This window comes from Nerophis lumbriciformis, linkage group LG06 (genome assembly GCF_033978685.3).
Source record: "Nerophis lumbriciformis linkage group LG06, RoL_Nlum_v2.1, whole genome shotgun sequence".
NCBI lineage: Eukaryota > Metazoa > Chordata > Actinopteri > Syngnathiformes > Syngnathidae > Nerophis > Nerophis lumbriciformis.
In genome coordinates this window covers 51,854,593-51,998,771 of record NC_084553.2, presented here as the reverse complement: position 1 = coordinate 51,998,771, position 144,179 = coordinate 51,854,593, and positions in this window count along the sequence as shown.

Sequence of the window (144,179 nt, the reverse complement as noted above, 5' to 3'; positions counted from 1 at the left end):
TTAACTCGCTGGACTATAAAGACAATATAACATACATCCATAAACGGGGATGCATATGCAAAAGTAGTATGTGGAATTAAATTATGGAACGGATTAACCAAATAAATCAAAGGTAACACTTTAGTATGGGGAACATATGAACCATTAATTAGTTACTTATGAACATGCAAATTAGTAACATATTGGCAGTTGATTAGTCATTATTAAGTACTTATTAAGTACTTATCAATGCCTTATTCTGCATGGCCTTATTATACAACCAGTAAGCCATTAACTAAGAGTCTTCCCTAACCCTAATCCTAACCCTAACCCCAACCCCAACCTCAACCCTAATCCTGACCCTAACCCCAACCCCAACCCTAATCCCAACGCTAACCCTAACCCTACCCCTAACCCTAACCCTAACCCTAACCCTAACCCTGACCCTGACCCCAAACCCAATCCCAACCCTTACCCTAACCCTAACCCTAACCCCTATGCATTGACTGTTTTCACTGCTGGACTCCGTAGCAGAACCTCCAGGTTCCGCAACAGCTTCTTCCCTCAGGCCATAAGACTCTTGAACGCGTCATAATAATCCCCTCAATTCCCCCCAAAAACGGATTAACTCGCTGGACTATAAAGACAATAAAATATACATCTATAAACATGGATGCATATGCAAAAGTAGTATGTGGAATTAAATTATGGAACGGATTAACCAAAGAAATCAAAGGTAACACTTTAGTATGGGGAACATATGAACCATTAATTAGTTGCTTATTAACATGCAAATTAGTAACATATTGGCAGTTGATTAGTCATTATTAAGTACTTATTAAGTACTTATTAATGCCTTATTCTGCATGGCCTTATTATATAACCAGTAAGCCATTAACTAAGAGTCTTCCCTAACCCTAATCCTAACCTTAACCCCAACCCCAACCCTAACCCCAACGCTAACCCTCACCCTACCCCTAACCCTAACCCTAACCCTAACCCTGACCCTGACCCCAAACCCAATCTCAACCCTTACCCTAACCCTAACCCTAACCCCTATGCATTGACTGTTTTCACTGCTGGACTCCGTAGCAGAACCTCCAGGTTCTGTAACAGCTTCTTCCCTCAGGCCATAAAACTCTTGAACGCATCATAATAATCCCCTCAATTCCCCCCAAGAACGGATTAACTCGCTGGACTATAAAGACAATAAAACATACATCCATAAACGTGGATGCATATGCAAAAGTAGTATGTGGAATTCAATTATGGAACGGATTAACCAAAGAAATCAAAGGTAACACTTTAGTATGGGGAACATATGAACTATTAATTAGTTCCTTATTAACATGCAAATTAGTAACATATTGGCAGTTGATTAGTCATTATTAAGTACTTATTAAGTACTTAACAATGCATTATTCTGCATGGCCTTATTATACAACCAGTAAGCCATTAACTAAGAGTCTTCCCTAACCCTAATCCTAACCCTAACCCCAACCCCAACCTCAACCCTAATCCTAACCCTAACCCCAACCCCAACCCTAATCCCAACGCTAACCCTAACCCTACCCCTAACCCTAACCCTAACCCTAACCCTAACCCTGACCCTGACCCCAAACCCAATCCCAACCCTTACCCTAACCCTAACCCTAACCCCTATGCATTGACTGTTTTCACTGCTGGACTCCGTAGCAGAACCTCCAGGTTCCGTAACAGCTTCTTCCCTCAGGCCATAAGACTCTTGAACGCGTCATAATAATCCCCTCAATTCCCCCCAAAAACGGATTAACTCGCTGGACTATAAAGACAATAAAAAATACATCTATAAACATGGATGCATATGCAAAAGTAGTATGTGGAATTAAATTATCGAACGGATTAACCAAAGAAATCAAAGGTAACACTTTAGTATGGGGAACATATGAACCATTAATTAGTTGCTTATTAAAATGCAAATTAGTAACATATTGGCAGTTGATTAGTCATTATTAAGTACTTATTAAGTACTTATTAATGCCTTATTCTGCATGGCCTTATTATACAATCTGTAAACCATTAACTAAGAGTCTTCCCTAACCCTAATCCTAACCCTAACCCCAACCCCAACGCTAACCCTAACCCTACCATAATCCTAACCCTAACCCTGACCCTGACCCCGACCCCAATCCCAACCCTTACCCTAACCCCTATGCAATGACTGTTTTTACTGCTGGACTCTGTAGCAGAACCTCCAGGTTCTGTAACAGCTTCTTCCCTCAGGCCATAAGACTCTTGAACGCATCATAATAATGCCCTCAATTCCCCCCAAAGCACAGATTAACTCACTGGACTATAAAGACAATATAACATACATCCATAAACGTGGATGCATATGCAAAAGTAGTATGTGGAATTAAATTATGGAACGGATTAACCAAAGAAATCAAAGGTAACACTTTAGTATGGGGAACATATGAACCATTAATTAGTTGCTTATTAACATGCAAATTAGTAACATATTGGCAGTTGATTACTCATTATTAAGTACTTATTAATGCCTTATTAATGTCTTATTCTGCATGGCCTTATTATACAACCAGTAAACTATTAAGTAAGAGTCTTCCCTAACCCTAATCCTAACCCTAACCCCAACCCCAACCCAAACGCTAGCCCTAACCCTAACCCTAACCCTACCATAACCCTAACCCTAACCCTAACCCTGACCCTGACCCTTACCCCAATCCCAACCCTTACCCTAACTCTAACCCCTATGCATTGACTGTTTGTACTGCTGGACTCCGTAGCAGAACCTCCAGGTTCTGTAACAGCTTCTTCCCTCAGGCCACAAGACTATTGAACGCATCATAATAATCCCCTCAATTCCCCCCAAGAACGGATTAACTCGCTGGACTATAAAGACAATATAACATATATCCATAAACGTGGATGCATATGCAAAAGTAGTATGTGGAATTGAATTATGGAACTGATTAACCAAAGAAATCAAAGGTAACACTTTAGTATGGGGAACATATGCACCATTAATTAGTTGCTTATTAACATGCAAATTAGTAACATATTGGCATTATTAAGTACTTATTAAGTACTTATTAAGTACTTATCAATGCCTTATTCTGCATGGCCTTATTATACAACCAGTAAGCCATTAACTAAGAGTCTTCCCTAACCCTAATCAATCAATCAATCAATCAATCAATCTTTATTTATATAGCCCTAAATCACAAGTGACTCAAAGGGCTGCACAAGCCACAACGACATCCTCGGTACAAAGCCCACATAATCCTAACCCTAACCCCAACCCCAACCTCAACCCTAATCCTAACCCTAACCCCAACCCCAACCCTAATCCCAACGCTAACCCTAACCCTACCCCTAACCCTAACCCTAACCCCAACCCTGACCCTGACCCCAAACCCAATCCCAACCCTTACCCTAACCCTAACCCTAACCCCTATGCATTGACTGTTTTCACTGCTGGACTCCGTAGCAGAACCTCCAGGTTCCGTAACAGCTTCTTCCCTCAGGCCATAAGACTCTTGAACGCGCCATAATAATCCCCTCAATTCCCCCCAAAAACGGATTAACTCGCTGGACTATAAAGACAATACAACATATATCCATAAACGTGGATGCATATGCAAAAGTAGTATGTGGAATTGAATTATGGAACTGATTAACCAAAGAAATCAAAGGTAACACTTTAGTATGGGGAACATATTCACCATTAATTAGTTGCTTATTAACATGCAAATTAGTAACATATTGGCAGTTGATTAGTCATTATTAAGTACTTATTAAGTACTTATTAAGTACTTATCAATGCCTTATTCTGCATGGCCTTATTATACAACCAGTAAGCCATTAACTAAGAGTCTTCCCTAACCCTAATCAATCAATCAATCAATCAATCAATCTTTATTTATATAGCCCTAAATCACAAGTGTCTCAAAGGGCTGCACAAGCCACAACGACATCCTCGGTACAAAGCCCACATAATCCTAACCCTAACCCCAACCCCAACCTCAACCCTAATCCTAACCCTAACCCCAACCCCAACCCTAATCCCAACGCTAACCCTAACCCTACCCCTAACCCTAACCCTAACCCTAACCCTAACCCTGACCCTGACCCCAAACCCAATCCCAACCCTTACCCTAACCCTAACCCTAACCCCTATGCATTGACTGTTTTCACTGCTGGACTCCGTAGCAGAACCTCCAGGTTCCGTAACAGCTTCTTCCCTCAGGCCATAAGACTCTTGAACGCGTCATAATAATCCCCTCAATTCCCCCCAAAAACGGATTAACTCGCTGGACTATAAAGACAATACAATATACATCTATAAACATGGATGCATATGCAAAAGTAGTATGTGGAATTAAATTATGGAACGGATTAACCAAAGAAATCAAAGGTAACACTTTAGTATGGGGAACATATGAACCATTAATTAGTTGCTTATTAAAATGCAAATTAGTAACATATTGGCAGTTGATTAGTCATTATTAAGTACTTATTAAGTACTTATTAATGCCTTATTCTGCATGGCCTTATTATACAACCAGTAAACCATTAACTAAGAGTCTTCCCTAACCCTAATCCTAACCTTAACCCCAACCCCAACCCTAACCCCAACGCTAACCCTCACCCTACCCCTAACCCTAACCCTAACCCTAACCCTAACCCTGACCCTGACCCCAAACCCAATCTCAACCCTTACCCTAACCCTAACCCTAACCCTAACCCTGACCCTGACCCCAAACCCAATCTCAACCCTTACCCTAACCCTAACCCTAACCCTAACCCCTATGCATTGACTGTTTTCACTGCTGGACTCCGTAGCAGAACCTCCAGGTTCTGTAACAGCTTCTTCCCTCAGGCCATAAAACTCTTGAACGCATCATAATAATCCCCTCAATTCCCCCCAAGAACGGATTAACTCGCTGGACTATAAAGACAATAAAACATACATCCATAAACGTGGATGCATATGCAAAAGTAGTATGTGGAATTCAATTATGGAACGGATTAACCAAAGAAATCAAAGGTAACACTTTAGTATGGGGAACATATGAACTATTAATTAGTTCCTTATTAACATGCAAATTAGTAACATATTGGCAGTTGATTAGTCATTATTAAGTACTTATTAAGTACTTATTAATGCCTTATTCTGCATGGCCTCATTATATAACCAGTAAGCCATTAACTAAGAGTCTTCCCTAACCCTAATCCTAACCTTAACCCCAACCCCAACACCAACCCTAACCCCAACGCTAACCCTAACCCTACCCCTAACCCTAACCCTAACCCTAACCCTGACCCTGACCCCAAACCCAATCTCAACCCTTACCCTAACCCTAACCCTAACCCCTATGCATTGACTGTTTTCACTGCTGGACTCTGTAGCAGAACCTCCAGGTTCCGTAACAGCTTCTTCCCTCAGGCCATAAGACTCTTGAACGCATCATAATAATCCCCTCAATTCCCCCCAAGAACGGATTAACTCGCTGGACTATAAAGACAATAAAACATACATCTATAAACGTGGATGCATATGCAAAAGTAGTATGTGGAATTAAATTATGGAACGGATTAACCAAAGAAATCAAAGGTAACACTTTAGTATGGGGAACATATGAACCATTAATTAATTGCTTATTAAAATGCAAATTAGTAACATATTGGCAGTTGGTTAGTCATTATTAAGTACTTATTAAGTACTTATTAATGCCTTATTCTGCATGGCATAATTATACAACCAGTAAGCCATTAACTAAGAGTCTTCCCTAACCCTAATCCTAACCCTAACCCCAACCCCAACCCAAACGCTAGCCCTAACCCTAACCCTACCATAACCCTAACCCTAACCTTGACCCCAACCCCAATCCCAACCCTTACCCTAACCCTAACCCCTATGCAATGACTGTTTTTACTGCTGGACTCTGTAGCAGAACCTCCAGGTTCTGTAACAGCTTCTTCCCTCAGGCCATAAGACTCTTGAACGCATCATAATAATCCCCTTAACTCTCCCCAAAAACGGATTAACTCGCTGGACTATAAAGACAATATAACATACATCCATAAACGTGGATGCATATGCAAAATTAGTATGTGGAATTAAATTATGAAACGGATTAACCAAAGAAATCAAAGGTAACACTTTACTAGCAAATAAGTAACATATTGGCAGTTGATTAGTCATTATTAAGTATTTATTAATGCATTATTCTGCATGGCCTTATTATACAACCAGTAAACCATTAACTAAGAGTCTTCCCTAACCCTAATCCTAATCCTAACCCCAACTCCAACCCCAACCCCAACCCTAACCCCAACGCTAACCCTAACCCTAACCCTAACCCTAACCCTAACCCTAACCCCAAACCTAACCCTACCATAATTCTAACCCTAACCCCTATGCATTGACTGTTTGTACTGCTGGACTCCGTAGCAGAACCTCCAGGTTCTGTAACAGCTTCTTCCCTCAGGCCACAAGACTATTGAACGCATCATAATAATCCCCTCAATTCCCCACAAAAACGGATTAACTCGCTGGACTGTAAAGACAATATAACATACATCCATAAACGGGGATGCATATGCAAAAGTAGTATGTGGAATTAAATTATGGAAAGGATTAACTAAAGAAATCAAAGGTAACACTTTAGTATGGGGAACATATGCACCATTAATTAGTTGCTTATTAACATGCAAATTAGTAACATATTGGCAGTTGATTAGTCATTATTAAGTACTTATTAAGTACTTATTAAGTACTTATCAATGCTTATTCTGCATGGCTTTATTATACAACCAGTAAACCATTAACTAAGAGTCTTTCCTAACCCTAATCCTAACCCTAACCCCAACCCCAACCCCAACCCTAACCCCAACGCTAACCCTAGCCCTACTCCTAACCCTAACCATGACCCTGACCCCAACCCCAATCCTTACCCTAACCCTAACCCTAACCCCTATGCATTGACTGTTTGTACTGCTGGACTCCGTAGCAGAACCTCCAGGTCCTGTAACAGCTTCTTCCCTCAGGCCACAAGACTATTGAACGCATCATAATAATCCCCTCAATTCCCCACAAAAACGGATTAACTCGCTGGACTGTAAAGACAATATAACATACATCAATAAACGGGGATGCATATGCAAAAGTAGTATGTGGAATTAAATTATGGAACGGATTAACCAAAGAAATCAAAGGTAACACTTTAGTATGGGGAACATATGCACCATTAATTAGTTGCTTATTAACATGCAAATTAGTAACATATTGGCAGTTGATTAGTCATTATTAAGTACTTATTAATGCCTTATTCTGCATGGCCTTATTATACAACCAGTAAACCATTAACTAAGAGTCTTCCCTAACCCTAATCCTAACCCTAACCCCAACCCCAACCCCAACCCCAACACCAACGCTAACCCTAACCCTAACCCTACCATAACCCTAACCCTAACCCTAACCCTAACCCTAACCCTGACCCTGACCCCAACCCCAATCCCAACCCTTACCCTAACCCCTATGCAATGACTGTTTTTACTGCTGGACTCTGTAGCAGAACCTCCAGGTTCTGTAACAGCTTCTTCCCTCAGGCCACAAGACTATTGAACGCATCATAATAATCCCTTCAATTTCCCCCCAAAACGGATTAACTCGCTGGACTATAAAGACAATATAACATACATCCATAAACGTGGATGCATATGCAAAAGTAGTATGTGGAATTAAATTATGGAACGGATTAACCAAAGAAATCAAAGGTAACACTTTAGTATGGGGAACATATGAACCATTAATTAGTTCCTTATTAACATGAAAATTAGTAACATATTAGCAGTTGATTAGTCATTATTAAGTACTTATTAATGCCTTATTCTGCCTTATTATACAACCAGTAAGCCATTAACTAAGAGTCTTCCCTAACCCTAACCCTAACCCTAACCCTAACCCCAACCCCAACCCTAACCCTAACCCTCACCCTAACCCCAACGCTAACCCTAACCCTACCCCCAACCCCAACCATAACCCTAACCCTGACTCTGACCGTGACCCCAACCCTTACCCTAACCCTAACCCTAACCCTATGTTAATAAGCAACTAATTAATGGTTCATATGTTCCACTAAAGTGTTACCAAATCCAACAAAGCACCAATATGATTAAGTTTAAGAGACGGTTCAAACTACAAGTGTTCACAAAGTACACATAACAAGAATTATGATGAACATCTTGAACCCTATTTTTCCTTTTTTTGAGACAAAGATTATTTATGGATTTTATATGTGTATGCTTACTATGGTATATTATTTATACATCTATTTATGGGGCGGTATAGCTCGGTTGGTAGAGCGGCCGTGCCAGAAACTTGAGGGTTGCAGGTTCGATCCCCGCTTCCGCCATCCTAGTCACTGCCGTTGTGTCCTTGGGCAAGACACTTTACCCACCTGCTCCCAGTGCCACCCACACTGGTTTGAATGTAACTTAGATATTGGGTTTCACTATGTAAAAGCGCTTTGAGTCACTAGAGAAAAGCGCTATATAAATATAATTCACTTCACTTATTTGTTCACTGTTCTGTTACAGAGAACAAGGAAATTGGATACAATTGCAACGGTTTGAAAAGGGGTAGGATTAAATAAACTCTGCTTCTTCCTACTCCTTTTCGGACGTGTTGTAATGAAACAACTGGAATTGTGTGATGCAATACATTGTATCGTATGCATGTTCGGAATAAACTGAAACTGAACTGAACTGAAGTAAAAGTGCAATATATTTATCCGTACAGTAAATCTATTTATATCTGCACCTTATTGCTCTTTTATCCTGCACTACAATGAGCTAACGCAACAAAATGGTGTTCTTATCTGTACTGTAAAGTTCAAATTTGAAGGACAATAAATAAAGTCTAAGTCTAAGTCTAATTCCTACTAGTAAATAAACACCAGCAAAAATCAGCTAACAATGGAAGTAATGGCAGTCTCTCCATTCCGGCTGTAAGGATCTCTAAAAAAAACATCCAAAAACGTATACACCGTATGTTTCCGGACTATAGAATGAATCGGAAGAATCAGAATCAGAAGAGTTTTTATTGACATTGTTTGAGAACGGGTTCACAAACTAGGACTATAGAGCGCAATATATAAGCCGCGGCCACTAAATTTTAGAAATAAAAACAATTCCATACAGGGTTGTACGGTATACCGGTATTGGTATAGTACTGCGATACTAATGAATCATATTCGGTACTATACCGCCTCTACAAATGCGCTTGAAAACACTCATACAGACATATGGCAGAAAACCCATATATCGATATATACAGGTAAAAGCCAGTAAATTAGAATATTTTGAAAAACTTGATTTATTTCAGTAATTGCATTCAAAAGGTGTAACTTGTACATTATATTTATTCATTGCACACAGACTGATGCATTCAAATGTTTATTTCATTTAATTTTGATGATTTGAAGTGGCAACAAATGAAAATCCAAAATTCCGTGTGTCACAAAATTAGAATATTACTTAAGGCTAATACAAAAAAGGGATTTTTAGAAATGTTGGCCAACTGAAAAGTATGAAAATGAAAAATATGAGCATGTACAATACTCAATACTTGGTTGGAGCTCCTTTTGCCTCAATTACTGCGTTAATGCGGCGTGGCATGGAGTCCATGAGTTTCTGGCACTGCTCAGGTGTTATGAGAGCCCAGGTTGCTCTGATAGTGGCCTTCAACTCTTCTGCGTTTTTGGGTCTGGCATTCTGCATCTTCCTTTTCACAATACCCCACAGATTTTCTATGGGGCTAAGGTCAGGGGAGTTGGCGGGCCAATTTAGAACAGAAATACCATGGTCCGTAAACCAGGCACGGGTAGATTTTGCGCTGTGTGCAGGCGCCAAGTCCTGTTGGAACTTGAAATCTCCATCTCCATAGAGCAGGTCAGCAGCAGGAAGCATGAAGTGCTCTAAAACTTGCTGGTAGACGGCTGCGTTGACCCTGGATCTCAGGAAACAGAGTGGACCGACACCAGCAGATGACATGGCACCCCAAACCATCACTGATGGTGGAAACTTTACACTAGACTTCAGGCAACGTGGATCCTGTGCCTCTCCTGTCTTCCTCCAGACTCTGGAACCTCGATTTCCAAAGGAAATGCAAAATTTGCATGGTTGGGTGATGGTTTGTACAAGTTACACCCTTTGAATGCAATTACTGAAATAAATCAAGTTTTTCAAAATATTCTAATTTACTGGCTTTTACCTGTATATATATATATATATATATATATATATATATGTATATATATATATATATATATATATATATATATATATATATATATATATATATATATATATATATATATATATGACAGTATATTATTCCGCATATATATATATATAAATTATCGTAAATTCCGGGTGATAGAGCGCACCGGTATTTAAGCCGCACCCACCATATTTTAGAATACATTTTGTAAATGTTTATTCACATATCCTAATTGTTTCCAAGCGGTGCCTGTCACACGGCAGTAAAATAGATGATCAAAACAAAAGTGAAGTCAATCAATTAATCAATCAATGTTTATTTATATAGCCCTAAATCACAAGTGTCTTAAAGGGCCGCTCAAGCCACGACAACATCCTCGGTTCAGATCCCACAAAAGGACAAGGAAAAACTCACAACCCAGTGGGGTGTCAGTGTGAATGACTATGAGAAACCTTGGAGAGGACTGCAGATTTTAAAAACACATCACGTGTGCTATTTACTTCAACAACTAGTAATCATGGCAGACTTTATAGCGAGTAACTAAAGTAAACACAATAACACTTTTGAATATATAATTTGCTATTATTGTTGTAAATCATACATTTGTGGTATTGAGTGCTACATATCATTTCTTAACAAAATAAAATAACTAAATGAAAACAACAACTACAAATGTCTCATTTGGGTTTTGCCTTAGAAGCCTTCCTGTATCCAGACACTAACTCCCTGAACTTGTGAACAAAAACAAAAGAGACAATATTATTATTTGTTTGTTAATGGATAAATAAGAACAGCAAGAAACAGAAAAATATAAATCTTATCACTTTACTATTGTTTATATACTGATGCTACACTAAGTATTGATAGTATCGACATCTGAGCCGAGTACCGCAAAAATAAAATCTATTTTTCAGCTGTGGTTTGTAATCAGTTGTAATACACTTTTCCACCACTTGTTGCAGTAATGACAATCTCAAACAAAAAGAAGAAGTCTGGAGCTAAAGTCAGATTTTGCATGCGCAAAAATTATGACTAAAGTGGTGAAGATGTATGTTCCATTTGCAGTTTAATTTGGTTAAGGAACATATGTATTGTTTTGTATAAATAATGCAGTTGATTTATTTTGAAATAACATAATTGTATGTAAAAAGTGTTTTTTCTTTAGTTATTTATGAGTCCCTTCTTATGCAGTATATTTGATTAATACTATTTATTTTGTAACACAAAACTGTTTGTGTTCCCGAATTTCTCAGTTTTGTCTTTAATTTTACATGATTTCCAATTTTTTTTGTGTTACCTTTCAGAAACAGTGTTTTTTTTCTATTTAGTCTATATTGTTACCTATTGTCAACATTGCAAAATATTTTGTATTTTTTTCTGTTCTTTTTTTTACTTTCTAAAATGTAATTTTAATATTTTCTTTTTCTTTTTTAACCCCTGAAAGAGTTTTCTTAAATGTTTACATTTTGTATTTTTATTTTCAAGAGTTAACATTGCAATACATTTTTTATGGTACAAACCCCGTTTCCATATGAGTTGGGAAATTGTGTTAGATGTAGATATAAACGGAATACAATGATTTGCAAATCCTTTCCCACCCATATTCAGTTGAATATGCTACAAAGACAACATATTTGATGTTCAAACTGATAACCTTTTTTTTTTTTCCAAATAATCACTAACTTTAGAATTTGATGCCAGCAACACATGACAAAGAAGTTGGGAAAGGTGGCAATAAATACTGATAAAGTTGAGGAATGCTCATCAAACCCTTATTTGGAACATCCCACAGGTGAACAGGCAAATTGGGAACAGGTGGGTGCCATTATTGGGTATAAAATTAGATTCCATGAAATGCTCAGTCATTCACAAACAAGAATGGGGCGAGGGTCACCACTTTGTCAACAAATGCGTGAGCAAATTGTTGAACAGTTTAAGAAAAACCTTTCTCAACCAGCTATTGCAAGGAATTTAGGGATTTCACCATCTACGGTCCGTAATATCATCAAAAGGTTCAGAGAATCTGGAGAAATCACTGCACGTAAGCAGCTAAGCCCGTGACCTTCGATCCCTCAGGCTGTACTGCATCAACAAGCGACATCAGTGTGTAAAGGATATCACCACATGAGCTCAGGAACACTTCAGAAACCCACTGTCAGTAACTACAGTCGGTCGCTACATCTGTAAGTGCAAGTTAAAACTCTCCTATGCAAGGCGAAAACTGTTTATCAACAACACCCAGAAACGCCGTTGGCTTTGCTGGGCCTGAGCTCATCTAAGATGGACTGATACAAAGTGGAAAAGTGTTCTGTGGTCTGACGAGTCCACATTTCAAATTGTTTTTGGAAACTGTGGACGTCGTGTCCTCCGGACAAAAGAGGAAAAGAACCATCCGGATTGTTATATGCGCAAAGTTGAAAAGCCAGCATCTGTGATGGTATGGGGGTGTATTAGTGCCCAAGACATGGGTAACTTACACATCTGTGAAGGCGCCATTAATGCTGAAAGGTACATACAGGTTTTGGAGCAACATATGTTGCCATCCAAGCAACGTTACCATGGACGCCCCTGCTTATTTCAGCAAGAAAATGCCAAGCCACGTGTTACATCAATGTGGCTTCATAGTAAAAGAGTGCGGGTACTAGACTAGCCTGCCTATAGTCCAGACCTGTCTCCCATTGAAAATGTGTGGCGCATTATGAAGCCTAAAATACCACAACGGAGACCCCCGGACTGTTGAACAACTTAAGCTGTACATCAAGCAAGAATGGGAAAGAATTCCACCTGAGAAGCTTAAAAAATGTGTCTCCTCAGTTCCCAAACGTTCACTGAGTGTTTTTAAAAGAAAAGGCCATGTAACACAGTGGTGAACATGCCCTTTCCCAACTACTTTGGCACGTGTTGCAGCCATGAAATTCTAAGTTAATTATTATTTGCAAAAAAAAAATAAAGTTTATGAGTTCGAACATCAAATATCTTGTCTTTGTAGTGCATTCAATTGAATATGGGTTGAAGAGGATTTGCAAATCATTGTATTCCGGTTATATTTACATCTAAAACAATTTCCCAACTCATATGGAAACGGTGTTTGTATTTTCTACAGTACGAAAAAGTATAATTTGGTGCTGATGCAAAAAGTGTTGTTCAAGCTTGGCCGGTCCTTTGAGAGCCATTCAAGTTCCAAGTATCTTTGAGGTCTTTGTGTTTTCATCCCAGATTAAGGAAGGTCATTTCTAAATAAACCCGACTTGGAATGGACACAAACTTTTAAAACCTGGTTCCAACAAGGACTGTGTGTTCGCAGCCGGTGCAAAGTGAACTTCCTGTGACTGTATATATGTGAGGAGGCATCGGGTCAGCTGGAGGAGCTTCCTGCCATGCGAGGCTGTGCAGACGCCTGCTGTGTGGGTATAACATGGCAAGCTGACTCCATTGTCTGACGAGAGGATGTGCTCCGGTGTTCTCTGGGCTCCGAGCCGGGACACACTGCGTATGACGCACAGAACCCACGCTCGCTGGCTGGACCTGAAACGGTCAGGGTGGAGCGTTCCACTCTTGCTGAGCTGTGGCCTCATACGGCGATGTGAACTTCTCCATGAACAGGAAAAAGTGTATTATTTTTGGACTATTTTGGAAAGGACTGGCTATCTAAATGTGCACAATCATGATCTATTTATAGTAGATGTACTTTTATTTCATGTTTTGCCAAATTCAACACCTTAAAACAGCAAGTCGGTGTGTCCTGATTTCAAATGAGTTTGTGACGCCACATATAAAATAGACTCAAAATCATATTCAAAATCCAAAATCTTGCATACACGTGATACAAATATCTTAACATGTATGGGCATTTAAAAAAATGCCCATACATGTTTTCCCCACGAGTCATCGAGCGACAACATTTCCATGATCACAGATCGTTTTAGCCCCTGGGGTGATAAGAACAAGCTGATAAGGGTTGATGTGTTGAAGTGTGATGTTTTTATTACCTCCTCGCAGAATGTTTGCAGAAACAGCTGAAACGGTGAAGAAGGCCCACACCATTGACGCCATGTTTCAAATCAAATCAAATCAACTTTATTTATAAAGCACATTTAAAATTTACCACAGGGGTAGCCAAAGTGCTGTACAATGAGCAGGTTAAAAGATAAAACGAGTACCGAGCAAACACAACACAACACAAACAGAACATGATAAAAAATAAATAATTAAAATAGAATTAATAAAATCATAAAAACATAAAAACAGGATCACAGCAGGTGTATTATGGGGCGCCATTGCAGGATGGATATCACTCAGTGTTAAAAGCCATGGAATAAAAGTATGTTTTTAAGAGAGATTTAAAAACAGGAAGAGAGGAGGCTTGTCTAACACTCAGGGGTACGTCGTTCCAGAGCTTGGGAGCAGCAACGGCGAAAGCTCTGTCACCTCTAAGCTTCAGCCTTGTGTCAGGGACCGTCAACAGCAGCTGATCGGCTGATCTTAAGGATCGGGTGGGGCAGTAAGGCTGAAGGAGGTCGGAGAGATAGGTTGGCGCGAGGTTGTTTAGACATTTAAAAACAAATAAAAGGAGTTTAAAATGTATTCGGTAACGCACAGGGAGCCAGTGAAGGGACGCTAAAATAGGGGTGATGTGCTCACGTCTGCGGGTCTGTGTTAGCAGACGAGCAGCAGAGTTCTGCACGAGCTGCAGGCGGGCGAGGGAGGCCTGGCTAATGCCAACATACAAGGCATTGCAGTAGTCAAGACGAGTCGAGATAAAAGCGTGGATTAATTTCTCAAGATCATGTCTTGATAGAAGCGGTTTCACTTTCGCTATTTGGCGTAATTGATAAAAGCTTTTTTGAACGACGCTGCTGATTTGTTTTTCGAATTTAAAATCTGAGTCAAACTTTACCCCCAGGTTTGTGACAGAGTCGCTGAGATACGGGGTCAGAGTGCCGAGGTCAACGTTGGGGGAGGGAGAGCGACTTGGACCGAACAACATAACTTCTGTTTTGTCTTCATTTAGGCTCAGGAAGTTAGCTGAAAGCCAGACTTTGATGTCGTGCAGGCAGTCAATAAGACTTTGAACCATGTTATTTTGTGCCATGGGAAAATAAATCTGGCAATCATCGGCATAAAAATGAAATGCAATACTGTACTTCCTAAAAATAGAACCAAGGGGGAGAAGGTAAAGCGCAAATAAAATTGGGGCAAGGATTGAGCCCTGGGGGACCCCATGTGGTAAAGGAGCTGTGGACGACATAAAACTGTCTACTTTTACACAAAAACTCCTGTCGGTTAGGTACGACCGGTTAGGTTTGTTTATAACGAGCTCAGGGGAAGTTTCCAACACGCTTTACAGAAAAGAAGCGCTTGATTTGCTCACTCTTACCACCTACCACACAGTACGGGAAATCTCGGCTTACTAGAGGGTTTTTTTTTTCTTCTTAGTTTATATGACCTTGTGGAAGACTTGCTCCAATTACGGACATGACCGCCTCGTTCATCTTTCTGAACAATGATTTATTTTGCAATAAATGTTTTTTGTGTTTGTTTTCAGTCATTTCTGTCCGTCTCGCCCTCACTCTCGTTCGTGCTCGGGTTTTCTCTCCACCATCAACAACCCCTCTCCTTCCCGGCTGCTGCTCTTTAACAGAGCGACCGGTGATTAGATAAGCCAGCCCAGGTGTGCCATCTACGCACCTGTCCCTAATCTCGAAACCGGTCCTGGCACACCCCGCTTCGCTGCAGGTCCGCAGGCCACGCCCCCCCACAGACCTACTTTTCTAATGTTATCATTAGGGCTGCGAATCCTTTGGCACCACACGATTTGATTCGATTCTTTTGGGTAACAATTCCATTCAGAATTGATTCTCGATTAAAAATTTGTTTTACAAAATGCTACCAGAAAACATGTATTAAAGTCAAATACAACTAACGCGACGAGAAAACACTTCTCTCTTCTAAAGTAAATCTGTACAGCAAATATGGGCATCTACATCAACAATATGATTTGCCTGAGTGGCTGGAGAGGACAGATTAAAACAAATAAATAAATATATATATATATATATATATATATATATATATATATATAATTATTATATTTTATTTGTTTAATTTTTTATGATTTATATATATATATATATATATATATATATATATATATATATATATATATATATTTTTTTTTTATTAAAAAAAAAAAAGTAATGTTTTTTTAATCGATTAAGAATCGCACAAATAAGAATCGTGATTCAATCGAAAATCAACGGGGTTTTTTTTAATTATAATTATCGGTATGATGTCAAAATTCCTAATACTCATCTTGCACCACTGCTGTCATTTACACAAAAATTGCATTTTGTTCCTTCATTATCCCAGAAATCCACCAAACCTGGACCTTAAACCGAGGTGCGTACCAAACCGTGATTGTGTTATACCGATACAACCCCTGGTATTTTACTGCTATGATGAAAGGTGGCAGTTAATAACTGGCGAGGTGCGATCGCATGGCAGTAATTTTACTCGAGGAAGTAGTCAGGCGCCCGAAGTGTCACAAAAAGCTGTTTTAATTAATATTTGCCTAACTTTAGAGGCACATTTCCCCCTAAAACTAGAACAAGTAGTGCGATACTACAGTCGAGGCATGTCAGCGTCAAATTGGGGGATAAGTGGGGATGTTGTACTAGAGCTTTTGGGTACTGGGCTTTTGTAAAGTTTGAAGATTTAAATTTTTAAAAATACATCGTAAATGTTAACATAAAATTAATGTAGCCGTGAAAGTTTGATGATACGGTTGCTTGGATCCAATCAAGAAAGTCTAACTAAGACTACCCCCTATCAATTATACAAAATGGTTTGTTCCACGGCAAACCAAACTATGAACACTTCACCCGACACACCGAAGCTCACATACCCTGCTCAAATCTCTTTTTCGTTGGATTATACCTTTTGTTTTGAACTTTATTACACCTTGGAGCGCTTTTTCCGGTCCATTGTTTTTCCTGCTTTCCCTATCTGCGCCTAATGACTGAGCTACGTGACGTCATTTCTTGTGATGTCCCACGGGGCATTTCTGGTCGGGACGGGATTTGTTCTAAGGGATTCGAATAAAAAAACCGACTCTTTTTCTTTACTATAATGGTCTCGATAACGGGTACCGGTTCTCAAAAAGGGATTCGAGTCCGAGGACTCGGTTCTTTTCATATCGAACAATCGAGTATCATCCCTACTCAAGACAGCCATGACATTATGTTCTTTACAAGTGTATGTCAACTTTTGATCACGACTGTACATATTTGTGTGTTAAAATGAAGACAACAAATACCGTATTTTCCGCACTATAAGGCGCACCGGATTATTAGCCGCACCTTCAATGAATGGCATATTTCATAACTTTGTCCACCAATAAGCCGCCCCGGACTATAAGCCGCGCCTACGCTGCGCTAAAGGGAATGTCAAAAAAACAGTCAGATAGGTCAGTCAAACTTTAATAATATATTGAAAACCAGCGTTCTAACAACTCTGTCCCAAAATGTACGCAAATGTGCAATCACAAACATAGTAAAATTCAAAATAGTGCAGAGCAATAGCAACATAATGTTGCTCGAACGTTAATGTCACAACACACAAAATAAACATAGCGCTCACTTTCTGAAGTTATTCTTCATTCGTAAATCCTTCGTCTTTGGTGTCCGAAGTGAAAAGTTGGGCAAATGTGAGATCCAAAATGGCCGGTTCCGTCTCGTCGAAGTCATCGGAGTCAGTGTCCCTGTTATCCAGCAGTTCTGTGAATCCTGCCTTCCGGAAAGCTCGGACCACAGTTGTGACCGAAATATCTGCCCAGGCATTTACGATCCACTGGCAGATGTTGGCGTCGTCTGGCGCTGCCTCCCTGTCTTAGTGAAGGTGTGTTCGCCTTCTGTCATCCATTGTTCCCACGCAGTTAGCAGTCTAGCTTCGAATGCCCTGTTGACACCAATATCTAGCGGCTGGAGGTCTTTTGTCAATCCACCCGGAATGACGGCGAGTATTGAATTAAGCGCGTAAGCGTGTCTTTTAATGTGATGTTATGAGCTAGCAAATATAACAACTACACTACCCAGCATGCAACGATAGTTACGAGCATGCGCGGTAGCCCTGAGAAGCGTTGTTGTATGCTGGGAGTTAGAATGTGGTTATGAGCACGCTGTGAGTAAACGTTGAGAACTCAGTTAACACGCCTCGTCTGCATTATTTATAATTAGACAGACAACACACTTAATAGGAGCCATTTTGGGGTCTTTACATAAACACACAAATGGAAATGAAACGTCACATATCCCAGCATGCACCGCGCGCTTCTTCCTCTTCCGGGGGCGGGTGGTTGCTTACAGTACAAGAAGAAGCGCTTCCTGTTCTATGGGGGCGGGTGCTTACCTTGGCGGTTGCTTGCGTAGAAGAAGAAGAAGCGCTTCCTGCTCTACCGGGAAAAAAGATGGCGGCTGTTTACCGAAGTTGCGAGAACGAAACTTTATGAAAATGAATCTTAATATTTATCCATATATAAAGCGCACCGGGTTAAAAGCCGCACTGTCAGCTTTTGAGTAAATTTGTGGTTTTTAGGTGCGGCTAATGGTGCGGAAAATACGGTACATTTAGTATGAAAGATTAAGTTTTTTATTGACACATGTCATGTCCAGGCTTTCGTGGGCCACATTAAATTATGCGGCCCTTGAGTTTGACACCTACCGTATTTTTCGGACTATAAGTCGGAGTTTTTTTCATAGTTTGGCCGGGCTACAGTGCGACTTATTTATGTTTTTTTCCTTTTTTATTATGCATTTTTGGCAGGTGCGACTTACACTCCGAAAAATACGGTATGTTAGTCCCATGTTTAAAAAAGTCAGAAACCTAATTAATGTTTTTACATGTGTTTAAAAAGCTGGTTTCAAACAAATTCAGGCTATAATTGGTTTTTAAAAGCGCAAGTGTGTGTGTGTGTATGGGGCTGCGACTTAAGGGTGGGATGTGGGGCCCTTAGGGGTATTGTGTATGGGGGCCCCTAAATTTTGTGCTATGCCCTTGAGGAAAGGATATGGTTTACAGAATAATAGGAAATGGGAAAAACCCAATATTTGGCTTTGACTTGACGTGCTGCTGTGCTATTGACTAAATCTTAATATTTATCCACTGGTGGGGGGAGTGGCGTTCCCCCATGTGTGAGCATTAACATGGGCCTTCTTCTGCACTCTTCACTCCCCCCCTCTGCGAGTGCACTGTCAGTCATGTCGGAGCCTTTTAAACGTCGCCCCGCTTGACAGTTTTATTGGGAGACGACTGCAGACTGAGAAGGAGTCCGATCACATTAGAATAATCAGAGTGATGTGATTAATCGGAGCGCCATTGTGGGCTAATCACGCGCGGCGATCATCACCGCGGCGGACTTCAAATTAGCGCGGCGCACAAAGCGAGGCTTTGATCTGGCGAGCATCAAATAGAGCCGGCCGTCAGGTTGTCACTTGCTTAAGGCGCACCTTCGCCTTGACGTCCCGTCGTCGGGGGGGCTAAAAATAGCCGGCGTGAGACGAAACGTGACAAAACGGAAGCTACAACGGAGTGATCCACTCAGGAAGTGACATCGGTTTTTCCCTTTCAAGTCCACTTTGGCGGAATCACCGCGGAATCATTTATCAACTCCTTCCCTTTTGTCTGCCTTTTAATGCAAAACATCTGGAGGAGATTTAGGTTGCATCTTCATGTGTCCTCCTTTGTTCCAGAGCAGGACTCTAACGGGATTGGCACGCTTATTATGCCACGGCGGCGTCTCCAGTCCTCAACTAAATGAGACTTCAAGAGGCGAGGCCTCGCAGCTAAAACAACAGACAGTAGAAGAAAAAAGAGACATTTAAGGAGCTGTCATGGCGCTTTTACAATGGAGTCGGCGGCCAGCTACAGCGTCATTCCCCTCGCTCGCTCCCCCCCCCCCTCTCTCTCTCCCCCGCTATACAGGACTATTGACATTTTCATTAAAAGGTCAGCCGTCTTTTCATGTTTTCACCTAATGCGGTTGGAAAGGTGAGCGAGGGAGCGGGAGGCTGCAGAGATCAAAAAGAGTAAAAAAAAAGTAAATAAAAAAAGATGTGAAATTGATCAGTTGGGTGAGGCGCTCGCATGCCTGGATCTTTAAAACGAGCTTTGAAACCGCACAGGATGAAGGATTTGAAAGTGACCGTCTTGAATTTTGATTTTGCTTTCATACAAACTTGGACCAAATCAACACTTCGTACTGTAAACCAGGGGTGTCAAAGACATTTTAGCTCCGGGGCCACATGGAGGAAAATCTATTCCCAAGTGGGCCGAGGATGGTAAAATCACAGCATGATAACTTAAAAATAAAGACAACTCCAGGTTGACATCACATGGACAAAGATACGACCTTCTCGAGGAATGTTCTGTGGTCAGATTAAACAAAAATGCCCCAAAGGGAATAAGCGGTAGAAAATGGATGGATGGATGGAAGCTGTTTGTCCACAATACCCAGCAATTGTCATGTCTGTGTGATCATGTTTTGTTTTAGTCATGTTCGGTTTTGTTTTTGGACTTTTTGTGCACTTTTGTTTTGTTTTGTCACCATAGAAACCCATTAGTTTTCACCTGTCACGTCACGCACCTGTTTCACGTTTTGAGTCACGCACCTGTTTTCGTTAATCATGTCTGTAGTATTTAAGTTCATTGTTTTCAGTTCGTCGTCCTGGCGAAATCCCGGATTCATACCCCTGTCACACTTTTACCTCTGCGCACTTCATAGTCCATGCCAAGTAAGTTTTTTTTTGTTTATTAATGCCACAGTTAGTGTTTTTGTTTAATTGTTCAGAGTTTTTTGCCCACGTGCAAGTCTTTTTGTTTCGTTAGTCAAGTTTGTACATCCGCCTTGAGCGCGCTTTTTGTTCCTTTGAGTGTTATAAATAAATATAAATAAATATGTATTTACCTTCACGCCATGACCAGTCCAGCTTTACTTGCATCTCGGGAAAACAAACACACCATAGTCCTCGTCTTGACAGCAATATGTTTGAAGAAGAAAAGGTGAGGTCTTTCAATCTTCAATCAATCTTTATTTATATAGCCCTAAATCACAAGTGTCTCAAAGGGCTGTCTTTAATCCCAGGAACACCACTCCTACCGTCAAACATGGTGGTGGTAGTATTATGCTATGGGCCAGTTTTGCTGCCAATGGAACAGGTGCTTTACAGAGAGTAAATGAGACAATGAAAAATGAGGATTACCTCCAAATTCTTCAGGACAACCTAAAATCATCAGCCCAGAGGCTGGGTCTTGGGCGCAGTTGGGTGTTCCAACAGGACAATGACCCCAAACACATGTCAACAGTGGTAAAGGAATGGCTAAATCAGGCTAGAATTAAGGTTTTAGAATGGCCTTCCCAAAGTCCTGACTTAAACGTGTGGACAATGTTGAAGAAACAAGTCCATGTCAGAAAACCAACACATTTAGCTTAACTGCACCAATTTTGTCAAGAGGAGTGGTCAAAAATTCAACCAGAAGCTTGTGGATGGCTACCGAAAGCACCTTATTGCAGTGAAACTTGCCAAGGGACATGTAACCAAATATTAAAGGGGAACATTATCACCAGACCTATGTAAGCGTCAATATATACCTTGATGTTGCAGAAAAAAGACCATATATTTTTTTAACCGATTTCCGAACTCTAAATGGGTGAATTTTGGCGAATTAAACGCCTTTCTAATATTCGCTCTCGGAGCGATGACGTCACAACGTGGCGTCACATCGGGAAGCAATCCGCCATTTTCTCAAACACCGAGTCAAATCAGCTCTGTTATTTTCCGTTTTTTCGACTGTTTTCCGTACCTTGGAGACATCATGCCTCGTCGGTGTGTTGTCGGAGGGTGTAACAACACGAACAGGGACGGATTCAAGTTGCACCAGTGGCCCAAAGATGCGAAAGTGGCAAGAAATTGGACGTTTGTTCCGCACACTTTACCGACGAAAGCTATGCTACGACAGAGATGGCAAGAATGTGTGGATATCCTGCGACACTCAAAGCAGATGCATTTCTAACGATAAAGTCAAAGAAATCTGCCGCCAGACTCCCATTGAATCTGCCGGAGTGTGTGAGCAATTCAGGGACAAAGGACCTCGGTAGCACGGCAAGCAATTGCGGCAGTTTGTTCCCGCAGACGAGCGAGCTAAACCCCCTGAATGTCTTGGCTCACACCGTCCCTTATGCCACCGAAGATGATCAAGAGAAGAATATTGACCCTAGCTTCCCTGGCCTGCTGACATCAACTCCAAAACTGGACAGATCAGCTTTCAGGAAAAGAGCGCGGATGAGGGTATGTCTACAGAATATATTAATTGATGAAAATTGGGCTGTCTGCACTCTCAAAGTGCATGTTGTTGCCAAATGTATTTCATATGCTGTAAACCTAGTTCATAGTTGTTAGTTTCCTTTAATGCCAAACAAACACATACCAATCGTTGGTTAGAAGGCGATCGCCGAATTCGTCCTCGCTTTCTCCCGTGTCGCTGGCTGTCGTGTCGTTTTCGTCGGTTTCGCTTGCATACAGTTCAAACCGATATGGCTCAATAGCTTCAGTTTCTTCTTCGCTACCTGCCTCCACACTACAACCATCCGTTTCAATACATTCGTAATCTGTTGAATCGCTTAAGCCGCTGAAATCCGAGTCTGAATCCGAGCTAATGTCGCTATATCTTGCTGTTCTTTCCGCCATGTTTGTTTCTTTTCACTATGTGACGTCACAGGAAAACGGACGGGTGTATATAACGATGGTTAAAATCAGGCAGTTTGAAGCTTTTTTTTAGGGATATTGCTTGCGTGATGGGTAAAATTTTGAAAACAACTTCGAAAAATATAATAAGCCACTGGGAACTGATTTTTAATGGTTTTAACCCTTCTGAAATTGTGATAATGTTCCCCTTTAACATTGCTGTATGTATACTTTTGACCCAGCAGATTTAGTCACATTTTCAGTAGACCCATAATAAATTCATAAAAGAACCAAACTTCATGAATGTTTTTTGTGGCCAAGTATGTGCTCTAACCACTCTATCACAAAAAAAAAAAATAGAGTTGTAGAAATTATTGGAAACTCAAGACAGCCATGACATTATGTTCTTTACAAGTGTATGCAAACTTTTGACCGCGACTGTATCTACAATGCCAGGATTCAACTTTAAGTCACAGTCTTTCTGGGATTGAACAAAAACACAACATACAAACTCTTCTAGGTATCAAATACTTCCTTTGTCATGTCCACGTGTCAATCCAGTGCTAACTCAAAGAACAACTATTCAAAAGGGTTAAGTTCACTTTTCTCGTGTTTGACAGAGACATTTCGGGAGAATAAGGGTGCCAAATGACGATGTGTTCGAAGCAGAAGACATAAAAAGAGAAAGTTTTAAATTTCATGTGGGTCTGTATACCTCTTGCTTGGCCCCGGCATAAACCGTTTGCTTGCCTAACAGAATTGTTATTGTGACATCCAGTAGACACATTTAGAACAGCAGTTTGTTTCATTAAAACAAAAAAACAGCTCATTTTTATACTTGGCACACTCATCACGCGGGCAGATAAAACCTGCTGTAAACTATCCAATTATGTCTCCATTTTTTCTCGGAACCCCCCCCCCTTACCTGTATCTCACCTTTCTTGTAAGGGGCGCTGGAAGTTGGCAGACCCGACAGCTATCCTGTTCTGTCTCCCTGCAATGTTTGATCCTGTTCTGTCTCCCTGTAATGTTTGTCTGCTCTTGAATGGGATTTTGCTGAACATTTCAATTTCCCCTCAGGGGTTAATAAAGTATTTCTGATTCTGATTCTGATTCTGATTTAATTAGCCACAGTCTCCTATGGTCTTTGGTGAAGAAATAGGCACTGGGGTCTGTAATTACCTGGGTAGATTTAGTTCTTCAGGAACCTTTCGGAGTTCCATCTAGATAGGTGGGACTTTTCGAAGCTACCCGGAACCTTTTCGGGAGCGGCCTGTACTGCCGGACGCTGATTGGTTGAACACTGTTGGAGGCGTTCCTAAAACATATTTTTCCAACACACAACGGCCATTCGCAGAATGCTAGGCGACATTTTTATTTCTTATTTCTTGTGTACTTCTATTACCGTATTTTCCGCACCATTAGCCGCACCTAAAAACCACAAATTTACTCAAAAGCTGACAGTGCGGCTTTTAACCCGGTGCGCTTTATATATGGATAAATATTAAGATTCATTTTCATAAAGTTTCGTTCTCGCAACTTCGGTAAACAGCCGCCATCTTTTTTCCCGGTAGAGCAGGAAGCGCTTCTTCTTCTACGCAAGCAACCGCCAAGGTAAGCACCCGCCCCCATAGAACAGGAAGCGCTTCATCTTGTACTGTAAGCAACCACCCGCCCCCGGAAGAAGAAGAAGCGCGCGGTGCATGCTGGGATATGTGACGTTTCATTTCCATTTGTGTGTTTATGTAAAGACCCCAAAATGGCTCCTATTAAGTGTGTTGTCTGTCTAATTATAAATAATGCAGACGAGGCGTGTTAACTGTGTTCTCAACGTTTACTCACAGCGTGCTCATAACCACATTCTAACTGCCAGCATACAACGCTTCTCAGGGCTACCGCGCATGCTCGTAACTATCGTTGCATGCTGGGTAGTGTAGTTGTTATATTTGCTAGCTCATAACATCACATTAAGAGACACGCTTACGCGCTTAATTCAATACTCGCCGTCATTCCGGGTGGATTGACAAAAGACCTCCAGCCGCTAGATATTGGTGTCAACAGGGCATTCGAAGCTAGACTGCTAACTGCGTGGGAACAATGGATGACAGAAGGCGAACACACCTTCACTAAGACAGGGAGGCAGCGCCAGACGACGCCAACATCTGCCAGTGGATCGTAAATGCCTGGGCAGATATTTCGGTCACAACTGTGGTCCGAGCTTTCCGGAAGGCAGGATTCACAGAACTGCTGGATAACAGTGACACTGACTCCGATGACTTCGACGAGACGGAACCGGCCATTTTGGATCTCACATTTGCCCAACTTTTCACTTCGGACACCGAAGACGAAGGATTTACGAATGAAGAATAACTTCAGAAAGTGAGCGCTATGTTTATTTTGTGTGTTGTGACATTAACGTTCGAGCAACATTATGTTGCTATTGCTCTGCACTATTTTGAATTTTACTATGTTTGTGATTGCACATTTGCGTACATTTTGGGAGTGAACAGATTTGTTAGAACGCTGGTTTTTAATATATTATTAAAGTTTGACTGACCTATCTGACTGTTTTTTTGACATTCCCTTTAGCGCAGCGTAGGCGCGGCTTATAGTCCGGGGCGGCTTATTGGTGGACAAAGTTATGAAATATGCCATTCATTGAAGGTGCGGCTAATAATCCGGTGCGCCTTATAGTGCGGAAAATACGGTACAAGGAACTTGACAATGAAGAGAAAAATTGTGCCTATTGTTCTCATTCTTCCAGGTTATTGTTATTCTCAAGACATTCAACTTATCAGTTGACTGCTCAGTTTGTCTCAGAGCAAGGGTTCTTAACCTGTTTGATCTCGGGGCCCAACTTTTCCACTATTACTCTTGACTTGAATAATATTCAATAATTATATTTAACCTCCTTAAAGTTTATAACCTTGTCAAATGATATACAAAGCATGTGTTCATCACAAAGATTATTACCAAGCTTTAGGTCAGGTTGATTACAAACATAAATACGCACCAAATGTACTGCAAAAAAGAGACTCATAAAAACTGATTAAACATAATTTGACATACAATTGCGCAGTTATAAATCAAATACATTACAAATAAATTAAATAAATAAACTGTAATTGAACTTGAAGTGCAAATGAAAATACAGCTTCACCACTTTAGTCATAATTTTTGCGCTTAAAGGGGAACATTATCACCAGACCTATGTAAGCGTCAATATATACCTTGATGTTGCAGAAAAAAGACCATATATTTTTTTAACCGATTTCCGAACTCTAAATGGGTGAATTTTGGCGAAATAAACGCCTTTCTATTATTCGCTCTCGGAGCGATGACGTCACGTTGTGATGTCACATCGGGAAGCAATCCGCCATTTTCTCACTTTCGTCGGTGTGTTGTCGGAGGGTGTAACAACACGAACAGGGACGGATTCAAGTTGCACCACACTTTACCGACGAAAGCTATGCTACGACAGAGATGGCAAGAATGTGTGGATATCCCGCGACACTCAAAGCAGATGCTGACATCAACTCCAAAACTGGACAGATCAGCTTTCAGGAAAAGAGAGCGGATGAGGGTATGTCTACAGAATATATTAATTGATGAAAACTTTATTCATTACTCGCGGTTTTACGTAAATTATTATACATAAACTGTGTTTACCAATAATTTAGCTTAAAAACATTTATTTTTTTCAATCATTCGAGTACATTCGGGTAGTCTTGTGTAATGCAGTATTTTGTGTCTATTTAGGTATGGTTAACTTGAGTGCTGAAATCGTGGAAAAATATATGTTCTTAGCGCACCTGAAATGGGCTGTCTGCACTTCATGTTGTTGCCAAATGTATTTCATATGCTGTAAACCTAGTTCATAGTTGTTAGTAATTATCTTATCAGACAGTGTTTAGCCGCTGAAATCCGAGTCTGAATCCGAGCTAATGTCGCTATACCTCGCTGTCCTATCCGCCATGTTTGTTTGTGTTGGCTTCACTGTGTGACGTCACAGGAAAATGGACGGGTGTATATAACGATGGTTAAAATCAGGCACTTTGAAGCTTTTTTTAGGGATATTGCGTGATGGGTAAAATTTTGAAAAAAACTTCGAAAAATAAAATAAGCCACTGGGAACTGATTTTTAATGGTTTTAACCATTCTGAAATTGTGATAATGTTCCCCTTTAAGAAACTTCTCTATGAACAATTTCTCTTGTGGATCAATAACGTTTGTCTAAGTCTAAGTCTATGACTTTAGCTTCGGACGTTTTCGTGTTTGTTTGTGAAAGGTGTATTACAACTAAGTACCGCTGCACAACAGTCCACAGCTGGGAAACAGATGAGGAGTGTATGCAGAGGAAGGCTTGGTTCTTTTGTGGTGTGAAAAAAAGAGTGTGTCCATCAACAAATGTTATCCATAGAGTAGAATCGTTCATTTACTCAATCGCATGTTATAGAATTGTTTGGTTTTAAAAATATATCATTTTTGTTTTGTACCATAACCCATGTATTTAGATGCGTTGGAAATCGTCCATCACAAAAAAAATGTATGCCCTACATAGCTTGACTTACTTAGCTATATGTTACACTCTTTATTATTTGTATATCATTATAATACAATTATATTACTATAAGGAATTTGTTTAATTATCCATCCATCCATCTATCTTTTTCCGCTTATCCGAGGTTGGGTCGCGGGGGCAGCAGCCTAAGCAGAGAAGTCCAGACTTCCCTCTTCCCAGCCACTTTGTCCAGTTTTCTCCCGGGGGATCCCGAGGCGTTCCCAGGCCAGCCGGGAGACATAGTCTTCCCAACATGTCCTGGGTTGGACGTGCCCTAAACACCTCCCTAGGGAGGCGTTCCGGTGGCATCCTGACCAGATGCCCGAACCACCTCATCTGGCTCCTCTCGATGTGGAGGAGCAGCGGCTTTACTTTGAGCTCCTCCCGGATGACAGAGCTTCTCACCCTATCTCTAAGGGAGAGCCCCGCCACCCGACGGAGGAAACTAATTTCGGCCGCTTGTACCCATGATCTTGTCCTTTCGGTCAAAACCCAAAGCTTTTGACCATAGGTGAGAATGGGAACGTAGATCGACCGGTAAATTGAGAGCTTTGCCTTCCGGCTCAGCTCTTTCTTCACCACAACGGATCGATACAGCAGCCGTATTACTGAAGACGGCGCACCGATCCGCCTGTCGATCTCATGATCCACTCTTCCCTCAGTCGTGAAGAAAACTCTGAGGTCATACTTGCCAACCCTCCCGATTTTTCCGGAAGACTCCCGAATTTCAGTGCACCTCTCGAAAATATCCCGGGGCAACCATTCTTCCGAATTTCTCCCGATTTCCACCCGGACAACAATATTGAGGGCGTGCCGTGATGGCACTCCTTTAGCGTCCTCTACTACCTGTCGTCGAGTCCGCTTTTTATTCATACAAACTGCATGCCGACTCAGTCATATGATGTATGCGGCTTCTACAGACACACGTAAGTGACTGCAAGACATACTTGGTCAATAGCCACACAGGTCACACTGAGGGTGGCCGTATAAACAACTTTAACACTGTTACAAATATGCGCCACACTGTGAACTCACACCAAACAAGAATGAGAAACACATTTCGGGAGAACATCCGCACCGTAACACAACATAAACACAACAGAACAAATACCCAGAATCCCTTTCAGCCCTAACTCTTCCGGGCTACAATATACACCCCCGCTATCACCAAACCCCGCCCATCTCCCGAATTCGGATGTCTCAAGGTTGGCAAGTATGTCCGAGGTACTTGAACTCCTCCACATGGGACAAGATCTCCTCCCCAACCCGGAGATGGCACTAGTTGAATTATTGTGTTGATATGGTTGAACTGTGACAAGCACAATCGGCAGCATAAAACCCTGATCGGAACATCCTTACTGTCTCTACACGCGGATATAAACTGGGTTGCTTTTTCAGGCTTCTGATTGGCTAAATTTGACAGTCGACAAAATGTTGGTGTATTGGTGTACTTAATGTTGTGACCGGCAAGTAGAAAACATTGAAGGTTGTTCGCCACGCTCCTCATTAAAACACACGCACAAACAATCCAATGAGCCTCCCAGACTTAATTCGACATTTATATGTAAAATTAATTCCGCAAAAGGATGTGAGGATTCCCCATTACGGAGATAATACTTTGAAATGAACGCCAGAATAAAAGAGGAAGAGGGAGGGAGTAAGGGTGTTTAATTTACTGCGTCGGCCGCGTGAAGTTTCCAGGATGCCCTCGTTTAGCTGTTTAAATGAGGATGTGGAAATTTCTTCCTCTGAAAATGGATTAAAATAATTTGGCTGGAGTAATCATTTAAATGGCAATAAGGAGCATAAAAGTATAAATTAAATAGCTTATTACGGCCTTTTCATTTCCTTGAGGGAATTCTCCACGGCCCCTCCCTTGGTAGACGGGCTAATTTCTTTCCGGAATAAGACGAGTATACGGCGAGTACATGAAAGTCTCCTGTTTTACACAGCGGATCTCATTCTCCATGCTGTCCATATTTCTGTGGGACTATCTGGAGACTGGCGCTAAAGCTCCTTAATCTAACGGCGTTAAGGGGAGTAAAAGAGACCTCGTAACTGTGGCTCAGCGCCAGTAAATCCAGGCCTAATCTTTTTGTGTGCCGTACCTGTCAGGACGCCTTCACGGCCGCGCACGCTGTCAATACGTGGCCGGATGGCTGAGATTCCGTCAGGAAAATGAAGCCGTGCGATAGGAAAGCGTGGAAAGCGGCGTTCGGAGTGACGTCACCGTCGGTGGAATGGCGGAGGGAAGCAGCTGTGGCGAAGCAATGCGGCCTCTCCCGCTGTCAGCGCGACGATCGGCTTTCACGGATCAGCTCTTATCTGAGCGCATCTCTTGCCACGGTTCACAGAAGCCGGCCCCTTTATTGCTACCGTGCCCATCTTTTCCAGGCCATATATCCGTGCCTCCTGTGCGTGTGTCGGAGGGGGACACTATGTCGGGGAAGACGCTCGAGTTTGTTTGGACAGACGCACAAGCTCATCTCTGGACTTTGTGTCAGTGATGAAAGAGGCCGATGATGTAGAACAGATTCATGGGCCATGTCTTATCAGCCACCCACCCAGCTCCGGTTCTCATCTATCATCCGGATCCCCTCGTCTGTCACACTACTGACGACAGCACCCCAAGCAAGGTGCATTAATCACTGTCCCCCCCCACCCCTTGGCCTCTTTGGCCAGGTGTCCTCATGCACGCCCTGCAGACATTCATACATGGTGCACCCAGCATACTTGCCAACCCTCCCGATTTTCCCGGGAGACTCCCGAATTTCAGTGCCCCTCCCGAAAATCTCCCGGGGCAACCGTCACGTCCGCTTTTCCTCCATACAAACAGCGTCCCGGCCCAGTCACATAATATATGCGGCTTTTACACACACCTAAGAGGATGCAATGCATTCTTGGTCGACAGCCATACAGGTCACACTGAGGGTGGCCGTGTAAACAACTTTAACACTGTTACAAATATGCGCCACACTGTGAACCCGCACCAAACAAGAATGACAAACACATTTCGGGAGAACATCCGCACCGTAACACAACATAAACACAACAGAACAAATACCCAGAACCCCTTGTAGCACTAACTCTTCCCGGACGCTACAATATACACCCTCGCTACCACCAAACCCCTCCCCCCCATCTCCCGAATTCGGAGGTCTCAAGGTTGGCAAGTATTGCACCCAGCCCTCACTCCCAATCCACGTCACCTTTTTTGGGGCAACTTACTTCCGCTGTCCCTGCAAAGATGCCAACTTGCAAACTGCCAAATTGCTTCTGTGACTAATTTCTTGGTGTTAGTTCCTATACAAATAATTGTATTTGTGCAAAAATAAAAGGGCCTGATTTACTAAAAGTTTGAGCGCAAGCTTTATAGCACACACAAAGATGATCGTTCCATTTTGTCCACCAGCGACGCTGAGATCATTATTCATGCGTTCGTTACGTCTCGTCTCGATTACTGTAACGTATTATTTTCCGGTCTCCCTATGTCTAGAACAGTGGTTGTTAACCTGGGTTCGATCGAACCCGAGGGGTTCGGCGGAGCCTCCGCCACGGAGGTAAAGACACATCCGACTTATCGTGTAAATAAAAACTTCTCCCTATCGGCGTATTATGGATACCCCCAAACAATGTTCCCTCTAACTTTCCATCTGATTTGCAGGTTTTTTGATTGATCGATTGAAACTTTTACTAGCAGATTGCAAAGGAAGAGAATACATTATACGAAACAGTACAGTTTACACAGTACAGTACATATTCCATACAATTGACCACTAAATGGTAACACCCGAATACGTTTTTCAACTTGTTTAAGTCGGCGTCCACGTTAATCAATTCATGGTAATGTGTGTAAGGTGTGTAATTTGTTGTGAGTTCATGCACTGTGTTGGTTTTGTTGTTTGAACAAGGTGATGTTCATGCACGGTTCATTTTGTGCACCAGTAAAAAAACATAACTTTTTCTTGAATTTGAAAAAAAAATATATATATATATTTTTCACTAAAGAAGGGTTCGGTGAATGCGCATATGAAACTGGTGGGGTTCGGTACCTCCGACAAGGTTAAGAACCACTGGTCTAGCATTAAAAGATTACAAAATGCGGCCGCTAGACTTTTGAAAGAACAAGAAAGTTTGATCATATTACGCCTATACTGGCTCACCTGTGCACTTAAGATGTGACTTTAAGGTTTTACTACTTACGTATAAAATACTACACGGTCTAGCTCCATCCTATCTTGCCGATTGTATTGTACCATATGTCCCGGCAAGAAATCTGCGTTCAAAGAACTCCGGCTTATTAGTGATTCCCAGAGCCCCAAAAAAGTCATTCGGGCTCCAGTACTATGGAATGCCCTCCCGGTAACAGTTAGAGATGCTACCTCAGTAGAAGCATTTAAGTCCCATCTTAAAACTCATTTGTATACTCTAGCCTTTAAATAGACCCCCTTTTTAGACCAGTTGATCTGCCGTCTCTTTTCTTTTCTCCTCTACCCCCCCTCTGATGAAGTGCTGGCTGTCCAGAGTCGGGACCCGGGGTGGACCGCTCGCCTGTGCATCGGTTGGGGACATCTCTGCGCTGCTGATCCGTTTCCGCTCGGGATGGTCTCCTGCTGACCCCACTATGGACTGGATTCTCACTATTATGTTAGATCCACTATGGACTGGACTTTCACAATATTATGCTAGACCCACTTGACGTCATGTCATGCCAGAGCCGTATACACGGCTCTGGCATGACAACAACCTAATGTAAGGGCTCGTGCAAAGATTAAGTGTGTAGCTTTAATTTTTAAGGAAACTTATTTAATTTTTTTCCATTTTATAATTAGCCTATTGCAGTGTTTTTCAACCTTTTTAGAGCCAAGGCACATTTTTTGCGTTGAAAAAATGCGGAGGCACACCATCAGCAGAAATCATTAAAAAACAAAACTCAGTTGACAGTAAAAAGTCGTTGTCGCAATTGTTGGATGTGACTTTAAAGCATAACCAAGCATGCATCAATATAGCTCTTGTCTCAAAGTAGGTGTACTGTCACCACCTGTCACATCACGCCGTGACTTATTTTGAGTTTTTTGCTGTTTTCCTGTGTGTAGTGTTTTAGTTCTTGTCTTGCGCTCCTATTTTGGTGGCTTTTTCTCTTTTTTTGGTATTTTCCTGTAGCAGTTTCATGTCTTCCTTTGAGCGATATTTCCCGCATCTACTTTGTTTTAGCAATCAAGAATATTTCAGTTGTTTTTATCCTTCTTTGTGGGGATATTGTTGATTGTCATGTCATGGTCGGATGTACATTGTAGACACCGTCTTTGCTCCACAGTAAGTCTTTGCTGTCGTCCAGCATTCTGTTTTTGTTTACTGTGTAGCCAGTTCAGTTGTAGTTTTGTTCTGCATAGCCTTCCCTAAGCTTCAATGCCTTTTCTTAGGGGCACTCACATTTTGTTTATTTTTGGTTTAAGCATTAGACACCTTTTTACCTGCACACTACCTCCCGCTGTTTCCGACATCTACAAAGCAATTAGCTACCGGCTGCCACCTATTGATATGAAAGAGTATTACACGGTTACTCTGCCGAGCTCTAGACAGCACCGACACTCAACAACAACACATCATTTGCAGACTATAATTACTGGTTTGCAAAAAATATTTTTAACCCAAATAGGTAAAATTAGCTCATCTACCACGGCACACCAGACTGTATCTCACGGCACAGTGGTTGAAAAACACTGGCCTATTGAGTCAGACTGCTGAAAAATATGAAAATTTCCAAGCATTTACAAGCACTTCACCCAAAATCCAAGCATTTTTCAAACCTTGAAAACATCACATTAAAATCCAAGCATTTTCAAGATTTTTAAGGGACGGCGTGGCGCAGTGGAAGAATGGCCGTGCGCGACCCGAGGGTCCCTGGTTCAATCCCCACCTAGTACCAACCTCGTCATGTCCGTTGTGTCCTGAGCAAGACACTTCACCCTTGCTCCTGATGGGTGCTGGTTAGCGCCTTGCATGGCAGCTCCCTCCATCAGTGTGTGAATGTGTGTGTGAATGGGTAAATGTGGAAGTAGTGTCAAAGCGCTTTGAGTACCTTGAAGGTAGAAAAGCGCTATACAAGTACAACCCATTTATCATTATTTATTTACCCATACGATCCCTGATATCTGTCCTGGCTGCTCAGTACAAGGAAAATAACAGAAATGTAAACCTGAAAGGAAACAGATTATTCCATGTGTTTGTCACTGTTTATTGTATTTACGCTTTAATATTGACAGCTTTTTTTTATTTTAATTTTTTAATTTTTTTAATGTTTTCCTTAAATTTGACAGGTATTACAATATACAATAAAACAGTAATCACATTTTCCCCTTTTTTTCCCACCCACTTCCAAGAACAGCAACCCAACACATACCCCATACACACATAACCCCTCCTCCCCCAGGTCCTACATAAGTTAAAGGTACAGTCACAAATGGAAAATAATTAGTACATCACTTTAAAGTTAAAGTTAAAGTACCAATGATTGTCACACACACACTAGGTGTGGCGAAATTATTCTCTGCATTTGACCCATCACCCTTGATCACCCCCTGGGAGGTGAGGGGAGCAGTGGGCAGCAGCGGTGGCTGCGCCCGGGAATCATTTTGGTGATTTAACCCCCAATTCCAACCCTTGATGCTGAGTGCCAAGCAGGGAGGTAATGGGTCCCATTTTTATAGTCTTTGGTATGACTCGGCCGGGGTTTGAACTCCCAACCTACCGATCTCAGGACGGACACTCTAACCACTAGGCCACTGAGTAGGTTTCTTCTCAACATAGGCAGATAGCAAATATACACCCGGAATAAATATAAATAAAATAAATGAAATGAGAAAAAAAAAGAGGAAGCTGGTTTATGAAAGGTGAACTTTTCATGTGTCCTGTAGCGTCTTTAATTTAGCTATGTAGTCAACCACACAGCCCCAAACAGAATAAAACTTCCCAGGTGCCCCCCCTAAGATTGAACTTTATTTTCTCCAGATCTAAATACATCATAAGGTCTTTAAGCCATAAGGAGGTTTTGGGGCATACTGGTGACTTCCACTCCAGCAAAATTCACCTACGTGCTAATAAGGATGCAAAGGCGATACTATCCTTAAATTTTCTCCTTATTTGGGGATCTGATACCGTCCCAAAAATAGCCATTTCTGCACATGGTGAATATTGACAGCTTTTAACTTCAAATCATATTGATTTAGTTTCGACTTTAAATCCGACGTTTCAAAGATACAAAGACACACACTAATGTAAAATGTACCGTCGACTAAATGGTGTTTGGTGTATTATTGAATAAACGTACATCCTCTTTCTGCGTTTACCTTGACTCTTGCCTTTGTTATTGATTTCAAATGGAAAGCGAGTCAGAGGATGAAGGCGGTGGAAAACAGCTTAAGTGGTTCTTTGGTGTCAGCGGGTTAAGCAAAACGTCTCGCGGAGGCTTTTTTTACGGGCCCTGGATGATGGCGCCTTTGTGCATGAAAAAAAACTTAAAACAAATGCCAAGTGTGACACCAAAGGGTAATGGCTGCTCGCGCGCACACACAAGGAGAGAAAAAAAAAGTGTTTGTCACGCCAGGCTGTACTCTCCTTCAAAAAGTTGCAGAGGAAAAAGGATTTCGAGTTTGTGAAGTAAAAAAAAACAAACAAAATGGGTCGTTGTGGTATGCAAGTAAATCAATGAGGGCTCTCACTCGGCGGTTTTTAGCAATGCTACGATGCACAAATGTATTGATTTACTGTGTCAGAATTGCGGAAACATCAGCCACAACAACACATGCTAACGGTTGACAATGAAGGAAAACAAAGGTGTGCTGTATTTACCTGTTTAAGGTCCCTTTTACACTAAGCCGGCTAAGGTTATCCAGGGTAAATCCCACCTAACCTTATCCTTGTCCACACACACACAATGGTCGTTTAAGATCCCCTCCGTCCACGGGCGCAACGTGACCTAGTACGCATGCGCGGAAAATGAGCACGTCCTAGTCACCTCCAGTGTTGCTTTGTGTGCAAGTTCTTCAATTTAATGTACAAACCCCGTTTCCATATGAGTTGGGAAATTGTGTTAGATGTAAATATAAACGGAATACAATGATTTGCAAATCATTTTCAACCCATATTCAGTTGAATATGCTACAAAGACAACATATTTGATGTTTAAACTGATAAAAAAATAAATAAATGTTGATGCCAGCAACACGTGACAAAGAAGTTGGGAAAGGTGGCAATAAATACTGATAAAGTTGAGGAATGCTCATCAAACACTTATTTGGAACATCCCACAGGTGAACAGGCAAAGTGGGAACAGGTGGGTGCCATGATTGGGTATCAAAGTAGATTCCATGAAATGCTCAGTCAATCACAAACAAGGATGGGGCGAGGGTCACCACTTTGTCAACAAATGCGTGAGCAAATTGTTGAACAGTTTAAGAAAAAACTTTCTCAACCAGCTATTGCAAGGAATTTAGGGATTTCACCATCTACGGTCCGTAATATCATCAAAAGGTTCAGAGAATCTGGAGAAATCACTGCACGTAAGCAGCTAGGCCCGTGACCTTCGATCCCTCAGGCTGTACTGCATCAACAAGCGACATCAGTGTGTAAAGGATATCACCACATGGGCTCAGGAACACTTCAGAAACCCACTGTCAGTAACTACAGTTGGTCGCTACATCTGTAAGCGCAAATTAAAACTCTCCTAACTCTCCTATTTATCAACAACACCCAGAAACGCCGTCGGCTTCGCTGGGCCTGAGCTCATCTAAGATGGACTGATACAAAGTGGAAAAGTGTTCTGTGGTCTGACGAGTCCACATTTCAAATTGTTTTTGGAAACTGTGGACGTTGTGTCCTCCTGACCAAAGAGGAAAAGAACCATCCGGATTGTTATAGGCGCAAAGTTGAAAAGCCAGCATCCGTGATGGTATGGGGGTGTATTAGTGCCCAAGACATGGGTAACTTACACATTTGTGAAGGCGCCATTAATGCTGAAAGGTACATACAGGTTTTGGTTTTGGAGCAACATATGTTGCCATCCAAGCAACGTTACCATGGACGCCCCTGCTTATTTCAGCAAGACAATGCCAAGCCACGTGTTACAACAACGTGGCTTCATAGTAAAAGAGTGTGGGTACTAGACTGGCCTGCCTGTAATCCAGACCTGTCTCCCATTGAAAATGTGTGGCGCAATATGAAGCCTATAATACCACAACGGAGACCCCCGGACTGTTGAACAACTTAAGCTGTACATCAAGCAAGAATGGGAAAGAATTCCACCTGAGAAGCTTAAAAAATGTGTCTCCTCCCAAACGTTCATTGAGTGTTGTTAAAAGGAAAGGCCATCTAACACAGTGGTGAACATGCCCTTTCCCAACTACTTTGTCATGTGTTGCTGGCATCAAATTCTAAATTTAATGATTATTTGCAAAAAAAAAAAGTTTATCAGTTTGAACATCAAATATGTTGTCTTTGTAGCATATTCAACTGAATATGGGTTGAAAATGATTTGCAAATCATTGTATTCCGTTTATATTTACATCTAACACAATTTCCCAACTCATATGGAAACGGGGTTTGTAACTTATCTGAACAATATCCAGTGTTGTGGTATTTCAATTAACTGGAATCCAGTGTGCTGTGGGGCCCTATTGTAGTGAATCACACCTGAGCCATCATAAATTACCGTATTTTTCGGATTATAAGTCGCAGTTTTATTCATAGTTTGGCCGGTGCGACATATACTCAGGAGCGACTTATGTGTGAAATGATTAACACATTACCGTAAAATATCAAATAATATTATTTATCTCATTCGCGTAAGAGAAGAAGCAAATGTCCGCAATCGTCACACACACGTCAGCAATCGTCACACACGTCAACCAATAAGAATTCGGCGGGGGGGCGGGTCATGGCAGAAGTGCATTGTGGGTCACGGGATGCTAACTGCTGCTACATCCGTAGCTATTAAAATGGATTATTTCAACATTGGCGGTAACTTATAAAAACTGAGACGAATGGCACCGAAAAGGAAATCATATACTGCAGATTACAAGCCGGAAGTAGTGAAATATGCAGCCATAATTGCCAATTCTCCGGGAGACTCCCGAATTTCAGTGCCTCTCCCGAAAATCTCCCGGGACAACATTTCTCCCGAAAATCTCCCGATTTCCAGCCGGACAACTATATTGGGGCCGTGCCTTAAAGGCACTGCTTTTAGCGTCGTCTCTCACCTGAAAAGGAGACTATTATATATGTCTCCGTTATCCATAGGTTTATCTATAACCCATAAAGTAGGCAGGCACGGAACTATTTCTCAACGTGTGTTTATTCCAGCCGGCATGTTAATACTGTAGCGGCTGGCTACGGGGTGTTAGCCAATGACTGTGGCTGGGGGGCGGGACTTCCGGGAGAGATAGGGAAGTGACGTTGTTAATAGGAAGTGGGTGTTCGAGTTTTGCCAGGAAAAGGGATAGACACTAGAGATGCGCGGTTTGCGGACACAACCGCGGATTCGGCGGATTATCCGCGGATCGGGCGGATGAAATTTAAATAAATAAGATTTTATCCGCGCCGCGGGTCGGGTCGGGCGGATTAATGAGATATTTTTAATTTTTTTAAATTTTTTTTGCGGGTGGCAGTTAAACCATCCATCCATCCATCCATCTTCTTCCGCTTATCCGAGGTCGGGTCGCGGGGGCAGCAGCCTAAGCAGGGAAGCCCAGACTTCCCTCTCCCCAGCCACTTCGTCCAGCTCCTCCCGGGGGATCCCGAGGCGTTCCCAGGCCAGCCGGGAGACATAGTCTTCCCAATGTGTCCTGGGTCTTCCTCGTGGCCTCCTACCGGTCGGACATGCCCTAAACACCTCCTTAGGGAGGCGCTCGGGTGGCATCCTGACCAGATGCCCGAACCACCTCATCTGGCTCCTCTCGATGCGGAGGAGCAGCGGCTTTACTTTGAGCTCCCCCCGGATGACAGAGCTTCTCACCCTATCTCTAAGGGAGAGCCCCGCCACCCGGCGGAGGAAACTCATTTCGGCCGCTTGTACCCGTGATCTTGTCCTTTCGGTCATAACCCAAAGCTCATGACCATAGGTGAGGATGGGAACGTAGATCGACCGGTAAATTGAGAGCTTTGCCTTCCGGCTCAGCTCCTTCTTCACCACAACGGATCGATACAGCGTCCGCATTACTGAAGACGCCGCACCGATCCGCCTGTCGATCTCACGATCCACTCTTCCCTCACTCGTGAACAAGACTCCGAGGTACTTGAACTCCTCCACTTGGGGCAAGATCTCCTCCCCAACCCGGAGATGGCACTCCACCCTTTTCCGGGCGAGAACCATGGACTCGGACTTGGAGGTGCTGATTCTCATCCCAGTCGCTTCACACTCAGCTGCGAACCGATCCAGTGAGAGCTGAAGATCCTGGCCAGATGAAGCCATCAGGACCAAATCATCTGCAAAAAGCAGAGACCTAATCCTGCAGCCACCAAACCGGATCCCCTCAACGCCTTGACTGCGCCTAGAAATTCTGTCCATAAAAGTTATGAACAGAATCGGTGACAAAGGGCAGCCTTGGCGGAGTCCAACCCTCACCGGAAACGTGTCCGACTTACTGCCGGCAATGCGAACCAAGCTCTGACACTGATCATACAGGGAGCGGACCGCCACAATCAGACAGTCCGAAACCCCATACTCTCTGAGCACTCCCCACAGGACTTCCCGAGGGACACGGTCGAATGCCTTCTCCAAGTCCACAAAGCACATGTAGACTGGTTGGGCAAACTCCCATGCACCCTCAAGGACCCTGCCGAGAGTATAGAGCTGGTCCACAGTTCCACGACCAGGACGAAAACCACACTGTTCCTCCTGGCAGTTAAACCAATTCGGAAATATATATACATAGTTAAATGTTGTTAGCCACATACGAAAAACAAGCAGCACTCTTTGAAACAGGCAATTATTTATCAGCAGGCACCTGCAGCACGCCACATCAGAAGAAGAAAAAAAAAAAATGGCAACACCGGCAGCAAACGTGGTACGCGACAAACTAAAAAAGGGAATACTAAAGACCAGGGGGAAAAAAAGGCCAGAAAAGTTCAGCGTGGACTCGTTTTTATGAGGTTGTAAATCAGGATGACAGCAATGCTGGCTACGTGAGTTGCAAGAGCTGCGACGCTGTGTACGTCTACGACTGTCATAAAACCGGGACATCGAACATGGTGCATGGTGCGAACAAAGGACTTCTTTCATTTAAGGTTTGTGATAAACCATCAAACTCATTCGTTAAAAGGACTCTATAGTAATATAAAGCGAATTTTTCTGGACATTATCATGCAAGAAAAGTTTATTTTTGGGACCGCGATCACCGCGTAAAGATTTGTAAAGGTTGCATTACAAACATGTAACTGTCCCATGTGATCAGCCAGTGCGATTGGAAGTCCATGCTCAATTATTGCCTCCGTAAATAAAACTTCGGCATTTATCACATCCAAAGAATCTGTTTGGGCGACGAAAAACCTTGAAAGTTTTCCACTTGTATCGCTAGCAACGGCATTAGACTTGTGTTTCTTTGTCCCAAAGTGGTCTTTTACATCGCTAATTCCTCCGTGTCCGATCGAAAAATCTTGTCTGCACAAGGTGCAATTCGCGTAGTTTTCACCCTTTTTTTTTTTAATTAATGAAAAACCGTATTTTTTATCACTGCACCCGTAACCCGGAATAGGTTGATGAAAACCGTACGAATTACGGGAAAACCGGAGTAGTTGGCAGGTGCCTCACTAATGCCTTGCATCGTCTATATTAGATATAACGGGCGGGTGCGGGCGGATGGCGGGCGGATGCAGTTCTATTCAAACGTTACATCGGGTGGATGGCGGATGGTTGACGACTTTCTGATGCGGTTGCGGATGAAATATTTGCCTATCCGCGCATCTCTAATAGACACACATTGGAGCTGCCTTTAATGTCCTCTCACCTGAAAAGGAGACTATTATATATGTCTCCGTTATACATAAGTTTATCTATAACCCATAACACGGTGGCCGAATGGATATAGTCACTCATGAACGGTCAGAGAAGCACAAGGCGGCGACAACGCAGTATTATGAGCCACCTTGCAAGCAACATCCCGTTCTCATTTGCGGATGTTTTCAACAAATCCGTGAAGGATATGTTCCCGGATTCAGAGATCGCTCGCCAGTACTCAAATGGCAGAACAAAAGCTCCTCAAATAGTGAAAGGTAAGTGTTATTTTTTTTTTTTAAGTAAGCAGCAAGTACAGTACAGTTAGTAGAACAACTGTGTTTTCATTACTGTACTATATATATATATATATATATATATATATATATATATGTATGTGTGGGAAAAAAAAATCACAAGACTATTTCATCTCTACAGGCCTGTTTCATGAGGGGGGGGTACCCTCAATCGTCAGGAGATTTTAATGGGAGCATTCGCATACCATGGTTTATATAGGGCACAGAGTGGGTGGGTACAGGCTGGCCTAGGGGCGTGGTGATTGGCTCATGTGTTACCTAGGAGGTGTTTCCGTCTATGGCGGCATGCTGTGACAATTTCGCTGCGCTTGTTGAGGGATGCCAGGTCTGGACGGTAAATAATAAACAGTTTCTCTTTCAAGCATAGGTTGCATCTTTTATTACCACTATTGTAAGGTGTGCTGGATGCAAGAATTTGCCATGTTATTGAATATTCAACATTATTGTCTTTGAGGTCCCAAATGTGTTTGCTGAGTTCTGTGGTATTTCGCAGGTTTTTGTTCCTGAAAGAAGCCTTGTGATTGTTCCATCTGGTTTTGAATTCTCCCTCGGTTAATCCTACATATGTGTCGGATGTGTTAATGTCCTTGCGTATTACCTTAGATTGGTAGACAACTGATGTTTGTAAACACCCCCCGTTGAGAGGGCAATCAGGTTTCTTTCGACAGTTACAGCCTTTGGAGTCGCTCTGTATGGGGGCCGACGGCTCATTTGCAATTGTTTTGTTGTGGTTTGAGATGATTTGTCGTATATTGTTCATGCAGCTGTAGCTCAATTTAATGTTGTTCTTGTTGAATACTTTTCTTAAGGTGTTGTCTTTGGGAAAGTGTTTGTCAATCAGATTGAGGAATTTGTGTCCAATGTTAGTTGAGACGTTTTTGCTGTATATATATATATATATATATATATATATATATATATATATAATAAATAAATAAATATAAATATACTCCTCCCCCTTAACCCCGCGCCCTGGCACCGCCCCCCCGACCACGCCCACACCCCCCCCCCCCCCAATCTCCCGAATTCGGAGGTCTCAAGGTTGGCAAGTATGTATGCAGCAGAAAACGGCGATCGAGCAGCAGAAAGAAAGGGACCGGCGCATACCAGGAGCGACAACGAGTAAGAAGATTTCATGGGATTTAGCGATCAGGAGTGACAGATTGTTTGGTAAACGTATAGCATGTTCTATATGTTATAGTTATTTGAATGACTCTTACCGTAATATGTTACGTTAACATACCAGGCACGTTCTCAGTTGGTTATTTATGCCTCATATAACGTAGACTTATTCAGCCTGTTGTTCACTATTCTTTATTTATTTTAAATTGCCTTTCAAATGTCTATTCTTGGTGTTGGGTTTTATCAAATAAATTTCCCCCAAAAATGCGACTTATACTCGAGTGCGACGTATATATGTTTTTTTCCTTCTTTATTATGCATTTTCGGCCGGTGCGATTTATACTCCGGGGCGACTTATAATCTAAAAAATACGGTAATCACATCTTTAATGAAAAAGTGAAAGTAAACAATGTGATAAAGAACATTTTACATCAATCAATCTAGGGATGTAGATATCTGGTCAGGACACTCCTCACTCTTTTGCCTTCACCTTCATTGTCCATTCATTCTTGGTGACTTTATATATTCTGGACCTTGAAGTTGAGTCCGCGACATACATGGCGGACAATAACCGATACAGTCTGCTTTGCCAGTCCAAATGCATTCAAGGTTTTCCGTAGTCTTCCCTCGACAGCCAGGTAATACAAAGCACACGCTACCTTTTTTGATCACATCCACGGGAGCCCGCATTCTCGTTGTCTCTCCTTCGACAAACGGACAAAGTTGTTCGGTTAGTAGAATCACAGCTGACCTGGACAGTCGAAAGTTCTCTTGCCGTCTGAGAAGTGTAGTATCCCAAATAGCTGCAATCGCTTTCTCTTAAGGTATTTGTGTTTGAATCGTGTAGATGCCATGGGCACAAGTCCCCAAAATGCCCCAAAGTATATTTTTGTTTTAAACAGATAACTGCAGATAGATGAGTTGTATTGAGTTGAGATTTGAGTTTGAGTTTATTTGGAACATGCATGCATACAACATGATACATCACAATTTCCAGTTTCTCTATTCAACATGTTCGAACAGGAGTAGGAAGAAGCAGAGCTTATTTAATCCTACCCCTTTTCCTTTACATCACAGTTGGTAAAACTTTTTTTCACTTCCTGTTCTCAATTTATTCACAATATACTCCATAAGTAATAACAATCTAAATAAATAAATAAATAAAAAATGTAAGTTATATTTCATATGGTGAGATGAGTAAGATTGTAGCTGAGATAGGCTCCAGCGCCCCCCGCGACCCCAAAGGGAATAAGCGGTAGAAAATGGATGGATGGATATCTTGAAAATGAATGGATGGATGAGATAAATTCAGAATGTTTATCAAGGTTCTTCGTCTTTGTACTTTGTAAACAGTTTGAAGAGTTTCTTGAAGTGGGTCATATTAGTACATTGTTTGATTTATTTGGTTAATCCATTCCATAATTCAATTCCACATACTGATATACTGAAGGTCTTAACAAAGATCTAAACAAGATCTAGAAAAGCTAATTCATGCCTTCACATCCAGCAGGTTAGACTATGGAAACAGTCTCTTCCAAGGCCACCCAAAGAAAGCTATTAAACAGCTGCAGCTCATTCAAAATACTGCTGCTCGAGTTTTAACAAGAACCAAGAAAGCAGAACACATCACACCAGTACTCAAGTCTCTACACTGGCTACCAGTATGTCATAGGATAAGCTTTAAGATTATTCTAATAGTTTATAAATCTCTCTATAGGCCATGCCCAAAATACATCTCTGAATTTATTCTACACTATGAACTATCAAGATCTCTTAGGTCATCAGGGACTGGTCTGCTAATTGTTCCTAGGACCAAAACAAAACATGGTGAAGCTGCATTCTGCCACTATGCATCCAAAAGCTGGAATAAGCTCCCGGAGGACATTAGATCTGCCCCTACCCTACCTATTTTTAAATCTAAACTTAAAACTTTGTTTATTTACTTTTGCTTTCAAATGCCACTAAATCTATGAAGTCGATGGGTTTAATTCATCTTTATTGTTTTAATACATTTTTAATTCATGTTCTTTATCTCAAGTCTTATTATGCTCTATTGTTGAATTAATAATATGATTCTATGTGAAGGTCTTAATCTGCTGATGATGTGGATTTCTCAAATGATTACTGTGATATTGACTCTATGTGAAATGCTATGTATTGCCTCCCTGCTTGTTTTCAATGCTTTTGTTTTGTAAAGCACCTTACATTGCCTCTGTGTATGAAACGTGCTATATACCGTAGTTTTCGGACTATAAGTCGCTCCAGAGTATAAGTCGCACCGGCCAAAAATACATAATAAAGAAGGAAAAAACATATATAAGTCGCACTGGAGTATAAGTCGCATTTTTTGGGGAAATTTATTTGATAAAACCCAACACCAAGAATAGACATTTGAAAAGCAATTTATAATAAATAAAGAATAGCGAACAACAGGCTGAATAAGTGTACGTTATATGACGCATAAATAACCAACTGAGAACGTGCCTGGTAGGGATGATACTCGAAACCGATTTTCCCGGTTGTTCGATAAGAAAAGAACCGAGTCCTCGGACTCGAATCCCTTTTTGAGAACCGGTACCCGTTATCGAGACCACTATAGTAAAGAAAAAGAGTTGGTTCTTTATTCAAATCCCTGGGAACGGATCCAGAAATGCTCCGTGGGACATCACAAGAAATGATGTCACGTAGCTCAGTCATTAGGCGCAGATAGCGAAAGCAGGAAAAAAATGGACCGGAAAAAGCGCTCCAAGGTGTAATAAAGTTCAAAACAAAAAGGTAAAATCCAACGAATAACTTTACCGAGAGATTTGAGCAGGGTACAAACACATGACGAACACTTTTATGACCAACCGGAAACATAGCAACCAGGCTAGCAACGCACCTCCTTTACGGCAGCTGTCGCAACGTTCTTAAAGCAACCGGAGCACATACATATATATACAACATATATCTCCCTTTTTTAACTTTTGTTTTTCTTTCCTTGTAAACAAAACAAAATCACACTGTATATGTGTTGTCTGTCTAATTATAAATAATGCAGACGAGGCGTGTTGGCTGAGTTCTTGACGTTTACTTTCACAGCGTGCTCATAACCTCATTCTTAGCTGCCGGGTGACGACATGCAAGAACAATTTTCGAGGCTACCACGCATGCTCGTCACTCCCGTTGCATGCTGGGTAGTGTAGTTGTTATATTCTCTAGCTCATAACATCATATATTTCCCCCTATAAAGAAATAATGTTAACTCAATAAAGTGTATTTCTTTTTTTAGCTTTAACTTTTCATTTTTTAGCATTGTAGCCACATTTGCAAACAACTTTTCTCTTCATAGAATTTTCTTTCAATAAAGAAATAAAGTGCAAAAATGTCAAAGCATCATAACAAACAGTTATGTCAAATAGCAGCAGAAGTGCACTTTTTGGAGAGCTGCATTATTTTCAGTTTTGTGCCCAAGGGACTGATTTTATTTAACACTATATTATTATTTATACACCTGTAGTGATCACAGAGACAGGTTGTTTTTGTGTTACTGTATATATTTGTTTTTCTGAAAAATCCCACTCAATATACTTTGGGTAACAACAGTCAATATTTATTTATTTTATTTTATTTTTTTAGGGGGGTAACAGTCAATATTTGTTTATTTATTAGATTTTATTTTTTTCTTATATAATAAAAGTGAGCTTTTGTTAAACCAAATATTGTGTGTTTTTTTCCATATACAACAACCTATCTGGATAAGAGAATCAATAAGGAATCGGTTCGATAAGAGGATTCGATAATAGGCTCGAACTCGATAATTTCTTATCAAACATCATCCCTAGTGCCTGGTATGTTAACGTAACATATTATGGTAAGAGTCATTCAAATAACTATAACATATAGAACATGCGAAACGTTTACCAAACAATCTGTCACTCCTAATCGCTAAATCCCATGAAATCTTATACGTCTAGTCCGCGGCTCTAGAGCCGCATGCGGCTCTTTAGTGCCGCCCTAGTGGCTCTCTGGAGCTTTTTCAAAAATGTATGAAAAATGGAAAAAGATGAGGGGGAAAAAAATATTTTTTGTTTTAGTGTGTTTACTGTAGGAGGACAAACATGACACAAACCTCCCTAATTGTTATAAATCACACTGTTTATATTAAACATGCTTCACTGATTCGAGTATTTGGCGAGCGCCGTTTTGTCCTACTAATTTTGGCGGTCCTTGAACTCACCTTAGTTTGTTTACATATATAACGTTCTCCGACTTCCTAGGACGTGTTTTATCCTTTTTCTGTCTCATTTTGTCCACCAAACTTTTAACTTTGTGCATGAATGCACAAAGGTGAGTTTTGTCGATGTTATTGACATGTGTAGAGTGCTAATCAGACATATTTGGTCACTGCATGACTGCAAGCTAATCGATGCTAACATGCTATTTAGGCTAGCGATATGTACATATTGCATCATTATGCCTCATTTGTAGCTACATTTGAGGTCATTTAGTTTCCTTTAAGTCCTCTTAATTCAATGTATATCTCATGACACACTATCTGTATGTAATATGGCTTTTAATTTTTTGTGGCTACAGACAAATGTGTTTTTGTATTTTTGGTCCAATATGGCTCTTTCAACATTTTGGGTTGCCGACCCCTGGTCTAGTCTCTTACGTGAATGAGCTAAATAATATTATTTGATATTTTACGGTAATGTGTTAATAATTTCACACATAAGTCGCTCCTGAGTATAAGTCGCACCCCCCGGCCAAACTATGAAAAAAACTGCGATTTATAATCCGAAAAATACGGTAAATACAATTTTACCTGACTTGCGTAGAATGTTTTAAATTACATTTTTCTCTAAGATTATATTTATCCTCTTTTGTTGAGAAGAATTGTTGTACATTCTTGGGTAGCAGATTATAGTTTGCTTTGTGTGTAATTTTAGCTGTTTGCAAATTCACTGTGTCGTGGAATTTCAGTATTTTTGATTCAATAGATAAAGGGTTTGTATATTCTCTATATTAGACTTAGACTTCCTTTTTATTGTCATTCAAATTTGAACTTTACAGTACAGATAAGAACAAAATTTTGTCGCATTAGATCGTTGTAGTGCAAGATAAAAGAGAAATAAGATGCAGATATAAATACATAGATTACTGTACAGATAAATATATTGCACTTTTGCATATGCATCCACATTTATGGATGTATGTTATATTGCTTTTATATATCCAACATTATGTATTATGCTAACTGATCTTTTTTGTAACACAGTTAATGAATGAAGCATACTTTTGTAGTTATTTCCCCATATTTCTACACAATAACTCAGATATTTGCAGAATATGCGTGACTGATTTAGCAGCCATTATTGACATTAGGACCTTTTCATGTCTTCTTGGGAGTTTTAACAACGTTTAGCAACGACGACCTGCGAAAATTACCATTATATTGCATATCATTTCGGGCTCTGGGGGGGGGGGGGGCTTTAACTGTCTGGGAATGAGGTCGGGAGGTGAAAGTTCAGTGACATGGAGTATACATGCAGTAAAATGATAGGAAGTGTGTGGGACGCTCTCATCCAAAGTCAAAGTCATTACTAAGGTGGAACCCTTTGAGGGAACAGATGTTGACAGGCGGACGACAAGTTCACCCCGGGGTGACGGGACGCAAACCACTTGAGGAGGCCCTTTGAGCTCACAGCCGGACGTAAGACGACATTCAGCCGAGGCTACGCCGTAATGAGATGCGGGGGGGGGGGGGACGCGCTCGACTCGATATTTCTCTTTGCATCACCTTGCTGTTGTCCTTGGCCTCTGAACTGTTAATAAGGCCATTTGTTCAAACGACAGCCCGCACCTCCCTGTGCCATTCCTCAAAGTAGGAATCTCCTCTCGCCAGAGATCACTCTGACTGCTGTGACAGCTCCACTTTAGCATATTCATGACAAGTGCGGTCTCATTTCACAGGTGTATTAAAAACACCCCCTTCACTCAAAAAACGGGGGCCCATTGCAATGGTCGGACGCCATGCATGACAATCTACGGGGGCGGGGATGATGGGGGGGTGTATGTAGAAATATATAAGCACGCGTCGGAGGCCGGGTCAAGAACCTAATTTCACTGTGACACTGACTGCGGGGGTGGGGTATTTGTCAATTCGGCGTGGGCACAGGGCGGCACCCAAGGTGGCCATGCCGAACGCCGCGTATTTATGGCGCACTTTTGTGAATACATTACCCCTGTCACGATGAAATAAGTGACATACTTACATGCGGCGAGGGGCCGGGTTAAAAGGGGAGGGGCGAGCCGAGGGGGAGATAAGACGGTAAAGGTAATTAATACATTCATCTTTTTTATGATGTCCTATTTTCAGAGGATGTGATCACGATGTAATTTAGAAATAAGGAGGAGACCGCCGGTTGGGCAAAAAAAAAAAAAACGGGGGCTCGGTGTAATTTACGGTGGCGCTCGACCCACCTGGCACGGACTGATACCCCCACCACCCCCTCAAAGATGCTGGGCTTTGCTTGCACTCCCACTGATAACACCTTAAAGGACCCACGGCGTCCAGATTTCACCAACAAGTCCTCTTTATGTACGTTTTTGCTCCTGAAAATGAATTTGGCAATCATTTCCCGTAATAGCAATTAGTTTTTGAGCAATGGGTGGATAACCCAATCCCTCTTTATTGACTTTTCAAAGGCATTTGATACTGTTGATCAGGTCATTTTAATCAAACGTCTTTAAGCTATTGGTTTTTCTCAGCAAGCAGTTGGATGGTTTGCAAATGACCTCACAAGTAGAACTCAGGCTGTTCAGATAGAAGGTTCTTCCTCGGACGTACTGCAAGTGAAAAAGGGTGTCCCTCAAGGTTCTGTGTTGGGCCCCTTATTATTCACTATTTACATAAATAATCTTGGACGGAATATTCCGAACTCAACTTTCCATTTCTACGCTGATGATACTGTCATATACTGCACAGCACCCACTCCTGCTGAGGCCTTTAAATATCTACAACATGCATTTGACAGTACAAGAACAACTTTGCTATCTTCAATTGGTTTTAAATGCAGATGAAACAAAGTGTATGTTCTTTACCACATCAAAAACTGTAAGATCAGCACTGTGTGAACATTTTAAAGGGGAACATTATCACCAGACCTATGTAAGCGTCAATATATACCTTGATGTTGCAGAAAAAAGACCATATATTTTTTTAACCGATTTCCGAACTCTAAATGGGTGAATTTTGGCGAATTAAACGCCTTTCTAATATTCGCTCTCGGAGCGATGACGTCACAACGTGACGTCACATCGGGAAGCAATCCGCCATTTTCTCAAACACCCAGTCAAATCAGCTCTGTTATTTTCCGTTTTTTCTACTGTTTTCCGTACCTTGGAGGCATCATGCCTCGTCGGTGTGTTGTCGGAGGGTGTAACAACACGAACAGGGACGGATTCAAGTTGCACCAGTGGCCCAAAGATGCGAAAGTGGCAAGAAATTGGACGTTTGTTCCGCACACTTTACCGACGAAAGCTATGCTACGACAGAGATGGCAAGAATGTGTGGATATCCTGCGACACTCAAAGCAGATGCATTTCCAACTGGACTGGACAGATCAGCTTTCAGGAAAAGAGAGCGGATGAGGGTATGTCTACAGAAAATATTAATTGATGAAAACTGGGCTGTCTGCACTCTCAAAGTGCATGTTGTTCCAAATGTATTTCTTATGCTGTAAATCTAGTTCATAGTTGTTAGTTTCCTTTAATGCCAAACAAACACATACCAATCGTTGGTTAGAAGGCGATCGCAGAATTCGTCCTCACTTTCTCCCGTGTCGCTGGCTGTCGTGTCGTTTTCGTCGGTTTCGCTTGCATGCGGTTCAAACCGATATGGCTCAATAGCTTCAGTTTCTTCTTCAATTTCATTTTCGCTACCTGCCTCCACACTACAACCATCCGTTTCAATACATGCGTAATCTGTTGAATCGCTTAAGCCGCTGAAATCCGAGTCTGAATCCGAGCTAATGTCGCTATAGCTTGCTGTTCTTTCCGTCATGTTTGTTTGTGTTGGCTTCACTATGTGACGTCACAGGAAAATGGACGGGTGGTTAAAATCAGGCACTTAGAAGCTTTTTTTAGGGATATTGCGTGATGGGTAAAATTTTGAAAAAAACTTCGAAAAATATAATAAGCCACTGGGAACTGATTTTTAATGGTTTTAACCATTCTGAAATTGTGATAATGTTCCCCTTTAACAAGAAATGGGCAACACATTATGTTAGTATCTGCTTTTAAATATTTAGGATTTTTAATTGATGACCACTTGAGTTTTAAGGAGCACATTCAGTATGTTGTAAAAAAAACCTGAAACTTTTACTGGGATTTAATTATTGAAACAAGTCTTGCTTTTCTTTTACTGTGAAACAGAAATTGGTGGAAACAACCTTTTTACCTGTTATTGACTATAGAGATGTGTTGTACATGAAGGCTACTGCTGGTTGTCTCCACAAGCTGGATAGTGTGTACCACGGGGCACTGAGATTCATCACCAACTGTGCTCCCCTTACTCACCATTGTGTGTTATACTCAATGGTTTAACCAAATTGCCCCTCGGGGACAATAAAGATTATCTAAGTCTAAGTCTAAGTCTAAGTCTAAGCAATTAAAACATATCTTATGTGGAACTGTCAAAATTAAAATTGCAAAAAACATATTAAAAGTGAAAAACTTAAATATTTGAACTCACAATTTGTAGCACGTATTCGACGCCGTATAAGCCAGTGGTACCTCTCATCTCGCTTATCCGAGTGAAAATGGCGGGCATTTCCCCAATTCATCACCAGAACAGCTGAGCTAGCTTCCGGGGTTGGCCTACATCGTCTCACAAGATGTAGTTTCTCTTTAAATATCCTTCTTGAAAATGGCCTTGCAAATATATATCTGCCACCTAATCAACGTTTTGTTCTCCTTCTCTGCTTCCTGCTAAATTGAAACTTGTGAATGGATACTCACTTGGAAGTGACAAGTAAGTATCCAATCACAGTCTTGTTAAGATCAGGCTACTTAGATCGGCTACTGTCAACAACTTGTGATCTGATTGGCTATCGCAACTGTCTATCAACTGTATGTGCCTGTTCACTGACGCCCGCATTGTTGATTCTGAAGGCCTCGGGCAGATTTGGTACAGCATGGCAACATAAGCTAGCTGAATTCTGATTGGATATAAACTACAACTAAAAACTGGAAGGAGCATAATATGACATGAAGAGAATATGAATACTTTTAGATATTTCAGACATTAAAAAATTATTTTATCTTTAACTATGATCATGATTTGTGGTTATGTTAGGCCAGCAGAGAAGGCCTTGCTGGCCCTGATCACTGCTTTAATGTAAAGGCAATACGTAAAACTTCATGAAAGTTTGTCCTTGGTAAATTGAACTCTCCAAGCCAGTTTTTCGCTTGTAACAAGGTATTCAGTAGGTGTACTATTAGCATGATTAAACATACGAAAAAGTCTCAAAAAACAATGCTCACATTCACAGCTGCATTTGTTTCCGTCATTCGGCTTTAAGCAGGCCCATTACCTCCATTAGAAACAAAAAGTTAATTCTGTCATCAGCAAGCCAACGACAGCCCGCTTGAGTCGGTTTTAGCATTATCTCTCGCCTGCACATCATAACGGGCGGAATGTGAGCAGAGGAGATTAACGCCTCGGAAAGCAGATGCGGAATTTAATTCCAGCAGTTCGCGGCTGCCTGGGAAACCATTAAGTAATCACGACATTCTCCCTCCATTAAACACACGGCTGCTTACTTCTTCTGCGCACAAAGGGGATGAGGGGAAGGTGTAAAAAATAAAAATAAATAAATAAACCGCAACACTGGGCCCTTGCCTGCAGGCTCGGAGATGAATAAAACTGTTAAATAGCGCGTCGGAAAATGAAAAAATAAATAAAATCTAAGTGAAAATAAAAGATGTTGCGATGCGTTCGCCCTGATAAAGCTCGGCACAGGTGGAATAAATTGGAAACAAAAAATAAAAAGGGAAAGATGCACTTGATATTTTCCCCATTATTTTCCACTCATTTTACTCGACTGCAAATGATTTTTGTCCCCGGCAGCTACAGATAAGCTTCATGTGGAGAGGAAGTGGCTGCATTGCTTTAAATGGATTAAAGCACACACACACACACGCACTCACTCACACACACACACACACACACACACATACTGGTTATCATTTGGAATGGGGACCAAGTTTTTGATCATCACTTGTGGGGACCACCCTTTCTACAGGTTGCGGAGGCATAAAAAAAATGAGGTAAAATGGCCACTGCCCAGTTAGCTCATACACGTCTTTAAATATCTGGATTGATGAAGTAATGTGCTGATCATTCATACTGGGGACCCTGGGGGAAAAAAGAGTTAATATGGTTCATGTGGACCAAATTTAAATAATTTTGTATAATTCACACAAATTTGTACGTGACTAGTTAGGACCATTTAAAAAAACAACTACAAATTAAATTAAATTAAATTAATTAAATTAAATTAAATTAAATTAAAGGTTTCCCTTTAGGAGACCTGTTTTTTTGTCCCCATACCGTCAGAGGTCCCCTAAAGGTGACTGTGTAAACAGAGCGATGTCCCCATTAAGTAAGCATTGCCAGAACACACACACACACACACACACACACACATTGTTGTATGTTTTACCTTCTTGAGACCTGAGAAAAATGCCTACCTCTTTCGGACCACCCTTTCTAGCTATATAAATATTTGTATTTACAACATTGATAATATATACATACTATGCAAATATAAAAAAGGTAAGCTTTTAGTTATTTTATTTTTTGAATTTGTTGTTTGTAATTAGTTTTTTAATCTTCATTATTAGCTTTAAGTTATTACAGTATCTCTCTCTCTCTCTCTCTCTCTCTCTCTCTCTATATATATATATATATATATATTTTTTTTTTATTTTTTATTTTATTTTTTTTATTGTATTTCTTTTTAATTTAATGTTATTCTTTAAATATTTTTTTAATTATTTTTTTAATGTATTTTTTATTTGTATTTTATTTTATTGTATTGTATTTTTTTTTTTTAAATTAATTTTGGCCAAAGGGGGCGTGTTTCAATTTCTTACACACTTGTTATTACATATGTTGGCCAGAGGGGGAGCACTATTTTTTTTTTTTTTTTTTTTACACACACTTGTTATTTCATATGTTGACCAGAAGGGGAGCACTTAATTTTTTTTTTTTTCACACACTTGTTATTTCATATGTTGACCAGAGGGGGAGCACTTTTAAAAGCGACACACAGTCAATTTGAAAAATCCCTCCTTTTTGGGACCACACTCATTTTTGATAGATTTCACCACCAGGGGTGCAAACGAGACATTCTCTATTAGATGCAATGGTTTTCCATATTGGGACCATGACTTATGTCCTAACTTGTTCACCGGTCCTCATATGGAAGGTACTTTTCCTTGTTGATGTCTCAAGAAGGGTAGAAATACAAGAACACACACACACACACACATATTGACAACCTGGAATGCATACAGTAAGTGTAACTAATTACTTATGAATGGCTATGTGAGGAATTAACACGGCCTGGAAATGATATTTATTTCATGTTTAACGCGGTGGAAGCTGGCTGCAGGAGCCCTCCAGGGATAGAGGTCAAAGGGGCGGGCCGCCTCTATAAACGAGCACTTAAGGGCAAGGGAGAGGGGGTCCTGCTCTGATTAATTGGCTAATTCATTAGTTTGGTTAAGTCGTTTAGCGGGGAAAGGGCGAGACGAGGGCTTCTAACCTGAGGGGGCTTCGCACAGAAGACGAAAGGAGAGGAAGACTGTGGCTAATGCCAGATAACGACATCAAATGAACTGTGAACAAAATATTACGCTTGCAGGTGAACGGGTGAGGGCGATGTGACGACGTAAACACGGGAGCTGCTGAAGAATGTACACTTCCTACATACGGAGTACAGATGCTAGAAAGGGCTATGTACAGTAGCCATAATATATACAGTGTAGTGTTGTCCCGATACCAATATGTTGGTACTTTTCGGTACTTTTCTAAATAAAGGGAACCACAAAAAATGTCATTATTGGCTTTATTTTAACAAAAAAATCTTAGGGTACATTAAACATATGTTTCTTATTGCAAGTTTGTCCTAATAAATAGTGAACATACAAGACAACTTGTATTTTATTAGTAAGTAAACAAACAAAGGCTCCTAATTTAGTCTGCTGGCATATGCAGTAACATATTGTGTCATTTCTCAGGCTATTATTGTGTCAACATTATTAAGGACAAGTGGTAGAAAATGAATGATGAATCTACTTGTTCATTTACTGTTAATATCTGCTTACTTTCTCTTTTAACATGTTCTATCTACACTTATGTTAAAATGTAATAATCACTTATTCTTCTGTTGTTTGGATACTTTACATTAGTTTTGGATGATACCACACATTTGGGTATCAATCCGATACCAAGTCGTTACAGGATCATACATTGGTCATATTCAAAGTCCTCATGTGTCCAGGGACATATTTCCTGAGTTTATAAACATAATATATATATTTTTTTAAACAAAAGAAGATTTATTTTGTGACGCTAAAACATATCATAGGAGTATCGACTCAATACGCTCCTGTACCTGGTATCATTACAGTAGATGCTAGGTGTTAGAGATGCGCGGTTTGCGGACACAACCGCGGAGTCCGCGGATAAACCGCGGGTCGGGCGGGTAAAAATAGATTTTAAATAGATGCGGGCGGTTGGCGGTTGAACGAATTCGGAAATATACATACATAGTTAAATGTTGTTACCCACATACGAAAAACGAGCAGCACTCTTTGAAACAGTCAATTATTCATCAGGCACCGCGTCCCAGCAACAAGTGCCGCAAGTGAGCGCTCCTTCATCGCAGCAGGGCGCATTTTAGAGGCCAGGCGCTCTCGCATGAATCCTGGCACTGTAGATGCCATTTTATTCCTGCATAGTGCTAACAAAAAAAAAACCAAGTAGACATACGGTTGGATATGTTAAACTAATTAGTCTACGTTACCTAGGCTATACCAAATAAGCCCATGTCTAACCTATATTGAGTTCGGTCAGCTAAATAATTTTGATGGTTACGTGTTGTTTGGGCGCACTACAATGCAAAGGAATTAAGGCAATTGCGTAGTTGTGTTTTTTTTCTATTCGAGATATACTACTATGTGTGAATAATTATTTGGCCTCGCTTTCAAGTGAAGGAGCATCTCCGATTGGCGACAATGTAAGGATATTTAGCCTGCTTTGTTTGTCGCGACCGTCTATTTTCATTATAATTCAAGTTTGATGATAAAGTGCAGTCTGATGGGTTTGATTTCCCCCCTTCAGCTATTTGCCTTGGCCAATAAGTTGCAGGTAATTTATTATTATTATTTATTTAATTTATTTTTGTTTAAATAGAGATGACATACATATGTTATTGTATAAGCCTAAGGCTTATGAGGCACATTTTTTATTTATTTTTTTATTTCAACTTAAAAACGTATGAGCCTATGCCTATGCCTACAACATAGGCTATGTGTTATCTTTATTTTCCTGCCTGTCGTTGACAATAGAGATTGTCTGATATTTTGTCATGGCTGCAGATCAATCAATAAAGGTTCATCTTTGTCGCAAAATTGTTCACTGCTTCACTGTGCACCCCCGCCCTCGTCCCTATTTGAGCATTATAACGTTAACAAGTTAATATTCATTGAAATAAATTCAGAACATTTTTTTTACCTAACGAAAATATAGGCCTAGTCTTTCTAAAACATTGTTTTAACTTCTTAAAAGCCTCGTTCTGCTTGCTGCAACTGCGCACACAAAGTGTGAGGAACGCACTCCTGATCTGAGGGCATTGGCAACAATAGTCAACACTTTCTTAATGGAAATGACAATAATATTATAATAATGATAAATAATATTATCACGCATTAATATCTCTTAGCCACTAATGCGTGGCACGCATTGAATGTCTCTGCTGCATTGGATCAGTCTCCTTTCTTTAACAGGCAAAAGCTTTATAACCTCACTAATGCCTTGCATCGTCTATATTAGATATATAACAACGGGCGGGTGCGGGCGGGTGTGGTTTTGATAAAATGTTGGTTCGGGTGGATGGCGGATGGTTGACGACTTTTGTGATGCGGTTGCGGATGAAATAATTGCCTATCCGCACATCTCTACTAGGTGTAGATCCACCAATGGCGTTTGGTTATATTGTAGCGTTCCAGAAGAGTTGATGCTGCAGGGAATTCTGGGAATTTGGTCTGTAGTTTATGTTGTGTTAAGGTGCAAATATTCTCCCAAAATGTGTTTGTCATTGTTGTTTAGTGTGGTTTTACTATATGGCACAGGTTTATGGCAGTGTTGGCGTTGTTCATACGACCACCCTTAGTGTGACTTGTATGGCTGTTGACTAAGTATGCATTCATTCACATGTGGATAGTATGTTTAAAGTTAAGATGATCGTCTTAATGGTTACTGATCAGATATATGGATATCTTGTCTTGACTTTATCAAGTATAGACAATATTTTAGTCATCCATTATAATGTCTCCAGTGTGCTGAGGTGTGTAGTACTTCATGCATAGCCATCACTCGTCCTACAGGGTTGATACATGAATTAATCATACTTGGTTTGTCTCCATGGAGACAAAGATTAGTGATTTTGAAGAAGTTACAACACTGTTGACTGCGGCACCTTTCCCTGAGGGCGTTCTGCATGACACGATGTGACAACAACGGGTAAGGGACTGGTACTTTTTCAGAGGCGGTATAGTATTGAATATGATTCATTAGTATCGCGGTACTATACTAATACCGGTATACCGTACAACCCTAATACAGTGGTACGTCCGTTATTGTGAGTAATGCATTTCAAAAGGTCTAAGGCAGGGATATTCAACTAAATCAGTAGCCAGCCGCTTATTGTCGAAATAATATAAAAATGTAAAATTGTGAGAACAAAAAAAAAACAAAAAAACACTAATATAATGAAAAAACAACTAAAATTGTGATACTAATACCTAATCATTATCATATGCTTTGCCACCTATAACACAAAGCTGACACAAAGTTTTATTCTTAAAAATGAATATCGTCTATTTATAAGATTTTAATTTTTAATTTTTATTACAATTACTTTTTTTTTTCCAGTATACGGCCTTTGGTGTAAAAAGTTTGGACACCCGCAAACAAAATTGTTTTGGGCGCCAGATTTCCACAAAGCTAAAGACAGACAAAAAAAAAAAAAAAGCTAGTCAAAGATTATCTCTATGATAGCACTCGAGTGCCTTTTAAGAGTTTGCTGCAAAAATGTGAGTCTCAAAGGTTTTTTTTAACTGAACTCATGGTCTATCAGTTGAATAGCACAAAGGATGAAAAAGAGAGGGCCCAAAACGGAACCTTGAGGAACACCACTGGTGTAAGTATAGAAGTTGAACAATTGATGACTGATTGTATCTGAAGTAAACAAGTTACAACTACTTAGTTACATTAATCATATTACAGAAAAATGTGTAGCTGCCAAAAAGGAGAGGACTTAAAGGGGAGCCTTGAGGAACGCCTCAGTTATTTAAATCATAAGTTTTAACCACAGTGTTCTATGGTTTGCAAGCAAGGTGAAAATGTCAAGGATCAAGGATGTGTTTATTGTGGTCCAAGTTACTCTATACCCGGGGGTTCTTAACCTTTTAGATCTCGGGCCCTACTTCTCTACTACAGAGGGGCCCAGTACCCGGGGCCCACTCAAATGTTATCACTGATTTTTCAATAAGTATATCTAAACTACTTATACTGCATTTTTCGGAGTATAAGTCGCTCCAGAGTATAAGTCGCACCGGCCGAAAATGCATAATAAAGAAGGGAAAAAACATATATAAGTCGCACTGGAGTATAAGTCGCATTTTTGGGGAAAATTTATTTGATAAAACCCAACACCAAGAATAGACATTTGAAAGGCAATTTAAAATAAATAAAGAATAGTGAACAACAGGCTGAATAAGTGTACGTTATATGAGGCATAAATAACCAACTGAGAACGTGCCTGGTATGTTAACGTAACATATTATGGTAAGAGTCATTCAAATAACTATAACATATAGAACATGCTATACGTTTACCAAACAATCTGTCACTCCTAATCGCTAAATCCCATGAAATCTTATACGTCTAGTCTCTTACGTGAATGAGCTAAATAATATTATTTGATATTTTACGGTAATGTGTTAATAATTTCACACATAAGTCGCTCCGGAGTATAAGTCGCACTCCCGGCCAAACTATGAAAAAAACTGCGACTTATCAATCAATCAATCAATCTTTATTTATATAGCCCTAAATCACAAGTGTCTCAAAGGGCTGCACAAGCCACAACGACATCCTCGGTACAAAGCCCACATACGGGCAAGGAAAAACTCACCCCAGTGGGACGTCGATGTGAATGACTATGAGAAACCTTGGAGAGGACCGCATATGTGGGTAACCCCCCCCCCCCCCCCCTCTAGGGGAGACCGAAAGCAATGGATGTCGAGTGGGTCTGACATAATATTGTGAGAGTCCAGTCCATAGTGGATCCAACATAATAGTAAGAGTCCAGTCCATAGTGGGGCCAGCAGGACACCATCCCGAGCGGAGACGGGTCAGCAGCGCAAAGATGTTCCCTGCCGATGCACAGGCGAGCGGTCCACCCCGGGTCCCGACTCTGGACAGCCAGCACTTCATCCATGGCCACCGGACCTGTGCCCCCCCCCCTCAAGGAAAAGGGGAGCAGAGGAGAAAAGAAAAGAAAGGGCAGATCAACTGGTCTAACAGGGGGGCTATTTAAAGGCTAGAGTATACAAATGAGTTTTAATATGGGACTTAAATGCTTCTACTGAGGTAGCATCTCTAATTGTTACCGGGAGGGCATTCCATAGTACTGGAGCCCGAATAGAAAACGCTCTATAGCCCGCAGACTTTTTTTGGGCTCTGGGAATCACTAATAAGCCGGAGTTCTTTGAACGCAGATTTCTTGCCGGGACATATGGTACAATGCAATCGACAAGATAGGACGGAGCTAGACCGTGTAGTATTTTATACGTAAGTAGTAAAACCTTAAAGTCACATCTTAAGTGCACAGGAAGCCAGTGCAGGTGAGCCAGTATAGGCGTAATATGAACTTTCTTGTTCTTGTCAAAAGTCTAGCAGCCGCATTTTGTACCAACTGTAATTTTTTAATGCTAGACATAGGTAGCCCCGAAAATAATTCGTTACAGTAATCGAGACGAGACGTAACGAACGCATGAATAATGATCTCAGCGTCGCTAGTGGATAAAATAGAACGAATTTTAGCGATATTACGGAGATGAAAGAAGGCCGTTTTAGTAACACTTTGACTTATAGTCCGAAAAATACGTAGTTTACAAAATCGTCAAATTAAATGAAAGCATGTGTTAATCACAAAGATGTCTTATTTATTCAACACATAAACCTTAGGCTTAGGTCAGGCTTATCAGAACAATAAATACATCAAATATACTGCAAAAGAAAGGACTCACAAAAACTGATGAAAATAAATGTACATATAGTTACACAGTGCTAAAATAAATACAATCTAACAAAATTAACAATAAATAATGATAATATATGCGGCTTGTCAATGAAATGACAATAACATGAACATTTAATCATAATTTTTGCGCTTGAGAAAATTATCTCTGACTTTAGCTTCAGATTTCTTCTGTTTGTTTGATGTTGTCATTACTGCCACAAGTGGTGAAAAAGTGCATTACAACTGCCTACGCTGCTGCCCATACACCACAGTTGGGAAACAGATATTTTTTGGCCGCCCAACAATGGGCCCTATGGTTAAGAAACACTGCTCCATACAACATGAACACTCTAGTGTTTTTAGGGGATTTGCTGCCAAAAATTGGACGGTATGGTTTTATTCCTGGGCTAGGCGGTCTAAAGGCAATCCAATTATTCCATTCCAGACATCCAACAATATCAACACAAAGCATATTTTATACAGAATAATTATGGTTATGCATGCAAATGATGCGAAAAATCTACCGTATTTTTCGGACTATAGGTCGCAGTTTTTTTCATAGTTTGGTGCGGGGGTGCGACTTATACTCAGGAGCGACTTATGTGTGAAATTATTAACACATTACTGTAAAATATCAAATAATATTATTCAGCTCATTCACGTAAGAGACTAGACGTATAAGATTCCATGGGATTTAGTGATTAGGAGTGACAGATTGTTTGGTAAACGTATAGCATGTTCTATATGTTATAGTTATTTGAATGACTCTTACCATAATATGTTACGTTAACATACCAGGCACGTTCTCAGTTGGTTATTTATGCCTCATATAACGTACACTTACTCAGCCTGTTGTTCACTATTCTTTATTTATTAGGGCCCGCATGGCCCATTGCAAAAGGACTCCCACAGGGAGTCCTTATGCAATGGGACATAAGGACCTATTGAATTTCTAAGGTTTTATTAGGGCCCGCATGGCCCATTGCAAAAGGACTCCCACAGGGAGTCCTTATGCAATGGGACATAAGGACCTATTGAATTTCTAAGGTTTCATCATTCTTTCTTTCTTTCTTTCTTTCTTCTTCCGCCGCCTCTTTGAGCACTAATTTGACCCACTTAACATGCTTCAAAACTCACCATATTTGACCCACACATCAGGACCTGCGAAAATTGTCTTTTAATAAAAAAACCAAACTGAAAAAATCAAAATTGCGCTCTAGCGCCCCCTAGGAAGAAAAAAAAAACTAGACTGCCTGTAACTCCTACTAGGAAGGTCGGAAAGACATGAAACAAAATCCTCTATGTAGGCCTGACTCAGACCTAACTTTCATAATGGTACATTCTCGGGCTAAAATCTACAGGAAGTTGGCAATTCCCCCTTCAAGACAAAAAAGTACTAAAAACAGTCACTTTTGCCTCTTTGAGCTGTAATTTGACCCCCTTAACATGCTTCAAAACTCACCAAACTGAACACACACATCAGGACTGGCTAAAACTGTGATCTAATGAAAAAACCTAACCCCAAATCTAAAAAGTGTGCTCTACAGCAATTTTTTAATAAAACGCACAAAAAACTGCTCCTCGGATGAAAAATCTGACAAAACTGCCTGTAACTCCCACTGGAAAGGTCGGAGAGACATGAAACGAAAACCTCTCCGTAGGTCTCACTTAGACCTACATTTCATTAATTGACAACCCCCAGCAAAAATATACAGGAAGTTTGCTATTCCCCCTTCAACACAACATTTTTGTAAAAACTCGTCACCTTTCTTCAAACATTATCTCCTCTGAGCGCGTTTGTTGTTTCGGCTTCAAACTAACACAGGAGAGAGATTGAACCCTTCTGATTAAAAGTTGGTGAAAAAGTTGTGATACCTGCTCAGGTTTTGATTTTATGACCCTTCAAAGACCCGCTGCACTGATGCTCCTGCCGTGCTGTTTTTTTTAAGATGGCTGCTCAAAAGCAGGAAGCACCAACGTGCCCACACAATGCAGACAAGGTAGGTACACTAGACAAAATTCTTGGGACACTTCAGACTAAAAGTAGACAAAAGTATTGGGACACTTAGGACTAGCACCTGCCAAATACGCGGGCCCGAACAACGCTGCTTGCAGCTTTAATTTTAAATTGCCTTTCAAATGTCTATTCTTGGTGTTGAGTTTTATCAAATAAATGTCCACAAAAAATGCCACTTATACTCCAGTGTGACTTATATATGTTTTTTTCCTTCTTTATTGTGCATTTTCGGACGGTGCGACTTATACTCCGGAGCGACTCATAGTCCGAAAAATACGGTATACATATAAGTGACAAATTAAATAAATGACCATTTAACATCACTTTTACCTATATTTTAACTTTTGTTGGCAAAGAGCAGAGAGGGATGAGGTGAAGGGAACTCAAAAGTGTTTCTCGCCTTCTTTATCGAAGTGCTGGCAATTGAAACGTTCTTATTATGCTGCAGCCATCGTCCACTAAAAAGCCCAGAGACTAAAGTCATACTTGCCAACCCTCCCGAATTTTCCGGGAGACTTCCGAAATTCAGCGCCTCTCCCGAAAACCTCCCGGGACAAATATTCTCCCGAAAATCTCCCGATTTTCAGCCGGAGCTGGAAGCCACGCCCCCTCCAGCTCCATGCGGACCTGAGTGAGGACAGCCTTTTTTCATGACGGGAGGACAACAGGGTGACAAGAACTAAATCATCCAGACTAGAGATAAATTGTATTATTATGTTTATCTTACCTAAAAATAAATATATTTATTAATTAAAAAATACAAAAATAAAAATAAATGTTTACTATATTTTGCTAAAAACATCAAAATAAATTATATTTTTATTTGTATTTTTTCGTGACTCCTTATTACATCCAGCCATAGAATTATACATTAAAATAAACATATTTGAAATAATTGATTTTAAATTATCATAATAATTCATTTAAAATGACCGTATTTAATTATTAAAATAATTGCTTGTTTCAACAACTTTAGCATTTTATTCATTACATTTTGAAACTCTCAGAAGCCAAGTTATGTTACATTCCTTAATATTTATTTATGCAAGTTTGAAGTATCAATTATCTAAACACAGTTTGTTTGCATATTTTCAGGATGTAGATATATATATATATATATATATATATATATATATATATATATATATATGTGTATGAAATACTTGACTTGATGAATTCTAGCTGTCAATATACTCCTCCCCTCTTAACCACGCCCCCCACCACGCCCCGCCCCACCCCCGACCACGCCCCCACCCCCCACCTCCCGAAATCGGAGGTCTCAAGGTTGGCAAGTATGCTAAAGTAGAGCGGGTGTTGTGGCAAGACGTGCAACCACATCAATGATTTCAACACCAAAAGCAACGTAACATAAGCGACACCGGAAGCGGAAGTGATACTTTCAAAATAAAATATCTTAAAAAAAAAAACAATATACACATAAACATGTATTCTTAAAAACAATTTTGAGTTGCGATCCAAATAGATTTGTGACAAGTCTACATTTATAAATGCATGTATGCAAACACTATTGTTTCTCTGCAAAGTGACCTTTGCCTGGCCTGCACCATGCAGCGTTTTCAGGTCTGAGGTAACACTTTTGCGCAGTACAATACGTTAAAGGACCTTTCTCTGCAGAGTATTTAGATAAGCTTTACTTCAAAGTAGCGGCCATCATCAATCAAGCTCTTTGGGGTTATCAGGCTGTTTGAGTCTGATTGCGGAGCCAGCTATATGTGTGTGAACACATGGTGTGTTTGCATGCACGGCACCCTTCTTTTAAGGCTATACTTAGAAAGGCATCTTCACAATGAATGTCTCACGTCTCCATATTTACATGCAAACACACACATGCTGATTCATACACCTTTTGTGTCATTAGTGTGTGAGGGCCAGCCTGTTGCTTTACACCCCTCCACTGCTGTCCATCCCATTCTTCCCGGGGGAGCCAAGAGGGGGCATAAGGGGTCCGTCCCCCCCTCCCCAACCGTCCTCCTGGTACCTCTTCACTCGAATGCCAGGATCAGGTTTGGGAACGGCAGCAGTTTTTTTTTTTTTTTTTTTTGTGTACAGTGGACAGCTGGTACATTCCAGATAACAGCTGAATTTCAAGTGACTACAAAGGCTGTAGAAGAGCTGGCGTTGGGTTTTAAGTCGGGCCGAGAAGCTTCTCAGTCGAGCCCAAATTGTTTGTGTCTACATGCATTCACACGAGAGCCCCAATAGTCAATCAAGGGTACGCTCGCTGAAATTGGAACAAGTGGTAAAAAATGCATCATCGACCGTATGTTTACTACTCAGCTTTCATGCATACCTCCAAAAACTCTCATAGTGGTACAACATTTAGGATATGTATTGTTTTTTTTATCATTCACAATCCCTATGTTAAACAATAACACATATATATATATATATATATATTTTTTTTTAATGCATTCTAATTTATATACAAGTACGAGGTGGCTAACAATGCAGCTTGGAGGGAGTCCTCAATCCCTCCCACACTGCAAAAAGTCAGTGTTCAAAAACAAGAAAAAAAATACAAAAATGAGGGGTATTTTACTTGAACTAAGCAAAATGATCTGCCAATAGAACAAGAAAATTTGGCTTGTCAAGACTTTCCAAAACAAGTAAAATTAGCTAACCTCAATGAACCCCAAAATACCGTATTTTCCGCACTATAAGGCGCACCTAAAAACCACAAATTTTCTCAAAAGCTGACAGTGCGCCTTATAACCCGGTGCGCTTTATATATGGATAAATATTAAGATTCATTTTCATAAAGTTTAGGTCTCGCAACTACGGTAAACAGCCGCCATCTTTTTTCCCCGTAGAAGAAGCGCGCGGTGCATGCTGGGATATGTGACGTTTCATTTCCATTTGTGTGTTTATGTAAAGACCCCAAAATGGCTCCTATTAAGTGTGTTGTCTGTCTAATTATAAATAATGCAGACGAGGCGTGTTAACTGAGTTCTCAACGTTTACTCACAGCGTGCTCATAACCACATTCTAACTGCCAGCATACAACGCTTCTCAGGGCTACCGCGCATGCTCGTAACTATCGTTGCATGCTGGGTAGTGTAGTTGTTATATTTGCTAGCTCATAACAGCACATTAAGAGACACGCTTACGCGCTTAATTCAATACTCGCCGTCATTCCGGGTGGATTGACAAAAGACCTCCAGCCGCTAGATATTGGTGTCAACAGGGCATTCGAAGCTAGACTGCTAACTGCGTGGGAACAGTGGATGACGAAGAAGCGCGCGGTGCATGCTGGGATATGTGACGTTTCATTTCCATTTGTGTGTTTATGTAAAGACCCCAAAATGGCTCCTATTAAGTGTGTTGTCTGTCTAATTATAAATAATGCAGACGAGGCGTGTTAACTGAGTTCTCAACGTTTACTCACAGCGTGCTCATAACCACATTCTAACTGCCAGCATACAACAACGCTTCTCAGGGCTACCGCGCATGCTCGTAACTATCGTTGCATGCTGGGTAGTGTAGTTGTTATATTTGCTAGCTCATAACAGCACATTGAGAGACACGCTTACACGCTTAATTCAATACTCGCCGTCATTCCGGGTGGATTGATAAAAGACCTCCAGCCGCTAGATATTGGTGTCAACAGGGCATTCGAAGCTAGACTGCTAACTGCGTGGGAACAATGGATGACAGAAGGCGAACACACCTTCACTAAGACAGGGAGACAGCGCCAGACGACGCCAACATCTGCCAGTGGATCGTAAATGCCTGGGCAGATATTTCGGTCACAACTGTGGTCCGAGCTTTCCGGAAGGCAGGATTCACAGAACTGCTGGATAACAGTGACACTGACTCCGATGACTTCGACGAGACGGAACCGGCCATTTTGGATCTCACATTTGCCCAACTTTTCACTTCGGACACCGAAGACGAAGGATTTACGAATGAAGAATAACTTCAGAAAGTGAGCGCTATGTTTATTTTGTGTGTTGTGACATTAACGTTCGAGCAACATTATGTTGCTATTGCTCTGCACTATTTTGAATTTTACTATGTTTGTGATTGCACATTTGCGTACATTTTGGGAGTGAACAGAGTTGTTAGAACGCTGGTTTTTAATATATTATTAAAGTTTGACTGACCTATCTGACTGTTTTTTTGACATTCCCTTTAGCGCAGCGTAGGCGCGGCTTATAGTCCGGGGCGGCTTATTGGTGGACAAAGTTATGAAATATGCCATTCATTGAAGGTGCGGCTAATAATCCGGTGCGCCTTATAGTGCGGAAAATACGGTATATATATATATATTTTTTTTTTAATGCATTCTAATTTATATACTTAATATACGGCAAGTACGAGGTGGCTAACAATGCAGCTTGGAGGGAGTCCTCAATCCCTACCACACTGCAAAAAGTCAGTGTTCAAAAACAAGGAAAAAAAATACAAAAATGAGGGGTATTTTACTTGAACTAAGCAAAATTATCTGCCAATAGAACAAGAAAATTTGGCTTGTCAAGACTTTCCAAAACAAGTAAAATTAGCTAACCTCAATGAACCCAAAAATACCTTAAAATAAGTATATTCTCACTATTCTTGGTAGAAAAAAAAAAATTGACCTTTTTGCTCAATATGTTGAAAAATATTCTTAAATTAAGTAAACGCTAGTGCCATTATCTTGACATAATGATATGCGCCCGGCATCATGATTTTTTTTTTCATGCTTGAAGTAAGAAATTATTACTTTAAAAATGTAGTTTTATACTTGTGAGTGTTGATTATCATACATGGTAATAATATTGTACAAGAAATACAATTGTTGTCAAAATGTTTCTGTCATCGTCGAGCCCCTACACAAATATAATAGTATAAAAACAAGAAATAGTGAACTTTAAATTCTTAACAAAACAATAAATGCACTTGTCTGTCGTTATCGTGGACAAAAAGGAAGTAGAAAGGCGTGTCCAACACATATTAAGTGGCAGGTGTCACAACAATTATTGCAGTAGGAGGGACGAGACAATGGTTCCACATTGACAAAACATTTAACAACCTTCAGGTATTTTCACGTAACTTAGACATTATGTGTAATGATAACAATAATAAAACATTGGAAAATACATTATTTACATGACATAATTGACCCTGTTACACATGGTAATTGGGATTTGTTATATATTGTATATATTATATAAAAATTAAATATAATATAATAATATAATATATCAGTATATATTATATACACCTCCAAAGACATGCACCTGGGGATAAGTTAATTGGCAACACTAAATTGGCCCTAGTGTGTGGATGTGAGTGTGAATGTTGTCTGTCTATCTGTGTTGGCCCTGCGATGAGGTGGCGACTTGTCCAGGGTGTCACCCCGCCTTCCGCCCGATTGTTGCTGAGATAGGCTCCAGCGCCCCCCGCGACCCCAAAGGGAATAAGCGGTAGAAAATGGATGGATGGATATTATATACTGTATATATAATATGTAAATATTACATATATGTTATATTTTATATTGCTACAATGGTACAATTTTAGTCTACTTTATACCTGCGCTACTGTGTGGAACAATTTCCCTTGTGGATCAATAAAGTTTGTCTAAGTCTAAGTTTAATTCCCAAGCCCAGTTTAGGCCCGCGGGCCATATGTTGAATAGTCCAGCTGTAGAGGCTTTCGTGCATATTGTTATATATTGCAGTGTTTTTCAACCACTGTGCCGCGGCACACTAGTGTGCCATGAGATATACGTTTGTAGTCTGGTGTGCCGTGGGTGATTATCTAATTTCACCCATTTGGGTTAAAAAATTATTTGCAAACCAGTAATTATAGTCTGCAAATTATGTGTTGTTGTTGAGTGTCTGTGCTGTCTAGAGCTCGGCAGAGTAACCGTGTAATACTCTTCCATATCAGTAGGTGGCAGCAAGTAGCTAATTGCTTTGCAGTGTGCAGGTAAAAAGGTGTTTAATGCTTAAACCAAAAATAAACAAAAGGTGAGTGCCCCTAAGAAAAGGCATTTAAGCTTAGGGAAGGCTATGCAGAACAAAACTAATACAGGACTGGCTACAAAGTAAACAAAAACAGAATGCTGGACGACAGCAAAGACTTACTGTGGAGCAAAGACGGTGTCCACAAAGTACAACCAAACATGACATGACGATCAACAATGTCCCCACAAAGAAGGATAAAAACAACTGAAATATTCTTGATTGCTAAAACAAAGTAGATACGGGAAATATCGCTCAAAGGAACACATGAAACTGCTACAGGAAAATACCAAAAAAAAGAGAAAAAGCCACCAAAATAGGAGCGCAAGACAAGAACTAAAACACTACACACAGGAAAACAGCAAAAAACTCCAAATAAGTCACAGCGTGATGTGACAGGTGGTGACAGTACACCTACTTTGAGACAAGAGCTATAGTGATGCATGGTTGGTTATGCTTCAAAGTCACATCCAACAATTGTGACAACGACTTTTTACTGTCAACTGAGTTTCATTTTTTAATGATTTCTGCTGGTGGTGTGCCTACGCATTTTTCAACGCAAAAAATATGCCTCGGCTCAAAAGAGGTTGAAAAACACTGATGTATTGATCTTAAATACGGCTCAAACCCCGCTTCACCTGACCCACACCTATGCAGCACACCCTTGAGCAGGCCTGGGCAATTATTTTGACTTGGGGGCCAAATTTAGAGAAAAAAAATGTGCCTGGGGGCCGGTATATCTGATTTTTAGGAACACTAATACAAAACCCTACAATAATGTATGATTGAATGCTAAAAACGTTATAAAATACGGAATGGAATTTCAAGCTTTTTTACTGAATGAGACACCCAGAATGTACATGACTAGGGATGTCCGATAATGGATTTTTGCCGATATCCGATATTGTCCAACTCTTTAATTACCGATACCGATATCAACCGACACCGATATCAACCGATATATACAGTCGTGGAATTAACACATTATTATGCCTAATTTGGACAACCAGGTATGGTGAAGATAAGGTACTTTTTAAAAAAATTAATAAAATAAAATAAGATAAATAAATTAAAAACAGTTTCTTGAATAAAAAAGAAAGTAAAACAATATAAAAACAGTTACATTGAAACTAGTAATTAATGAAAATGAGTAAAATTAACTGTTAAAGGTTAGTACTATTAGTGGACCAGCAGCACGCACAATCATGTGTGCTTACGGACTGTATCCCTTGCAGACTGTATTGATATATATTGATATATAATGTAGGAACCAGAATATTAATAACAGAAAGAAACAACCCTTTTGTGTGAATGAGTGTGAATGAGTGTAAATGGGGGAGGGAGATTTTTTGGGTTGGTGCACTAATTGTAAGTGTATCTTGTGTTTTTATGTTGATTTAATAAAAAATAAATAAATAAATAAATAAATAAATAAAAACAACCCGATACCGATAATAAAAAAAACGATACCGATAATTTCCGATGTTACATTTTAACGCATTTATCAGCCTTGGGACATCTCTATACATGACAATAAAGAATGTGGGATTTACAATATTAACTATGAACGATAAAACACTGAATATTGACAACGTATGAACGCCACACCCCTTCTCGGTCGACATATTTTACAATCAAGCAAAAAGCAATAAAAAAGCAACAAACACAGCTAAATATAAACGCGAAAAAACGAAGAAAAAAAACCCGCATTTCAGGCTGGCCGCTCTGGAAACACTCTGTAGAAACGCTCCACACCCACACTGCTTGGTACCTCGTCTGAGCTGCTGTGACTTAGATTACCCTCGTAACTAATTAAATTACCATAGTAACTAATTAAATTACCATAGTAACTAGTATATCATGCAAAACAGCAGATTCCAACCATTGAAATACTTTGTATAGTTCAAGACTTACGTAAACTTGAAAACATCACTGCACATCATAATGGCAGCTACATTTTCCATCTTAAAGGCCTACTGAAATGCGATTTTCCTATTTAAACGGGGATAGCAGGTCCATTCTATGTGTCATACTTGATCATTTCGCGATATTGCCATATTTTTGCTGAAAGGATTTAGTAGAGAACATCGACGATAAAGTTCGCAACTTTTGGTCGCTGATAAAAAAAGCCTTGCCTGTACCGGAAGTAGCAGATGATGTGCGCGTGACGTCACAGGTTGTGGAGCTCCTCACATCTGCACATTGTTTACAATCATGGCCACCAGCAGCGAGAGCGATTCGGACCGAGAAAGCGACGATTTCCCCATTAATTTGAGCGAGGATGAAAGATTCGTGGATGAGGAAAGTGAGAGTGAAGGACTAGAGGGCAGTGGGAGCGATTCAGATAGGGAAGATGCTGTGAGAGGCGGGTGGGACCTGATATTCAGCTGGGAATGACTAAAACAGTAAATAAACACAAGACATATATATACTCTATTAGCCACAACACAACCAGGCTTATATTTAATATGCCACAAATTAATCCCCCATAACAAACACCTCCCCCCTCCCGTCCATATAACCCGCCAATACAACTCAAACACCTGCACAACACACTCAATCTCACAGCCCAAAGTACCGTTCACCTCCCCAAAGTTCATACATCACATATATTTCCCCAAAGTCCCCAAAGTTACGTACGTGACATGCACATAGCGGCACGCACGTACGGGCAAGCGATCAAATGTTTGGAAGCCGCAGCTGCATGCGTACTCACGGTACCGTGTCGGCGTATCCAACTCAAAGTCCTCCTGGTAAGAGTCTCTGTTGTCCCAGTTCTCCACAGGCCAATGGTAAAGCTTGACTGTCATCTTTCGGGAATGTAAACAATGAAACACCGGCTGTGTTTGTGTTGCTGCAGCCGCCCGCAATACACTGCTTCCCACCTAAAGCTTTCTTCTTTGCTGTCTCAATTGTTCATTGAACAAATTGCAAAAGATTCACCAACACAGATGTCCAGAATACTGTGGAATTTTGCGATGAAAACAGACGACTTAATAGCTGGCCACCATGCTGTCCCAAAATGTCCTCTACAATCCGTGGCGTCACGGGCAGGCGTCATCATACCGAGACGTTTTCAGCAGGATATTTCGCGCAAAATTTAAAATTGCACTTTAGTAAGCGTATTGGCATGTGTTGCAATGTAAAGATTTCATCATTGATATATAAACTATCAGACTGCATGGTCGGTAGTAGTGGGTTTCAGTAGACCTTTAAAGATCTAAAACAATTAAAGCTGCAAGCAGCATTGGTCGGGCCCGCGTATTTGGCAGGTGCTAGTCCTAAGTGTCCCAATACTTTTGTCTACTTTTAGTCTGAAGTGTCCCAAGACTTTTGTCTAGTGTACCTACCTTGTCTGCATTGTGTGGGCACGTTGGTGCTTCCTGCTTTTGAGCAGCCATCTTAAAAAAACAGCACCGCAGGAGCATCAGCGCAGCGGGTCTTTGAAGGCTCATAAAATCAAAACCGGAGCAGTTATAAAAAAAGCGCTTCTGTTGTTGTAATCACAAGGGTTCAATCTCTCTCCTGTGTTAGTTTGAAGGCGAAACGACAAACGCGCTCAGAGGAGTTCGTTTTTGAAGGAAGGTGACCGGTTTTTACAAAAATTTTGTTTTGAAGGGGGAATAGCAAACTTACTGTTGATTTTTGCTGGGGGTTGTCAATTTATGAAATGTAGGTCTAAGTGAGACCTACATAGAGGTTTTTGTTTCATGTCTCTCCGACCTTCCCAGTGGGAGTTACAGGCAGTTTTGTCATTTTTTTCTTCCGAGGAGCAGTTTTTTCTCCGTTTTATTAAAAAATTGCTGTAGAGCGCAATTTTTAAATTTGGGGTTAGGTTTTTTTATTAGGTTGCAATTTTTTCCGGTCCTGATGTGTGCGTTCAGTTCGGTGAGTTTTGAAGCATGTTAAGGGGTCAAAATACAGCTCAAAGAGGCAAAAGTGACTGTTTTTAGTACTTTTTTGTCTTGAAGGGGGAATTGCCAACTTCCTGTTGATTTTAGCCCGAGAATGTACCATTATGAAAGTTAGGTCTGAGTCAGACCTACATAGAGGATTTTGTTTCATGTCTTTCCGACCTTCCTAGTGGGAGTTACAGGCAGTCTAGTTTTTTTTTTTTCTAGGGGGCGCTAGAGCGCAATTTTGATTTTTGCAGTTTGGTTTTTTTATTAAAAGACAATTTTCGCAGGTCCTGATGTGTGGGTCAAATATGGTGAGTTTTGAAGCATGTTAAGTGGGTCAAATTAGTGCTCAAAGAGGCGGCGGAAGAATAAAGAAAAAAGAATAATAATAAAACCTTACAATTTCAATAGGTCCTTATGTCCCATTGCATAAGGACTCCCTGTGGGAGTCCTTTTGCAATGGGCCATTGCGGGCCCTAATTATTTGGGAATGTCTGGCGGGCCAGATTGAAAAGCCTAACGGGCCGCATGTGGCCCCCGGGCCTTAATTTGCCCAGGTCTGCCCTTGAGAGTCCCAACAATCAATCCCGGCAGACACTCGCTGAGCTCATTACGTCAAGAATTAAAGTGGTTGACATTTGTAGCAGCCACCGAGACACATGAATGATGCGTTCAGGAGCAGGCATCCAAACGGTCATGCCAGAGTTGAAAAAACAAAACATTGTTTTCGCTCAAAAGAGCGATTGAGTATAAAGGCATACATAAACATGCGCACCGACCACGCACAATGCACGATGTGACATCAAGAATTCACTTTCTCCCCGAAAAAAAGAAAAAGCTGGATTCCGCACTCCCTTTTTGAACCGGGTCAAAGCCCCCCCACCCACCAGCGGCGGCCAGAAAGGATGGGAAAACTAATGACTACAATGGAGTGTTTGCATTTTTTTTTTTTTTCCTGGGCCCTGAAAAACCACAAAGAACAAGGCCCCGTGACAAGCTCCATTATTTGCTCGCTCTGCCAGCGAGGAGACAGCTCCTGCTGGAGAGATGAAAGGAGGGAGGTGGGCGGCGGCGGGGGGGCTGCGATAGGGAGGACAGGAGAATGGGGCGGGGGTGTCAAGAGGGCCACGGAGATGGCAGGTGATGAGGACCGTCCCCGCCCTCGCTGCCATAACCCATGTCGCGTGGAGTTACGGGCCCATCAGCACAAAGACAAATTATCGCGGGGGGAATTTCACGGACAGGAAGAATCTGTCACCTAGGAAGCCCCCCCCCCCCCCCCCCCCTCCTCGTAGGGACTCCACACTGCCATTATGAGCTCTTTTAAAAGGAGGGAAAATGCACTGGGAGGCCGGCGTCCTAACACCCCCGGTGCCAAGATGGATGGAAGAGAGGAGGCGTGGGTCATAAGTTAGTGGGGAGTTATTTTGCTTTTAGTGTTTTATACAGTCCCAGAGACTCATTACTCCTCCTTTACTCACTTCAGCCCTGGAAGAAATACGAGCAATATAATGGATCAATGGGGGCATTATTAAGGAAGGAGAACTTTGCAATTTGTTGTGGGGCTTCACAAAAGTTTGAAGCAAACTGACAGATGCAAAGCATTTTTTTGTTGGTAACACTTTAGTACGGGGAACATATTCACCATTTATTAGTTGCTTATTAAAGTAACAAAGACTTAATTGAGAGTTATTTGGATACTAGGGGAATATATAAGGGTTAGTGTTAGGGTTACTAATAAGCAATAATTCTGAGGTTATTGAGAGAAGACTCTTAGTTAATGGCTTACTGGTTGTATAATAAGGCCATGCAGAATAAGGCATTAATAAGTACTTAATAATGACTACCGTATTTTCCGCACTATAAGGCGCACCTAAAAACCACACATTTTCTCAAAAGCTGACAGTGCGCCTTATAACCCGGTGCGCTTTATTACGATTCATTTTCATAAAGTTTCGATCTCGCAACTTCGGTAAACAGCCGCCATCTTTTTTCCCGGTAGAACAGGAAGCGCTTCTTCTTCTACGCAAGCAACCGCCAAGGAAAGCACCCGCCCCCATAGAACAGGAAGCGCTTCTTCTTCTACCCGCCCCCGGAAGAAGAAGAAAAAACGCGCGGATATCACCGTACGTTTCATTTCCTGTTTACATCTGTAAAGACCACAAAATGGCTCCTACGAAGCGACAAGGATCCGGTTCATAAAAAGACGCAATCTCTCCATCCGCACACGGATTACTACCGTATTTCACAGCAACTGATATTTCTGTGAACCGCACTGTGGAACGGGAGCACGTACGGTGAATATTCGCACCACAGGGAATGAGAAGTCATCCTTCACTGTGGTTCTAGCTTGCCATGCTAACTTCCACCCATGGTGATATTCAAAAGGAAGACCTTGCCAAAAGAGACCTTTCCAGCCGGCGTCATCATAAAAGCTAACTCGAAGGGATGGATGGATGAAGAAAAGATGAGCGAGTGGTTAAGGGAAGTTTACGCGAAGAGGCCGGGTGGCTTTTTTCACACAGCTCCGAAGGCGAACACACCTTCACTAAGACGGGCAGACAGCCTCGGACGACATACGCCAACATTTGCCAGTGGATCGTAAATGCTTGGGCAGATATTTCGGTCACAACTGTGGTCCGAGCTTTCCGGAAGGCAGGATTCACAGAACAACAGCGACACTGACTCCCGATGACTTCTACGAGACGGAACCGGCCATTTTGGATCCCACGCTTGCGCAACTTTTCAATTCGGACACCGAAGACGAAGAATTCGAAGGATTTACGAATGAAGAATAACTTCAGAAGGTGAGCGCTATGTTTATTTTGTGTGTTGTGACATTAACGTTCGAGCAACATTATGTTACTATTGCTCTACACCATTTTGAATTTTACTATGTTTGTGATTGCACATTTGCGTACATTTTGGGACAGAGTTGTTAGAACGCTGGTTTTCAATATATTATTAAAGTTTGACTGAACTATCTGACTGTTTTTTTGACATTCACTTTAGCGCAGCGTAGGCGCGGCTTATAGTCCGGGGCGGCTTATTGGTGGACAAAATTATGAAATATGTAATTCATAGAAGGTGCGGCTAATAATCCGGTGCGCCTTATAGTGCGGAAAATACGGTAATAAGCAATAATTCTGAGGTTATTGAGAGAAGACTCTTAGTTAATGGCTTACTGGTTGTATAATAAGGCCATGCAGAATAAGGCATTAATAAGTACTTAATAATGACTAATTAAGAGCCAATCTGTAACTAATTTGCATGTTAATAAGCAACTAATTAACGGTGAATATGTGTTCCCCCTACTAAAGTGTTACCTTTTTTTTTTTTTTAAAGAATCCTCTTTTACACAGAACAGTAAAAACATAGGAATACATTACATTTGCATACACGGCACTTGTAATTTTTAGAAAAGCATGACATTGTGTTTATGAACTTAAAAATATACCCACATTTGTCCATTTATATCAAACTTCCCCAAATATCCGAAAAAAAACATTACAAATGATATTTGTATTTACTTTGAACAAGTAAAAAAATAAAAAAAATAATATATATATATAATTTTATTTTGAGGATTTAAAAAAAAATTTTTTTTTAAATATACTTATCTGTGTATATATATATATATATATATATATATATATATATATATATATATATATATATATATATATATTTTTTTTTTTTTTTTTTTTTTTGAGACAAATATTATTAATAATACATAATTATCGTACATTACGATGCCTTTGACCCCGCCCCCTCTCCAACAACAACATATTTTATTTGATCTGCCGTTTCTTTTCCTTTCTCCTCTGCTCCCCCCTATCCCTTGTGGAGGGGGAGACACACAGGTTCGGTGGCCATGGATGAAGTGCTGGCTGTCCAGAGTCGGGACCCGGGGTGGACCGCTCGCCTGTGTATCGGTTGGGAACATCTCTGCGCTGCTGACCCGTCTCCGCTCGGGATGGTTTCCTGCTGGCCCCACTATGGACTGGACTCTTACTATTATGTTGGATCCACTATGGACTGGACTCTCACAATATTATGTCAGACCCACTCGACATCCATTGCATTCGGTCTCCCCTAGAGGGTGGGGGGGGGGTTACCCACATATGCGGTCCTCTCCAAGGTTTCTCATAGTCATTCACATCGAAGTCCCACTGGGGTGAGTTTTTCCTTGCCCTTATGTGGGCTCTGTACCGAGGATGTCGTTGTGGCTTTTGAGACACTTTTGATTTAGGGCTATATAAATAAACATTGATTGATTGATTGATATTTGTTTGCTTGCTATGGTATATTATTCATTTATTATTTATTTGTTCACTGTTCTGTTGCAGAGAACGAGGAAATTGGATAAAACTGCTATGGTATGAAAATGGGCAAGATTAAATAAGATCTACTTCTTCCTACTCCTTTTCGGACGTATTGTAATGGCACAACTGGAAAGGTTTGATGCATTACATTGTATCGTATACATTTTCGGAATAAAGTGAACTGAAGCCAAAATAATGTCCATGAAATATTTCAAGGACTATTCCCTAATTATTAGGTTCAGAGATGGGCCAACATTTGGCAACAACATTGATTTGCATGTATTGTTTAACCTTTTCAAAGTGTCAGATTTAAACAAACACACATACCCAAGATCAGACTGATGAAAATGATAAGCTTCCCGAAAACCGCTGTAAAAGTATTTAACTGAGTCCAAAACTTCCGCCTGAAATATCCATACCACATATTAATTAACTAAAGATAATAATAATAATAATAATGCACATCACTCATCATGTCAGTAGTATCGCTGCATGCTTTGAATGGGAAAATGTGCTGGAGCCGATCTCAGCTGCATAACCTTTGATTGAATTAATGACGTTTTTAAGTTAATCTAAGTTTGATTTAATTTTAGTTAATTTAGCTTTTTTAAATTAATTTAAATTATGCATTCAAGTAATAACATGTGATTACGTTAATTAAATTGTTAAGTTAATGTAAGTTTTATTTCATTTTAGGAAATTTGGCTTTTTTTAAAATGAATGTTATGCATGCAAGTAATAACCTGTGATTAAATTAATTACGTTTTTAAGTTAATCTAAGTTTTATTTCATTTGAGTTTATTTGGCTTTTTTAAATTAATTTCAATTATGCATGCAATTAATAACCTGTGATTAAGTTGATTAAATTTTTAAATTAATCTAAATTGTATATCATTTTATTTAATTAGTCTTTTTTTAACTAATCTAAATTATGCATGCAAATAATAACCTGTGATTAAGTTAATTAAGTTTTTAAGTTAATATAAGTTTTATTTCATTTGAGTTAATTTGGCTTTTTTAAATTAATTTCAATTATGCATGCAAGTAATAACCTTTGATTAAGTTAATTACGTTTTTAAGTTAATCTAAGTATTACTTCATATTAGTTAATTTGTTTGTTTTAATTAATTTTAAATCATGCATGCAACTAATAACCTGTGATTAAGTTAATTAAGTTGCTAAATTAATCTAAGTTTTATTTTATTTTAGTTAATTTGGCTTTTTTAACTCATTTAAATTATGCATGCAAGTAATAACCTGTAATTACGTTTTTAAGTTAATCTAAGTTTTATTTTAGTTTAGTTAATTTGGCTTTTTTAAATTCATTTAAATTATGCATGCCAAGTAATAACCTGTGATTAAATTAATTACATTTTTTAAAGTTAATCTAACTTTTATTTCATTTTAGTTAATGTGGCTTTTTAAACTAATTTAAATTATGCATGCAAGTAATAACGTGCGATTACGTTAATTAAATTGTTAAGTTAATGTAAGTTTTATTTCATTTTAGGAAATTTGGCATTTTTTAAAATGAATGTTATGCATGCAAGTAATAACCTGTGATTAAATTAATTAAGTTTTTAAGTTAATCTAAGTTTTATTTCATTTGAGTTTATTTGGCTTTTTTAAATTAATTTCAATTATGCATGCAATTAATAACCTGTGATTAAGTTGATTAAATTTTTAAATTAATCTAAATTGTATATCATTTTATTTAATTAGTCTTTTTTTAACTAATCTAAATTATGCATGCAAATAATAACCTGTGATTAAGTTAATTAAGTTTTTAAGTTAATATAAGTTTTATTTCATTTGAGTTAATTTGGCTTTTTTAAATTAATTTCAATTATGCATGCAAGTAATAACCTTTGATTAAGTTAATTAAGTTTTTAAGTTAATCTAAGTATTACTTCATATTAGTTAATTTGTTTGTTTTAATTAATTTTAAATTATGCATGCAACTAATAACCTGTGATTAAGTTAATTAAGTTGCTAAATTAATCTAAGTTTTATTTTATTTTAGTTAATTTGGCATTTTTAACTCATTTAAATTATGCATGCAAGTAATAACCTGTAATTACGTTTTTAAGTTAATCTAAGTTTTATTTTAGTTTAGTTAATTTGGCTTTTTTTAAATTCATTTAAATTATGCATGCCAAGTAATAACCTGTGATTAAATTAATTACATTTTTTAAAGTTAATCTAACTTTTATTTCATTTTAGTTAATGTGGCTTTTTTAACTAATTTAAATTATGCATGCAAGTAATAACGTGTGATTACGTTAATTAAATTGTTAAGTTAATGTAAGTTTTATTTCATTTTAGGAAATTTGGCTTTTTTTTAAATGAATGTTATGCATGCAAGTAATAACCTGTGATTAAATTAATTAAGTTTTTAAGTTAATCTAAGTTTTATTTCATTTGAGTTTATTTGGCTTTTTTAAATTAATTTCAATTATGCATGCAATTAATAACCTGTGATTAAGTTGATTAAATTTTTAAATTAATCTAAATTGTATATAATTTTATTTAATTAGTCTTTTTTTAACTAATCTAAATTATGCATGCAAATAATAACCTGTGATTAAGTTAATTAAGTTTTTAAGTTAATATAAGTTTTATTTCATTTGAGTTAATTTGGCTTTTTTAAATTAATTTCAATTATGCATGCAAGTAATAACCTTTGATTAAGTTAATTACGTTTTTAAGTTAATCTAAGTATTACTTCATATTAGTTAATTTGTTTGTTTTAATTAATTTTAAATTATGCATGCAACTAATAACCTGTGATTAAGTTAATTAAGTTGCTAAATTAATCTAAGTTTTATTTTATTTTAGTTAATTTGGCTTTTTTAACTCATTTAAATTATGCATGCAAGTAATAACCTGTAATTACGTTTTTAAGTTAATCTAAGTTTTATTTTAGTTTAGTTAATTTGGCTTTTTTTAAATTCATTTAAATTATGCATGCCAAGTAATAACCTGTGATTAAATTAATTACATTTTTTAAAGTTAATCTAACTTTTATTTCATTTTAGTTAATGTGGCTTTTTTTAACTAATTTAAATTATGCATGCAAGTAATAACGTGTGATTAATCCTGATTAATAAAAATTCATAAATCTGATTAATCTGATCAAAAATAATCATTTGATAGCACCAATTAAAATACATGTGCGATTAATTTAAAAAATAGTTTTTAAAAGGATATTGTTTGTCATTTTTAGACTAATTTAAGGAATAATATAAATATTTTTTGAAAAATCTTAATCTGATTATTGATCGATCAACACACCATCATGGCATGAAAATAATATTTTCAGAAAAAACTGAATAACTCAAAATGTCCCTTGGTTGAACAAACATGGTTTCACCAATATGAGCTAACAGAAATAAGTCATTTAGAATTTCTCTATCAGTCCGTGGCCAATATCTGCCATCATTGTGTGCTTTATGGCAGATTTGAAATCAATTAAGTATGTAATTTGTAACAACTGCTGAGCCTGGTTCAGGCCTAAACAATGGCGATGGGATAACTGCCCTTTAGTGAAGCATCAATGGGCTTACAATGTGCTGAATTAGCTGGCATATTAATGACCAGCCACAGGAACCCCCCCTACCACTCCATCCACCCCCAAATCTGCTTATGCAAATGGTCCATGAATCCAGTTCAAAGGAGGCTCTTTTGAAACCCGGGCCGGTACCCAAACCGTATTGTGTTGCAGGGGCGACCGGAGGGGGGGGGTGGTTGACATGAGGAAAGTTAGGGACACTTGTCCTACCTCTCACGGAACATGATCCAGTTAGCATGCACCTCTCTGCTGCTGGCTAGCATGCACGGAGTGAGCTAATCCAGCCAATAGGGACTTGTGTGTTTAAAATGTGGCTCTCAGCAGGGGGCCCCCCGAGTTTGTGCCCCTCCTGTGTGAAAGAGAGGAAAAAAAGGTTGGAAGTTTGACGGAATAGAATAACCCCCCACCTCACTTCACATTCTGTTAAAGGGCCGCCGGGCTTTTTTTATGTGTGTGTGTGTGTGTGTGTGTCAGGCGGGACAAATTTGAAAGGCAACGTCATAATGGTTGAATTGGAGCGATATCTTGAAGCAGAATAGACGTGGCTTCTCTCCACGAACAACTTAAAGCCCCATTGTTCCTATTATTAGTCAAGATGTTTGGATACACGCAGACGCTCTGAATGAGAATAACATGTTGTAGCTACAACCGCGGTAGGAAAATATTCGGCGTGATTGCACACGTTGTGAAGGGTGTGCGGTCCCGCGGACAACAACACGTTTGCGTAATAATTTTATAAACTAATTTCGTAATCCTCAAACTTTTTTTTTTTTCCACCAAGTACCACCACAAGAAAACGATTGACTCTCCCAGTACCTCCAAAATGACCAACATTAAAATACAGTAGCGTAGTATGCCCGAGTATTAATTAAAACAAAGCAAGGGTTTTATTTAACAAGTATATTTGATGTTTTTGGCCACTGTAACATCACGCACGGTTTGAACGGTAACACTGTGTTTGAATATGTACCGTATTTTCCGCACCATTAGCCGCACCTAAAAACCACAAATTTACTCAAAAGCTGACAGTGCGGCTTTTAACCCGGTGCGCTTTATATATGGATAAATATTAAGATTCATTTTCATAAAGTTTCGTTCTCGCAACTTCGGTAAACAGCCGCCATCTTTTTTCCCGGTAGAGCAGGAAGCGCTTCTTCTTCTACGCAAGCAACCGCCAAGGTAAGCACCCGCCCCCATAGAACAGGAAGCGCTTCTTCTTGTACTGTAAGCAACCACCCGCCCCCGGAAGAAGAAGAAGCGCGCGGTGCATGCTGGGATATGTGACGTTACATTTCCATTTGTGTGTTTATGTAAAGACCCCAAAATGGCTCCTATTAAGTGTGTTGTCTGTCTAATTATAAATAATGCAGACGAGGCGTGTTAACTGAGTTCTCAATGTTTACTCACAGCGTGCTCATAACCACATTCTAACTCCCAGCATACAACAACGCTTCTCAGGGCTACCGCGCATGCTCGTAACTATCGTTGCATGCTGGGTAGTGTAGTTGTTATATTTGCTAGCTCATAACATCACATTAAGAGACACGCTTACGCGCTTAATTCAATACTCGCCGTCATTCCGGGTGGATTGACAAAAGACCTCCAGCCGCTAGATATTGGTGTCAACAGGGCATTCGAAGCTAGACTGCTAACTGCGTGGGAACAATGGATGACAGAAGGCGAACACACCTTCACTAAGACGAGGAGGCAGCGCCAGACGACGCCAACATCTGCCAGTGGATCGTAAATGCCTGGGCAGATATTTCGGTCACAACTGTGGTCCGAGCTTTCCGGAAGGCAGGATTCACAGAACTGCTGGATAACAGTGACACTGACTCCGATGACTTCGACGAGACGGAACCGGCCATTTTGGATCTCACATTTGCCCAACTTTTCACTTCGGACACCGAAGACGAAGGATTTACGAATGAAGAATAACTTCAGAAAGTGAGCGCTATGTTTATTTTGTGTGTTGTGACATTAACGTTCGAGCAACATTATGTTGCTATTGCTCTGCACTATTTTGAATTTTACTATGTTTGTGATTGCACATTTGCGTACATTTTGGGAGTGAACAGAGTTGTTAGAACGCTGGTTTTTAATATATTATTAAAGTTTGACTGACCTATCTGACTGTTTTTTTGACATTCCCTTTAGCGCAGCGTAGGCGCGGCTTATAGTCCGGGGCGGCTTATTGGTGGACAAAGTTATGAAATATGCCATTCATTGAAGGTGCGGCTAATAATCCGGTGCGCCTTATAGTGCGGAAAATACGGTAATTACCGTATTTTTCGGACTATAAGTCGCAGTTTTTTTCATAGTTTGGCCGGGCTCCAGTGCGACTTATATATGTTTTTTTCCTTTTTTATTATGCATTTTCGGCAGGTGCGACTTATACTCCGGTGCGACTTATACTCCAAAAAATGCGGTAAGTGATTCTTTGGTGTGCCACAGTTTGAGAATCACTAAACCAGTGGTTCTCAAACTTTTTTCGCCAAGTACCACCTCAGAAAAATCTTGACTCTCCAAGTACCACCATAATGAGTGACATTAAAATACAGTAGCATAGTAGGCCCAACAACTTTAACACTGTTACAAATATGCGCCACACTGTGAACCCACACCAAACAAGAATGACAAACACATTTCGGGAGAACATACGCATCGTAACACAACATAAACACAACAGAACAAATACCCAGAACCCATTGCAGCACTAACTCTACCGGGACGCTACAATATACACCCCCCCGCTACCACCAAACCCCGCCCCCCCAACCCAGCCCATCTCCTGAATTCGGAGGTCTCAATGTTAATAATTTCACACATAAGTCACTCCTGCGTATAAGTCGCACCCCCGGCCAAACTATGAAAAAAACTGCGACTTATAGTCCGAAAAATACGGTAATAGTTTAAAGTTAGGATCATACTTGCCAACCTTGAGACCTCTGATTTCGAGAGGTGGGGGTTGAGGGGCGTGGTCGGGGTGGGGCGGGGCGTGGTTGGGGGCGTAGTTAAGAGGGGAGGAGTATATTGACAGCTAGAATTCACCAAGTCAAGTATTTCTTATATATATATATACAGTATATATATATATATCTTGTCGATTGCATTGTACCATATGTCCCGGCAAGAAATCTGCGTTCAAAGAACTCCGGCTTATTAGTGATTCCCAGAGCCCAAAAAAAGTCTGCGGGCTATAGAGCGTTTTCTATTCGGGCTCCAGTACTATGGAATGCCCTCCCGGTAACAATTAGAGATGCTACCTCAGTAGAAGCATTTAAGTCCCATCTTAAAACTCATTTGTATACTCTAGCCTTTAAATAGCCCCCCTGTTAGACCAGTTGATCTGCCGTTTCTTTTCTTTTCTCCTCTGCTCCCCTTTTCCTTGAGGGGGGGGGGGCACAGGTCCGGTGGCCATGGATGAAGTGCTGGCTGTCCAGAGTCGGGACCCGGGGTGGACCGCTCGCCTGTGCATCGGCTGGGAACATCTCTACGCTGCTGACCCGTCTCCGCTCGGGATGGTGTCCTGCTGGCCCCACTATGGACTGGACTCTTACTATTATGTTGGATCCACTATGGACTGGACTCTCACAATATTTTGTCAGACCCACTCGACATCCATTGCTTTCGGTCTCCCCTAGAGGGGGGGGGTTACCCACATATGCGGTCCTCTCCAAGGTTTCTCATAGTCATTCACATCGACGTCCCACTGGGGTGAGTTTTTCCTTGCCCGTATGTGGGCTTTGTACCGAGGATGTCGTTGTGGCTTGTGCAGCCCTTTGAGACACTTGTGATTTAGGGCTATATAAATAAAGATTGATTGATTGATTGATATATATATACTGTATATCTACATCCTGAAAATATGCAAACAAAACTGTGTTTAGATAATTGATACTTCAAACTTGCATAAATAAATATTAAGCAATATAACATAACTTGGCTTTTGATAGCTTCAAAATGTAATGCATAGAATGTTAAAGTTGTTGATAAACAAGCAATTATTTTAATAATTAAATATGGTCATTTTAAATGAATTATTATGATAATTTAAAATTAATTATTTCAAATATATTTATTTTAATGTATAATTCTATGGCTGGATGTAATAAGGAATCAGAAAAAATACAAATAAAAATACAATTAATTTTGATGTTTTTAGCAAAATATAGTAAAAATGTATTTAGTTATTTTTTTAAATTGATAAATATATTTATTTTTAGGTAAGATATACATAATAATACAATTTATCTCTAGTCTGGGTGATTTAGTTCTTGTCACCCTGTTGTCCTCCCGTGGTGAAAAAAGGCTGTCCTCACTCAGGTCCGCATGGAGCTGGAGGGGGCGTGGCCTCCAGCTCCGGCTGAAAATCGCGAGATTTTCGGGAGAATATTTGTCCCGGGAGGTTTTCGGGAGAGGCGCTGAATTTCGGGAGTCTCCCGGAAAATTCGGGAGGGTTGGCAAGTATGGTTAGGATCAGGGCCCGGCCCGTGGCATAGGCCGTATAGGCAAATGCTAAGGGCGCCGTCCATCAGGGGGCGCCATGCCAGTGCCACAAATGTTGGAGAAAAAAAAAAAAAAAAAAAGTTGTTACTATTATTTCTAAATACAAAAAAATAATCTCACGTTAATTAAAATGCAAAGTAAAGCCTATTTAATAGAAATATTATTTGTTACAACATTGCGCCCCCCCCTCCTCCCCCCGCACGGTGCGCCCCCTCCCTTCCCGTATCTCTTTTTGGACGTCACCACATCAAAAAATCAACACAAGATGTCAAAACGGCCAAAACTGTCAGGTGCCCAGGGAAGAAAAAAGAGAAAAGAAGAGGAGGAGAAACGAGAAAAGACAGAGGTAGCAGGTAGGTAACGTTAGCCTACATGAAATTATTTGTCTGTTACAGAATGTGATAGTAACCTGGCTTTTTAGCATTAAGCTAATGTTACATGATTCGGCAATTGCTAGTTCTGTTTTAACCAGAGGTGGGTAGAGTAGCCAGAAATTGTACTCAAGTAAGAGTACTGTTACTTTAGAGATTTATTACTCAAGTAAAAGTAAGGAGTAGTCACCCAAATATTTACTTGAGTAAAAGTAAAAAGTATGTTGTGAAAAAACTACTCAAGTACTGAGTAACTGATGAGTAACATACACACACATATCATATATATTTATATATATATATATATATATACATATATACACATACATTGATATATACAGTATATCATTTATATTTATTTATTTTGCCGTTTTTGTTTACATGTTAAAGGTGTTTTAATGAATATACATGCATGTTTAACACATATAGATTCCTTTCTTTCATGAAGACAAGAATATAAGTTGGTGTATTACCTGATTCTGATGACTTGCATTGATTGTAATCAGACAGTAGTGCTTAACGTCTACGTTTTCAAATGGAGGAGAAGAAAAGTTCCTCCTTTGTGTCTAATACCACATGAAAGTGGTTGGTTTTTGGCATCTTATTTGTCCAGCTTCCATATTCGTTTTCACACACTTTACAAGAAATATATTGGCGGCAAACTCCGTAGCTTGCTAGCTTGTTTGCGCTGGCTTTCGGAGACTCTTATTTTGAAAGCGCAGGCGCGATGGAGCGGCACTTTTATTGTGAAGACAGGAACTGTGCAGTCAGTCTTTAGGCTTGTGACGGGATGTACGTTTGAAATAAAAAAGTGTATTTTTTTCCTTCACACTTTTGATTGATTGATTGAAACTTGTATTAGTAGATTGCACAGTACAGTACATATTTCGTACAATTGACCACTAAATGGTAACACCCCAATAAGTTTTTCAACTTGTTTAAGTCAGGTCATGTGACCGCCTGGCTCTGTTTGATTGGTCCAACGTCACCAGTGACTGCATCTGATTGGTGGAACGGAGTGAACGTCACCAGTGACTGTATTTGTTGAAACGCAGGCACTATGAAGGTCTGTCTGACAGACCAAAACAAACAAAGCGTGCATTAACAGATCGATTAAAATTAGTAGCGAGTAGCGAGCTGAATGTAGCTAAAAGTACCGTATTTTCCGCACCATTAGCCGCACCTAAAAACCACAAATTTACTCAAAAGCTGACAGTGCGGCTTTTAACCCGGTGCGCTTTATATATGGATAAATATTAAGATTCATTTTCATAAAGTTTCGTTCTCGCAACTTCGGTAAACAGCCGCCATCTTTTTTCCCGGTAGAGCAGGAAGCGCTTCTTCTTCTACGCAAGCAACCGCCAAGGTAAGCACCCGCCCCCATAGAACAGGAAGCGCTTCTTCTTGTACTGTAAGCAACCACCCGCCCCCGGAAGAAGAAGAAGCGCGCGGTGCATGATGGGATATGTGACGTTTCATTTCCATTTGTGTGTTTATGTAAAGACCCCAAAATGGCTCCTATTAAGTGTGTTGTCTGTCTAATTATAAATAATGCAGACGAGGCGTGTTAACTGAGTTCTCAACGTTTACTCACAGCGTGCTCATAACCACATTCCAACTGCCAGCATACAACGCTTCTCAGGGCTACCGCGCATGCTCGTCACTATCGTTGCATGCTGGGTAGTGTAGTTGTTATATTTGCTAGCTCATAACATCACATTAAGAGACACGCTTACGCGCTTAATTCAATACTCGCCGTCATTCCGGGTGGATTGACAAAAGACCTCCAGCCGCTAGATATTGGTGTCAACAGGGCATTCGAAGCTAGACTGCTAACTGCGTGGGAACAATGGATGACAGAAGGCGAACACACCTTCACTAAGACAGGGAGGCAGCGCCAGACGACGCCAACATCTGCCAGTGGATCGTAAATGCCTGGGCAGATATTTCGGTCACAACTGTGGTCCGAGCTTTCCGGAAGGCAGGATTCACAGAACTGCTGGATAACAGTGACACTGACTCCGATGACTTCGACGAGACGGAACCGGCCATTTTGGATCTCATATTTGCCCAACTTTTCACTTCGGACACCGAAGACGAAGGATTTACGAATGAAGAATAACTTCAGAAAGTGAGCGCTATGTTTATTTTGTGTGTTGTGACATTAACGTTCGAGCAACATTATGTTGCTATTGCTCTGCACTATTTTGAATGTTACTATGTTTGTGATTGCACATTTGCGTACATTTTGGGAGTGAACAGAGTTGTTAGAACGCTGGTTTTTAATATATTATTAAAGTTTGACTGACCTATCTGACTGTTTTTTTGACATTCCCTTTAGCGCAGCGTAGGCGCGGCTTATAGTCCGGGGCGGCTTATAGGTGGACAAAGTTTTGAAATATGCCATTCATTGAAGGTGCGGCTAATAACCCGGGGCGGCTTATAGTGCGGAAAATACGGTAGCGGAGTAAAAGTAGCGTTTCTTCTCTATAAATATACTCAAGTAAAAGTAAAAGTATGTTGCATTAAAACTACTCTTAGAAGTACAATTTATCCCAAAAGTTACTCAAGTAGATGTAACGGAGTAAATGTAGCGCGTTACTACCCACCTCTGGTTTTAACGTCGGGTTAATATTGTGGAGGGGGCTAAATAGTTATGGAAAATAATAATGTAACGTTAGGTAATTACAGTACTCCCACCTTACATTCCTCAGGGACATTTGTATTAGATCTTTTAAGCAGGTGTTTTTTGTTTACATTATTGCCTTCTGGTTAGGTAATGTTTGCCCTGCAGGTAATAGTCACTTTCCACCCCTTTATATATTAGGTATAGTTGTAAGTAAAAAAAAAAAAGGTCAAAGACAAAGCTATTCGGGTTCTTGTGAGTATATACACTTCACTGCCGATGTGGGGGGGCGCCACCTAAAATCTTGCCTAGGGCGCCAGATTGGTTAGGGCCGGGCCTGCTTAGGATGCATGTTTTGTCGCGCACATGGAGTTGTCTAAAGAAACGTACACAACACGGGCGTCACTAACACACCACATGTTGGTGAAATTATGGAATGACTCATTTTCAGTCGCTGTTACTTTCCGAGGGTAACAGCGCAAAGCGATTAGCGTTGGAGGCTTTTTCTTGCCATTGTAATGCGCTCGCCACATTTTCGCACGCACACACACACACACACACACACACACACTGCAGCAATTAGTGGCTGCAACAAAGCCTGACCAAAAATAAACACTGCAGTATTGCATACTTGTTTCGACAATGCCATGTAATCCCGGGGATATGCTGAACAATATTAGCTTTTCAATTACTCCTCGGGGCCTTTGAGTGGCGGTCTTTCGAAAGCCCCTCCACTTCTAACACGCCCGCCATATTGTCCAAAGTGAGAGTCCCTCTGCTGCGCTTTAGATCAGGGGTCTTCAACGTCTTTGGAGAGATGGAGTGGGGACCCCTTACTTATATCTTGTCTACAATTGTTTTAAATTAAACTGGTCCTAAAGGTACTCCTAGAGGTGGAGAGTAGTGTTTTTTGTCGTGTTCCAAAAAAAATAAAATTTTTACCATCCCTACAGTTAAAGGGCCCTTCTAATGCTGACAACATTGCCACTTATCCTATAGTTTAGGACAGGGGTCAGCAACCCGCAGCTCTTTAGTGCCGCCCTAGTGGCTCCCTGGAGCATTTTTTTTAAAAAGATTGAAAATGGAAAAAGATGGGGGGAAATCACATTTTTTGTTGTTTTTTGTTTGAGGACAAACATGACACAAACCTTCCCAATTGTTAGAAAGCCCACTATTTAATATGTTTGTGTGTATGCTTCACTGCACTGCAAAAAGTCAGTGTTCAAAAATAAGAAAAAGAAAAAAAAAAAATTAGGGGTATTTTATTTGAACTAAGCAAAATTATCTGCCAATAGAACAAGAAAATTTGGCTTGTCAAGACATTCCAAAACAAGTAAAATTAGCTAACCTCAATGAACCCAAAAATACCTTAAAATAAGTATATTCTCACTAATAACAAGTGCACTTTTCTTGGTAGAAAAAAAAGTCACCTTTTTGCTCAATATGTTGAAAAATATTCTTAAATTAAGTAAATGCTCGTGCCATTATCTTGACATAATGATATGCGCTCGGCATCATGATTTTTTTTTTCATGCTTGAAGTAAGAAATGATTACTTTAAAAAAGTAGTTTTATGCTGATGACACAGCTTTGCAACAGTTGATATTCTAGTTTCAAGCATGTTTTACTCAATATAGGTCATCAAATCTCAGCAACAAGCTGTAATATCTTACTGAGATCATTTAGGACCAAAACCCTAAAAACAAATAAAAGACTAACATAACATCTGCTTAGTGAGAAGAATTATCTTATCAGACAGAAAATAAGCAAATATCAGCCTTATTTGAGATATTTAATCTTACTTAGATTTCAGTTTTTGCAGTGTGATGAGACTATTTGGTGAACATCGTTTTGTCCTACTAATTTTGGCGGTTCTTGAACTCACCATAGTGTGGACTGTGACGCAACAGTTTGTACACATGTAAAATCTTCCACTCCTTCTACGTCTCATTTTGTCCACCAAAAGTTTCATGCTGTGCGTGAATGCACAAAGGTGAGCTTTGTTGACATTATTGACTTGTTGGAGTGTTAATGAGGCATATTTGGTCAGTGCATGACTGCAAGCTAATCAATGCTTACATATTATTTAGGTTAGCTCATACTTGCCAACCCTCCCGGATTTTCCGGGAGACTCCCAAAATTCAGCGCCTCTCCCGAAAACCTCCCGGGACAAATTTTCTCCCGAAAATCTCCCGAAATTCAGGCGGCGCTGGAGGCCACGCCCCCTCCAGCTCCATTGGACCTGAGTGACGTGTCGACAGCCTGTTTTCACGTCTGCTTTCCCACAATATAAACAGCGTGCCTGCCCAATGACGTTATAACTGTAGAGGGCGAGTTCTTGGTTTCTTATGTGGGTTTATTGTTAGGCAGTTTCATTAACGTCCTCCCAGCGCGGCAACAACACACAACAACAGAAGTCACGTTTTCGTCTATCGTAAAGCAGTTCGTCTGCCGTAAACAGCAATGTTGTGACACTCTTAAACAGGACGATACTGCCATCTACTGTACATGCACATGTGACAATAACATCTAGGACTTTTAGAGAGTGCAGTGCACAACTGCGCACACATTAAAGAGACAAAGCAGAATGCATCATCAGAGAGGGTGTTCAGCATGGTTAGAAAAATAGTGACAGAGAATAGAACAAGGATGGACAATTCAACCCTTAACTCAACAATGAGTAGATGAGTGTTATGTGTGTGTATATGTGTAAATAAATGAACACTGAAATTCAAGTATTTCTCTTAATATATATATATATATATATATATATATATATATATATATATATATATATATATATAGCTAGAATTCACTGAAAGTCAAGTATTTCTTATATATATACACGAAATACTTGACTTGGTGAATTCTAGCTGTAAATATACTCCTCCCCTCTTAACCACGCCCCCCCCACAACTCCTGAAATCGGAGGTCTCAAGGTTGGCAAGTATGGGTTAGCTGTATGTGCATATTGCATCATTATGCCTTCAATCAATCAATCAATCTTTATTTATATAGCCCTAAATCACAAGTGTCTCAAAGGGCTGCACAAGCCACAACGACATCCTCGGTACAAAGCCCACATACGGGCAAGGAAAAACTCACCCCAGTGGGACGTCGATGTGAATGACTATGAGAAACCTTGGAGAGGACCGCATATGTGGGTAACCCCCCCCCCCTAGGGGAGACCGAAAGCAATGGATGTCGAGTGGGTCTGACATAATATTGTGAGAGTCCAGTCCATAGTGGATCCAACATAATAGTTAGAGTCCAGTCCATAGTGGGGCCAGCAGGACACCATCCCGAGCGGAGACGGGTCAGCAGCGCAGAGATGTTCCCAGCCGATGCACAGGCGAGCGGTCCACCCTGGGTCCCGACTCTGGACAGCCAGCACTTCATCCATGGCCACCGGACCTGTGCCCCCCCCCCCCTCAAGGAAAAGGGGAGCAGAGGAGAAAATAAAAGAAACGGCAGATCAACTGGTCTAACAGGGGGGCTATTTAAAGGCTAGAGTATACAAATGAGTTTTAAGATGGGACTTAAATGCTTCTACTGAGGTAGCATCTCTAATTGTTACCGGGAGGGCATTCCATAGTACTGGAGCCCGAATAGAAAACACTCTATAGCCCGCAGACTTTTTTTGGGCTCTGGGAATCACTAATAAGCCGGAGTTCTTTGAACGCAGATTTCTTGCCGGGACATATGGTACAATGCAATCGACAAGATAGGACGGAGCTAGACCGTGTAGTATTTTATACGTAAGTAGTAAAACCTTAAAGTCACATCTTAAGTGCACAGGAAGCCAGTGCAGGTGAGCCAGTATAGGCGTAATATGATCAAACTTTCTTGTTCTTGTCAAAAGTCTAGCAGCCGCATTTTGTACCAACTGTAATTTTTTAATGCTAGACATAGGGAGACCCGAAAATAATACGTTACAGTAGTCGAGACGAGACGTAACGAACGCATGAATAATGATCTCAGCGTCGCTAGTGGATAAAATAGAACGAATTTTAGCGATATTACGGAGATGGAAGAAGGCCGTTTTAGTAACACTCTTAATGTGTGATTCAAACGAGAGAGTTGGGTCGAAGATAATACCCAGATTCTTTACTGATTCGCCTTGTGTAATTGTTTGGTTGTCAAATGTTAAGGTGGTATTATTAAATAAATGTCGGTGTTTAGCAGGACCGATAATCAGCATTTCCGTTTTCTTGGCGTTGAGTTGCAAGAAGTTAGCGGACATCCATTGTTTAATTTCATTAAGACACGCCTCCAGCTGACTACAATCCGGCGTGTTGGTCAGCTTTAGGGGCATGTAGAGTTGGGTGTCATCAGCATAACAATGAAAGCTAACACCGTATTTGCGTATGATGTCGCCTAGCGGCAGCATGTAAGTACTAAAGAGTGCAGGGCCAAGAACCGAACCCTGAGGGACTCCGCACGTTACCTTAACATAGTCCGAGGTCACATTATTATGGGAGACGCATTGCATCCTGTCAGTAAGATAAGAGTTAAACCACGACAAAGCTAAGTCTGACATACCAATACGTGTTTTGATACGCTCTAATAAAATATTATGATCGACGGTATCGAAAGCAGCGCTAAGATCAAGAAGCAGCAACATAGATGACGCATCAGAATCCATCGTTAGCAGTAGATCATTAGTCATTTTTGCGAGGGCTGTCTCCGTAGAGTGATTTGCCCTGAAACCGGATTGAAAAGTTTCACAGAGATTGTTAGACACTAAGTGTTCATTTAGCTGCTGTGCGACAATTTTTTCGAGGATTTTCGAAATAAAGGGAAGGTGGGACACCGGTCGGTAGTTTACCATGAGGTCAGGATCAAGGTTAGGTCTTTTGAGCAGAGGATGAATAACCGCTTTCTTGAATGCTAGGGGAACAGTGCCAGAGGAAAGTGATAAGTTTATAATATTTAGCACTGATGGACCTAATAATACAAAAAGCTCCTTGATAAGTTTCCCAGGAAGTGGGTCAAGTAAACATGTTGTTTGTTTTATCCCACTTACACGCTGTAATAGTTCCTCTAATGTTATTTCATCAAAAAGAGAGAGACTATTTTGTATTGCAGTATCCGTCATAGATACAGTTGTATCTGTGTTCATAGAACCCAGTTGTAGCTGGGATGCGTTGTCTTTAATCTCCTTTCTAATGAGTTCAATTTTCTTATTAAAGAAATTCATAAAGTCATCTGCCGAGTGGGTGGAGCTATTGGGAGGAGTCCCTTGTTGGGTTAGCGATGCTACTGTACTAAACAAAAATTTAGGGTCGTTTTTGTTGAGGCGGATGAGATTTGAGTAATATTTAGCTTTAGCTAAGGTAAGCATGCGTTTATACGATATTAAACTATCACTCCATGCCTGATGGCCTTATTTGCATGTATATTTCAGCTCATTTAATATCCTTTACTTGTATCCTCTTTGTATATAATTTAGTTTTGCATGTCTCATGACACATTTTCTGTATGTAATATTGGCTGCATTTCAGATAGTTGTGTTTGTGTGCCATGTTGTTCCAGACCACAGCAAACATTACCAAGATTGCCAAAGATTGTAATAAATCTATTAGAAGAAGACACCCTGCCAGTTTCCTTTAACTTGGACACACACATCTATACCTTTGGCCATTAAAAGCCAGTCATTTCCAGGAATTATCTCACCCTCTGAGTAGCCTCTGATTTACTAATGGTTTGTAATGTTGTAAAAATGTGTGGAATAAATATTACATTTCAACATTTCTGTCAACGAAGATTTGATTCAGCCTGCGACACATAGTCATTTTGATAGTAGGCTATAATAGCCAAAATAGACACTTACATCATGTGTTGCCTTCATTATAAGACTTACAGGTAAAAGCCAGTAAATTAGAATATTTTGAAAAACTTGATTTATTTCAGTAATTGCATTGAATAGGTGTAACTTGTACATTATATTTATTCATTGCACACAGACTGATGCATTCAAATGTTTATTTCATTTAATTTTGATGATTTGAAGTGGCAACAAATGAAAATCCAAAATTCCGTGTGTCACAAAATTAGAATATTACTTAAGGCTAATACAAAAAAGGGACTTTTAGAAATGTTGGCCAACTGAAAAGTATGAAAATGAAAAATATGAGAATGTACAATACTCAATACTTGGTTGGAGCTCCTTTTGCCTCAATTACTGCGTTAATGCGGCGTGGCATGGAGTCGATGAGTTTCTGGCACTGCTCAGGTGTTATGAGAGCCCAGGTTGCTCTGATAGTGGCCTTCAACTCTTCTGCGTTTTTGGGTCTGGCATTCTGCATCTTCCTTTTCACAATACCCCACAGATTTTCTATGGGGCTAAGGTCAGGGGAGTTGGCGGGCCAATTTAGAACAGAAATACCATGGTCCGTAAACCAGGCACGGGTAGATTTTGCGCTGTGTGCAGGCGCCAAGTCCTGTTGGAACTTGAAATCTCCATCTCCATAGAGCAGGTCAGCAGCAGGAAGCATGAAGTGCTCTAAAACTTGCTGGTAGACGGCTGCGTTGACCCTGGATCTCAGGAAACAGAGTGGACCGACACCAGCAGATGACATGGCACCCCAAACCATCACCCAACCATGCAAATTTTGCATTTCCTTTGGAAATCGAGGTCCCAGAGTCTGGAGGAAGACAGGAGAGGCACAGGATCCACGTTGCCTGAAGTCTAGTGTAAAGTTTCCACCATCAGTGATGGTTTTGGTAGCATCTTCATCTCAAACAACATTATTTTTGCATAGATTTTGAAGGAATGATCAAATATGTCTGCCAGATGCATTGTTGCAGTTTGTAGCAATACAACTAAAGACGAGGCTGACCTGCATGCATTACCAAATGATGGCAATGTGAGCAACGTACGAACCTCAAAAGTCAAATTGACCTGAGCAAAATGGGACAGACGAAAGAGAAGAGAGTGATTTGCAGCCATTGCTTTTATTATTAGGAAGATAAAAGGTTTTGGTTTGGTTGGAGTTGGGGAGGAAATACTAAGTCAGGACTTGCGAAAAAAACAAACAGAAAAAGAAGTGCAGACTGAGCGATCAAAAATGAGACAAACAAAAGAAAGTAAGTCGCTAGTATTCTATTTTGCGTCCTCTTCTCCTGATGCTTTCCTCAAGATGCTTGAGGAAATACTGAAAGAGCATGAGGAAACACAGGCTATGATGTCTTTGGAAGAGGAGATGGAAGAGCAAGGCCGTCCGTAAATGGTGATTCTTTTATATTGATTTTTAGCTCATAATGTTAACTATATCAGCTTTGAAGTAATCATGGACCAGAGCGACAAAAAACATGTAATTAAGTGGTCAAAATACATGCCTTTATACATACTGTCTATGCAGGGAAATTGGCTCCAGTTCTGTAGATAATGTCAGTGTTTCTTAACCCATGAACCAGGTGCGCCCTTGAAGGCCGCCAAAAAATATCTGTTTCTCAGCTGTGGTCTATACGGGCCACGTCGGTACTTAGTTGTAAATAAACTTTTCAACCACTTGTGGCAGTAATGACGATTTCAAACAAACAGAAGAAGTCTGAAGCTAAAGTTATAGAAACATTTCTTAAGCGCAAAAAATTATGACTAAAGTGCTGAAGCTGTATTTTGCTTTTCCCTTTAATTTTATCAGCAATTTATTTAAGAAACATGTATATCGTTATTTTTTTTATTCATAATTGAGTTAGAATTTATTTATTTAAGCACTGCGTAATTGTATGTATAATTATTTTCCGTCAGTTTGTATGAGTCCATTCTTTTGCAGTATATTTGATTATTATATATTTTTGTAAGCAGCCTCATCTTGTCATGTCTGTGTGATCATGTTTTGTTTTAGTCATGTTCGGTTTTGTTTTTGGACTGTTTGTGCACTTTTGTTTTGTTTTGTCACCATAGCAACCATTAGTTTTCACCTGTCACGTCACGCACCTGTTTCACGTTTTGAGTCACGCACCTGCTTTCACTAATCATGTCTATAGTATTTAAGTTCATTGTTTTCAGTTTGTCGTTCTGACGACATCCCCACATTTATGCTCTGCACATTCCTGACACTTTTTTCATGTCCATCGTTCATGCTGCTCCTTTTGTCCATGCCAAGTAAGTTTTGTTTATTAATGCCACAGTTAGTGTTTTTGTTTAATTGTTCATAGTTTCTGCCTTTGTGCAAGTATTTGTTTTCATAGCCAAGTTGTTTCTCCGCCACTGTGCGCGCTTTTCGTTTGTACCTTTTTTGATAAAATTAAATAAATCATGTACTTACATTCCCGTCTCGCCCGAGCCAACTTTCCGTTGCATCCCGGAAAAGCAAACACCCAGGATCAAGTCATGACACATCTAAGCTTTTTTTTTTTTATCAATCAGTCCAACAAAATAATACATAATGATACAATTCCAATTCCAAATCCAAACCCAGTCCAACATTCAGAATAGCAATCAACAGAGCAACTGAGAAGACACACAAACATGACACAAAACAATCCAAAAGTAGTTAAAGTTAAAGTACCACTGATAGTCACACACACTAGGTGTGGTGAAATTACCCTCTGCATTCGACCCATCCCCTTGTTCCACCCCCTGGGAGGTGAGGGGAGTAGTGAGAAGCAGCGGTGGCCGCGCTTGGGAATCATTTTGGTGATTTAACCCCCAATTCCAACCCTTGATGCTGAGTGCCAAGCAGGGAGGTAATGGGTCCCATTTGTATAGTCTTTGGTATGACTCTGAGCAGGCTTAGTCAAACAAAAATGAATAATATTAACAACAGTATTAATATTAATAAGAATTCCAACATAGCAGTGATTAGAAATCCCTCATTTACATTATCATCACAGCCATTTATAAAAAATAAAACAAAAACATTTAAGCTTTGATAATGATGTTTGTGATTTGCACATGCTTTCATATAATTTGACAAGTTTATAAATAATTGCATAGGATTAAAATCAACAGTAATATTGCTATTTTAGTGGCAATATTTGAGAAAAACTACTTGATATTATGGGAAAACGAACGTCAGATTAATTTCCAGGAGGAAAAAAATACATGAAAATAACTTGTTAGTCAAATTTCGGTCATCTATACACAATCTGTGTTGGCCCTGAGATGAGGTGGCGAGATGTCCATGGTTCACAAATGCAACTGGTAACGGCTCCAGCGCCTGCGGCCCCGATAAGGCATACTTGCCAACCCTCCCGGATTTTCCGGGAGACTCCCGAAATTCAGCGCCTCTCTCGAAAACCTCCCGGGACAAATTTTCTCCCAAAAATCTCCCGAAATTCAGGCGGAGCTGGAGGCCACGCCCCCTCCAGCTCCACGCGGACCTGAGTCCGCTTTCCCACAATACAAAGAACGTCTACAGTAAAGCAGTCCGTCTGCCGTAAACAGCAATGTTGTGACACTCTTAAACAGGACAATACTGCCATCTAGTGCATTTGATGAAAGCACTTTTGTGTGTCCACACAGCAATGCATAATCAGAGAGGGTGTTCAGCATGGTTAGAAAGATAGTGACAGAGAATAGAACAAGGATGGACAATTCAACCCTTAACTCAACAATGAGTAGATGAGTGTTATGTATGTGTATATGTGTAAATAAATGAACACTGAAATTCAAGTATTTTATTTATTTATATATATATATATATATATATATATATATATATATATATATATATATATATATATATATATATATATATATATGTCTTAATATGGTTATCCAAAAAATAGTGCTCGATACCGTAGTAGAGCGCAAAGTATTCAACAAGAACAACATTAAATTGAGCTACAGCTGCATGAACAATATACGACAAATCATCTCAAACCACAACAAAACAATTGCAAATGAGCCGTCGACCCCCAGTCAGAGCGACTCCAAAACCAACAAAGCATGTAACTGTCGAAAGAAACCTGATTGCCCCCTCAACGGGGGGTGCTTACAAACATCAGTTGTCTACCAATCTAAGGTAATACGTAAGGACATTAACACATCCGACACATATGTAGGATTAACCGAGGGTGAATTCAAAACCAGATGGAACAATCACAAGGCTTCTTTCAGGAACAAAAACCTGCGAAATACCACAGAACTCAGCAAACACATTTGGGACCTCAAAGACAATAATGTTGAATATTCAATAACATGGCAAATTCTTCCATCCAGCACACCTTACAATAGTGGTAATAAAAGATGCAACCTATGCTTGAAAGAGAAACTGTTTATTATCTACCGTCCAGACCTGTCATCCCTCAACAAGCGCAGCGAAATTGTAACAACATGCCGCCATAGACGGAAACACCTCCTAGGTAACACATGAACCAATCACCACGCCCCTAGGCCAGCCTGTACCCACCCACTCTGTGCCCTATATAAACCATGGTATGCGAATGCTCCCATTAAAATCTCCTGACGATTGAGGGTACCCCCCTCATGAAACAGGCCTGTAGAGATGAAATAGTCTTGTGATTTTTTCCCCACACATACATATATATATATATATATATATATATATATATATATATATATATATATACATATATATATATATATATATATATATATATACATGAAATACTTGACTTGGTGAATTCTAGCTGTAAATATACTCCTTAACCACGCCCCCAACCACGCCCCCGCCCCAACCACGCCCCCAGCACCAACCCCCCACCTCCCGAAATTGGAGGTCTCAAGGTTGGCAAGTATGCGATAAGGATACGTGATATATGGATATATGGATGGATGGTAATAGTAATGGGTTATACTTGCATAGTGCTTTTCTACCTTGAAGGTACTAAAAAAGCGCTTTGACACTATTTCCACATTCACACACTGATGGCGGGAGCTGCCATGCAAGGCTCTAACCACGACCCATCAGGAGCAAGGGTGAAGTGTCTTGCTCAGGGACACAACGGACGTGACTAGGTTGGTAGAAGGTGGGGATCGAACCAGGAACCCTCAGGTTGCTGGCACGGCCACTCTCCCAACATCGCCACGCCGTCCCCTATGGATGGATGGTTGGACACTATGGGTCCTTTGAATATCAACCTGAGAATCTGAGAATAGGCCAATCGGGGAGAACCTTATGGGGAAATAAACAGGTGTCATCCAGTGTGTCGCTGAGCTGTGCATTGCCTTCATTAGCTTACAGTGTGTTGGATCAATGACAATGTGAATTTAAAGACACAAAAAATATATATTTTTTAAAAGTTTGATTGACCAAAAGTTTCTCGATCCTCCTGTTGAAGAGCTCCGCTTTAGATGAAGATGACGGACATGATGATGATGAATGAGGAAGTGGCGCTTCGAGTTCTTCCCGGGATCCACCCCTACTTCGCCCCCGCCCCGCTACGACCCGCTCCTCAGCCGTCACCATTGTCCGAGGCGGTTGTGTGCAGCGGGGGCCTCTGGGTATTCTTCTCCCATCCCTCTTCAATCTCCTACCCCCTTGATAGGGCCCACATCAAAGCCGGGCTTTGTGGGCCAGTGGTCCCTTGACTCTCAACATGTGGTTTTGTGGCCGTGGACATCGGCACCTTTTAACCCATTCTGTCCAGATTAGGCATCGCCTTCAGTTGGGCTTTGGTGAAACTATAGTAACCAATAAGAAGCTTGTCGCTGAAAGGAAACTATGTATCTTGTCGCGTTGGAGCTGTCGGAACATCACCATCCCAGACAAGTTCCTCAGCGGGATTTTTTTGGCTGCCTGGACAGGGAGGGGGACTTCTTTTCACTAACACTCACAGTCATTTATATTCAGCTCCAAGAAGGGGGGAATTTGTTGTCCACAGGGTACAAGCATTTAATTATCTGCTTTTTTTTTCATGTTCAGCCAGTGAGTGGGAAGAAAACGACTGAACAGAGGAGGGGGAATAGGCAAGAAATAAACAGGAACTTGCGAGGTGAGTCCCCGTGGTAGTCAGCGCTGGTCCCGCTGAGAGAGAAAGGGCAGATCAAGGAGGGCCAAGTGTGTCTTTGCCTCTTCTTGACGAGATGGAAACTCTTCCCCCGGAATGCTCAAGGATGTAAGCGCACCCCCTCCAATCCATCAGTCAGATCCTTGGCCTGAGCCCGGCTTTAACAGGAGCTAAAGACTCCAGACATCACACACTCATTAAAGCCCGGGAGCAACTGTCGCTGGCGAGCAGCTCACCAACTCTCTCCAGATTCCTGTTGAGGGGAATCTTCACACATTCCCAGGTCGTCGCCCCTCGCAGATCCCGCAAATCATCGGCTCAGATTAGCCGGGCGCTCTAGTCACAACATTTACTCTGCTGTACCACTCAAGTATTTTTAGCAGGAGTAATACCATTTATAGTTGCAGTCGTCCCTTGTTTATCGCAGCCGATTGGCTTCAGACTTGACCGCGGTAAAAAACAGTTTCCAGTAGGAGTATTAAAAAATAAATCAAATAGTTTCATAGTTAGAGCATGCAAAACTACTAGCTTAATATGTTTTGACATAATTAGAGCCCTTTAATTATAAAATAGCATCCATATAGTCACGTTTACACTTGTTTCACCCAACATAGTAGCCTTGAGTTTGTTCTACTGTAGATTACAGTACTCACTAAGAGGGATGTATACCGAGTACCGGTATTTTTTTGTACCGGTTCCTGATTAGGTCAGTTCATGAGGACTGTGAAGATTATGGACTAATAATTATGGACTGATAATCACACACACACTCGGTGTGGTGAAATTACCCTCTGCATTTGACCCATCCCCTTGTTCCACCCCCTGGGAGGTGAGGGGAGCAGTGAGCAGCAGCGGTGGCAGCGCTATGGAATCATTTTGGTGATTTAACCCCCAATTCCAAGGCTTGATACTGAGTGCCAAGGGGGGTATTGGATCCCATTTTTATAGTCTTTGGTATGACTCGGCCGGGGTTTGAACTCACAACCTACCGATCTCAGGGCGTACACTTTAACCACAAGGCCACTGACCAGGTTTAATGATACAGCTAACGGAAATTTTTGTTCCAGCTGACTGATGTTATTATGATACGCCGTCACATTCAATTCAGCTGCCGCTGCTACAAATTGTATTCAACTTTGAATAATGACAAATAAGGAAGCAACACCATACAAAAGATTGTAACATGACAATATTTCCTCCTCAAAAGTTTCTTTAAAGTCCCGCACACTGTGTCAGTTTGAAGTGAACGCACTTTACTCATGACGAGTCACGACCGCGTTTTGTCGTCCTCCTATTGTTCATTAATCCACAGCCCAATATTAATTCGCTAAAAAAATGAAAAATGTAGGTAATATTTTTGAAGCAAGAGCCGCAATAACCGCTGTGACTGACAGGTCTCTGGTTGCCCTCTGACTTATCTCCATTGTGTCGCATTAAAACACATTTTGCTTGAATGTGTTTCAGTTCGTTCTGTCTCTTGACTACAAACTGGACGATATAACAGTGCACTTGCTCACTGAGTCTTTTTATTTATATAATACATGCTACACACTAGAGTTGTCCCGACACTAATATTTTGGTACTGGTACCATAATGTATTTCAATACTTGTTGATACTTTTACGAAATAAAAAAATGAATTATTAAGTTTATTTTAACAAAAAATCTTACAGTACATTAAACATATGTTTCTTATTGCAATTGAAGAACAATTTTGGTCTTAAATAAAATAGTGAACATACTGGACAAACTTGTCTTTTAGTAGTAAGTAAGCAAAGAAAGGCTGTTAATTTGGCTGCTGACATATACAGTAACATATTGTGTCATTTCTCATTCTAGTATTTTGTCAAAATTATGATACAAGCTGTAGCAAATTGATTATTAATCTACTTGTTCATTTACTGTTAATATCAGGTTATTTTCTGATTTAACATGTTCCATGATACTACAAATTTGGGTATCGATCTGATACCAAGTAGTTACAGGATCATACATTGGTCATATTTAAAGTCCTCATGTGTCCAGGGACGTATTTCCTAAGTTAATAAACATAATATACATTTAAAAAAAAATATTTTGTGACGATAAAAATGATCAATGTATACATTGTAGTATCGGCTAGATACGCTCTTCTACTTGGTATCATTACAGTGAATGTCAGGTATAGATCCACCCATGGCATTTGTTTACACTCAGGAGCGCTAGCTTGTTTTTAGCAGTTAGCTATTGTAATCCTCCTACAGTGTGAAGTGACGCATGTTTAGGTATTCCTTCGTCCTGCAGGGATGATACTTGTAAGAAACTTGATTTATTTGTCGCCATGGAGGCAAGGATTAGTGATTTAGAAGTAGCTAAAACAGCCTAAATCCCCAACAAAATTTCTAGAGCTTCTGTTTGTTCATACTGTTAACTAGCTGCACACGCTGAAAATGAGTAGCGAGGGCAGAATAATGAATTTATTGACAGTGCCGTGTGAAAGCCAAATGGTTTACTTTTCAATTAAGTAAACTAAGTCTCAAAGGAATATAACCTGCTGAGGCACTTCCTAATGAAATATCCATATTTTGATGTCCGGCCCCTGAGCCGTTGGGCTCTTAAAACTGTGGCTCCCTTCATTCTGTAGTTGAATATCCCTGCCGTAGAACCAGCGTTCTCTATAGTAGACATCTGATTTTTGACAGCGCTGTAATGTTTTTAAGAATCTGCTGCAAAAATGTGAGTCTCCTCTTTATTTTAACACCAGTTGAATAGCCCAAATGATGAAGAAGAGAGGACCTAAAATGGAACCTTGAGGAACACCACTAGTATAATTAAACAAGTTGAACAAATGACAACTGACTGCATCTGAATAACAAGCTACAGGAACATCTTAGTAACATAAATCAAAAAATATTCAGTCTAAACCTGGGTGAGGGGGTCTAGACAGAGGCCAAGGGAAGAAAAAAAACTCATAGCCATAGCACACATAAACATGTGTGTAAGAGGGAAACATCAAAGAACACAAAGGACATTAACAACATTAAAAGAGCAGAGCTGATGCAACCAGCCACTTCTACAGACAGCCACAAAAGTAAAACAACAACAACAAAAACACATATACACTGTGGTGGCCTCTGCGGTGTTCCACGCCATCGTCTGCTGGGGTGGGTGGTGGGAGCATGGCCAGAGACAGGAGCAGACCCAACAAATCAACCAAGAGAGCCGAGTCCACCCTCGGCCGCCCACCAACTCTCGGCCAGTGTCCAGTCCGCATGGACGAGCGAGGATACGTCCAAGGAGACCGAGTTGTCCGATACCTGCTCATTCAGCCAAGACACCGTGAAGCTTGTCCGTCCCGGCGCTCAGCGCCAGCTCCGCAGCTCCGCAGCCCCGCAGTCTCTCCAAATGAACTCTGGTGTGGCAGAGACCCAGCAGCTGGTCTCTGTGGCCAAAAGGCTCCCGGGAGGCAGATCCAGAAGTTCACAAAAAAGCACCGCAGAAGTCACGAAAGGGCTGCCCCTTGTCACACAGTCCCAAAGGGTCCCGAACCAAAAGGCAAAAAAACCCCACATACATACAATAAACAATACATGTTGGGCACATACGATTGCACCATTAGCATACACGCCAACCCTCACGATTTTCCCGGGAGACTCCCGAATTTCAGTGCCCCTCCCCAAAATCTCCTGGGGCAACCATTCTCCCGAATTTCTCCCGATTTCCACCCGGCCAACAATATTGGGGGCGTGCCTTGAAGACACTGTCTTTAGCGACCTCTACAACCTGTCGTCACGTTCGCTTTTCCTCCATTCAAACAGCGTGCCGACCCAGTCACATAATATACGCGGTTTTTACACACACATGAGTGACTGCAAGGCATACTTGATCATCAGCCATACAGGTCACACTGAGGGTGGCCGTATAAACAACTTTAACACGGTTACAAATATGCGCCACACTGTGAACCTGTCAGGACTAGGACTTTGGCTTGGTTTGTTCTCCCGTGGTGCAAATGAACTGGACTGGTCAAGGCTTGAAGGTGGGGACATGATTTATTTTAAACTATCAAAAAAGGAATAAACAAAAAGCGCGCACAGTGGCGGAGAATAAAACTAGACTTTAAACACAAAACTTGCACATTGGCAGAAACTATGAACAATTAAACAAAACACTAACTGTGGCTTAACAAACAAAAACTTACTTGGCATGGAACCGGCATGAAAAAAAGAGTAGCAAGGGTCATCAGGGTGTGGAGAGTGTGCAGGAGCATAAATGTGGTGATGTCGTCAGAACGAACAACAGAAAATGAATGAACTTAAATACTATGGACATGATTAGTGAAAGCAGGTGCGTGACTCGAAACGTGAAACAGGTGCGTGACGTGACAGGTGAAAACTAATGGTTGCTATGGTGACAAGAGTGCACAATGAGTCCAAACGTGGAACAGGTGCGTGACGTGACAGGTGAAACTAATGGTTGCTATGGTGACAAAACAAAACAAACGTGCACAAAAAGTCCAAAATTTAAACCGAACATTACTAAAACAAAACATGATCACACAGACATGACAGAACCCACACCAAACAAGAATGACAAACACATTTCGGGAGAACATTCGCACCGTAACACAATATAAACACAACAGAACAAATACCCAGAATCCCTTGTAGCACTAACTCTTCCGGGATGGTACAATATACACCCTCCCGCCCACCTCAAACCCCCCCACCCCCATCTCCCGAATTCGGAGGTCTCAAGCTTGGCAAGTATGCATTAGAAAGTTGACAAAAAGACGCTGATAGGCAATATATGCGGGGAAGTGCAGGGATTGGTTGGATGTGTGTGAATTGGCATGATCCACTGATTATCCTTCCCACATTTTCAAATACTCTCAATGGTTTGTTTCAGTTTGTCACTGATGGTTCAATCCAGCGTTGACGGCTGTTGGATGCACACTCGGCGAGCGAGGCCATGGTGGTTGGGTGAAATGAACACATCACCGCATTGACACTTGACCGGGGCATTTTTGTGGCGAAGCTTCGGTTACAGTGTCCACTTGCAGCCGCTCAGTCCGGCTTAAGCCGAGCAGCAGATAATCGGCATGCAAGCGGCTTGATTTCTTGGCTCAGTGTGGACAGTTGGGTAGAAGGGGCGGGTTGGGTGGGGGGTGGTGGTATATAGCGGCCCTCCAGGAGAGCAAGAGAAGCGAAGGCTGTAGGAGCCTTCTGTAAGGGTCGCTCGCCCCGCCACATGGAGTGCTCCGACGGTGACCCCCGCGTAAACTGGCAACTGCACACCGTCTGCTTGGCATATTTGGCCATTTAGCGGGCGCTTGTGGAGATCAAACGGGTTAAGATGGGCCCTCGTGGTGAGCGGGGAGAAAAGAACATCAAAAAGGTGTTAATTTCACTTCCCCACTTTTGATTAAGTCAAGCATGAAAAGAAATGTAATACTCTCAAGTGGCAAGGGTTTACACTATTGATGCTGTTACTTCTGCTTCACGAGGCCCAATCAGCCGACGGGGAGCTGAGTAAACTCGCCCCGAGTTTTAGGAGAGGCCAGATGGAGGGCTTTTGCTTGTGCCTGAAAAGACAGCTTAAGAGCTCGCCTCCTCAATCCCACTCAATACTGACTGTGTGAAATCCTGGCCCCGGCCAACACCCTCCCTCCCACTCTTCAACCCACCCGCCTTCTCCTGAAAAGCTGGTGGCCACCACCATATGGGCTTGTTTAAAATCTCCCACAGGCTGGTACAAAGCACAACACAGTTTTCATATCAAGCACTCGCTGACAAAAAAAAAGCACCCTCTTGACTCTTTTCTATAGTCTTGTCGTTCCCCCAAGCCTGTCACAGGGGCTGCGCTCGGAATAGCAGGTTGTGTTGGCCGACTGTTCTGGCAGATGATTTCTGCTTGGCGATTAATGCGAGTTTGCCGGCAGAAGCCAGACTTCATATGTTACAAAGCAAACAAGGTTGACTGGAGGTTTTCAGCCCCCCACCCTGTAACTTAGAGCCAAACACGAGACATGACAACTGGGTAAGCCCAAATTAGAAATACGGGTCCTCCCCGTGGCCAGAGCTTCAGTCGGCGGGGAAACGTCAACTTCTGACCGTCGTATTACGCAGATGTCCGGAAATCATTCGTCCTGCCAACCGCAACAGCAAATAATGGCAAGTAGTGTTTTATACCCAATCATGGCACCCACCTGGTCACCTGTGGGATGTTCCAAATAAGTGTTTGATGAGCATTCCTCAACTTTATCAGTATTTATTGCCACCTTTCCCAACTTCTTTGTCACGTGTTGCTGGCATCAAATTCTAAAGTTAAAGGGGAACATTATCACAATTTCAGAAGGGTTAAAACCATTAAAAATCAGTTCCCATTGGCTTATTTTATTTTTCGAAGTTTTTTTCAAAATTTTACCCATCACGCAATATCCCTAAAAAAAGCTTGAAAGTGCCTGATTTTAACCACTCGTCCATTTTCCTGTGACGTCACACAGTGATGCCAATACAAACAAACATGGCGCATAGAACAGCAAGGTATAGCGACATTAGCTCGGATTCAGACTCAGATTTCAGCGGCTTAAGCGATTCAACAGATTACGCATGTATTGAAACGGATGGTTGTAGTGTGGAGGCAGGTAGCGAAAACGAAATTGAAGAAGAAACTGAAGCTATTGAGCCATATCGGTTTGAACCGTATGCAAGCGGAACCGACGAAAACGACACGACAGCCAGCGACACGGGAGAAAGCGAGGACGAATTCGGCGATGGCCTTCTAACCAACGATTGGTATGTGTTTGTTTGGCATTAAAGGAAACTAACAACTATGAACTAGGTTTACAGCATATGAAATACATTTGGCAACAACATGTACTTTGAGAGTGCAGACAGCCCAGTTTTCATCAATTAATATATTCTGTAGACATACCCTCATCCGTTCTCTTTTCCTGAAAGCTGATCTGTCCAGTCCAGTTGGAAATGCATCTGCTTTGAGTGTCGCAGGATATCCACACATTCTTGCCATCTCTGTCGTAGCATAGGTTTCGTCGGTAAAGTGTGCGGAACAAACGTCCAATTTCTTGCCACTTTTGCATCTTTGGGCCACTGGTGCAACTTGAATCCGTCCCTGTTCGTGTTGTTACACCCTCCGACAACACACCGACGAGGCATGATGTCTCCAAGGTACGGAAAACAGTCGAAAAAAAACGGAAAATAACACAGCTGATTTGACTCGGTGTTTGTAATGTGTTTGAGAAAATGGCGGATTGCTTCCCGATGTGACGTCACGTTGTGACGTCATCGCTCCGAGAGCAAATATTAGAAAGGCGTTTAATTCGCCAAAATTCACCCATTTAGAGTTCGAAAATCGGTTAAAAAAATATATGGTCTTTTTTCTGCAACATCAAGGTATATATTGACGCTTACATAGGTTTGGTGATAATGTTCCCCTTTAATGATTATTTGCAAAAAAAAAAAAGTTTATAAGTTTGAACATCAAATATGTTGTCTTTATAGCATATTCAACTGAATTTGGGTTGAAAATGATTTGCAAATTATTGTATTCCGTTTATATTTACATCTAACACAATTTCCCAACTCATATGGAAAAGGGGTTTGTAAAAAAAGTACAAAAGTAAAAAATAAAATTCTCCAATTAAAAACATATTCATGCTTCCATGTTCATTTTGGCCTATGAGGAGCCTGAAGTCGTGACCTGACTTGGTCGTGCTGTATTTGTTTTGCACAATAAAAAAAATAACGCTAGCCAACAAGCAGGCACCACAGGGCTAGTGACACCCAAGCAGGCACAAGACGTTAAAACAACGGTGAGAACTTGTTGAATTAGGTCCTGACATTGAGCAACAAAAAAGCTAACGTTAGCACAACATGCTTTTTGACGACGTTGAACCAAAGTTGGGTTCTGACGTCGATTTGACCATTGAATTTTGGTGATATTCCAACCAATATTTTACAACACAAATACAACGTTGAAACAACATGCTTTTTGACAACGTTTATTCAATGTCAGGCTGTGACGTTGATTTGACCGTTGCAATTTGGTCATTTCCCAACCAACAACTTTGGAACAACATGCTTTTTGACGACGTTGAACCAAAGTTGTTTTTTCCTCTGCGTTTGTCTTAGTTTTCTGTCAGCGCTTTTATTTTGTCTTCATTTCCTGATTGTCTCCCTGAGTGCTGCTTCCCTTCAGCTGTGGCTGATTGGCACCTGGCCACACCTGGTGTCAATCAGCCAGCTGCTATTTAAACCTGCCTTCCCCTCCAGTCAGTGCTGGATTATTGTCATTGTCACTACTACCTGTCATAATACTTGTCGTAGCTCTGTCTACTTTTGTTCACTCTGCTCATGTCATAGTTCCTTCGTGTCACAGTAAGTGTTTTTGTTTCTTGTCGACAGTTAGCCTTTGTGCTATATTAGTTCATAGCCAAGTTTGTTCTCCGCCTTGTGCGCGCCTTTTGTTTGTTTTTTTTGCTATAGTGTTAAATTGAATCATGTTTTCCTGGACAAAGCCTGCCATCTCTGCATCTTGGGGTTCGTCACCAACATACTCTGACAGTTGGGTTCTGACGTCGATTTGACCATTGAATTTTGGTAATATTCCAACCAATATTTTACAACACAAATACAACATTGAAACAACATGCTTTTAGACAACGTTTTTTCAATGTCAGATTGTGACGTTGATTTGACCATTGAAATTTGGTCATTTCCCAACCAACAACTTTGGAACAACATGCTTTTTGACGATGATGACTCAAAGTTGGGTTCTGACGTTGATTTGACCATTGAATTTTGGTAATATTCCAACCAATATTTTACAACACAAATACAACGTTGAAACAACATACTTTTTGACAACGTTTATTCAATGTCAGATTGTGACGTTGATTTGACCATTGAAATTTGGTCATTTCCCAACCAACAACTTTGGAACAACATGCTTTTTGACGATGACGAATCAAAGTTAGGTTCTGACGTTGATTTGACCATTGAATTTTGTTAATATTCCAACCAATGTTTTATAACACAAATACAAGGTTGAAACAACATACTTTTAGACAACGTTTTTTCAATGTCAGATTGTGACGTTGATTTGACCATTGACATTTGGTCATTTCCCAACCAACAACTATGGAACAACATGCTTTTTGACGACGTTGAACCAAAGTTGGGTTCTGACGTCGATTTGACCATTGAATTTTGGTAATATTCCAACCAATAATTTACAACACAAATACAACGTTGAAACAACATACTTTTTGACAACGTTTATTCAATGTCAGATTGTGACGTTGATTTGACCATTGAAATTTGGTCATTTCCCAACCAACAACTTTGGAACAACATGCTTTTTGACGATGACGAATCAAAGTTGGGTTCTGACGTTGATTTGACCATTGAATTTTGTTAATATTCCAACCAATATTTTACAACACAAATACAACGTTGAAACAAGATACTTTTTGACACTGTTTATTCAATGTCAGATTGTGACGTTGATTTGACCATTGAAATTTGGTCATTTCCCAACCAACAACTTTGGAACAACATGCTTTTTGACGACGACGAATCAAAGTTGGGTTCTGACGTTGATTTGACCATTGAATTTTGTTAATATTCCAACCAATGTTTTATAACACAAATACAAGGTTGAAACAACATACTTTTTGACACTGTTTATTCAATGTCAGATTGTGACGTTGATTTGACCATTGAAATTTGGTCATTTCCCAACCAACAACTTTGGAACAACATGCTTTATGACGACGACGAATCAAAGTTGGATTCTGACGTTGATTTGACCATTGAATTTTGGTAATATTCCAACCAATATTTTACAACACAAATACAACGTTGAAACAACATACTTTTTGACACTGTTTATTCAATGTCAGATTGTGACGTTGATTTGACCATTGAAATTTGGTCATTTCCCAACCAACAACTTTGGAACAACATGCTTTTTGACGACGACGAATCAAAGTTGGGTTCTGACGTTGATTTGACCATTGAATTTTGTTAATATTCCAACCAGTGTTTTATAACACAAATACAAGGTTGAAACAACATACTTTTTGACACTGTTTATTCAATGTCAGATTGTGACGTTGATTTGACCATTGAAATTTGGTCATTTCCCAACCAACAACTTTGGAACAACATGCTTTATGACGACGACGAATCAAAGTTGGATTCTGACGTTGATCTGACCATTGAATTTTGGTAATATTCCAACCAATATTTTACAACACAAATACAACGTTGAAACAACATACTTTTTGACACTGTTTATTCAATGTCAGATTGTGACGTTGATTTGACCATTGAAATTTGGTCATTTCCCAACCAACAACTTTGGAACAACATGCTTTTTGACCATGATGAATCAAAGTTGGATTCTGACGTTGATTTGACCATTGAATTTTGTTAATATTCCAACCAATGTTTTATAACACAAATACAAGGTTGAAACAACATACTTTTTGACACTGTTTATTCAATGTCAGATTGTGACGTTGATTTGACCATTGAAATTTGGTCATTTCCCAACCAACAACTTTGGAACAACATGCTTTTTGACGACGACGAATCAAAGTTGGGTTCTGACGTTGATTTGACCATTGAATTTTGTTAATATTCCAACCAATGTTTTATAACACAAATACAAGGTTGAAACAACATACTTTTTGACACTGTTTATTCAATGTCAGATTGTGACGTTGATTTGACCATTGAAATTTGGTCATTTCCCAACCAACAACTTTGGAACAACATGCTTTTTGACCATGATGAATCAAAGTTGGATTCTGACGTTGATTTGACCATTGAATTTTGGTAATATTCCAACCAATATTTTACAACACAAATACAACGTTGAAACAACATACTTTTTGACAACGTTTATTCAATGTCAGATTGTGACGTTGATTTGACCATTGAAATTTGGTCATTTCCCAACCAACAACTTTGGAACAACATGCTTTTTGACGATGACGAATCAAAGTTGGGTTCTGACGTTGATTTGACCATTGAATTTTGGTAATATTCCAACCAATATTTTACAACACAAATACAACGTTGAAACAACATACTTTTTGACAACGTTTATTCAATGTCAGATTGTGACGTTGATTTGACCATTGAAATTTGGTCAGTTCCCAACCAACAACTTTGGAACAACATGCTTTTTGACCATGATGAATCAAAGTTGGGTTCTGACGTTGATTTGACCATTGAATTTTGGTAATATTCCAACCAATATTTTACAACACAAATACAACGTTGAAACAACATACTTTTTGACACTGTTTATTCAATGTCAGATTGTGACGTTGATTTGACCATTGAAATTTGGTCATTTCCCAACCAACAACTTTGGAACAACATGCTTTTTGACGACGACGAATCAAAGTTGGGTTCTGACGTTGATTTGACCATTGAATTTTGTTAATATTCCAACCAATGTTTTATAACACAAATACAAGGTTGAAACAACATACTTTTTGACACTGTTTATTCAATGTCAGATTGTGACGTTGATTTGACCATTGAAATTTGGTCATTTCCCAACCAACAACTTTGGAACAACATGCTTTTTGACCATGATGAATCAAAGTTGGATTCTGACGTTGATTTGACCATTGAATTTTGGTAATATTCCAACCAATATTTTACAACACAAATACAACGTTGAAACAACATACTTTTTGACAACGTTTATTCAATGTCAGATTGTGACGTTGATTTGACCATTGAAATTTGGTCATTTCCCAACCAACAACTTTGGAACAACATGCTTTTTGACCATGATGAATCAAAGTTGGATTCTGACGTTGATTTGACCATTGAATTTTGGTAATATTCCAACCAATATTTTACAACACAAATACAACGTTGAAACAACATACTTTTTGACAACGTTTATTCAATGTCAGATTGTGACGTTGATTTGACCATTGAAATTTGGTCATTTCCCAACCAACAACTTTGGAACAACATGCTTTTTGACGACGACGAATCAAAGTTGGGTTCTGACGTTGATTTGACCATTGAATTTTGTTAATATTCCAACCAATGTTTTATAACACAAATACAAGGTTGAAACAACATACTTTTTGACACTGTTTATTCAATGTCAGATTGTGACGTTGATTTGACCATTGAAATTTGGTCATTTCCCAACCAACAACTTTGGAACAACATGCTTTTTGACCATGATGAATCAAAGTTGGATTCTGACGTTGATTTGACCATTGAATTTTGGTAATATTCCAACCAATATTTTATAACACAAATACAATGTTGAAACAACATACTTTTTGACACTGTTTATTCAATGTCAGATTGTGACGTTGATTTGACCATTGAAATTTGGTCATTTCCCAACCAACAACTTTGGAACAACATGCTTTTTGACCATGATGAATCAAAGTTGGATTCTGACGTTGATTTGACCATTGAATTTTGGTAATATTCCAACCAATATTTTACAACACAAATACAAGGTTGAAACAACATACTTTTTGACAACGTTTATTCAATGTCGGATTGTGACGTTGATTTGACCATTGAAATTTGGTCATTTCCCAACCAACAACTTTGGAACAACATGCTTTTTGACGATGACGAATCAAAGTTGGGTTCTGACGTTGATTTGACCATTGAATTTTGTTAATATTCCAACCAATATTTTATAACACAAATACAAGGTTGAAACAACATACTTTTTGACAACGTTTATTCAATGTCAGATTGTGACGTTGATTTGACCATTGAAATTTGGTCATTTCCCAACCAACAACTTTGGAACAACATGCTTTTTGACCATGACGAATCAAAGTTGGATTCTGACGTTGATTTGACCATTGAATTTTGTTAATATTCCAACCAATGTTTTATAACACAAATACAAGGTTGAAACAACATACTTTTTGACACTGTTTATTCAATGTCAGATTGTGACGTTGATTTGACCATTGAAATTTGGTCATTTCCCAACCAACAACTTTGGAACAACATGCTTTTTGACCATGATGAATCAAAGTTGGGTTCTGACGTTGATTTGACCATTGAATTTTGGTAATATTCCAACCAATATTTTATAACACAAATACAAGGTTGAAACAAGATACTTTTTGACACTGTTTATTCAATGTCAGATTGTGACGTTGATTTGACCATTGAAATTTGGTCATTTCCCAACCAACAACTTTGGAACAACATGCTTTTTGACCGTGATGAATCAAAGTTGGGTTCTGACGTTGATTTGACCATTGAATTTTGGTAATATTCCAACCAATATTTTACAACACAAATACAACGTTGAAACAACATACTTTTTGACAATGTTTATTCAATGTCAGATTGTGACGTTGATTTGACCATTGAAATTTGGTCATTTCCCAACCAACAACTTTGGAACAACATGCTTTTTGACGATGACGAATCAAAGTTGGGTTCTGACGTTGATTTGACCATTGAATTTTGTTAATATTCCAACCAATGTTTTATAACACAAATACAAGGTTGAAACAACATACTTTTTGACACTGTTTATTCAATGTCAGATTGTGACGTTGATTTGACCATTGAAATTTGGTCATTTCCCAACCAACAACTTTGGAACAACATGCTTTTTGACCATGATGAATCAAAGTTGGATTCTGACGTTGATTTGACCATTGAATTTTGGTAATATTCCAACCAATATTTTATAACACAAATACAAGGTTGAAACAAGATACTTTTTGACACTGTTTATTCAATGTCAGGTTGTGACCATTGAACAATTTGGTCATTTTCCAAACAACAACGTGGATCCAACATCAGACACCAACGTCAATTTACAAATACAACTATTTTGCAACATTGTTTCAAAGTCAGTTATAAAAGACATGTACCGTATTTTCCGCACCATAAGGCGCCCTGGGTTAAAAGCCGCGCCTTCAAAGAACGGCATATTTCAAAACTTTGTCCACCTATAAGCCGCCCGGTGTTGTAAGCCGCATCTAACTGCGCTAAAGGAATGTCAAAAAAACAGTCAGATAGGTCAGTCAAACTTTAATAATATATTAAAAACCAGCGTTCTAACAACTCTGTTCACTCCCAAAATGTACGCAAATGTGCAATCACAAACATACGTATATCAACATGGACAGAGCTGCGTGAAAAAAGCCACCCGGCCTCTTTGCGTAAACTTAAACTTACCTTAACCACTCGCTCATCTTTTCTTCATCCACCTCTTCGAGTTAGCTTTTATGATGACGCCGGCTGGAAAGGTCTCTTTTGGCAAGGTCTTCCTTTTGAATATCACCATGGGTGGAAGTTTCATTAGCATGGCAAGCTAGAACCACAGTGAAGGATGACTTCTCATTCCCTGTGGTGCGAATATTCACCGTACGTGCTCCCGTTCCACAGTGCGGTTCACAGGAATATCAGTTGCTGTGAAATACGGTAGTAATCCGTGTGCGGATGGAGAGATTGCGTCTTTTCATGAACCGGATCCTTGTCGCTTTGTAGGAGCCATTTTGTGGTCTTTACAGATGTAAACACACAAAGGAAATGAAACGTACGGTGATATCCGCGCGCTTTTTCTTCTTCTACGCGGGCGGGTGGTTGCTTACAGTAGAAGAAGAAGCGCTTCCTGTTCTATGGGGGCGGGTGCTTACCTTGGCGGTTGCTTGCGTAGAAGAAGAAGCGCTTCCTGTTCTACCTGGAAAAAAGATGGCGGCTGTTTACCGAAGTTGCGAGACCGAAACTTTATGAAAATGAATCTTAATATTTATCCATATATAAAGCGCACCGGGTTAAAAGCCGCACTGTCAGCTTTTGAGTAAATTTGTGGTTTTTAGGTGCGGCTAATGGTGCGGAAAATACGGTATGTGTAATTAAAGTTAAAGTACCACCGATAGTCACACACACACTAGGTGTGGTGAAATTATCCTCTGCATTTGACCCATCCCCATGTTCACCCCCTGGGAGGTGAGGGGAGCAGTGAGCAGCAGCGGTGGCAGCGCTCTGGAATCATTTTGGTGATTTAACCAAGCTATCTTTGAATCTCAGTAAAACTAAAATAATGCTACTCAGTAACAGTAGAAGAGAAAGTCAAACACAAATAGAAAAAAGACATAGTGGACATTGCTAGAGTACAAGACACCACATGTTCAATAATGAAGAAGACTAAACATTTTCTGGACCAAAAATCACTTCATATTCTCTACTGCTTGCTCGTGTTGTCATATCTGAGTTATTGTGTAGAGGTATGGGAAAATAACTACAAAGGTGCACTTCATTCACTATAACAAAAGAGGTCAGTTAGGATAATACATAATGTTGGGAGTGTGAGAACATTCCAACCCTTTATTTATTAAATCATCCATCCATCCATTTTCTACTGCTTGTTCCTTTCGGGGTGGCAGGGGGTGCTGGAGCCTATCTCAGCTGCACTCGGGCGGAAGGCGGTGTACACCCTAGACAAGGCGCCACCTCATCACCTCAAAAAGTACACTTCATTCACTATAACAAAAGAGGTCAGTTAGAATAATACATAATGTTGGAGTGCGAGAACATTCCAACCCTTTATTTATTAAATCAATAATATTACAATTCAATGATTTGGTGCATTTGCAAACAGCTAAAATGATGCACAAAGCAAACTATAACCTGCTGCCCAAGAACGTACAACAATTCTTCTCAACAAAAGAGGAAGAATGTAACATTAGAGAAAATGTAACTTAGAATATTTGTATGCACGTTAGAGATGCGCGGTTTGCGGACACAACCGCGGAGTCCGCGGATTATCCGCGGATCGGGCGGATGAAATTAAAAACAATAAGATGTTATCCGCTCGCGGGTCGGGTCGGGCGGATTAATTAGATATTTTTTTTTTTTTTTTTTTGCGGGTGGCAGTTAAACCAATTCGGAAATATATATACATAGTTAAATGTTGTTACCCACATACGAAAAACGAGCAGGCACCTGCTGCATATGCCACAACAGAAGAAAAAAAAAGAAAAGAGATGGACACTTTTACGGAGCGGAGAAGGGACGCCTCACCGGGGTCCGGGACCGAGGCCCCTTCCCCCGAGAGGGCCCCACCGGGAGCCGTAGCTGAGGCGATCCGCGAGAAGGGCCCGACGCACGTCCAGGGTCACTACCGCGCCCACCGCACCGACACCCCGCCTCGTCCGCTTTCGCAGTGCGCTCACGAAAGGGGTGGGGCTCACCCTGGTTGATATAGAGAGCAGGACGGTGGCCATGGAATTTCATTTAAGGTTTGTGATAAACCATCAAACTCATTCGTTAAAAGGACTCTATAGTAATATAAAGCAAATTTTTCTGGACATTATCATGCAAGAAAAGTTTATTTTTGGGATCGCGATCACCGCGTAATGATTTTTAAAGGTTGCATTACATTATTAACTGTCCCATGTGATCAGCCAGTGCGATTGGAAGTCCATGCTCAATTATTGCCTCCGTAAATAAAACTTCGGCATTTATCACATCCAAAGAATCTGTTTGGGCGACGAAAAACGTTGAAAGTTTTCCACTTGTATCGCTAGCAACGGCATTAGACTTGTGTTTTTTTGTCCCAACGTGGTCTTTTACATCGCTAATTCCTCCGTGTCCGATCGAAAAATCTTGTCTGCACAAGGTGCAATTCGCGTAGTTTTCACCCTTTTTTTAAATTTTTTTATTAATATTAGATATATAACAACGGGCGGATGGCGGGCGGGTGCAGTTCTGATCAAACGTTACATCGGGTGGATGGCGGATGGTTGACGACTTTCTGACGCGGTTGCGGATGAAATAAATTGCCTATCCGCGCATCTCTAATGCACGTACAACACTTAAAACCTTTAGCATATCAGGATGGGATCCCAATTGAATTATAGAATGAATTATGCAAATACGTCAAACAGTGTACTGACGTGATCTAGTTTACTGTTCAAACTAAAACTGTTTACAAAGAAATCATTCTGATAAACATCTAGAACATTTAAAACAATGAGATTCTATTCAGCCTATTATGTAAATCATAACTGACCTAACTATTTATCAATTTATTGCATTTAGAATAATTAATAGTAGTAGTTAATAGTAGTAGTTAGGGTTGTATCATCCAAAACTAAAGTAAAGAAGAATAAGTGATTATTACATTTTAACAGAAGTGTAGATAGAACATGTTAAAAGAGAAAGTAAGCAGATATTAACAGTAAATGAACAAGTAGATTAATAATTCATTTTCTACTGCTTCTCCTTAATAATTTTGAAAAAATAATAGACTGATAAATGACACAATATGTTACTGCATATGTCAGCAGCTAAATTAGGAGCCGTTGTTAGCTTACTTACTAATAAAAGACAAGTTGTCTTGTATGTTCACTATTTTATTTAAGGACAAACTTGCAATAAGAAATATATGTTTAATGTACCCCAAGATTTTTTTGCTAAAATGAAGCCAATAATGCAATTTGTTGTGGTACCCTTTATTTAGAAAAGTACCAAAAAAACATTTTGGTACCGGTACCAAAATATTGGTATTGGGACAACACTACTAGTAGTATTATGGAAGCAGTATCAAATATACAGTATATACAAACTAATGGGACACGGATACGGGTGAGCTTGCACAAGAGTCCTTACTCCCCCTCCCCCTTGAGCAATAAGACTTGTGTACCGCTTCCACTATTATTGTTTTGTTTTGTTAATTTTATGTTGAAAATAACTGTTAAAGTCAAATCAAATATAATAAAAATCAATCAGCGATGAAAATATGAATTGACTTAAATTTGGATGACCTTGATTTAGCATGGGGTTTCTCAAACTGTGGTTTGTGTACCACTAGTAGTACGTGTGCTCCATCCCAAAAAAATCACTTGATTAAAAATACCATGTTTTATTTTCCTATATTCAAACTGTGTAATGCTACAATCGCCAAAAATAATATATATACTTGGTAAATAAAACCTCGACCTTGTTTTTAATGAATACTTAGCCCTACTACGCTACTGTATGTTAATGTCGGTCAATATGGTGATACTTGGTGAAAAAAGTTTGAGAACCACTGCTCGAGCGTAACCATACCTTACTTATAATGCCAGTGGTGACAGCCGCTCTTGACAAAGCTCCTGGTAGGAACTGAGTGCACGGAACTAACTAAAATGGCTTTTTTTGGGGGGGTGGTAAAAGACTTAATAGAATCTTTAACCGCTCCAACAATCCACTCCCATGGAGTTGCATTAAGTAGATATTGTAAAGGCACAATGTCCTAAATAGCTCAACATCAACCTCATTAGGCATGCAGGCAAGGGCCCGGGGCCATTTCATGGTGCAAGCCATTGTCAGGGCTCACCCCAGGTAAGCATTAAATTGCAAATGATACCCTGAAAAGGCGGAGAAAAAGAGAGGAGAGGAGAGGAGAGGAGAGGAGAGGAGAGGAGAGGGTGGCCCGCGGAAGAGAGAGAGAGAGAGAGAGAGAGAAAGAAAAGTGTTCTCAGGACAAGAGAGACAATGAAAGGCAGTTGGAGGAACTGCTCAGACCTTTAAAAAAACAATACATCACAGCTTTTTGGGGAGAAAATTCCACTCGTCTCCTGAGTGTTTTATTTGTATTAGTGTTGTCCCGGTACCAAAATTATTTCGATACTTTTCGGTACTTTTCTAAATAAAGAGGACCACAAAAAAATTGCATTATTGGCTTTATTTTAACACAAAATCTTGGGGTACATTAAACATATGTTTCTTATTGCAAGTTTGTCATTGAATAAAATAGTGAACGTACAAGACAACTTGTCTTTTATTAGTAAGTAAGCAAACAAAGACTCCTAATAAGTCTGCTGACGTATGCAGTAACATATTGTGTCATTTTCCATTCTGTTATTGTGTCAATATTATTAAGGACAAGTGGTAGAAAATTCATTTACTGTTAATATCTGCTTACTTTCTCTTTTAACGTGTTCTGTCTACACTTTTGTTAAAATGTAATAATCACTTATTATTCTGTTGTTGGATACTTTACATTAGTTTTGGATGATACCACAAATTTGGGTATCAATCTGATACCAACTAGTTACAGGATCATACATTGATCAGGGACATATTTAGTGAGTTTATAAACATAATATGAATTTTAAAAAAACCGAAAGAAGAATAAAATAAAAAAATAATAAAAATTAATCCGGTCAATTAAAATAAATTAAATATGTACTTGTATATGTACAGAATGTGTATATGTGTTTGTACAATGAATGTATATGTACAGAATGTGTATATGTGTTTGTACAGTGAATGTATATGTACAGTATGTGTATGTGTATGTTTGTATATTGAATGTGCGTGTGGATGTACGAACATTAGGTAGGTAAATATGTACTGTATTTGTGTATGTATGTGGGAGCGTAGGTACCTATGTACGTATGTGAGCATACGTGAATTTGCATGTACAATACATTCGACTCCCAGAGTGCGTGGGAGCCAGAGCACGGCCCCATCACCCCCGAGAGCCCAACCCACAAACAGGAGGCGTGGTGCCCAGGGAACCAGGGACCACCGCCCCCACGCAGCCAAGCCGGCCAGCGACAGGAACCCCAGAGCCCGACCCACCGTACCGCCCACAAGGGCCAGCAGCAGGCCGCAGACAGACGCACCCGGCGGAGGACAGGGCACGAGAAAAGCAGGGGACAGCCAGACCCCAAGCCAGCGAGAGACCACACCCCACACGGGCAGAAAGGCGAGACGCCCCGCCCGAAGGACCCAGAGACTCCCCGCAACCGGACGGGAAGACCGCCCCCGCCCCACCGGCAACCGGGCCCCCACGAGCCCACCCCCCACCCCCGGAGAGCGCGGCGAGGCCAGCCCCCGGCCACCCCACCCAAACCGGCCGCCGCAGGACCACCAAGGCACAGGGCCACGGGAACCACCCACCCCACCCGCAGGGACCCCAACGATGGAGATGGAACAACCAGCAACCGCCCCGCCGAGCCCCCCCCCTGAGGGAGGGGAAAAATTAAAAAATAATATTAATAAAATATATTTTAAAAATAAATAAATAAATTAATTAATTAATTAATTAATTTAAAAAAAAAAAAAAAAAAAAAAAAAAAAAAAAAAGAATTAAAAGAAGATCACAGACATGCTGACAAACAAGGTCACTACCCCAGCAACTGGCCGACTCGCAGCACCTCGGAATACCTTGCAGCACCAAGCTACCACAATAGACGCAGGGACTAGGCCCAACAGGCCCCAACCAAGACGGGCACCCGGAAGGGATGGACAGCGGGACCCAGGAGCTCCAGACACGCAGTTCGGATGCAGTAGCCTGAGGCGTCGACCCCCGTCTGACAGGCAGGCCCAGAGCGTACCCCCAGAAATATACATACATACATACATACACACATACACACATACACGTATACATACCCACACATACACATATATACATATACATACACATATGTACACATACACATATATAAACATACATACATACACACACATATACATACATATACACAGTTCGTCAGCCCCGACAGCCATCACGCGCGCGCGCTGCCACCAGTCACAACATCAGCCACACCCCTGCACCAGACCCAGCAGCCACGGGCGCCCACACCACAAACAAACGGCAGCAGAAACAGCAGCCGCAATAACCCCAGACAGCCAGCACCAGCCAATCAAATTAAAGCGATCAAAGAAAAACTGCGACCAGCAACCACACGCCACCAGGGCCACGGAGACCAGCCGGCGCCAGCCCGCCGGTCAGCCCGAACGCCAACACGCAAACAAGAGACACCAACAACCCCCCCAACCAAAAGGCCCCCCACCCCAACCCAAACCCGCACAAACACACCACCGCCCAAACAACCGGGACACAGCATCCAGACCAGACACGGGGGCTGCGCCGCCACCACACCAAGTCACCAACAGAGACCCCACAGCGCAAGGTCGGGCCACACGGGCACGGACCCCATCCAACAGGAAGTGAGACCCGCGCGACGCCACACACAAATAAATAATAAGATTAAAAAAAAATGAAATAAAATAAAAATAAAAAAATAAAATAAAAAATAAAATTTAAAAAATAAAATTTAAAAAATAAAATAAAATAAAAATGAGTAATAATAAAAATAAAAATAATAAATACATTAAAAATTAAAAATATATATATAACAATAATAAATGAATAAAAGCCTGGCAGGCCACCAGACCGCAGTCCCCGCCGGCCGACGAGGCAATGAGGGGTGCGCCGAACCCCAAACCCCCCATGCATGTGTACAAGGCCCCCAGAGTGTCTACTGTGTAGTTAAAATTAGGAGGTCAGCCGTTACAGCCGACCTCCAGTCCCTATTGATGTGTGTACTGTAGCGTGAGTGAGATATGTATGCTTGTGGGAACTAATAATGCGATTAAAATTGGGGGACATCAAGGTCATGGTGGGTCCCAACCAAACCAAGCCCCCCAAATCCTAAGTGTCTAATATGCAGCTAAGATTGAGGGATGGACGAGCAGGGGACAAGAAAGGAGGACTGGAGCCCCATTGGAGGCATCCTCAACCCCCCGCCATGCCTCCCCGCAGGACAATCCCCAAAGTCCTATATATGTGTGACTGTGTGCGCTATAAGTAGGAGGAGTAGAGGGCCCGGACATCCCCCCAGTCCACGCGGCCGACAACCAGGAACTACGGCCAGGAGGCCGCCACCCCCCGCCACAGCCCGTGACCCACACCAGACCACTTTGACGTGACGCCACGCGAGCCCCTCCCCCCGCCAAACAAAGCCAGCCCCCGCCCGCCCCAACCCAACCCTGCAGAGCCCATACCGGCAACCAAACGCAGAGAAACCGCACAGCCCCCACGCCCAATGCAAACACCGCATCCCGGCCATCCACACAGCAACGTGCCCATACGAGTCCCGGCCAGGGGAAGGAGCCCCCCAACGGGGGAAGAAGCCAATGCATCCCGTCCGCCTGCCAGCCCCCAAACCAGCCGGCAAGCCAACGCCAGCCATCCCCACAACCCCACAAGCGCACAGACACCAGCCACAGTCCCCCAACCACTCCAACCCAACACAGCGATGCCAACCGCTGGTATCACCGCAGCAACCATCACCACCACCGCCCGTCCGCAGCGTAAACACCCGCGGCCGCCGAAACCAAAACAAAAAAGCGACCGACCCCGTAAACCACAACAACGCACACCCCCGGCTACCACCGAGGCCACCAACCCACCTACCCCAACTCATCCACAGCCAGGCCAATTGAGCCACCGGACATCCACACCCATGCACACACCTACACATTCATATACACATACATACACACATACATATATGCATATACATATACATACACATACACACATTTCCACACGTATGCATATACATATAAACATACACATCCACACATATATACACATTAATACACCCACACACATATACATAAGCCCACATATACACAAACACATACATACACAACACACACAAAAAATAAATAAATAAATAAAATAAAATTAAAAAAAAAAAAAAAAAAAAAAAAAAATTAAAAATTAAAAAAAAAAAAAACCTATGCATATGCATACTTACACTCATGCACATAATCACGTTTCATCAAACATATATTAACGTTGTTGCCCTAGGGTAAACTGGGTGTAACACATGGCACACTGACAAAGCTTAACCTATTGTGACTATAACAATCTACAAGGTTAATGTAGGTTGCTTCTCTTTCTCCCCCTCCATTTTTCTGCATTCTTTCGTATCTCAAGTTATCATTACGTATATGTATTGTTGCATTTAAACAACTGTATTTGTTGATAATAAAGGTAAATTATTGGTATTGTTCATTATCAATAGCGCTATTTCTATTGGTATTTGTATTGATCCATTTGTAGTGTAATAATGCTCATTGTCATTTCTGTATTATTTTTTATTTTTCGCTAACTGCTTATTTGCTATTACTTTTACCATCATATTTGTACATGTCATATTTGCTGATGTTGCTCTATTGTTGTTGTTGTTGTTGTTTGCTGTTGTTGTTTTTGTCTCTCTGTCTAATCCCCCTCTTGTCCCCACAATTTCCCCCTCTGTCTTCTTTTTTTTTCTCTTTCTATCCCCTCCTGCTCCGGCCCGGCTGCACTAAATGATAATATAAATACATTTAATAAAGTCAAATACAAATAAGGCAACAAGAGAAGTATCCTACACTTCTCTTTTGTAAAGTAAATCTGAACAGCCGACATGGGCATCTACATCAACTATATGATTTGCCTGAGAAGCTGGACAGGACATAAAAAAAAAAAAAAAAAAAAAAAAAAAAAAAAAAAAAAAAAAAAAAAAAAAAAAATAAAAATAAAAAATATTGACGTAATCATAGTAGTATCAACTTGATACGTGCCTGTATTGGTATTTCTTTTCTTTTCTTTTTGTTGTTGTTGTTTTTTTTATCCAATTTGATTTTATTGTCGTGATTTTGTATGGTGTCCTCGAGTGCCCAGAAAGGCGCCTTCTGAATAAAATTTATTATTATTATTATCATTACAGTGGATGTTAGGTGTAGATCCACCAAAGGTGTTTGTTTACATTGTGACGCCGGTGAGCTACGGTGTGTAGTGAAACATGTTTAGTTATTCCTCGTCCTGCAGGGATGATACTTGTAAGAAGCTTACTTTATTTGTCACCATGGAGGCGAGGATTAGTGATTTAGAAGTAGCTAAAACACTGCGGATGGACGTTAGCCGCTAGCTAGCTAGCCATGTCTTAAAGCACCTCTTCCTGAAGGCGTTTCAGGGTTATAACTTCACCTTTATTGTTAGTTTTTGAGACAAAATGCGTTCGTTCTCCCTTTTCTGTCTCCACACTGTGTCTGCTTGTAAGTACTCAGTGTTTGTGTGCCGCCGAACATGCTCCTCTGCTCATAAACCAGCAATGTCACGACGTGACGACGACGCGGGGGAGGGGGGGTTCGGGACCGGTACGTTTCAGAGGCGGTATAGTACCGAAAATGATTCATTAGTATTGCGGTACTATACTAATATACAGAGGTGGGACCAAGTCATTGTTTTGCAAGTCACAAGTAAGTCTCAAGTCTTTGCCCTCAAGTCCGAGTCAAGTCCCGAGTCAAGACAGGCAAGCCCCGAGTCAAGTCCAAAGTCAAGACTGGAAAGTCTCAAGTCAAGTCCTAAGTCCTGCATTTTGAGTTTCGAGTCCTTTCAAGTCCTTTTAACCACAGACTAATATATTAACCACAGATTGTGTATGCTTTTCAAACGCTGTATTTATTTATTAAAACAAGTGCATTTTAAATTGCAGGAAAGAAAATTGTGCTGACATTGCACTTTATAATAGCACTATTAACCAGTCATTTTAAACATTAACTCATTCCTTTACAGAACAAACACATTGAAAAATAAAGTGCAAATGTACTTATTTGTACAAAAGTGTTAACATTGAAAAAACATGACATATACGTGAACATAACAAAAAAGTTGTACTTTTTATATGTCAGGGCCCTATGCTGCATTGCATTTGCAAAAGACCAAATTAGCCAAGAGTCTGTCAGTCATTTGTGCACGATGGGGGCGTAGTATGATGCCACCATGGCTGAAAACTCGCTCCACTGGAGCACTGGAGGCAGGCACTGCCAAGACTCTCATGGCCACTCGGAACAGTGAAGGAAGAGTCTTCATGTTCAATGCCCAGAACAAAAGGGGGGAGAGAGTTGTTTTGGGTTGGTGCACTACTTGTAAGTGTATCTTGTGTTTTTTATGTTGATTTAATTAAAAAAAGAAAAAAAAAAGAAAAAATTCTTGTGCGGCCCGATACCAATCGATGCACGGACCAGTACCGGGCCGCGGCCCGGTGGTTGGGGACCACTGAGGTAAACAACCAACAGTATGTCAGAAAGCTAGCTAAAACGGTACACATATTCATAATATAGTATACATTTTAACTGACCTTTATTTGACTATTTTTGTCTTTTTTTAGGTGGCTAAAATACGCGGTGCTGCTGACCGCCGTCTAACGTTACGTGTGATATATTGACTAACGTAACCCTGCTTAAAAAAAATCACTGAACAAAAAGTATGAATAAGGTAGTGAACTGCAACAGATTCCCGTGTTTGCAATAACGTTATAACGTTAGCAGTGAGTTTACAGCCTCACTGATTTAACTACACAGCAAATAAAAGTCACGTTACTTAGCCAATAAACGTTATCTTACATTCAAAACTTACCGTTCTTTGTGCAACTTCAAATGCCGGACGAAGTTGGAAGTTGTTGCCTCTCCATCAGTAATTTTTGAACCGCATGTGTTGCATACTGCAAACCGTTTTGTGTTGACCACCTCGTAATTTTTATACCCAAACGAAATTATTTTAGGTATCATTTTTTGTTCACTGGCGTGTGGTTTGGACATGTCTTCTTCGTTGGTTGTCCTGCAATTTGATTGGATGAATGCTGTGTGATGAAAACAAAGTAGATCTAATTTGATTGGCTGTTGTACTGAGACCACACCAGCTGACACACGCAACGCTGATAGACAAGTACACAATGAAAAATACGGAGCGCTCCCGAATAACTTTTTCATCTTTGGGTTTTGGGGAAAGTAGCAAGTCATGTCAAGTCATGTCAATTCAAAAGGATCAAGTCCAAGTGAAGTCACAAGTCATTGATGTTAAAGTCTAAGTCGAGTTGCAAGTCTTTTTACATTTTGTCAAGTCGAGTCTAAAGTCATCAAATTCATGACTCGAGTCCAAGTCATGTGACTCGAGTCCACACCTCTGCTAATATATATATATATATATATATATATATATATATATATATATACACAGTATATATATACCGTACAACCCTAATTTATAAGCAAAAAAGAAAAAAAAACAGACTGGGAGGGACCCAATTACGTGTGCCTGTCAATGAGGAAGGTGAGACAAGAAAAACGAGGTTTGGAAACAGGAAGGATTGATCCTGAAGAAAAAAAAGTCCAGGTAGTTTCTCCCGCTCCGAAACTTTCCAGGAAATTCTACCTTGCAGCCAATCGATGGCATCAAACGTCACGCTGCAAATACCTTAACGGCCTTTTTGGATGGCAGGGTTTTAGTAAAGGGCTCTCTGAAGAATAGTGGCACAGCGCTCCGGTCAGTGAGTGACATTGAAAGTGACGGCGCCCTGTCGGCCTACCCGGTGAGGGATCGTGGCTTTTTGCATATTTCCTGTCACTTGGTGGCGTAAGTGAAAGGACTCCCGAGGAAAGTGCGAGGGAGTAAAGCGGAGTCAATTCAAAGCGAAGTGCTCCTCGGGATTACGACCGTATGTCTTCTACGTGACGTGTTCATGTCGGAGGCACCGATGAGCCTCAAGTCAAAATGTTTATTTGGAATCCAACAACCACACATCTCCTGAAAATATGCATCAATAGTCCAGCAAAAAGGCAGCAAATCTAGTGAGACAGTCAGAGAGCATTCGCAGGTTTTTCTTTTTCTTTGGCTTAACAGTACATCCATCCGTCCATCCATCTTCTTCCGCTTATCCGAGGTCGGGTCACGGGGGCAGCAGCCTAAGCAGAGAAGCCCAGACTTCCCTCTCCCCAGCCACTTCGTCCAGCTCCTCTTGGGGGATCCAAATCAAATCAAATCAAATCAACTTTATTTATAGAGCACATTTAAAATTTACCACAGGGGTAGCCAAAGTGCTGTACAATGAGCAGGTTAAAAGATAAAACGAGTACCGAGCAAACACAACACAACAAGAACACGATAGAAAATGAATAATTAAAATAGAATTAATAAAAACATAAAAACAGGATCACAGCAGGTGTATTATGGGGCGCCATTGCAGGATGGATATCACTCAGTGTTAAAAGCCATGGAATAAAAGTATGTTTTTAAGAGAGATTTAAAAACAGGAAGAGAGGAGGCTTGTCTAACACTCAGGGGTAGGTCGTTCCAGAGCTTGGGAGCAGCAACGGCGAAAGCTCTGTCACCTCTAAGCTTCAGCCTTGTGTCAGGGACCGTCAACAGCAGCTGATCGGCTGATCTTAAGGATCGGGTGGGGCAGTAAGGCTGAAGGAGGTCGGAGAGATAGGTTGGCGCGAGGTTGTTTAGACATTTAAAAACAAATAAAAGGAGTTTAAAATGTATTCGGTAACGCACAGGGAGCCAGTGAAGGGACGCTAAAATAGGGGTGATGTGCTCACGTCTGCGGGTCTGTGTTAGCAGACGAGCAGCAGAGTTCTGCACGAGCTGCAGGCGGGCGAGGGAGGCCTGGCTAATGCCAACATACAGGGCATTACAGTAATCAAGACGAGTCGAGATAAAAGCGTGGATTAATTTCTCAAGATCATGTCTTGATAGAAGCGGTTTCACTTTCGCTATTTGGCGTAATTGATAAAAGCTTTTTTGAACGACGCTGCTGATTTGTTTTTCGAATTTAAAATCTGAGTCAAACTTTACCCCCAGGTTTGTGACAGAGTCGCAAGGGACTCCCAGCCGGGAGAGATAGTCTTCCCAACGTGTCCTGGGTCTTCCCCGTGGCCTCCTACCGTACATGTACACGTACCGTACTGTACAGTACATACTGTTTAAATTGAAAGCGTCTGGTTACTTACTTAATTTTAGAAGAAAAACATTTTGTCACATATTTTAGCCGCAACTTATTATAAGGCGCAGATACAGTCGTGGTCAAAAGTTTACATACACTTGTAAAGAACATAATGTCATGGCTGTCTTGAGTTTCCAATAATTTCTACAACTCTTATTTTTTTGTGATAGAGTGATTGGAGCACATACTTGTTGGTCACAAAAAAACATTCATGAAGTTTGGTTTTTTTATGAATTTATTATGGGTCTACTGAAAATGTGACCAAATCTGCTGGGTCAAAAGTATACATACAGCAATGTTAATATTTGCTTACATGTCCCTTGGCAAGTTTCACTGCAATAAGGCACTTTTGGTAGCCATCCACAAGTTTCTGGTTGAATTTTTGACCACTCCTCTTGACAAAATTGGTGCAGTTCAGCTAAATGTGTTGGTTTTCATGACATGGACTTGTTTCTTCAGCATTGTCCACACATTTAAGTCAGGACTTTGGGAAGGCCATTTTAAAACATTAATTCTAGCCTGATTTAGCCATTCCTTTACCACTTTTGACGTGTGTTTGGGGTCATTGTCCTGTTGGAACTCCCAACTGCGCCCAAGACCCTTTGTGTGATGACTGTATTATGATGATAGTATATAGCTGATAGTATATATCTGTATCATGAATCAATTTAAGTGGACCCCGACTCAAACAAGTTGAAAAACTTATTCGGGTGTTACCATTTAGTGGTCAATTGTACGGAATATGTACTTCACTGTACAACCTACCGTATTTTCCGCACTATTAGCCGCACCTAAAAACCACAAATTCACTCAAAAGCTGACAGTGCGGCTTATAACCCGGTGCGCTTTATATATGGATTAATATTAAGATTCATTTTCATAAAGTTTAGGTCTCACAACTACGGTAAACAGCCGCCATCTTTTTTCCCCGTAGAAGAGGAAGCGCTTCTTCTTCTACGGTAAGCAACCGCCAAGGTAAGCACCCGCCCCCATAGAAGAAGAAGCGCGCGGGTATTACGTTTCATTTCCTTTGTGTGTTTACATCTGTAAAGACCACAAAATGGCTCCTACTAAGCGACACACTGTGGTTCTAGCTTGCCATGCTAATGGCCAGAAACTTCCACCCATGGTGATATTCAAAAGGAAGACCTTGCCAAAAGAGAACTTTCCAGCCGGCGTCATCAAAAAAGCTAACTCGAAGGGATGGATGGATGAAGAAAAGATGAGCGAGTGGTTAAGGGAAGTTTACGCGAAGAGGCCGGGTGGCTTTTTTCACGCAGCTCCGTCCATGTTGATATACGACTCCATGCGCGCCCACATCACAGATGGTGTCAAAAAACAAGTGAAGCACACAAATACAACACTCGCCGTCATTCCGGGTGGATTAACCAAAGAACTCCAACCGCTCGATATTGGTGTCAACAAGGCATTTAAAGCATGACTGCGAACGGCGTGGGAACAATGGATGACCGAAGGCGAACACACATTCACTAAGACAGGGAGACAGCGCCGGACGACATACGCCAACATCTGCCAGTGGATCGTAAATGCCTGGGCGGATATTTCGGTCTCAACTGTGGTCCGAGCTTTCCGGAAGGCAGGATTCACGGAACTGCTGGAAAAACAACAGCGACACTGACTCTGATGACTTCGACGAGACGGAGCCGGCCATTTTGGATCCCGTAGTATTCGCCCAACTTTTTAATTCGGACACCGTAGGAGAAGAATTCGAGGGATTTATGAATGAAGAATAACTTCAGAAAGTGAGTGTTATGTTTATTTTGTGTGTTGTGACATTAACGTTCGAGCAACATTAAGTTATTGCTATTGCTCTGCACTATTTTGAATTTTACTATGTTTGTGATTGCACATTTGCACATTACCGTACATTTTGGGAGTGAACAGAGTTGTTAGAACGCTGGTTTTTAATATATTATTAAAGTTTAACTGACCTATCTGACTGTTTTTTTGACATTCCCTGTAGCGCAGTTAGATGCGGCTTATAGGTGGACAAAGTTTTGAAATATGCCGTTCATTGAAGGCGCGGCTTATAACACGGGGCGGCTTATGGTGCGGAAAATACGGTACTAATAAAAGTCTCAAACCCAACCTCCGGGCTGATGATTTTAGGTTGTCCTGAAAAATATGGCGGTAACCTCCTTTTTTATTGTCCCATTTACGCTCTGTAAAGCACCAGTTCCATTGGCAGCAAAACAGGTCCAGAGCATAATACTACCACCACCATGCTTGACGGTAGGACTGGTGTTCCTTGGATTAAAGGCCTCACCTTTTCTCCTCCAAACATATTGCTGGGTATTGTGGCCAAACAGCTCAATTTGTGTTTCATTTGACATCACATGGACAAAGATAAGACCTTCTGGAGGAAAGTTCTGTGGTATTTAAGTCCTGACTTAATTGTGTGCACAATGCTGAAGAAACAAGTCCATATAAAAAAAACAACACATTTAGCTGAACTGCACTGATTTTGTCAAGAGGAGTGGTCAAACATTTAACCAGAAGCTTGCCAGAAGCTTGTGGATGGCTACCAAAAGCGCCTTATTGCAGTGAAACTTGCCAAGGGACATGTAAGCAAATATTAACATTGCTGTATGTATACTTTTGACCCAGCAGATTTGGTCACATTTTCAGTAGACCCATAATAAATTCATAAAAGAACCAAACTTCATGAAGGTTTTTTGTGACCAACAAGTATGTGCTCCAATCACTCTTATCACAAAAAAATAAGAGTTGTAGAAATTATTGGAAACTCAAGACAGCCATGACATTATGTTCTTTACAAGTGTATGTAAACTTTTGACCACGACTGTATATACGTTGTAAAATTAGTTATTTACGCAGACTGATTTTGTAAATGTTTATTTATGTACCTTAATTGTTTCCATAGGGTGCCTGTAACACGGCAGTAAAACGGATGATCAAACAAAACAGAAGTCGTCGTCATGGACACACTAGCTGCCGAAGCTAGCTCACCAATCAGCTAAACAGACCCGATAACTCCAAAATGATGTTTTGGTGAATGTACAAAACTGAAACAATGCAAAAACAATATGCCATTTTAAGTTCAATCAATGTTTCAATGTTTATTTATATAGCCCTAAATCACAAGTGTCTCAAAGGGCTGCACAAGCCACAACGACATCCTCGGTACAGAGCCCACATAAGGGCAAGGAAAAACTCACCCCAGTGGGACGTCGATGTGAATGACTATGAGAAACCTTGGAGAGGACCGCATATGTGGGTAACCCCCCCCCCCCCCCCCCCTCTAGGGGAAGTTAATAATACTAACACAGGCACTCGTAAATGCACGCACAAATATGCATTAAACACTCCTACAGACATCACACAAGTAAGAATTGTTTTAGTTGTATTGTAAAACTTACAAACGTTGCTTGGAGTGATGAACGAATAATCTTTTCGAGTAGAACACTATGGAATACTTAGAAGTCAGAACGGCAATTGTGCTTCCTGATCGAATTTCCAAACAGAAGAGCACTGCAGCACCTGCAGTGAGCAAACTCGTCCAAAAGATGGCGCCAAAGCACAAACAAAAACACACATTTTCACTGTATTTGTTAGGTTTATTTTTAAACTGTTTACATTATGGTTGTCAGCAAAGACACATTTAAAAATGAACTGTACCGTCTTATAAAGCCGCAGGGTTCAAAGCAAAGGAAAAAAAGTAATGATAGTGAACAATAGGCAAAATTCCAAAAAAGGTTAAGTCCCGCTTTTAAAGGGGAACATTATCACCAGACCTATGTAAGCGTCAATATATGCCTTGATGTTGCAGAAAAAAGACCATATTTTTTTTTAACCGATTTCCGAATTCTAAATGGGTGAATTTTGGCGAATTAAACGCCTTTCTAATATTCGCTCGGGAAGCAATCCGCCATTTTCTCAAACACCGAGTCAAATCAGCTCTGTTATTTTCCGTTTTTTTTTCGACTGTTTTCCGTACCTTGGAGACATCATGCCTCGTCGGTGTGTTGTCGGAGGGTGTAACAACACGAACAGGGACGGATTCAAGTTGCACCAGTGGCCCAAAGATGCGAAAGTGGCAAGAAATTGGACGTTTGTTCCGCACACTTTACCGACGAAAGCTATGCTATGACAGAGATGGCAAGAATGTGTGGATATCCTGCGACACTCAAAGCAGATGCATTTCCAACGATAAAGTCAAAGAAATCTGCCGCCAGACCCCCATTGAATCTGCCGGAGTGTGTGAGTATTCAGGGACAAAGGACCTCAGTAGCACGGCAAGCAATGGCGGCAGTTTGTTCCCGCAGACGAGCGAGCTAAACCCCCTGGATGTCTTGGCTCACACCGTCCCTTATGCCACCGAAGATGATCAAGAGAAGAATATCGACCCTAGCTTCCCTGGCCTGCTGACATCAACTTCAAAACTGGACAGATCAGCTTTCAGGAAAAGAGCGCGGATGAGGGTATGTCTACAGAATATATTAATTGATGAAAATTGGGCTGTCTGCACTCCTAAAGTGCATGTTGTTGCCAAATGTATTTCATATGCTGTAAACCTAGTTCATGGTTGTTAGTTTCCTTTAATGCCAAACAAACACATACCAATCGTTGGTTAGAAGGCGATCGCCGAATTCGTCCTCGCTTTCTCCCGTGTCGCTGGCTGTCGTGTCGTTTTCGTCGGTTTCGCTTGCATACGGTTCAAACCGATATGGCTCAATAGCTTCAGTTTCTTCTTCAATTTCGTTTTCGCTACCTGCCTCCATACTACAACCATCCGTTTCAATACATGCGTAATCTGTTGAATCGCTTAAGCCGCTGAAATCCGAGTCTGAATCCGAGCTAATGTCGCTATAGCTTGCTGTTCTTTCCGCCATGTTTGTTTGTGTTGGCTTCACTATGTGATGTCACAGGAAAATGGACGGGTGGTTAAAATCAGGCACTTTGAAGCTTTTTTTAGAGATATTGCGTGATGGGTAAAATTTTGAAAAAAACTTTGAAAAATATAATAAGCCACTGGGAACTGATTTTTAATGGTTTTAACCATTCTGAAATTGTGATAATGTTCCCCTTTAAGCAAACAACTTCCTGTCTCCTTGCCATTAACGTGTCTTGAGTGGTTTGGCTTTATTGTTGTTATATTTAGTATTATATTATATTATTTATGGATGTTACATTGCTACTTAAAACACTGCTTGTGGAGTAAATAAAGATTTTATGATGCCTTGGAACAAATTAACTCACTTTGTATGGGAAAAAAATTTATTAAAGACAAGGGTCAACCACCTCGTGATATCTAAGACTGTGTTCATCTTTTTTTTTTTTTAATGCATGAAATTCCACCCTAAAAAAACGTTTGGAGTACACTTCCATATTAATCCTTTATTAAGAGGAAACAATCATAAGAAATAATCTGCTCCCAGAGCAGCGTGGAACGCTGCCTTCAAGGCTTAAATAAAATGAGGTGCTTGTTGTTTCCGCTTGTGCTTTAAGATTTAAAATTATCATGCAATTACAATATAATGACACACACTAATTGTTCCAGGGACCATGTTGGATGCATTAATTATCACGCTCCTGCTTGGCGCTGTGTCCTAGCAATTGTTAACATTTGGGAAGACGGGGAAAAAAAAATAAAGAGAATCCCAAGATAATACGCTCCTGCAGATAAATATCCTGCAGCAAGTGGATGTAAATATCAAAAACAAGAACGATCAGGTGTCAAGCAGCAGGGCGAGAAGCATGCTGGGGAATCCAGAGGCATGTGTGGATGCGCTTATTTTGTGGAAAATATGTCAGAACAGTTCCGGAACTGTTAAAGAAAGTGATGCTTATGGAGGTTTTTACAGCAATCCACCTAGAACAGGGGTCGGCAACCCAAAATGTTGAAAGAGCCATATTGGACCAAAAATACAAAAACAAATCTGTCTGGAGCCGCAAAAAAAGTTAAAAGCCATATTACATACAGTTAGCGTGTCATGAGATACAAATTGAATTAAGAAGACTCAAAGGAAACTAAATTACATCAAATATAGCTACAAATGAGGCATAATGATGCAATATGTACATATAGCTAGCCTAAATAGCATGTTAGCCTCGATTAGCTTGCAGTCATGCTCTGACCAAATATCAAATCAAATCAAATCAACTTTATTTATAGAGCACATTTAAAATTTACCACAGGGGTAGCCAAAGTGCTGTACAATGAGCAGGTTAAAAGATAAAACGAGTACCGAGCAAACACAACACAACACAAACAGAACACGATAAAAAATAAATAATTAAAATAGAATTAATAAAAACAAAAACATAAAAACAGGATCACAGCAGGTGTATTATGGGGCGCCATTGCAGGATGGATATCACTCAGTGTTAAAAGCCATGGAATAAAAGTATGTTTTTAAGAGAGATTTAAAAACAGGAAGAGAGGAGGCTTGTCTAACACTCAGGGGTAGGTCGTTCCAGAGCTTGGGAGCAGCAACGGCGAAAGCTCTGTCACCTCTAAGCTTCAGCCTTGTGTCGGGGACCGTCAACAGCAGCTGATCGGCTGATCTTAAGGATCGGGTGGGGCAGTAAGGCTGAAGGAGGTCGGAGAGATAGGTTGGCGCGAGGTTGTTTAGACATTTAAAAACAAATAAAAGGAGTTTAAAATGTATTCGGTAACGCACAGGGAGCCAGTGAAGGGACGCTAAAATAGGGGTGATGTGCTCACGTCTGCGGGTCTGTGTTAGCAGACGAGCAGCAGAGTTCTGCACGAGCTGCAGGCGGGCGAGGGAGGCCTGGCTAATGCCAACATACAGGGCATTACAATAATCAAGACGAGTCGAGATAAAAGCGTGGATTAATTTCTCAAGATCATGTCTTGATAGAAGCGGTTTCACTTTCGCTATTTGGCGTAATTGATAAAAGCTTTTTTGAATGACGCTGCTGATTTTTTTTTCGAATTTAAAATCTGAGTCAAACTTTACCCCCAGGTTTGTGACAGAGTCGCTGAGATACGGGATCAGAGTGCCGAGGTCAACGTTGGGGGAGGGAGAGCGACTTGGACCGAACAACATAACTTCTGTTTTATCTTCATTTAGGCTCAGGAAGTTAGCTGAAAGCCAGACTTTGATGTCGTGCAGGCAGTCAATTAGACGTTGAACCGTGTTATTTTGTGCCATGGGAAAATAAATCTGGCAATCATCGGCATAAAAATGAAATGCAATACTGTACTTCCTAAAAATAGAACCAAGGGGGAGAAGGTAAAGCGCAAATAAAATTGGGGCAAGGATTGAGCCCTGGGGGACCCCATGTGGTAAAGGAGCTGTGGACGACATAAAACTGTCTACTTTTACACAAAAACTCCTGTCGGTTAGGTATGACCGGAACCAGTTGAGGGCGGCGCCCTTAATGCCCACACAGTTCTCAAGAATAAAATATGCCCGATTAGCACTCCACACAAGTCAATAACATCAACAAAACTCACCTCTATGTATTCATGCACAACGTTAAAAGTTTAGTGGATAAAATGAGACAGAAAAAGAAGTGGCATAAAACACGTCCTAGAAAGTTACACATGTAAACAAACTACGGTGAGTTCAAGGACCGCCAAAATTAGTGGGACAAAACGGCGCTCGCCAAATACTCGAATCAGTGAAGCATGTTTAATACAAACAGTGTGCTTTATACAATTGCGGAGGTTTGTGTCATGTTTGTCCTCCTTCAGAAACCATATTAACACAAAACATTTATTTTTTTCCCCTCACATTTTTTCATACATTTTCGAAAAAGCTCCAGAGAGCCACTAGGGCGGCGCTAAAGAGCCGCATGCATCTCCAGAGCCGCGGGTTGCCGACCCATGACCTAGAATATTCCAAATAATAAGACATCAGTCCGCAGTGCGAGTAAGGATAATGCCACTGTTGAAATGACTCTTATTGGATTATGTAAAGCAGTGTTAAGTCTATGAGCCAAGCCAGCAGGAAGCCCCCAGTGGGCCCGCTAATGAAAGTCACTCGGACTGTCCAACAGAGAGGTCAAGTTTCGACACCTGGACCAAACCGCATGGGGTCCCCAAGCACTGCATGCGTGCGTGTTTGCATGGCCTTGGAAATGACCGCCGGATAAGACATAGGGTGCCTTTTGCAAGTGATATACTTAGTCACCTAAGAATGGTGGATAACCTCGTTGTTGTCCCCTAGTGGGAATTCTTGGAATTGATAGTTTTGTCTGAACGCTAAATCCAGGCGTGCCAAAGTGTGTCACGGTCAAAACAGTAATGGCAGACTACGGTGCGGTTTCCTTGAATCATATACCATGAATTGATTACGTGGACCCCGATTTAAACAAGTTGAAAAACTTATTCGGGTGTTACCATTTAGTCTGATTTTGGCGGTCCGCTCCCTGTATGATCAGTGTCAGAGCTTGGTCCGCATTGCCGGCAGTAAGTCGGACACGTTTCCAGTGAGGGTTGGACTCCGCCAAGGCTGCCCTTTGTCACCGATTCTGTTCATAACTTTTATGGACATAATTTCTAGGCGCAGTCAAGGCGTTGAGGGGATCCGGTTTGGTGGCTGCAGGATTAGGTCTCTGCTTTTTGCAGATGATGTGGTCCTGATGGCTTCATCTGGCCAGGATCTTCAGCTCTCACTGGATCAGTTCGCAGCCGAGTGTGAAGCGACTGGGATGAGAATCAGCACCTCCGAGTCCGATTCCATGGTTCTCGCCCGGAAAAGGGTGGGGTGGCATCTCCGGGTTGGGGATGAGACCCTGCCCCAAGTGGAGGAGTTCAAGTACCTCGGAGTCTTGTTCACGAGTGAGGGAAGAGTGGATCGTGAGATCGACAGGCGGATCGGTGCGGCATCTTCAGTAATGCGGACGCTGTATCGGTCCGTTGTGGTGAAGAAGGAGCTGAGCCGGAAGGCAAAGCTCTCAATTTACCGATCGATCTACGTTCCCATCCTCACCTATGGTCATGAGCTTTGGGTTATGACCGAAAGGACAAGATCACGGGTACAAGCGGCCGAAATTAGTTTCCTCCGCCGGGTGGCGGGGCTCTCACTTAGAGATAGGGTGAGAAGCTCTGTCATCCGAGGAGAGCTCAAAGTAAAGCCGCTGCTCCTCCACATCGAGAGGAGCCAGATGAGGTGGTTCGGGCATCTGGTCAGGATGCCACCCGATCGCCTCCCTCGGGAGGTGTTTAGGGCACGTCCGACCGGTAGGAGGCCACGGGGAAGACCCAGGACACGTTGGGAAGACTATGTCTCCCGGCTGGCCTGGGAACGCCTCGGGATCCCCCGGGAAGAGCTGGACGAAGTGGCTGGGGAGAGGGAAGTCTGGGCTTCCCTGCTTAGGCTGCTGCCCCCGCGACCTGACCTCGGATAAGCGGAAGAAGATGGATGGATGGATGGATGGATGGACCATTTAGTGGTCAATTGTACGGAATATGTACTGAACTGTGCAATCTCCTAATAAAAGTTTCAATCAATCAATCAATCAATCAATCAATCACTACTGTGTTCGACACATACACATTGTACACAACATGGCCGCCGACCAAGGTTACAAGACTGTTCCAGATCAAATGTGTGAGACAGTTTGTGTATATGGTTGTACTGTTTCTTCACAGTGATACAGGTGAACCTTGATTTACCTCATTGTATGAACTCTTCCATTGCTACTTTGATGCTACTTTGTGTGTCTTTTAAGTGTTTCTTAGACCCCTTCTACCATACTTGCCAACCTTGAGACCTCCAATTCCGGGAGGTGTGTGGGGGAGCCATACTGTCATAAATATGACAGTATGGTATTGTTTTCCTTGAAAAAAACATATTGTATTTGGGGGGTTTTAAAAATAACACTAAACAGGTGACTCAAAAATACATCTTCCCCAAGTGATTCAGATGTTCTCTTCCTGCCACTCACACACATACCCGGGAAATAGAGACACATTTTTTATTTTTTTCTATTTATACAAGGTACAATAGATTATATATTTTTTGACCTTACAATGAAAGTACATTCAATAAGAAGACATCTTTTTGAGTTATAGCGAGATAATGCCGAAACCCAGAGGCCTGGTTATTAAGGTTGTTAACACAGAGTTAGTTATGATGCACATTTTGCAGTTATGTTACCGTATTTTCCGCACCATTAGCCGCACCTAAAAACCACAAATTTACTCAAAAGCTGACAGTGCGGCTTTTAACCCGGTGCGCTTTATATACGGATAAATATTAAGATTCATTTTCATAAAGTTTAGGTCTCGCAACTTCGGTAAACAGCCGCCATCTTTTTTCCCGGTAGAACAGGAAGCGCTTCTTCTTCTACGCAAGCAACCGCCAAGGTAAGCACCCGCCCCCATAGAACAGGAAGCGCTTCTTCTTCTACTGTAAGCAACCACCCGCCCCCGGAAGAAGAAGAAGAAGAAGCGCGCGGATTTTCGTTTCATTTCCTTTGTGTGTTTACATCTGTAAAGACCAGACCACAAAATGGCTCCTACTAAGCGACACGCGTATAACGCAGAATTTAAACTTAAGGCAATAAGTCATGCCGAAGAACACGGATATAGAGCAGCAGCAAGAGAATATAACATAAATGAATCTATGGTGCGTAGGTGGAGGAAGCAAGAAGATGACCTGCGCCAGGTAAAGAAGACAAAACAGAGTTTCCGAGGGAACAAAGCAAGATGGCAACTGTTGGAGGACAAACTCGAACAGTGGGTTGTTGAGCAGAGAGCAGCAAGCAGAAGTGTCAGCACCATCACTATTCGAATGAAGGCAACAACGCTAGCAAGCGAACTTCACCTGGATGATTTTAAAGGTGGTGCTTCTTGGTGTTTCCGGTTCATGAAAAGACGCTTATAGACTACGGTGTCGTCACGGACTACAAAGGCGGACTCGCACAATTTTTCAGGATTTATAGAGATCCCAAATACAGATCAGCAGGTACCAGAAGGTAAGAAAAGTTGTGTTTGCATAATATTGCGAAACAAAGTGCCAGATAATATGTCTTACCTTATACACACACTTTTCAATTCGGACACCGAAGACGAAGAATTCGAAGGATTTACGAATGAAGAATAACTTCAGAAAGTGAGTGCTATGTTTATTTTGTGTGTTGTGACATTAACGTTCGAGCAACATTATGTTGCTATTGCTCTGCACTATTTTGAATTTTACTATGTTTGTGATTGCACATTTGCGTACATTTTGGGACAGAGTTGTTAGAACGCTGGTTTTTAATATATTATTAAAGTTTGACTGACCTATCTGACTGTTTTTTTGACATTCCCTTTAGCGCAGCGTAGGCGTGGCTTATAGTCCGGGGCGGCTTATAGGTGGACAAAGTTTTGAAATATGCCATTCATTGAAGGTGCGGCTAATAACCCGGTGCGGCTAATAGTGCGGAAAATACGGTACTCATATTGAGAACATGGATCTTGAAAAAGACAAAAATGAAGGGTCATTTTGGATCTAGAGTAGATATTTCGGCTAATATGATATACTGTTTTTGCATAAACATGCGAGAATAGGTCAGATGTGTTGACTATACGTAATTCAACAATGTCAGTATCAATACATGAGCTAAATGTTCCACTCTCACATTAAAATTGTATTTGGTACAAGCAAAATGTTTCCAAAAAATGCAGGATTTAATGATCTGTAATCCACTCTTGCACAGATGTACACGGAAACCACCATCCAAATGTGTATTGCCACCATCACGCCAGAGGATGGCAGAGCAAGTTGATGAGACTCGGCTCCTGCTTTGGATTTGGGAGGAGGGTGGGGGTGTATGTTGGGGCTTAGATGGAGACCCCCAGGCCCTATTAAGCGCCACAAAGCCTACTTTTTCTTTTTTTTTCAATTCCACACTTCAGTTTTAAATAATCCCGCACTCTATGAATTTGTACGAAAGTAAAAGCACGGAGGCAAATAAATCCAAGTGCGGGTGGCATCTGGCATCGCATTTCAAAGGTAGCTCAAAACACACTGACAGGATGTAAGTGACAGTTGTGACACTAATTCTAAGACTCTTCTAAGAAATGGGGATGTATATTTAAAGATTCCCGTTCCTTTCTGATTCCATCATCATCTGATTGGACAACCATGTAGGAATGGACAGGTATAACGCAACATAGAGTATTTGAAATGATCCTTACAGAGAAAAGTTGAACGGAGTCTTCCAGAAGTTCCAACGACCGATCTAGCAGCTACTATGGACCTGATTTACTAAGATCTAAATACCAAAACAGCACGTGCAATCTATAGAATAGTGTGTACTAATAGTGGGTGCGATTTACTAAGACTGCGTGTACAATTCTAAAGAGGTGCTGACCACTAGGGCTGCGAATGGGTGTCCCACGATTCGATTCAATATCAATTCTTGGGGTCACGATTCGATTCAAAATCGATTTTTTTCGATTCAACGCGATTCTCGATTCAAATACGATTTTTTTCCCCGATTCAAAACGATTCTCTATTCATTCAATACATAGGATTTCAGCAGGATCTACCCCAGTCTGCTGACATGCAAGCAGAGTAGGAGAGTTTTGTAAAAAGCTTTTATAATTGTAAAGGACAATGTTTTATCAACTGATTGCAATAATGTAAATTTGTTTTAACTATTAAATGAACCAAAAATATGACTTATTTTATTTTTGTGAAAATATTGGACACAGTGTGTTGTCAAGCTTATGAGATGCGATGCAAGTGTAAGCCACTGTGACACTATTGTTCTTTTTTTTTCATTTTTATAAATGTCTAATGATAATGTCAATGAAGGATTTTTAATCACTTCTATGTTGAAATTGTAACTAATATTGATACTCTTGTTGATAATATTCATTTTTGTTTCACTACTTTTGGTTTGTTCTGTGTCGTGTTTGTGTCTCCTCTCAATTGCTCTGTTTATTGCAGTTCTGAGTGTTGCTGGGTCAGGTTTGGTTTTGGAATTGGATTGCATTGTTATGGTATTGCTGTGTATTGTTTTGTTGGATTGAGGAATTTAAAAAAATAAAAAAATAAAAATAAATAAATAAATAAATAAATAAATAAATAAATAAATAAATAAAAATAATCAATTTTAAAAAAATGAGAATCGATCAACGTGAGAATCGCGATTTGATTTCGAATCTATTTTTTCCCACACCCCTACTGACCACCCTAATGATGATTTTGCGTGTACTATGAGGGGCATCATTGATTGATTGATTGAAACTTTTATTAGTAGATTGCACAGTACAGTACATATTCCGTACAATTGACCACTAAATGGTAACACCCCAATAAGTTTTTCAACTTGTTTAAGTCGGGGTCCACGTTAATAAATTCATGGTATAATCATATATCATATATCACCATGGAGACACTCTCATTTACTGCACATTCATGTTATTTAGCTCTTACCTGTGGCGTTTTGCTAAGTTTTAAAACATGCAGGGCACATCTACCACTTTTTATGGGCATTTTAGACACAGTCCGAAGTGCATTTACTACGGAACCCACTATTTTCCCTTTTTTTTCTCAGCACCCAGGGTGTGCTCATTGGAGACAGGCAGCACTTACTTGTACTCAAGATGCAAAAAATTGCATATATATATATTTTTTTTTTTCATAAAATAAATATCTTAATAATATATATTCTATGTGAAAAAAACAAACATCATTAAAAAGATACTGAAGGACGTTTTAATTGAATTTTCCTAGTGGTTAGAGTGTCCGTCCTGAGATCGGTAGGTTGGGAGTTCAAACCCCGGCCGAGTCATACCAAAGACTATAAAAATGGGACCCATTACCTCCCTGCTTGGCACTCAGCATCAAGGGTTGGAATTGGGGGTTAAATCACCAAAATGATTCCCGGGCGCAGCCACCGCTGCTGCCCACTGCTCCCCTCACCTCCCAGGGGGTGATCAAGGGTGATGGGTCAAATGCAGAGAATAATTTCGCCACACCTAGTGTGTGTGTGACAATCATTGGTACTTTAACTTTAACTTTAACTTTAAGTCCTCTTGCGGCTATAAAATTATAAAATAATGTTGCTGAAGGCAGCACGGTGTGAAAAGGGCTTAGTACGTGTGCCTCACAATAAGAAGGTCCTGGGTTCGATCCCCTGGCTGTGTGAAGTTTGCATGTTCTCCCCGTGACTACGTGGGAGGTTCCTCCCACCTCCAAAGACATGCACCTGATAGGTTGATTGGCAACACTAAATTGGTCCTAGTGTGTGAATGTGAGTGTGAATGTTGTCTGTCTATCTGTGTTGGCCCTGCGATGAGGTGGCGACTTGTTCAGGGTGTACCCCGCCTTCCGCCCGATTGTAGCTGAGATAGGCTCCAGCGCCCCCCGCGAACCCCGAAGGGAATAAGCGGTAGAAAATGAATGGATGGATGGACCATCCAAAATATTGACACACACACTTAAGATGGAGGATTCTCATTTGTCCATCGTCTGTCTATGCAGCGCGAGCACTGATCTTGCAGTGGAACTGTCAGTTTGCACGTCCTTCTGACATGTGCTAAATAAAATGCAAAATAGTGCTCACAAAATCATGATGAGTGTTGATAAATCATATTGCGCGGGTAAAATAATTATTGTTGCATCTTCTCCTTTGTGTATTGTGGGCGTTTTAATGATCAGCACATATTTTGCATAGTAGTGAACACAGAGACGCAAAATGGATTATTCTGCTCACTTAACAGACACATTTCACTTTGTACACGTTTGGTAGATCAGTTTTGCCTGTGCAAACAGGTTTGTACATGTTTTAGTACATGCAAATCTATAAAAATGGGACCCATTACCTCCCTGTTTGACACTCAGCATCAAGGGTTGGAATTGGGTGTTAGAACACCAAAAAATGATTCCCAGGCGTGGCCACCGCTGCTGCTCACTGCTCCCCTCACCTCCCAGGGGGTGATCAAGGGTGATGGGTCAAATGCAGAGAATAATTTCACCACGCCTAGTGCGTGTGTGACAATCATGGGTACTTTAACTTTAACTTAACTTATGTCGTAAACATTCGAAGTTCTGTGGCAGAATTGAACACGTGCAGTGTAATTCTTTGCCGAAACACTTGAGGCAGTGTTTTCCAGCAGTCAACTCCGTGAAAAACCATGCAACTCATAGATAGATAGATAATATGTACAAAAGTAGATTGCTAGCTTCTTTTATTGCTGGTGAACTATAGAAATTCAGAGCGTTAGAGAGTGTTTGAGGGAGTCATTTATGCTTTGTTTGAGTCTAATTTATTTGGTGTGTTTTGCATACTTGCCAACCCTCCCGATTTTCCCGGGAGACTCCCGAATTTCAGCTCCCCTCCCGAAAATCTCCCGGGGCAACCATTCTCCCGAATTTCTCCCGAATTTCTCCCGATTTTATTTATTTTTGCAATAACTAGTAACATACCCCAAACATCTCCTGCTGACTGGATGTTTTTTTTCTTCGAGCACGTTATGACCTAGAGCGGGTTCAGCAACCCGCGGCTCTCGAGATGCATGCGGCTCTTTAGCACCGGCCTAGTGGCTCCTTGGAGTTTTTTCAAAAATAGAAAAAGATGGGGGAAAAATATATTTGTTGTTTTAATAATGTTTCTGTCGGAGGACAAACATAACATAAACCTTACTAATTGTTAGACAGCCCACTGTTTAATAAAGTTAAAGTTAAAGTTAAAGTACCAATGATTGTCACACACACACTAGGTGTGGCGAAATTATTCTCTGCATTTGACCCATCACCCTTGATCACCCCCTGGGAGGTGAGGGGAGCAGTGGGCAGCAGCGGTGGCCGCGCCCGGGAATCATTTTTGGTGATTTAACCCCCAATTCCAACCCTTAATGCTGAGTGCCAAGCAGGGAGGTAATGGGTCCCATTTTTATAGTCTTTGGTATGACTCGGCCGGGGTTTGAACTCACAACCTACCGATCTCAGGGCGGACACTCTAACCACTAGGCCACTGAGTAGGTAATATGTTTGTTTTTATGATTCACTGATGACAGTATTTGGCCAGCGGCATTTTGTCTTACTAATTTTTGTCCTACTAATTTTGGCGGTCCTTGAACTCACTGTAGTTGGTTTACGTGCACAACTTTCTCCGTCGCTGCCACAAAAAGACCTGTCTTATGCCACTCCTTCTTTGTCTCATTTTGTCCACCAAACGTTTTATGCTGTGCGTGAATGCACAAAGGTGAGCTTTGTTGATGTTATTGACTCGCGTGGAGTACTAATAATCCATGCTAACATGCTATTTAGGCTAGCTGTGTGTACATATTACATCATTATGCCTCGTTTGTAGATATATTTGAGTTCATTTAATTTCCTTTACTTATGTCCTCCATATATTTAATGTATATTTGCATGTCTCATGACACATTATCTGTATGTAATATTGGCTACATTTCTGATTGTGTGCCATGTTGTTCCAGACCACAGCAAAATTTACCATGTTGTTCCAGACCACAGCAAACATTACCATGTTGTTCCAGACCACAGCAAACGTTACCCAGCTTGCAAAGATTGTAATAAATCCATTAGAAGAAGGCAGCTTGTCCTTTTCTTTTAACTTGGGCGCACACATCTATACATTTGGCAGTTTTAAGCCAATTATCTCACCCTCTGAGACACTAACTTAATGTGTTGCCTTCATTATAACACGCACATTAGGCTTTTAACTTCTTGCGGCTCCACACATAATTTTTTTTTGTATTTTTAGTCCAATATGGCTCTTTCAACATGTCGGGTTGCCGACCCCTGACCGAGAGCCCCCGCATCCACAAGCGTCTAAAAACGGTAGGATTTGATAGTCAGTACAGTTATTCAAACTGAAACTAATAATTTTGTGTTGCAACTAGAGATGTCCGATAATAGCGTGCCGATAAATGCTTTAAAATGTAATATCGGAAATTATCGGTATCGTTTTTTTTATTATTGGTATTGTTTTTTTGTTTTTTTATTAAATCAACATAAAAAACACAAGATACACTTACAATTAGTGCACCAATCCAAAAAACCTCCCTCCCCCATTTACACTAATTCACACTCATTCACACAAAAGGGTTGTTTCTTTCTGTTATTAATATTCTGGTTCCTACATTATATATCAATATATATCAATACAGTCTGCAAGGGATACAGTCCGTAAGCACACATGATTGTGGTCCACTAATAGTACTAACCTTTAACAGTTAATTTGACTCATTTTCATTAATTACTAGTTTCTATGTAACTGTTTTTATGTTGTTTTACTTTCTTTTTTATTCAAGAAAATGTTTTTAATTTATTTATCTTATTTTATTTGATTAATTTTTGTAAAAAGGACCTTATCTTCACCAGACCTGGTTGTCCAAATTAGGCATAATAATGTGTTAATTCCACGACTGTATATATCGGTATCGGTAATTAAGAGTTGGACATTATCGGAATATCGGATATCGGCAAGAAATCCATTATCGGGCATCCCTAGTTGCAACAGTTCCTTGCAAATTATGTTACTGAATCAGAAGAGAAGGCATTCCAAAAGTTGGTACAAGTGGTCAACACCCACGAATTAAGGATACATCACAGTCTTTAAGCGGGTTCGAACATATCAAAGTCCGTAGTCCGGAAGATTTGGATGGGGAGGAGTGAGCCAGCATTTCCTCGATTTAGAAACATAAACCAGCCATTAGATTTGAAGGCTCCACGTGCTGGTCTTTGTCCCCCGCAACCAGTGTGGTGCAGCAAAGGGTCCATGCACGATCTGATCATCTTGGCAGCCGGCGACGCGGCACACTAATGAAGAGGTAATGAGCCAGCGCAACCCTGCAATGGTGCAAAAGTTT